Source organism: Pyrus communis, chromosome 10, assembly GCF_963583255.1.
Source record: "Pyrus communis chromosome 10, drPyrComm1.1, whole genome shotgun sequence".
Classification (NCBI taxonomy): Eukaryota; Viridiplantae; Streptophyta; class Magnoliopsida; order Rosales; family Rosaceae; genus Pyrus; species Pyrus communis.
In genome coordinates this window covers 6,179,862-6,299,128 of record NC_084812.1, presented here as the reverse complement: position 1 = coordinate 6,299,128, position 119,267 = coordinate 6,179,862, and the positions used below count along the sequence as shown (strand labels likewise).

At 37.2% G+C, this 119,267-nt stretch overlaps 16 protein-coding genes and 1 long non-coding RNA gene across 22 annotated transcripts; 7 read left to right on the top strand and 10 right to left on the bottom strand.

The window, feature by feature from the left end:
- Positions 1–4,468: 4,468 nt before the first annotated feature.
- On the bottom strand, positions 4,469–5,112 carry LOC137747746 (probable sodium/metabolite cotransporter BASS3, chloroplastic). Its single transcript, XM_068487901.1, has 3 exons — positions 5,002–5,112; positions 4,763–4,857; positions 4,469–4,640 (listed from the first exon to the last, which is right to left on the bottom strand). Exons 1-3 carry the CDS (start codon positions 5,110–5,112, stop codon positions 4,469–4,471), a joined length of 378 nt encoding a protein of 125 aa, XP_068344002.1.
- A 9,692-nt stretch (positions 5,113–14,804) lies between these two features.
- LOC137747745 (2-oxoglutarate-dependent dioxygenase DAO-like) lies at positions 14,805–17,048 on the bottom strand. Its single transcript, XM_068487899.1, has 3 exons — positions 16,856–17,048; positions 15,140–15,462; positions 14,805–15,056 (listed from the first exon to the last, which is right to left on the bottom strand). Exons 1-3 carry the CDS (start codon positions 17,046–17,048, stop codon positions 14,805–14,807), a joined length of 768 nt encoding a protein of 255 aa, XP_068344000.1.
- A 510-nt stretch (positions 17,049–17,558) lies between these two features.
- LOC137748902 (2-oxoglutarate-dependent dioxygenase DAO-like) lies at positions 17,559–19,479 on the bottom strand. The gene is made up of 3 exons (XM_068489095.1): positions 19,100–19,479; positions 18,082–18,400; positions 17,559–17,990 (listed from the first exon to the last, which is right to left on the bottom strand). Exons 1-3 carry the CDS (start codon positions 19,450–19,452, stop codon positions 17,739–17,741), a joined length of 924 nt encoding a protein of 307 aa, XP_068345196.1. The 5' UTR covers positions 19,453–19,479; the 3' UTR covers positions 17,559–17,738.
- Positions 19,480–23,148: 3,669 nt separating this feature from the next.
- Positions 23,149–24,885, bottom strand: LOC137746420 (2-oxoglutarate-dependent dioxygenase DAO-like). Its single transcript, XM_068486439.1, has 3 exons — positions 24,495–24,885; positions 23,492–23,810; positions 23,149–23,400 (listed from the first exon to the last, which is right to left on the bottom strand). The coding sequence occupies exons 1-3, from the start codon at positions 24,845–24,847 to the stop codon at positions 23,149–23,151; spliced, it is 924 nt and encodes a 307-aa protein (XP_068342540.1). The 5' UTR covers positions 24,848–24,885.
- A 7,984-nt stretch (positions 24,886–32,869) lies between these two features.
- Positions 32,870–34,811, bottom strand: LOC137748881 (2-oxoglutarate-dependent dioxygenase DAO-like). 2 transcript variants are annotated; one of them, XM_068489071.1, is made up of 3 exons: positions 34,390–34,811; positions 33,441–33,759; positions 32,870–33,345 (listed from the first exon to the last, which is right to left on the bottom strand). In XM_068489071.1, the coding sequence occupies exons 1-3, from the start codon at positions 34,740–34,742 to the stop codon at positions 33,094–33,096; spliced, it is 924 nt and encodes a 307-aa protein (XP_068345172.1). In that variant the 5' UTR covers positions 34,743–34,811; the 3' UTR covers positions 32,870–33,093. The 2 variants fall into 2 exon arrangements, with proteins under 2 accessions (XP_068345172.1, XP_068345174.1); XM_068489073.1 differs by having other exon boundaries at positions 33,108–33,349.
- A 1,532-nt stretch (positions 34,812–36,343) lies between these two features.
- LOC137749024 (uncharacterized) lies at positions 36,344–38,300 on the top strand. 2 transcript variants are annotated; one of them, XR_011070145.1, is made up of 5 exons: positions 36,344–36,531; positions 36,660–36,719; positions 37,012–37,750; positions 37,838–37,903; positions 38,086–38,300. It is a non-coding gene; the product is annotated as an uncharacterized lncRNA (long non-coding RNA). The 2 variants fall into 2 exon arrangements; XR_011070144.1 differs by having other exon boundaries at positions 37,838–38,300.
- Positions 38,301–39,057: 757 nt separating this feature from the next.
- Positions 39,058–46,766, bottom strand: LOC137748135 (2-oxoglutarate-dependent dioxygenase DAO-like). Of its 2 annotated transcripts, none has more exons than XM_068488221.1 (5): positions 45,776–46,766; positions 43,566–45,664; positions 40,569–40,815; positions 39,611–39,929; positions 39,058–39,521 (listed from the first exon to the last, which is right to left on the bottom strand). In XM_068488221.1, the coding sequence occupies exons 2-5, from the start codon at positions 43,669–43,671 to the stop codon at positions 39,270–39,272; spliced, it is 924 nt and encodes a 307-aa protein (XP_068344322.1). In that variant the 5' UTR covers positions 43,672–45,664; positions 45,776–46,766; the 3' UTR covers positions 39,058–39,269. The 2 variants fall into 2 exon arrangements, with proteins under 2 accessions (XP_068344322.1, XP_068344323.1); XM_068488222.1 differs by having other exon boundaries at positions 43,566–43,699; positions 46,589–46,766.
- A 6,717-nt stretch (positions 46,767–53,483) lies between these two features.
- On the bottom strand, positions 53,484–61,947 carry LOC137747477 (kinesin-like protein KIN-14E). 2 transcript variants are annotated; one of them, XM_068487591.1, is made up of 24 exons: positions 61,691–61,947; positions 61,198–61,455; positions 60,827–60,899; positions 60,482–60,613; positions 60,159–60,400; positions 59,698–60,025; positions 59,000–59,099; positions 58,735–58,916; positions 58,351–58,466; positions 58,125–58,227; positions 57,766–57,918; positions 57,526–57,672; positions 57,216–57,416; positions 56,971–57,135; positions 56,796–56,900; positions 56,564–56,704; positions 56,248–56,442; positions 55,848–55,974; positions 55,544–55,746; positions 55,245–55,427; positions 54,838–54,933; positions 54,452–54,649; positions 54,051–54,322; positions 53,484–53,935 (listed from the first exon to the last, which is right to left on the bottom strand). In XM_068487591.1, the coding sequence occupies exons 2-24, from the start codon at positions 61,362–61,364 to the stop codon at positions 53,746–53,748; spliced, it is 3,819 nt and encodes a 1,272-aa protein (XP_068343692.1). In that variant the 5' UTR covers positions 61,365–61,455; positions 61,691–61,947; the 3' UTR covers positions 53,484–53,745. The 2 variants fall into 2 exon arrangements, with proteins under 2 accessions (XP_068343692.1, XP_068343693.1); XM_068487592.1 differs by lacking the exons at positions 60,827–60,899; positions 61,691–61,947 and having other exon boundaries at positions 61,198–61,320.
- Positions 61,948–64,826: 2,879 nt separating this feature from the next.
- Positions 64,827–67,496, bottom strand: LOC137748590 (N-acylphosphatidylethanolamine synthase-like). The gene is made up of 4 exons (XM_068488758.1): positions 67,035–67,496; positions 66,845–66,930; positions 66,363–66,500; positions 64,827–65,430 (listed from the first exon to the last, which is right to left on the bottom strand). Exons 1-4 carry the CDS (start codon positions 67,372–67,374, stop codon positions 65,125–65,127), a joined length of 870 nt encoding a protein of 289 aa, XP_068344859.1. The 5' UTR covers positions 67,375–67,496; the 3' UTR covers positions 64,827–65,124.
- A 1,245-nt stretch (positions 67,497–68,741) lies between these two features.
- Positions 68,742–70,639, top strand: LOC137747126 (protein FATTY ACID EXPORT 2, chloroplastic-like). The gene is made up of 3 exons (XM_068487144.1): positions 68,742–69,272; positions 69,887–70,021; positions 70,282–70,639. The coding sequence occupies exons 1-3, from the start codon at positions 68,825–68,827 to the stop codon at positions 70,419–70,421; spliced, it is 723 nt and encodes a 240-aa protein (XP_068343245.1). The 5' UTR covers positions 68,742–68,824; the 3' UTR covers positions 70,422–70,639.
- Positions 70,640–70,948: 309 nt separating this feature from the next.
- On the bottom strand, positions 70,949–73,201 carry LOC137747127 (protein TIFY 3B-like). 2 transcript variants are annotated; one of them, XM_068487145.1, is made up of 5 exons: positions 72,926–73,201; positions 72,020–72,128; positions 71,710–71,911; positions 71,554–71,611; positions 70,949–71,432 (listed from the first exon to the last, which is right to left on the bottom strand). In XM_068487145.1, the coding sequence occupies exons 1-5, from the start codon at positions 73,039–73,041 to the stop codon at positions 71,282–71,284; spliced, it is 636 nt and encodes a 211-aa protein (XP_068343246.1). In that variant the 5' UTR covers positions 73,042–73,201; the 3' UTR covers positions 70,949–71,281. The 2 variants fall into 2 exon arrangements, with proteins under 2 accessions (XP_068343246.1, XP_068343248.1); XM_068487147.1 differs by having other exon boundaries at positions 72,020–72,122; positions 72,926–73,187.
- A 10,709-nt stretch (positions 73,202–83,910) lies between these two features.
- LOC137747365 (vacuolar protein sorting-associated protein 27-like) lies at positions 83,911–88,003 on the top strand. Its single transcript, XM_068487462.1, has 10 exons — positions 83,911–84,166; positions 84,686–84,742; positions 84,837–84,904; positions 85,815–86,025; positions 86,098–86,198; positions 86,506–86,581; positions 86,678–86,737; positions 86,804–86,854; positions 86,958–87,036; positions 87,611–88,003. Exons 1-10 carry the CDS (start codon positions 84,092–84,094, stop codon positions 87,688–87,690), a joined length of 858 nt encoding a protein of 285 aa, XP_068343563.1. The 5' UTR covers positions 83,911–84,091; the 3' UTR covers positions 87,691–88,003.
- A 1,099-nt stretch (positions 88,004–89,102) lies between these two features.
- On the top strand, positions 89,103–89,956 carry LOC137748681 (RING-H2 finger protein ATL65-like). The gene has a single exon (XM_068488852.1). It carries the CDS (start codon positions 89,190–89,192, stop codon positions 89,832–89,834), a length of 645 nt encoding a protein of 214 aa, XP_068344953.1. The 5' UTR covers positions 89,103–89,189; the 3' UTR covers positions 89,835–89,956.
- A 1,729-nt stretch (positions 89,957–91,685) lies between these two features.
- On the top strand, positions 91,686–103,904 carry LOC137746731 (brefeldin A-inhibited guanine nucleotide-exchange protein 5-like). The gene is made up of 34 exons (XM_068486733.1): positions 91,686–92,044; positions 92,156–92,294; positions 92,771–92,852; positions 93,022–93,259; positions 93,500–93,621; positions 93,702–93,760; positions 94,082–94,139; positions 94,219–94,303; positions 94,427–94,630; positions 94,778–94,836; positions 94,940–95,009; positions 95,084–95,152; positions 95,382–95,504; positions 95,589–95,642; positions 95,721–95,809; positions 95,961–96,057; positions 96,164–96,262; positions 96,376–96,552; positions 96,680–96,790; positions 96,870–97,054; positions 97,255–97,881; positions 98,422–98,839; positions 99,629–99,868; positions 99,986–100,109; positions 100,201–100,349; positions 100,919–101,275; positions 101,436–101,602; positions 101,681–101,928; positions 102,082–102,245; positions 102,393–102,509; positions 102,615–102,751; positions 102,867–103,131; positions 103,282–103,377; positions 103,473–103,904. Exons 2-34 carry the CDS (start codon positions 92,183–92,185, stop codon positions 103,533–103,535), a joined length of 5,265 nt encoding a protein of 1,754 aa, XP_068342834.1. The 5' UTR covers positions 91,686–92,044; positions 92,156–92,182; the 3' UTR covers positions 103,536–103,904.
- An 875-nt stretch (positions 103,905–104,779) lies between these two features.
- Positions 104,780–106,552, top strand: LOC137748996 (glucan endo-1,3-beta-glucosidase 5-like). The gene is made up of 2 exons (XM_068489176.1): positions 104,780–105,128; positions 105,301–106,552. The coding sequence occupies exons 1-2, from the start codon at positions 104,782–104,784 to the stop codon at positions 106,442–106,444; spliced, it is 1,491 nt and encodes a 496-aa protein (XP_068345277.1). The 5' UTR covers positions 104,780–104,781; the 3' UTR covers positions 106,445–106,552.
- Positions 106,553–107,417: 865 nt separating this feature from the next.
- On the top strand, positions 107,418–110,615 carry LOC137746971 (uncharacterized). Its single transcript, XM_068486973.1, has 6 exons — positions 107,418–108,213; positions 108,373–108,470; positions 109,000–109,024; positions 109,217–109,337; positions 109,424–109,558; positions 109,811–110,615. Exons 1-6 carry the CDS (start codon positions 107,688–107,690, stop codon positions 110,019–110,021), a joined length of 1,116 nt encoding a protein of 371 aa, XP_068343074.1. The 5' UTR covers positions 107,418–107,687; the 3' UTR covers positions 110,022–110,615.
- Positions 110,616–110,754: 139 nt separating this feature from the next.
- LOC137746970 (alpha-aminoadipic semialdehyde synthase) lies at positions 110,755–117,231 on the bottom strand. Its single transcript, XM_068486972.1, has 25 exons — positions 117,092–117,231; positions 116,645–116,936; positions 116,412–116,498; positions 116,186–116,315; positions 115,841–116,014; positions 115,676–115,758; positions 115,366–115,482; positions 115,185–115,260; positions 114,821–114,992; positions 114,604–114,700; positions 114,321–114,487; positions 114,184–114,235; positions 113,959–114,099; positions 113,502–113,846; positions 113,270–113,350; positions 113,028–113,093; positions 112,806–112,923; positions 112,528–112,657; positions 112,367–112,446; positions 112,115–112,273; positions 111,809–112,046; positions 111,590–111,698; positions 111,340–111,498; positions 111,194–111,263; positions 110,755–111,100 (listed from the first exon to the last, which is right to left on the bottom strand). The coding sequence occupies exons 2-25, from the start codon at positions 116,891–116,893 to the stop codon at positions 111,048–111,050; spliced, it is 3,153 nt and encodes a 1,050-aa protein (XP_068343073.1). The 5' UTR covers positions 116,894–116,936; positions 117,092–117,231; the 3' UTR covers positions 110,755–111,047.
- Between the last annotated feature and the right edge of the window lie 2,036 nt (positions 117,232–119,267).

Below are 119,267 nucleotides of genomic sequence, written 5' to 3'. Positions count from 1 at the left end.
CCTAGTTGCACAATTCAACCTTGAATTGGTACAACTAGACGTGAAGACTGCATTCCTTCATGGTAATTTGGATGAAGAGATTTATATGAGACAACCCGAGGGGTATCAAGTGAAGGGCAAAGAAAGATTGGTTTATAAGTTCAGAAAATCTCTTTATGGTTTAAAGCAATCGTGCAGGCAGTGGTATTTAAGATTTGACAAGTTTATGAAGGGTTAAGACTATACAAGAAGTCACTATGATCACTGTGTTTATCACAAGAAGTTGAAAGATGGTTTGTTCGTGTACTTGTTAATCTATGTGGACGACATACTCATAGCCTCAAGCAATATTTCAAAGATAGAAAAGTTGAAGGAGCAAATGAGAAGGGAGTTCGAAATGAAGGATCTCGGTGAAGCCAAGAAAATATTGGGAATAGAGATCACAAGGGATAGACAAAATGTTTTGTGTGTTTGTCTTAGAAGCAATATCTTGAGAAATTGTTACAAAAGTGTGGAGTAACAAAAGACAATAAGTCTGTAGGAACTCCATTAGGTGCTCACTTCAAGTTGAACAGTCAACAATGTCGCAAAACTGATGAAGAAAAGATGAAGATGAATGATATTCCATATGCTAATTTGGTTGGAGGATTAATGTATGCTATGGTGTGTACTCGTCCTGATATAGTATACGCATCTGGAATTGTTAGTAGATTCATGCATAATATTAGAAGAGAGCATTGGAATGTTGCTAAATGGATACTAAGGTATTTACATGGAACGAGGGACAAAGGTATTTGTTTTGAAAGATGTGATGAAGGAATTGATAAGTTCTCAGTTGGATTGTGGACTTAGACTTTGCTGGAGACTTAGACAAGAGAAGATCGACGATTGGGTAAGTGTTTACCATGACAAAGGGTCATATATGTTGGAGATCAATATTACATCCAACGGTGGCATTATTAACCACAAAAGCAGAATACATGGCGATCGTTGAAGCTATCAAATAAGCAATGTGGACTCTAGGGTTGTTAGGAGATTTAGGTGTAGAACAACACAAGTTGGATGTATATTGAGATAGCCAAATTGCCATTTATTTGGCCAGATATCAGGTACATCATGCTATGACTAAGCACATTGATGTATGATATCATTTTGTGAGAGAAGCGGTAGCTGAAGGTGAGATTTGTCTAAAGAAGGTTGTTATAGAAGATAATCTAGCTGATATGTTGACAAAGGTGGTTAATGCAGCTAAGTTCGAGAACTGCTTGGATTTGGTGCAGTTGAAGCAAGTTTGATCTTGCGATATGGTTGAGCAACGAAAGTTGTTTGATGCCTCATTATGGATTTCATGCCAAGGTGGAGATTGTTGGATTTGGCATTAAATCAACATGCCTAAACTAAAACAAGAATCAAACAAAGATTAGGATATCTTGGGCGCAAGATATTTGGATTTGTGTTTCCTAGTTGGTTTGGGATTTGGTTTTAGTATAGGATTTGGTTTACTATATTCTGGGGACTTTGTGTAAACCTATGACATCCATTAGTATAAATAGATGGATGTTGGTTAGAGTTTAGTGTGTGAGAATTTGAGAGGCAGAAATTTGTATACTTGAGAACACTTTGTGTTTGTGAGTTCTCTTGTATTTGTTAGTAATCAATAAAGCTTCTGTTGATAGAGAGGTACTCATATATTGGAAGAGCTTTGAAATCATTGTGTTTTGTTTATTTGCTTGATTGTTTCTTGGTTGGGTTTACAACATAATATATATGGGTTAGGATCTAGGACGCACGCTTTTAACACACATTTTGACACTTATTTTGTAGGATCCACTTCATAATATTTTTAATCCGAACCGTCTATGTTTTAGTATATAATTTATAAATCATCTTTGCAAAAATTAGACAAATCCAAAACCATTAAGATATTCATTTGTACTGAAAAAAATGGACGAATATAGTTCTATGAAACACTAAATTTAATACAACGATCATATATGTAATACCCTGAAAATTTAAATATGAATTAGATATTCATAATTATGAATATGTGGTGAAAATCGAAAATAAATCGATTTATGATTATGAAAAATTGAATTGAGAATGTTTAAAGTTTTATTTCCGAGAATTTTGATAATTTACGTCGGTTTTCCTTGTCGATAAGTGAAATGATGAAAATGCCCTAGTTGGTTAAATTGACATATACGAGGACGTATCCTCATATTTTATCGTTTTCTTAGCATATTTGGATAGAGTTCGAACTCACGAGGGTGTGGGCGAAAACCGTTCGTGAAACGGAGTTATAACGAATAAAATAGAAACGAACGAGCGTAGGGGCAGAATGGTCATTCCACTATGAATCTAGAAGGCTTCATAATTTTGGGGGCTTGTCGTGGAAAAGAGGGAAAAAAAACGAAAACCACGGGAGTGGCTGACAAGGGGGGAGTTTCAGGAGAGTTTCAGGAGGGGGAATGAGAGAAGATTGACTGAATGGGGAGATGAGAAAGAAAGAAAAGGGGCCAATGGGAAGATAATGCATTTCAAAAATGAAAAACTTCACATACCAAACGCTTGGAATGATCTAATTTAATATTATATCATGAACCAAATGATCAATATGAGTTAGTGAACATTAAGTAACGTACCAAACTCCTGGTACATTACAAACACATAATGTATAACGTTTTTCCAAACAAATCGTTTCAAAAAAAGAAAACTTTACGTACCAAACGCTTGGAATGATCTAATTTAATATTATTTCATGAACCAAACAATCAATATGAGTCAGTGTAACATTAAGTAACGTACCAAACTCCTGGTACATTACAAACACACATTGTATAAGGTTTTTCCAGACTTATACGTTTCAAAAATAAAAAAACCTTTACGTTCCAAACGCCTGGAATGATCTAATTTAATATTATTTCATGAACAAAACAATCAATATGAGTCAGTATAACATTTGCACGAAACTCCTCGTACATCACAAAGACACATTGTATAACGTTTTTGCAAATGGATACGTTTCAAAAATAAAAATTTTACGTACCAAACGATCAATATATGTTAGCACAAATTAAATGACATACCAAATTCTTGGTACATTACAAAGTTGCAGTCCAATAATGTACCAAACTAAAAATGTTAACTAGTACATTTGAGCCAACGCACAAACATAAATAATATGGCACAAAGTCAACTTATATTCTCAACAGAGAGCCAAAATTGCATTTTGGCATGGTAAAATAAAATTATTAATATCCTTAAATTCAAATCCTTCTTATATTCAATAATCAGTATTTTTCTTAGATTAAAACTCACTGGAAAATAAAATTCAATAGAAAAATAACATTATTAATATCCTTAAATTCAAATCCTTCTAATATTCAACAATCAGTATTCTTTTCGGATTAAAACTCTAAGACATTAGTTTGCAAGAATCTAGGAACCTTGCGTGCATTTTGGCGTTAAGAAACTGATACAAATATGTTAAGGGCCTTGGCAAAATATGTAATTTAATGGGTTAATTAAAATACACATGGCACCAAAATTGTAGGAGAATGTTTAATCAAATTGTTAAAATGAACAAATGTTTAATCTAAGAAGCGTAAAAATGAGGGGTCTATATCAGAACGCCCCTTCTTTTTAAGTAAAGGAAGAGAGAAATTGGAGATCTACTAATAGAAGTGTGTGATGGCAGTGGGCGGTGGGCGGTGGCTGGTGTGGAGAAGATGAGCCATAAGCCAATACCTTTAATTTTTCATGTACCAACTGCGTTTTAAATTGAATTTTTTGAATTTTTGACATTTTTAAATAGAAAATTTTACAACAAATTTATAAGTTGATATATGACATTGTAATTTACTAAAAAATAAACATTAAAGATAAATATGAAGATAGAAGAAAATAAACATAAATACGATAACCACTACAAAATATATGGTCACTGCACACAAAATAATATTGTGCCTATAAGGCCAAAGGACATCAGCACATGTGCCCATAGAGCAATAGCAACACTGCGGTAACCAAAATGTCATGTGCACTCTATTGACGTGCCCTTAGGTGAAAGGGCACAATATGTGGTTTTGTGCTCAAAGAGATGAGCACAACTAAAGGTCATTTTGTGCCTATATTCTAACAAAGTTGTCAGATGACCTTCTCCCATCCATATTAGCACAGCTTTTGTTATTGTGCCCAATAGGTCAAATATTTAAAAAAAATATATAAAAACTACAAAAAATTGAAAATTTGAAATAGCCTACAAACTGAGACTGAGGCTAAAACAAAAATATTCAAAATCATCCATCAAATATACCTTTCTTGCACGGATCTGGCGACCTCCTGGCCTCCGCCAAATTTTCCTTGAATTTGCAATTTGGGCTGCTCGACATGGCAACAGCATCAACCGGAACAACAGAGCCGATTAAAAAGTGTTACGATCACGGAAGCATGGTGTGGTGCTGGTGAGGAGAATGCTCAAGGCCACATCTCATTTGCTCAAGAAACTAGCGTAGCTAGACAGCTGAGCCCCTGCAACATAAGCGGTGAGAACAAAGCCAGCGTAGAACATCCTCGGCACGCCAAATATATTTGCAGTTAGTACCCCAAGTACTGGTTTCAGCACATACTGGGCGATAAACCCAACAGAGAGTGGTAAAGATCTGCAACAGATGAGAAGTAAAGAATATTGGGAGCACACTCAAACCCTCACTAACGGATTAGAATAAATAACTGACAGAAGAATATTACCTTTTGAATACATAATGTTGAAAAAAGATATTACCTTTTGAATGCAAGGACAAAATCATCAATCGAAAGTTTGATTCCAATTGAAAGCATGATCCCACCAAGAGCAGGGCATATAAATCCTTGGATACCCTGTATTAATTTTGAGTTAATACATTGCTAAACTAAATTAACAAAAATTAGTGTCTTATGTGCCTATAATCAAACACATGCTAGCAACATAATGCTAGACTCTAACTTCAACTCTCGCCTCGGGGACTTTGGCCTCGCACATGCCCTGGACAACGAGAAGACCTCGAACGCCAAGCTCAAGGGTGTCCCAGGCACGATGGGGTACATAGCCCCTGAGTGCTTCCACACGGGGAAAGCCACGTGCGAGTCCGACATCTACAGGTTTGGGGCCGTGATTCTAGAAGTCGTGTGCGGGCAGCGGCCATGGATCAAAATGGGAGGGTTCCAATCGTTGTGGATTGGGTTTGGTCATTGCATAGAGAAAGGCGCGTGTTGAATGCTGTCGATCAGAGTCTGCTGGGAAATGATTGATAACATTCATCAAAGTATACATAGATGAATGTTTTGCAATAAAATATAAGAACTATATTCGAAGAAATGTAGAGAGAGAGAGAGAGAGAGAGAGAGAGAATCAAGAGAATGCAAACTTTGTTATTTCTTAGAGAGATGAAAGATTATCTCACAATGATTCAATTGACACGCCCTGATCCTGATGTCCACCGAACATCGGGGTGGTCACGTACTGGCCGACATTCAAGAGGTAACGAAAGCCATTTAATTAATGCAAATGATGAGAACATGTGAAATATGCATAAAAATTGGGACTATTCAAGCACTAGAACGTAAAACACAATACTAAAGCTCAACTGCTAACAATTAATTATTAAGATAATGCATGACATGTTAAGAGCATACGTCTAATACAGAGTACAAGCAGAAATTAAGATAAAGAAGTGCTATTACAATAGGTGCCGAAGCAGAGAGAATATAGCACGATGTCACTGGTAAGGGAATGCCTCGTAGCTCAAATCGTAGTCCTCATTCCTACGTCTTGAAGGGGGCGCAAAATAAACATGAGTGGATCAAGTTGATATAGATATAACAAAATAGTTATCAACATACTAACCGCAAGGTTTTATGAAAACACATATATCATGATAAATAAAATAGGTTTTCCGAAACTAGCATGTCGTGCAATGTCTTAAAACATATCTCGTATATATCGTAATCACTAGTGAATGTCCAATATCCCTCCAAGCCTCGTGCCATGCCAAAGGAAAATAATCTTCAGGCCCTATGCCAACTCCGTGTTTCTCAGCCCGTAGCTAGAGATTATTTCTTTAGGCCCTATGCCAACACCATAACCTCGCCCGTGATGGAATCTATCCCTCGCCCCGTAGCGGAATAGGGACCACTAGGTAAGTACAAAACCATTGAACATATCTATATTTGAAAAGCATCTTTATAGTATAAAGTCATCCATCATCTATACTGCAAAGAAGTGTTTGAAACATGTTCTAAATATTATATCGTCATCCATCAGATATCCTATAAAGAACATAGGTTATAGGAAAAATAGTAATAATTTAAACTAGCCTCAATAAGCATGTTATCCCATAAAACGTAATCATTAAATCATGCTTTTCATGTATGCATTCTATTATTAAAACATGCATTTTTAGAAGGGGTCCACTCACCGTACACCGTTGGTGCAAAGCCATGCCCAAAGGAATAACGGAAACTCCGCTATTAATTACACCTATGCACATAAAGAGTACAATTAACAAAACTATACTCAAACGATTGAATTTCGGAAAACGAACGTCATAAACGAATTTAGGACGTCGAATAACATAAAAGAAGACCTCGGATACGGCCACACATCGCTCCACATGCCCTCACGTGCCGCAGTAAGGTGGCAGCTCTGAGGCCACGTGGCGCCATGGGTTGCCAGAATAGTCGACGATGCCGCCATCAACGCTGCCATGGACAGTGGCGCGTGCATTTCATGCGTCGGCACAGGCCATCGCCCACTCACTGGCCACGTGCAGGCTCATACGCAGTTGGGCTGGGGTTTCTGAATCTGATTTGGGCTTGGTTAGGGTATTGGGCTTGGGCTTTGGGGTCCAATTCACACGGCCCGAAGGCCTAGGCCCGCACGGCCTTGAGGCTTGAGACCTAAGGGTTTTGGGTTTTAAAGGAAACGGGCCTAAAGCCCTAACCAAAATGGCCCAAGGCTTTTTGGGTTTGAGAAATTAAAGTAAAAATAAAAAAATGCAACGGAAAAAGGGTTTTGGGTTAGGTCATTAACATGCCTAAGGCTCGAGGTTTTAGACTGGCTTGAAAGGCCTGGGTTTCGACGGGAAAGCGCCAGAGCTTTCCCAACTCCGGCCGATGACCATACTTATCCATTGACTCCGATCTAGGTATCAAATTGAAGAGGAAGGTGAGAGAAAGAAGTTGGTACCTGCTGTTTGCCGTGAAATGGCCGACAATGCTCAGAAATTGGGCTGGGTGCCCTCGGGTTTGCCTGGGCTTTCCTGGGCTCCATCGTGCCTCGCAACAACGAGAAAGGGAGAGAGAGAGAGAGACGACAAGGTGTTAATGGTGAAAGTGGTGTTGTCGACGCCGAGGTGGTAAGGGTGCAGGTGGATCGGAAAGTGAGAGGGTTTCGAGAAAGAGAATGAAGTGAGTGTAAAGAGAGATAGAGTTAAAAGTGAGAGTGAGAGTGAGTGAGGTCTTGGGTGGGGGAAAGAAAGAGAAGTGGGGAGTTGGGGTGCTGCCACGTGGCAGCTTAAGGGAGTTTAGAAATCTAGATAGAGGGTCCAGTTTAGTCAAGATAGGGGACCAAAATGAAATTTCATTACAACTTTAGGGAATTTATGAAATTACACTCTAATTTGGGGGTGGTACAAGCATATATAGCAGTCGAATGTAACTTGTCAGCTAAGCTATCAATGTAACTAACTTTTAACAAAGTAACAGAAACTAAAAGACTACAATGTAACTAACTGTCAATGTCAAATGATGTAGCAGTAGTCATATTTCTTCAACATCCCCTCAACTAGGATTTTCCAGTTTGAGATTGTAACAATGATTGACAAATGAGGGACTGTGAAGACCTTTAGTAAGGACATATGTAGTTTGATCTTCAGTTGGAATGTATGAAACCTCCAAATCTCCTTGTTGTATTCTCTCCCTTACAAAATGGTAACTGGTGTCAAGATATTTTATCCTTGAGTGAAAAATTGGATTTGTGCTTAATGCAATGGCAGACATATTGTTACAGTGAATAATTTGTGGAGCATCCAAGAATACTCCCAAGTTCTTCAATACATTTCATATCCAAGCTATATCTGTTGTAATATGTGCTAAGGCTTTATATTAAGCCTCAGTAGAGCACATTAACATTAAGGTTTGTTTCTTAGACTACCACAAGATTGGATTATTCCCTACATAAACCACATAACCAGTAATTGATCTTCTATTATTCAAATCTGTAGCCCAATCAAAATTAGAAAAAAAAAAAAAAAAACAATAAGCTTTGTAACTGTGTTTGTAGAAAAAGTAATACCGGTGTTTATGGTTCCTTGAAGATATCGAATAATTCTCTTGACAGCTCCCAAATGGATATCAGTTGGTGAAGTCATGAACTAACATACTGTACTCACTGCAAAAGCAATATCTAGCCTTGTAAAGGTCAGATATTGTAAGGAACCCACAATGCTTTTATAGGTGGTTGGGTCTGTCAAACCTTGTCCTTCTGAATAAAGCATTTAATGATGAGGTTTACAATGAGTGTTTGCAGGTTTACATGAATCCATTCCTGCTTTGTGAACCAAATCCTTAATGTATTTAGATTGATTAACAAAACATCTCTATTATCTTTATATTGAACCTGTAAGCCCAAAAAATAAGTAAGCTGCCCCATATCTTTTATCTCAAATACCTCAGAGAGCTCTTAAATCACCTTTTGTATCTTCACATGATTGGAACCAGTTAAGATTATATCATCAACATATAGTAACAATATGATGATATCGAATTCATCCCTCTTTACAAACAAACTTGTGTCAGAAGTTGATGTATGAAATTCCAGAACTGCCAAAAACTTTGAATTTCAAGCCCATGGGGCCTATTTCAATCCAAGTAATGACTTGACCAAGTTGCAGACATAAGAAGGGTAAGATGGATCAACAAACCCTTGTGGTTGCTTCATCTAAACCTTTTCTTGTAAATCTCTATGTAAAAAGGCATTTGTTATGTCTAATTGTTTAAGATTCTAATGATTAATGGCAACTAAAGCTAGAATAATTCTAACAGTGGTATGCCTCACAACTGGACTAAAGGTGTCCAAGTAGTTAATCATATGTTCTTGAGAGCAACTTTGGGCTACAAGCCTTGCTTTATACCTTGAAACAGTGCCATCTAGATTTTTCTTCACTTTGTATACCCATTTGCTTCCTACAATTGCTCTATCTTCAGGGGATGAGACCAATACCCAAGTCCCTTGTGCTCTAAGTGAATCATACTTCTCCTGCATTGCCTTTGCCATTGTGGTATAGTGGCAGCTTTTCTAAATATTGCAGGTTCTGATGCATCAGTAATCTCAGATATAAAAGAGTAACCTCTAGTGAAAGGTTCTTTTTCATTGATTTGAAGTGAATGAAGTTCAGGACAATGTGCTAACACAGCAACATAATTTCTTCTCTCAATTGTACCACTCTTCAATCTAGTAACTATTGAATGAGTAGATGATATTGTATGTCCAATCAAATCAGATTGAGATAAATTTGAAAAGAATTACCTCAAGTTGAGAATCTGATAGGACATGTAACAATGATTGTGTACCAAAATGATGATTTGTAGGAGAGGGGTGATGTGAAGAGCTTGGAAACTCATGTGAAGGGTGCTATCAATTGAATTTACATCTCTATCACTAATTGGAAGTCTTTGTGAACTACTGGTACTTAAAACATTCAAGTTATCAACCAAATTCACACATTCACCATTTCCATGAATACTGTGAATACTTCAACTTGGACCAGTATCATTCTCTAATATATTCATAAAGCTAACTACTTGAGAATCATTCTGTAACTGTGTAGTATACAGAACCTTTTCTTTTGGAACTTGTAATTGAACCAAAATAGGTGACTAAGGAGACCTGTGAACAATTGAATGATCCTTATGTTTTTTAACTTGTCAAAATGGATATACATCTTCATCATGTATTACATGCCTTGACAAAATGAACTTTTTGGTCTTGATATCATAACAAATGACTCCCTTGTAGCCATGAACAAAACCAAGAAATACACATTGAGTTAACCTTGGCTCTAGTTTATTCTTGTTAAATGGTCTCGATAATAGATATACTGCAGTACCAAAAACTTTAAGATGCTTAATCTCAGGTATACCGCCAAACACAACTTGATAAGGAGACTGCATATTTAAATTTCTACATGGCATTCTGTTGATTAAAAATGCATCATGAGAACATGCATGATACCATAACACTGGAGACATTTGTGCATCTGATAACAAACTAATAGTTGTCTTAACCAAATGTTTATGCTTCCTTTCATCAAGGCCATTTTGATGGGGTGTATAAAGACAAGAAACCTGATGTATAATCCTTTTTATCTCCAAGAATTGTCTAAACACACTGCTTATATACTCTTCTCCACCATCTGATTGAAAATATTTAATTGACACATTGAATTGATTCTCAATAAAGGCATGGAACTTGGTAAAGATTGCAAAAGCATCTGATTTATTAACCATTGGAAAAATCCATACAAATCAAGAGCAATCATCAACAAAGCTTATGTAGTACCTATAACCCTCTATAGACTTCTGTGGTGAAGGACCTCATACATCTGAGTGTATCATTTCAAGCACAACATTTGACCTATCTTGACTTAATGAAATGGTAAGTTACTCATTTTGCCTTGAATACAAGCAGTACATATAGATGGACACAAATCTATACTAGTTGACACTTCAGCATTATTCAACATGACACTAAGAACCTCTTCAGATTGATGATCCAACCTTTTATGCCAGACTGCAGTTTTTATTTTCTTTCCAACAAATGATGCACACCTTCCAAAACTTGTAGTTTTTGACCTTGAAAACATTGTTGTTGGTATCTTGAATAGCTCCCCCATCATCACTTTTTCCTTGGTATACAATCATTCAAGTTGCCTTGTCTTGTATAAAAAAGATCAAATCATCACATATAAACCAGCAACCATTATCTCTGCATAATTTCTTAACAGATAACAGGTTCATTGTAATTCTTGGCACATGTAACACATTACGTAGAATTAATGACTTTTGTTGAGTTTTAATGAGAGAATAACCAATATTCTAAACATGCAAACCTTATCCCTTACCAACAGTAATTTTGGCATCACCATTATAAAGAGTAACATCTACATTTGATGTCATATGGTGAGTTGCAATCGTATCAATTACCCATGTATCAGTAGCTGAAAAACCTTGGATATTTGAATTTTCACTTGTGTCAGTGAATCTTGGGCAGCCATACCAGCAAGAGATGTTGAGGGTGCACTTCCTTGATATGAAAAATTATTCATGTCAAAGATTCCAAAGCTCTATGTCCTATTTTTCCACAAATTTGACAGACCAAGAAACCATCAGATGATTGACTATTATCAGCTCTATGATAACAATTTGGTGTTGTATTCCCTCTTCTGTAGCAAATTTGACACTCATGAGATATATCATTCTTGTAGTTGGTATTACCAGTCCAAGTATTTCCTTGTTTACTTCCATTTCCAGAGAAAGAACTTTGAGAACCTCTATTTTGAACATCTTTCCCATTGTTTCCAAAAGTAGAGTATGACCTGTAGTTATTGTTTCCACCATTGTCTTCACTAGAAAATCTTTGATTATTGAAATTATACCTTCTATTGTTATATCCACCATTGTAATATTGCCCACTTGGGGCCTCTGTGCATTAGAACTTTCCCCTTGTTCATAACCTTGATCAGCTTCCTGAGACCTCTGTGTATTAGAACTATTCCCCTGAACATACATGGCTAACATTGAATTTGACAAAGTTGTAATTCTGGATTCAATACTTCCTTCAGCACCAAGAAGTTGAGCTCTAAACTCTTTCATTGAAATTAGAGTTTCCTTGGCTAAGATTATTGATCATCTCAATTATTTTCTCTCCTGCAACAACCAATTGATCTTTGATACCCTTTAGTCTAAGTAAGTACCTATCAATAAAATCAGCACCTTTCTATGCATTATGAAATTCAGCCTTGAGTTGATTAACCCTGACAACTGATACAGAAGCATATCTTTCTTGTAAACATTTCCAAGCTTCTTGAGAGGTTTTGCATCCAATGACATAATCCATAGCATCATCTAAAAGTGTAGCAATAAGAAAACTCAATAATGACACATATGTTTTAACCCAATCTTTATAGGCAGTAGTAATTTCTCTAGTTACACCAGTCTCAATATTAATGACATACTTTGGAGAACACTGAGATTCACCACTAAAGAAATCATAGCCCTTAAGAACTTACTGAAACTGATAATCCCATTTGACAAAATTATCTTCTCTCAATTTCACAGTGATCATGCCCAAATGACTCTCAATTTTCATAGTACTAAATGCCATATCTTTACAGTATTGTAATCACAAGCAATCTAAAGCGAATAACAAAGTCAACTTCTCAAACAATCTTCAAGAACACACATTACTGGCTTCGGCCTTGTTTGTGTGAAAAATTCAACAATCAATTAAAAAAGCAATGGCTATCGGCCTTTATGCTTTGACAGAAATACTTCATCAATTATACAATCAAGAACTGGCTATCGGCCTTCAAATTCATACTTCAAAATCAAGAAATGGCTATCGGCCTTCAAATTTCAATTCTTTTGACAGAAAATTCTTCGTTGCCACAATTACACAAACAATAGGAGTGCATAAAGAAAAGCAACACCTAATAAACTCGAATTCTGATCACCCGAACCCAGAAAGATCTTCTATTACCAGAAATCTTCACAGCAATCGAATTGTCACAACACAGCAGAAAGAATCACCAAAATATCGAACCAATGGCGAAGATACCATGATAACACTCATCAAAGTTACATAGATGAATGTTTTGCGGTAAAATATAAGAATTGTATTCAAAGAAATGTAGATATAGAGAATCAAGAGAATGAAAACTTTGTTATTTCTTAGAGAGATGAAAGGTTATCTCACAGTGATTCAATACAAGCTTATATAGCAGCCGAATGTAACTAACTTTAACAAACTAACAGAAACTAACAAAGTACAATAGCTGATGTGGCATTCCTATCTGACTATGATGATATGTCAAATGATGTGGCAGTAGTCATATATCTTCAACGAAAAGAGATCCTCTCCGGATCTCTTCCACCAAGGTCATCGGATCAAGTGATCCGGGCCTTTGAAATTTCATCCAATGGCCCACCTGTTTTGACCCTTTAAAAGTTATAATAATTTTTGGCTGTTGGATGAAATTTCAAAGGCCCGGATCACTTGATCCGGTGGCCTTGGTGGAAGAGATCCGGAGATGATCTCTTTCCATCTTCATGATTACGTGGCGGAGGAAGCCAATAGGCTTTTGCTTTTTGGGCTGGCCTGTATGCACCCGATTGCGGGCAAGAGGCCCAAGACCCAAAACATTATCCAAATCATTTCCGAGTCAGTTTCGGTGCCCCGAGTTCCACCTTTTAAACCCGCTTTCGTATGGCCCTCCAGCAATATGCCTGAGGGAGTGAGTAGCATAGCAAACACAGTGAAAACAACGTCGTCCTGTCCCTTTGAGATCTCGGTGTCGGATACTTCGGAGTGGACTCCATGCTATGATAGCCTGGATAGCAATGGAGAAACATGGAAAATGATCCTCTGCGGATCCCTTCCACAAAATCCTACCAATCAACAAATCTGGGCCCTTAAAATTTGATCCAACGGCTAAAAACAGGGGGTCCTTTTAAATGTTATAATAATTTTAGCTGTTAGATCAAATTTTAAAGGTCCAAATTTGTTGATTGGTAGGATTTGATGGCAGGGATCCGAAGAGGATCCATTTCCGAGAAACAAGAGGACATAGTGACAGCTTCTCCTTGCTTTAAGATTCTTGTTCTGTTGTCAGTCCCACGTTCTCCCATTTTATTTATTTTTCCATTTTTTTAATTTTAAAAAATAAAAGAAATTTCTTTGTTTTTTGCTTGAGAAATTTCCTAGTTTTAAATTTGTTTTATTTTCTATTTTGTTTTCACCGAAGGTGCCTTGTTCATGTGTAAGTTCGTATATTTTGTCTCAATATTTATAATTATATAGATCTTCATTCTATTTTCCGTACTTATGAATAATGTAATATAAGCGAACAATTAAGTTTGGTAAGCTGTGAAGTGCATACTAATCCCTACTTCTTTTGTGAATTACAAATTATTATCACCTTAATCTTCTTTTGTGGCGGGTTATAATCAACTATACTTTCAAAGTTAATCGAGAAATGATTATACAACTAGAGTTATATTTCCTTGTGTCTATCATATTTATTACGTCAAGTTTACATAATGAGTGTTGTGGATACAAAAGAGTGATTTTAAAGTTATTCGTGAAATAATTATACAACTCAAGATATATTTTCTTGTGTTTACCGTATTTTTCATGTCAATCTTACATAATACGTGTTGTAGACACAAAAAAAATATATTCCCATTGACACCATAGGTTTTCTCCTTCAGTACACGACTCGCCTTCAAAACCAAATTGTTGGGTTGATTGATTACTCTATGATCGAAACCATGACACCATTGTTCTTTCAATGAGCAATCCCAATTCTATTAACAAATTATAACACCGAAGAAATCTCCACTAGAAAGTAGAACCAGAAACAACAGTGAGATTATCTGAACAAATCGGGATTAACCAGTTCAATTAGACAACATTGTAATATAAAATTACTTATTTCAAGATATTATATTAATGTAAACATAGCAACGCATTAGGCTCACTTGTGTCTGGTGCCGCATCAGCAAACTTATTAGGAGGGGGTGCGCATGAGTGCAAGGACTTCACCAGCGTGCAGTTTTGTGGAGAGTATGAGCTTTCTGTAATCTTCGTAAGTAAAAGGAACGTAAATTCGAGGGTGCTCGGAATCCACAAATTCCAGCGGAGCTTTCACTAGCGCTTCCTCCTTAGGTCCCAAAAGGAATGTAGCAATCGAAATTCGAATGGTTGCCTCCGTGGATTGTACTCTGTGCTTCACATTGCACAACCTCCCATTACTCCATGCCTTGACATAAAAATATCAACAGCATAAGGAAATATGCAGAAATGAAACATGTTACAAACTCGAAGAATTGCTGGGAAGCTAACCTGAGCAACATCCCCGATATTAACAAGTTGAGCGCCTGGGGAAGGATCAACAGCTACAATGGCGCCCGATTTGTCCATCACTTTCAAACCACCGACATTTTCATCGTCTTGAAGAATGGTTAGAAATCCTGAGTCTGTATGTAATTGTACACCAGATGATCCAACTGATTCAGGAGTGAAGTTGTACTTGTTCATCCTGAAGTGGCAGGGCCAGCTCTTGAGATACTCGCTATCAGCCAACCCTACACTCTCTGCCAACTTCTGCGCTATATCCACAATCTGCTCATACAGTGCTTGAGCATACTTCTCTATCACGTCTCTGCTCATTTAGTAACAAAAACAACTTGAAGTCGAGTTCTTCTGCTGTGCATCAACGAAATAGATTGCTCAAATTTACGACTAGATTTAAAAGTGCTAGATGAAACCGTCGTATATAACATTCTGCTAAAGCACAATTTAACATGTGTTCGGAAACCTATGTTTATGTTTTCAACTAATGAAAAATCACAATCAATATGTTTGTGGATACTTTTTTCTTTTTCTTTTTTTAAGTCAGTTCAGTATACGTTGTTACGTGGAGGTAGGTAACGAGGAAATGTTCCTTAATTGTAAGGAGCCAAGTGGCTTTTTACAAATATGAGTACTGAAAAAACAATTAAGGCTGTAAATTTCTTCTTCATTCAACAATAGTCTTCAATTGAGAATTAGAGTTTAGGGTTGACATGTAGACCAAATAACATATATGACTATTGACTAATCTAGAGATTACGGTTCTAATATTCTTTTCATTCCAAATAATCACACGGAGATTAAGCATCGTTTGAGATTTTGACCTCACCGGAAATTAAGCATCACTAAACCAAATAATCAAGTTGTGTTTCCTTGTTTTCTCTAAAGCTGAAATGTAATAAAATTAGGGTTTTATTCGCAGTTGCACCCCCACATATTATTGATTACACTTCATTTACTTAATACACTCACATCTACTTTTCAAATTAGAATTTATTTTCAGTACAGACCTCACATATTTTTCAATACTACCCTCATACATCACACTTTTGTAACATCCCATATCGACCAATGGAGAGGGGGTGATATGCTTTATATGTACATGCCCACCTTCATATAGCACGAGGCTTTTTGGAAAGTCACTGGCTTCGGGTTCCATCGGAACTCCGAAGTTAAGCGAGTTTGGGCTAGAGCAATCCTAGGATGGGTGACCCATTGGGAAGTTGCTCGTGAGTTCCTAGAAACAAAACTGTGAGGGTGTGGCTCAAAACGGACAATATCGTACTATGACGGAGTTGGTCCGGGATGTGACAACTTTCCACCCCACATCAAACTCTATGTATGTTTGCTTCAATTGCGTGTTCACCCCACAAACTCGTTTTCTTTCTTCCCGGATCTCCATATTGAAATCAAGCAAATTGAAACCAAATGAGATTTTGCTCTCAAATGATTTGAACAATAAGATTCTCAGACGTTTTAAGTCTAACCATGGAAGCCTTATACAAGGTTTGGAATCGTATAACGGGCATAGAAGAGAATGTTATCACAGTAAATTTTGGGGTGCATTCATATTATTATTATTATTATTTTTTAAATTGTACGGACCCTAACTAATCATTCAATATTGTACGCTAATAAAGAAACCCTAAAGTTATACCAAGTAGAGAACAAGTAGTAAAATTATCAGACGATCAGAAGCAAAGCTGTGGTAGGAAGAAGCATCCAACTGAGAGCAAAAGCTGTCGACAGCCTGACGCGATCCCATGTCGTAGAGCCCCAAAGCTTCATAGAGAGGGTTGAAGCTGCCGGGAGCCATGTATCCACTTCCAGCTATCACATCCTTGTTCTGCTTCTTGATCTCCATGGGCAGGTCCAGCCCATGGAACCCAAAATTATACATTTTTGGACAACAATACCCCATATCTTTTTCATTAATTCCATTGTCTACCCTCTTTTCTCTTCCTCCTCCGCCATAAATCCAGCAACCCAACCATGGCTTCTCCACCGTCTTCCCCGTAGGACGACTTCATCCTCCCTCTCCGATTGGCCCTAATGCTAACCCAATCCGAGTACACCCACCCGAACCCAACCCTGCCTTCCTCCTCCCTGGTGGTCCGCAACGAGACCGTCGCCCTCCGCCGTGCCAAATTAAACTGGTCTTAACAGGTTCCTATTAAAAATCTAATGAATTGATTTGTCACATCTAACGTCAGGTTTACATAATGCATACCGTAGACACAAAAAAAAAAAAAAAAAAAATATTCCCACTGAAACCATAGGTTTTCTCTCCTTCAATAGACGACTCGCCTTCAAAACCAAGTTGTTGGGTTGAATGACTAATCAAAGATCCAAACCATGTCACCATTGTTCTTTCAATGAGTAATCCCAATGTTTTTAACAAATTGTAAGACCGAAGAAACCTCCACTAGAAAGTAAAACCAGAAGAGAGATTATTTGAACAAATCTGGATTAACCAGTTCAATTAGGCAACATTGTAATTTTAAATTACTCATTTCAAGATATTATATAATCTCTGTAAATACAGTTATTGGCATTAGGCTCACTTCTCTCTGCTGCCACATCAGCAAACTTAGGAGGGGGTGCGCATGAGTGCAAGGGCTTCACCAGTAGGTTGTTTTGTGGAGAACATGAGCTTTCTGTAATCTTCGTAAGTAAAAGGAACGTAAAGTCGAGGATGCTCGGAATCCACAAACTCCGCCGGAGCTTCCACTACCGCCTTCTCCTTCGGTCCCAAGAGGAATGTAGAGATCGAAAATCGAATTGTTGCCTCCCTGCATTGTACTCTATGCTTCACATTGCACACCCTCCCGTTGCTCCATGCCTTCACATAAAAATATCAACAACATAAGAAATATACCCAAATGCAACATGTTACAAAAAATTGGAGAGACACTAAACAGAAAATAAGGTACCTTAGCAACGTCCCCTAGATTAACAAGGAGAGTGCCTGGGCAAGGATCAACGGCTACAAAGGCGCCGGATTTGTCCATCACTTCCAAACCACCGACATCTTCATCGTCTTGAACTATGGTTAGAAATCCTGAGTCTGTGTGTAAAATTACACCAGAGGATCCAACTGATTCAGGAGTGAAGTTGTACTTGTTTATCCTGAATTGGCAGGGCCACCCCTTGAGATAATCACCATCAACCAACCCTAAACTCTCTGCCAACCTTTTTCCTATGTCCACAATCTGCTCATACACTGCTTGAGCATACTTCTCTATCACCTCTCTGCTCATTTAGTAACAAAAACAACTTTAAGACAAGTTTTTCTACCGTGCATCAACGCAATACATTGCTCAAGTTAACGACTAGATTTAAATGTGCTAGATGAAACCGTCGTATATAACATTATGCTAAAACACAATTTAACATGTGTGCAGAAACTTTTTTTTTTTTTGTGCTTTTAACTAGTGACAAGTCACAATCAACATGATCTATTAAGGTTGTATTTTTTTCTTCATTCAACATTAGTCGTCGAATGAGAATTAGAGTTTAGAGTTTAGGGTTGAAATGTAGACTAAATAAAATAGAGTAATGCTAAGGAGACTAAATTTATAGACTAAATTTGCAAACTAAATTATGTGTCATCAATAGGAAATAAACACGTTTATCAACATTTAAGTAATAATCAAATCATCAACTTCCATGTCATGTAGTTTACAAAATTGAGTCTATAAATTTAGTCCATTAGCATCACTCAATAAAATATATGATTATTGATTAGTCTAGAGATTAATGTTCTAACATTCTTTTCACTCAACAACCATTGTCCGAGATTTGACCTCAGCAGGAGACTGAGTGTCACTAAACTAAATAATCACGCGGATTATTGAGGTTGTGTTTCTTGCTTTCACTAAGTTAAAATGTAATCAAATTACTGATACCAAGTAGAAAACTAGTAAAATTATCAGAAAATCAAAAGCTAACCTCTGGTAGGAAGAAGCATTCAACTGAGAACAAAAGCTATCGACAGCCTGACCCGATCCCAAGTCGTAGAGCCCCAAAGATTCGAAGAGAGGGTTGAGTTTATTGGGAGCCATGTATCCACTGCCCGCTATCACATCCTTGTTCTGCTTCTTGATCTCCATGGGCAGGTCCATCAAAGATCTGACCACTGATTTCATCTCCGACATCAGAGCCGGTGGGATCATGTGGTTCACAAGCCTGAAGCATCCCCATGTCTCTGATGCTTCCCTCAGCTTCCTGTACTCTTCTGCATCTGGAAATTTTTTCAGATCAATGGCTGGGATTGTCCTGCAATCTTCCTCTCCTTCTCCCATTTCTGAATTTTGGGTTTGTTTTTTTATTTCTCTTTTTTGGTGAATACTAAGAGACTTCCGAACTCTACTTTTTATTTGGACATTTGAGTGTACCATACGCATTTGGGGTTGAATGAGTGTACCATAATTATTTGGGGTTGAATGCAAGAACAAAAATATTAGCACGTCATCCATGTGCGGAGAAATTTTTGCAGCAAACCGTTTATGCACGTACAAAACTAGGAAAAAATTTCTCCCCAGGGCAACGTGGAATCTTACAATCCACGGGTTGAATGCAAGAACAAAAATATTAGCACGTAATCAATGTGCAGAGAAATTTTTGCGTCCAACCGTTTATGCACGTACAAAACTAGGAACAAAATTTCTCCCCGGGCGGCGTGGAATCTGACAATCGGTGCCCTTAGGGGCCCGACGTAAAATATTAGCACGTAATCCATGTGCAGAGAAATTTTTGCGTCCAACCGTTTATGCACGTACAAAACTAGGAACAAAATTTCTCCCCGGGCGGCGTGGAATCTGACAATCGGTGCCCTTAGGGGCACGACGTCCTCGTCAGCACACTTTCGGCTGGGAAGTGGTTCTGATACCAAATTGTCACATCCCAATCCACATAGTAAGATATTGTTCGTTTTGGGCCACGTCCTCACGGATTTGTTATTGGGCTTCCACCCAAAACGCGTCTCACTGTAAGGAGGTGAGCATGTACATATAAGACACATCACTTCCTCTCCCTCAGACGATGTGGGATCTTACAACTTACATCCCCTAAACCAAGTTACAACCTTTTTTACCAACTACAAGTTTCGCCAAACTAGTTTCTGCGAAAAGTTAGATGGAATGGCGGCCATCTCCTCTATCTTTCACCGGTCGCTCATCCTGAATTTCTTCCAAATCTTCATCGTTTCCTTTCTTGCCTGCTTGTTCTTTCCAATATGCAGCCAACTTCTTCAGCCGCCTGATCTCTTTTGAAGAAACGTTTTAGCTTGGATCATTCACGATTGATCGTACTCTTGATGCATATATATTTGAATTTAGCATAAAGGTGTGAAGAAATAGTAGTCATTACCAATTTATGATAAGTTACACAAAATTACCTCAATTATGGATCGCATCACAATCTCATACTTAAAATATGATACATTGTAATATCATATCTCAACTTATGAATTTGTGGCAATGTCAGACCTCTGTTAATTAATCTGTTGAATTGATCGTTAAGTGATAATGTGACAAATGCAGAGTGATATTTTACAGATGTAAAAGATCCTTTAGATAAAAAAATAAAATTATAAAATAAATCAATTAATAAAAAGTAAATTTTATGCCAGAAAAAAAAAAGGTTAAATAAAGAGGAGCAGCCCACCTCAACTAAACCATCCATCCTCACCTTTCTTCCCCCTCCATCCGCCCCCCTTTCCTTCCTTTACCACTAAAACCACCAGCACCGTGCCTCCTCCGACACCTCCTCCTCCGCCATCGTCCACAAACTACAAGGCCTACACTTCACCAACCTTGTCCTCTTTGCAACCACGCCAAGCTCGACCTCACGCACCAAATTTACGACTAGATTTAAAAGTGCTAGATGAAACCGTCGTATATAACATTATGCTAAAGCACAATTTAACATGTGTTCAGAAACCTATGTTTGTGTTTTCAACTAATGAAAAATCACAATCAATATGTTTGTGGATACTTTTTTTTTTTTTCAAAGTCAGTTCAGTGTACGTTGTTATGTGGAGGTAGGTAACGAGGAAACGTTCCTTAATTGTAAGGAGCCAAGTGGCTTTTTACAAATATGAGTACTGAAAAAACTATTAAGGCTATAAATTTCTTCTTCATTCAACAATAGTCTTCAATTGAGAATTAGAGTTTAGGGTTGACATGTAGACCAAATAACATTTATGACTATTGACTAAACTAGAGATTACGGTTCTAATATTCTTTTCATTCCAAATAATCACGCGGAGATTGAGCATTGTCTGAGATTTGACCTCAACGGAAATTAAGCATCACTAAACCAAATAATCAAGCGGATTATTGAGCTTGTGTTTCCTTGTTTTCTCTAAGCTAAAATGTAATAAAATTAGGGTTTTATTCGTAGTTGCACCCCAAATATTATTGATTACACTTCACTTACTTAATACACTTACATCTGCTTTTCAAATTACAATTTATTTTCAGTACAGACCCCACATATTTTTCAATACTACCCTCGTACACCACACTTTCCACCCACATCAAACTCTATGTGTGTTTGCTTCAATTGCGTGTTCACCCCACCAACTCGTTTTCTTTCTTCCCGGATCTCCATATTGAAATCAAGCAAATTGAAACCAAACGAGATTTTGCTCTCAAATGATTTGAATAATAAGATTCTCAAACGTTTTAAGTCTAACCATGGAAGCCTTATACAAGGTTTGGAATCGTATAAGGGCATAGAAGAGAATGTCATCACAGTAAATTTTGGGGTGCATTCATAATTTTTTTTTTTAATTATACGGACCCTAACCAATCATTCTATATTGTACGGATTTATACCAAGTAGAGGAGAAATTTTTCCAAGTGACGGGAACACCATGACACGTGGTGTTCCCTCACACATTAGGATTTAGTTATATTTATTTATTGAAATATAAAATTGAAAAATATTCAAGATGTCAAATCCTAATGTGTGAGGGAACATCACGTGTCATGGTGTTCCCGTCACTTGGAAAAATTTCTCCAAGTAGAGAACAAGTAGTAAAGTTATCAGACAATCAAAAGCTAACCCATGTTGTTATGTGGTAGGAAGAAGCATCCAACTGAGAGCAAAAGCTTTCGACAGCCTGACGCGATCCCATGTCGTAGAGCCCCAAATCTTCATAGAGAGGGTTGAAGCTGCCGGGAGCCATGTATCCACTTCCAGCTATCACATCCTTGTTCAGCTTCTTGATCTCCATGGGCAGGTCCAGCCCATGGAACACAAAATTATAAATTTTTGGACAACAATAACCCTTAACTTTTTCATTGATTCCATTGTCTACCCTCTCTCGTAGCCTCTCTCTCCCTTTCTTCTCTTCCTCCTCCACCATAAATCCAGCAACCCAACCATGGCTTCTCCACTGTCTTCCCCATAGGACAACTTCATCCTCCCTTTCCAATCGGCCCCAACGCTAACCCAATCCAAGTAAATCCACCCGAACCCAACCCTGCCTTCCTCCTCCATGGTGGTCCGCGATGAGACCGTGGCCCTCCGCCGTGCCAAATTAAACTGATCTTAACGGGTTCCTATTAAAAATCCAATGAATTGATTTGTCATCTCTAACGTCAGGTTTACATAATGCTTACTGTAGACAAAAAAAAAAATATATATATATATATATTCCCACCGAAACCATAGGTTTTCTCTCCTTCAATACACGACTCGCCTTCAAAACCAAGTTGTTGGGTTGAAAGACTAATCTAAGATCCAAACCATGTCACCATTGTTCTTTCAATGAGCAATCCCAATGTTTTTAACAAATTGTAAGACCAAAGAAACCTCCACTAGAAAGTAAAACCAGAAAGAACAGAGAGATTATCTGAACAAATCTGGATTAACCAGTTCAATTAGGCAACATTGTAATTTTAAATTACTTATTTCAAGATATTATATAATCTCTGTAAATACAGTTATTGGCATTAGGCTCACTTCTCTCTGGTGCCACATCAGCAAACTTAGGAGGGGGCGTGCATGAGTGCAAGGGCTTCACCAGTAGGTTGTTTTGTGGAGAATATGAGCTTTCTGTAATCTTCATAAGTAAAAGGAATGTAAAGTCGAGGGTGCTCGGAATCCACAAACTCCGCCGGAGCTTCCACTAGCGCCTCCTCCTTCAGTCCCAAGAGGAATGTAGAGATCGAAAATCGAATTGTTGCCTCCCTGCATTGTACTCTATGCTTCACATTGCACACCCTCCCATTGCTCCATGCCTTCACATAAAAATATCAACAACATAAGAAATATGCCCAAATGCAACATGTTACAAAAAATTGGAGAGACACTAAACAGAAAATAAAGTACCTTAGCAACATCCCCTAGATTAACAAGGAGAGTGCCTGGGCAAGGATCAACAGTTACAAAGGCGCCGGATTTGTCCATCACTTCCAAACCACGGACTTCTTCATCGTCTTGAAGTATGGTTAGAAATCCTGAGTCTGTGTGTAAAATTACACCAGATGATCCAACTGATTCAGGAGTGAAGTTGTACTTGTTCATCCTAAGGTGGCAAGGCCACCCCTTGAGATAATCACTATCAGTCAACCCTAAACTCTCTGCAAACCTTTTTCCTATGTCCACAATTTGCTCATACACTGCTTGAGCATACTTCTCTATCACCTCTCTGCTCATTTAGTAACAAAAAAAACTTTAACACAAGTTTTTCTACCATGCATCAATGCAGTATGTTGCTCAAGTTAATGACTAGATTTAAATGTGCTAGATGAAACCGTCTATAACATTCTTCTAAAACACAATTTAACATGTGTGCGAAAACTTTTGTTTTTGTGCTTTTAACTAGTGACAAGTCACAATCGACATGATCTATTAAGGTTGTAATTTTTTCTTCATTCAACATTAGTCGTCGAATGAGAATTACAGTTTAGAGTTTAGAGTTTAGGGTTGACATGTAGACCAAATAAAATAGAGTAATGTTACGGAGACTAAATTTGCAAATTAAATGATGTGTCATCAATAGCAAATGAGCACGTTTATCAACATTTAAGTAATAATTCAATCATCAACTTCCATGTCATGTAGTTTGCAAAATTAAGTCTATAAATTTAGTCCTCTAGCATCACTCAATAAAATATATGATTATTGATTAATCTAGAGATTAATGTTCTAACATTCTTTTCACTCAACAACTATCGTCTGAGATTTGACCTCGAGACTGAACGTCATTAAACCAAATAATTACACGGATTATTGAGCTTGTTGTTTTCTTGTTTTCACTAAGCTAAAATGTAATCAAATTACTGATACGAAGTAGAAAACTAGTAAAATTATCAGAAAATCAAAAGCTAACCTCTGGTAGGAAGAAGCATTCAACTGAGAGCAAAAGCTGTCGACAGCCTGACCCGATCCCAAGTCGTAGAGCCCCAAAGATTCGAAGAGAGGGTTGAGTTTGTTGGGAGCCATGTATCCACTGCCCGCTATCACATCCTTGTTCTGCTTCTTGATCTCCATGGGCAGGTCCAGCAAAGATCTGACCACTGATTTCATCTCCGACATCAGAGCCGGTGGGATCATGTGGTTCACAAGCCTGAAGCATCCCCATGTCTCTGATGCTTCCCTCAGCTTCCTGTACTCTTCTGCATCTGGAAAATTTTTCAGGTCAATGGCTGGGATTGTCCTGCAGTCTTCCTCTCCACCTCCCATTTCTGAATTTTGGGTTTGTTTCTTATTTCTCCTCGTTTTTTTTTATACAAACAGCGAGAAGAAAAAGCTTAGCACGCCTCCCATGACTGTACCATATGCATTTGTTTTTGATCAATTATCAACCTCAAGGAACACGAGGCATGTACTATCTTATATACAAAGTCAACTATCCAAAAGGCCTGTGTCATGTTCAGTTTTGCAGATTTGCAATGGCAACGGACAACAATAATACATACCTCTAGAAATTAAATCGACCTAGAAAGAGATTTGGCAGGTAAGTGAAAAGATTGAGGAAGTTGAGGTGGCTCTGTCAAGTGTCATTGCCGAGAGTTGTAGATGCTACATTATGACACCAAGAGAGTTCTGGATACTGTAATTTTGTATACTTCCATGCATGCATATATACATAAAAGATCTTGTAATCATTTTGGAGTTGCAGTCAAGAAAGTTTGAAGTACTTGATGAAGTTAGAACTTTCATTTCTTCTTTGCCTTTTATTTACATTGCCTTCGCCACACGAATAAATTACTAAGATCCACACGAATAAATTATTAGGATCGATCTGTTCGTATGTTCTAGCTTCATCAGAGCACTCGATTATTACTGAAGATGCATAAAAGCTGATGCAATATTATACCTATATTAAAACCCAACACAAGTTACTGTTCATTACAGTAAACGGAGTAAAACGTCACTCAAGTTAGTTTTCGGCCATTACTTTTTGCCTTTTTATACAGTAAAATACCGAATTTGCCCTTCATGTTCACCTGTCTGTGGACTCTTTCTATTAGTCTTTTCTTAATTTTTTAAACACATGCATAGCTTGTGGGAGACAAAAAAATTATTAAAAAATGTGATTGAAATCGGGGCACATGGTTTTGTGGCACAACAAACAATAAAAATTTATACCATCTTTTAGCCTTTTCTTAATTTTTTAAACCCATGTAAAGCTAGTAAGACAAAACAAATATTTCTAAATGTGATTAAAAACAGGCCACATGATTTGTGGCACAACAAACAATAAAAATTTATACCATCTTTTAGTCTTTTCTTAATTTTTTTAAACACATGTAAAGCTAGTAAGACAAAAAAATAAAAAATAAAAAAAAATTTAATTTTTTGAAAAAAAAAAATTTTTAAACCAAGCCACATGGTTTGCGGCACAACAAACAATAAAAATTTATACCCGACCAAATGGTATGTGGCACAACAAACAATAAAAATTGGATAAATTACAGTTTACCTCCTTAAGTATAGAGCTAATTGTAATTTCATACAGCATTTTTAATACGTTTCAATTTCATATATTTACTAAACATTCACTAAATTTCATACATCCCGTTAAAAATTCTGTTAAATACACTGTTAATTGATGACATGTCAGTTAAATTTGTTTACACTAGCAACCAACACACACGCTATATGTGTGCAACTCAATTTTATTTTTATTGTGGTATGAGTTATAATCAATGTGCAATGTATACGTCATTCTGAAAAGAAAAAAATCTTTTCACTGTTTTATGAGTTACATGAACTTATGAAGACAATTACTAACATTAGTGAAATAAAACCAAACTTATGAGTTAGGCAATACTTTCAGAATTTTATAATAATTTGTAAAGATATTGTTACATGAAACACTAAAATCATCACTAACTTCAGTACATCTCCCAAAAGTTGTATAATGTGGAACTCTACTTTGATGAAACCAAGTCCTGTAAAAAAGTAAAAACAATCGAATGCAACAAAATAAGTAATTGAGGAGTGATAAATCATGATTAATATATGTATTTCAATGACACATCGAACGTATTGCAAGGGATTTTAAATGCTGAAAATTTTCTTCCTCCAACCTCGCATAAGATGTAGAAACTAAATAATGAGGCTCATATCTTCAGAACATTGGATGCCCATTCATGGTGGGAGGGCCTCCAGTCAAGGATTCGTGGGTCAAAGAGGCAGGGGGCGGCAAAATAGGTGTCATGGGGGAAAACGCAGAGTATGTGAGAGAAGTTGTTGGGTGGTGGGTCTGGCGGAGCGCGATTAGGGTTGGAGGAGAGGAATAGCCTACATAATTTGCAGGTGGGTTAGAGGCAGGTGGGGTGGGCGAAAGGGATGAAGGAGGTGGGGTGGTTAGGGCGATTGAAGAGGATTTTGGCGAGAAAGATGCAGAGAGTGATAGAGAATGTGAGAGTAGGAAGTGTTTTTCTTCTTTTTTTTTTTTTTTTTTTTTTTTGTAATTAGAGATATGTTAGAATTACATGTAAGTGAGGCTTTGAAAAAAAACAGCAAAACTTGGGAGTGTGAAATTACATTTTTGCCCATATTTCTTATTCATATTCTGTTTTAATTAAAGAGTTAAACCGGTAATTTCATAGAGTTTTGATTAACAATGAAAGTTTTATTAATTAGTAGAGATAAATAAAAATAATAATAAACAAATAAAGTTTTAATTATTTAAATAAACGCCAAAATGAGTGAGCCCCACCCCCTTCAATTCATCGTCATCCCTCACATCCGCCCTTGCCGACCTCCCCCTCTCCAACCTCCCCATGCTCACCACCACTACAATCAGAAAGGCCTGATCATCTTCCCCATCCTTCTGTTCCCGATGCTCTCCAGCAACCTCTCTCTATCTCACGCCTACTCGCTCAGCGAATTGAGATCCGACAATCTGGCCCATCTCCAAGCTTCTACAACTTCTGCATTTCTCTTCCATGGCGCAAGTCGAATACGCCCAAGCTTTCCTCACGAAGGCAGGCTTTTCCTTCTCTCACTAACCCATTGTCGGAAAGCTCGTCACTGTCTCCACTGGGCTGATTCGCAGACTCCCAGGCCCTGTTCGAAGAGACCACCATGGACTACCTTTTCATCTGCAACAGCGTCTTCCCCCATCAGTGCTATACATGTTTACAACCAGGAGATGAGTGTTGGCTTGGATTATTTCATCTTAAATTTCTAAAGCAGATGGAAGATGGAGAGAACTCGTACGAATTTGGTGATTTGTATGTGCAGATCACGACGATTTCAGTTCTTCGTCTCAATATACTAATATGGGAATGTCTCAACGCTGGGATCGCTTGCACGCCTCATTTCTAAGTCATGAAAGAGGCGCAAAACAAAACTTGAGTGGATCAAGTTAATATTAAAAATACTAAAATCAACTACCCTTCAAACGTACTAACCCCCAGTTTTAGAAAATTCATATAGCATAATAAGAAAAAAGATTTCCGAAAACCCTAGCATGCCATAAACCCTCCGTCGTTTGCATCGCCTCATCAACACCAATCTCTCTCTGAGCTAGTTATAATCACCAAATCAATTGAAAATTGAAACCCTAAAATCCCAATTAGCCCCAAATTCCTGTTGAGATTCTCAGACAAGTTTTGTTGCGGGATATCATCCGGATTCAAACATGGAGCACCCTTCGATTTCTCCTTTCTTTCCATGCAGTCTTTATTCGTAAGTGGTTTTTCCTCTACCTGCATTCAGACTTCAATTTGAGCTCTATCCTGTGTTGCATGAAAAATGGGGTAGGTTTTATGTATGAAATTTCTGTATTCCTAGTTTTCTCTTTGTTCCTATTTTTTAATTACATCATAAGGTTCAGCTACATTCAGATTATAATTTGAGGTGTATATCGTGTTGGATAAAAAATGGAGCGTGTTTTACGAATGAAACTTCTGTATAACAATGCCCAGGTATTTACATGTATATGTGTGTATGCTTAGGAAAATAGTCATTTAGGTAGCTGAGTGAAGTGCGTATGATGATTACTATTTGGGATTTATATTTAGTTATATTTTAAAAAAAATTGGTTAGAAGGAGGAGGACAAATAAAGAGGAAGATAAATTATGTGCCTGGATAGACATTTCTCAGTGTAAAGTGTGTGTGCTTTGTAAATTTTTTTTAATCTTTCTTAGAAATAGAGCTTAAGAAGAAAGAGGAAGATAAATTATGTGCCTAGATAGAGATTTCTCAGTTTAAAGTGAGTGCACTTTGTAATTTTTTTTTTAATGTTTCTTAGAAATAGAGCTTTCTTAGTTATTAGTGCTTTAATGAAAAAAAAAACATTATAGTATTGGTGTTTTGTGTATCTGATTTGTAACCGTATTTTCTATTGCAGATCATTGTCAGAGCAATTTATATAGCTACCGAGTGCTCTTGCTGAGATTGAAAAAAAACAGGTGAGTCCGGCTACTAAGTAGTGTCAAGTTTACAATTTACAAATTTCTATTAATCGTTTTGATAAATGTTTATATATATATATATATATATATGTGTGTGTGCGCGCGCGCGCGCACGTGTGCTCGTGTGTGTTACCATTGCTTTGAATGAAAAAAAAAATTGTTATAGTGTTATTGTTTTGCACGTCTTATTTATGACTACTTTTTCTAGTGCAGATTAGTGCTACAACAATTTATATAAACCACAAAGTGTCTTTTGCTGAAATTAGAAAGAAAAATAAAAGGTGAGCTGACAAGTAATGTCAAATTTAGAATTTACAATTTTTTTAATTATATTGATAATTGTTTATACATATATATAAATGTGTCTTGGTATTTGTATCATTCTTTAAAAAAATTTGGTATATTTCGTTTATGTCTTTTACAATGCGGTTCAGCTTTTATTTTTTCTTTTTGTGTTAGAAATTTAGAAATATAGATTAAAACATCTTTGGTGGTGGGTAACAATTTTGTTACTTCACAGTTTAATAAATTTATTGTTCAATAATATTTATGTTGGTTTTTCACAGGGTTTGAGAACGTGGCATTATTTAACATCAAGTTGGTTTTGTTCGCGTTCCAAGATTCTCTACACAAAAGGTAGGTGATTTAAACTTCTAAAATTATTGAGTTCAAATTTATACCATCTGGTTTAATTTTATTTTTTTACAATTAGAAGAAAGTTTCATGTTCTGTTTAGGTTTTATTATACTTAAATTGAAATTTTAATTTTAGTAGTTTGTTTGCATTTAATGTTATATCTGTTGTTTTAATATGTGTGTTGCATCTTTGTTAATTTTTTCCTTTTCCCCCAATTTGTTTACTGCTATTTGTTTTTCAATTGGCCATAAAAATTTGTTTGCAATGTCTAAAAGATCTATAAATGCATTAACAAACGATGTTGTCAAGCAGAAACAAAACAATGACAATGAATATAATATGTTTGTCAATTATGGTCACCAACCAAAAAGAGTGTGTAGAGCCAGTTATATTCAAAATTCTCAAACCGTTGTTTTGTCTCAAATTGATACATTTCATGGAACTTCATGGTTTGAACATGAGTGTAGTACTAGCTGGTCAACTGCTGTACAATGTGCTATCAAAGATGCAAATTATCATAACGCAGTCCATTAGACGTGTTAAAAAAATTGTTTGTGGCTCTAATAAAAGGGAAAAAAGGTTGTTAGTTTGTCAAACAATCTTGAAAACACACGTGAAAAATCCTTTGATCGTGAGAATCACAATCTCATGAACAAGAGTCCAGCATTTCTCCAGAAAAATAGAATTAGTATGTTTTTTTATTTTATATAAATTTTTTTTTTTGTTGATATATAACTTTGGCATTTAGTTAATAGTATGTTATTCTTAAGTCATGTTTTCTTTGTTTTCTTTTTAGTATGTTTTCTTTCTTTTTTTTATGTAGGAATTGCAGAAAATTACATGGATTTTGGAGATAAAACTTATAAGTGCGTTTATTGCGGTGCTTATTTTTTTGCTAAAAGAGTATTAAACCGAGGTCGAAAAAAATCAACCAATCTTTACACTTCGTTGTCAACAAGGAAAAATTTAGTTATGAGTGACTGCATTTTCTTTGCGTTAGCTGGGATAATATCTGAGTGACTGTATTTTCTTTGAAGCAAAAATATGAAGAAAACAAATATAAAAGACTAGGACGAAATTTCGAACTCCTATGTACAAATAAAATTAAGAGCATGTCATTTATACACACCATCCACACTGTACAACTTACATCCTCCTAAACTAGTTACAACCTTTTTTCCAACTACAAGTTTCGCCAAACCAGTTTCTGCGAAAAGTTACATGGAATGGCGGCCATCTCCTCAATCTTTCACCTGTCGCTCATCCTGAATTTCTTCCAAATCTTCATCGTCTCCTTTCTTAATTGCCTGCTTGTTCTTTTCCAATATGCAACCAACTTCTTCGGCCGCATGATCTCTTTTGAAGAAACGTTTTTGCTTGGATCATTCACGATTGATTCAACTCATGCATATATATTTGAATTTAGCATATAGGTGTGAAGAGATAGTAGTCATTACCAATTGGGAGGGTTAAATTATTGGAAATTTTAACGAAAAGCTTCTAGTATTGTTCATTTTAAAGAAAAACCATATTTTTTCATTAAAAAGTCAATCATGGTACTATTCAATTTACCCTTTATTTTGTCATTTTCGTTAAAACTCAAAGTTTTTAAACCATTTTCATTAACTTTCCCTAAATTATTTCAAGTTAGACTTGTGGATAAATTATACAAAACTACTTAAATTGTGAATTGCACCACAATCTCATACTTAATATTTAAAACATTGCAATGTTATATCTCAACTTATGAATTTATGACAATATCAAACTTCCATTAATTAATCCGTTAAATTAACTGTTAAGTGATGACGTGACAAATACAACACATATTTTTCTAATGGGAAGGACCATTTAGATAAAAATAAATAAAATTATATATATATATAAGACCATCTCCAATGGTTGGGCTAAAAGCCAAATTTTTTAGCCCGGAAAATTTAGCTTTTAGCCAAGAAACAACTTTTTTGCTCCAATCGTTCTAGCTTAAAATTTTAGCCCAGGATTATTAAAGAATGAACTTATGCTATTTTTTTGTTAAATTAATTTTTTTTTTAAATAAATATGTAGACTATCGTAAATTAATTTTATGAACATTTTAATCTAAAAAAAATTAAATTCCGATAAATATTGGGTGGAGTCCACTCCAATTTCTGGGCTAAATTTTGGAGGGAATTTGGCATTGGTTTAGCATTTAGCATTTAGCATTTAGCGCAAAATTTCCCCTCGGGTTGGAGTGGGTTTGGGGGGGAATTTTGGGGGGTAATTTGATTTTTAGCCCACCATTGGAGTTGGTCTAAAAGAAAAGAAAAAAGTGACTTTATGCCAAAAAAAGTTAAATAAAGAGGAGTGGGCCCACCCCAACCAAAACCACCCGTCCTCACCCTTCGTCCCCTCCATCGCCCCCTCCTTCCTTCACCACTGAAACCACAGCACCGCGCCTCCTCCGACACCCCTCCTCCGCCATCGTCCACAAACTACAAGGCCTAGGCTTCACCAACCTTGTCCACTGCAACCACGCCCTCACCGGCCAAGCCAACGTCGAGTCCTTCTCCGCCGCCGAGAAACCCCAATTCTTGATCCCGCCGCCGCAGCAGCATTCACGCCAACACCACGTACCCGAAATATTTCATCGCCGTCAATCTCTAGAACCAGACCAACGTTATGGTTGCTTCTTTGTTGAAGAAGGAGCCTGCTTCTTTGTTGAACACTGCCAGGTGGCTGCTTTGTGGTTTTGAGTGGCCAAACTCAAATTCCTAATTGTTTTAGTAAAGGAAAAGAGAAATTGGAGATCTACTAATAGAAGTGGGCGATCGCGGTGGGCGGTGGGCGGTGGGCGGTGGGCGGAACGGAGAAGATGAGCCATAAGCCAATACCTTCAATTTTTCATGTACCAACTGCGTTTTAAATTGAATTTTCTGAATTTTTAACATTTTTAAGTAGTTAAATTTTGTTAAATTATTAATATTTTAATCTAGTTGGCTGAGGAGTGGGTCTCGCACTTTGAGCATTTAACAAAAAAATTTGCAACAAATTTGTAAGTTAATGTATGACATTACAATGTTAAAACATGAGATTGTAGTGCAAATGCGACCCATAGTTAAGGTAATTTTGTATAACTTATCCAAAAATGCACATTAAAGATAAATATGAAGATAATTATAATTTACCCAAAAAAATATACATTAAAGATAAATATGAAGATAGAGGAAAATCAACATAAATACGATAATATCACATCATCACATACCCATTTTTGTCATTTTATACTTTCACAATAATTTTACATAAAAATTTACAAAACACTCAAGCACTTTTACAATTAAAGTTTACCAAATACTTTATTACTTTATTTTATAGTTGTTTCTCCTCATAGTACAGCAGAAGTAGTTTTTCTAAAAGCATGGGAATACCAAACTAGCTTAGAAGGAGGTGCGTACAAGTGCAAGGGCTTCACCACCATGCAGGTTTGCGGAGAATCTTAGCTTTCTGTAATCTTCATAAGTAAAGGGAACGTAAAGTCGAGGGTGCTCGGAATCCACCAATTCTGGAGGAGCTTCCACTCCTGCTTCCTCATTTGGTCCACGTTGGAATGAAGTGATCGAAACTCGAATTCTTGCCTCCCGGAATTGTACTCTGTGCTTGACATTGCACAACCTTCCATTGCTCCATGCCTTTCTTAAAATAATAACATACAAGGAAATATGCACAAATGAAACAAGTGACAAACTTGTAGAATTTGAGGGACGCTAAACAGACAATATATTACCTGAGCGACATCCCCGAGATTAACAAGGAGAGTGCCTGGGCAAGGATCAACAGCTACAAGGGTGCCGGATTTGTCCATCACTTCCAAGCCACTGACAATTTCATCGTCTTGAAGAATGGTTAGAAATCCCGAATCCGTGTGTAATCGTAGACCAGTGGATCCAACTGATTCAGGAGTGAAGGTGTACTTGTTTATCCTGAACTGGCAGGGCCACCTCTTGAGATAATCATTATCAGCCAACCCTAGACTCTCTGCCAATTCCTGCCCTATATCCACGATCTGCTCACACACTGCTTGAGCATACTTCTCTATCACCTCTCTGCTCGTTTAGTGATAAAAACAACTTTAAGATTACTATGCTTCAATGTAAGCAATACAGTGCTCAAATTAACGACTAGACTTAAATGTTCTAGATGAAACCATCGTATATAACATTATGCTTAAGTACAATTTAACATCTGTGAGGAAACTTTTGTTTTTGTGTTTTTAACTATTGACAAATCACAATCGACATGCTTGTAGATACTTTTGTTTTTATATTTTAAGTTAATTCAGTATATGTTGTTATTTGCATGTAGGTAATGATGAATTGTTCCTTAATTGTAGGGAGCCAAGTGGCTTTTTAACATATATAAGTATTGAAAAATCTATTAAGGTTGTAATTTATTTTTTTTCTTCATTCAATAATAGTCGTCAATTGAGAATTAGAGTTTAGAGCTTCGAGTTTAGGGTTGACATGTGGACCAAATAACATATATGACAATTGACTAATCTAGAGATTAAGGTTCTAACAATCTTGTCATTCAACAATCCTCGTTTGAGATTTGACCTGCGGAGACGGAGAGGCATTAGACCAAATAATTATGCGGAGTATTCGGGTTGTATTTTCTTGTTTTCTCTTAGCTAAAATTTAAGCAATAGTAAAACTATCAGACGATCAAAAGCTAACCTCTGGTAGGAAGAAGCATTTAACTGAGAGCAAAAGCTGTCCAAAGCCTGACACGATCCCAAGTCGTAGAACCCCAAACATTCATAGATAGGGTTGACTATGCTGGGAGCCAGGTATCCACTGCCAGTTATCCCATCCTTGTTCTGCTTCTTGATCTCCATGGGCAGGTCCAGCAAAGATCTGACCACTGATATCATCTCGGACATCAGAGCCGGTGGGATCATGTGGTTCACAAGCCTGAAGCATCCCCATGTCTCTGATGCTTCCCTCAGCTTCCAGTACTCTTCTACTTCTGGAAATTTTTTTAGGTCAATGGCTGGGATTGTCCTGCAGTCTTCCTCTCCACCTCCCATTTCCGAATTTTGGTTTTGTTTCTTATTTCTCCTCCTTTTTTTTTATACAAACAGCGAGAAAGAATCAAACTCGAGACTTCGGAAACTTTAACTAACTGAGCTACGTAGACTTTCAAATTCTACTTTTTATTGGACATTTGGATTAGATTTGTTCAATTGGGATTGAATGACTGTACCGTACGCATTTGTTTTTGACTAATTACGGTAAGATTAATTAAGGGGTCGGCAAGAAGAAAAAGATTAGCACGCCACCCATGTTAATGCAAATCGTCAGCATCATTTTTTTAGCCATAAAATCATCATCAGCATGCATTTTCAATTTTTAATGTTTCTTTTCAATCGTTAGCATCATTTACTTAATACATTCATGCAAACAAAATTGCAAAAACCAATAATGATGGACGTTAGCCCTCCCTCCAACTCTCACAAAGTGGAAAGCCTTGTTGGTTGCTAGAAGACATTCACCATCTAACATATATATGGACAGAGATGATATTCTATATTTTCGATTGCATATATATCTTATGATGAATATATTAATATACAGTAGCTAGTCCTTTAATTTGGAGGGCAAAGAAAATTAGAATATACATTTACTTTGAAAATCACTATCCTTTTTGAATATTTCTGTGTTAAGTGAGATGCTTTGAACATCAATAATACTAGGCATATCAAATTTTGTGATAAGCCTAATATTTGGATGTTCACAGAAACTCCTCTGAAAATATCTATTTAGCAAATTAGATAAAATGGTTTAGTAGAATGTATGATGAGAAAATAGCAGAAAAATTATAAAAAATTGATATATACTAAGTACTGGTTTGGTACTGAGGTGCTTTTATAAAAAGTGGGTATAAAAAAAAGCTGAGCTAAAAAAGGTATTTGTTAAACACTTAAAAACAGCTTATTTTCACAATTTTGGGTAAAAAAAAAAAAACTGAAAAAGTGAAGCAACAAAAATAAGCTTTGAAAAAAAGTTGAAAACGTGAAGCAGCATAAATGTTGGATTATATGTTGAATGTTGGATTATGATTTCTTGTTAAACGTTGGATTATATGTTTAAAATAAAGTTTATAAATATTTTTCTTTTAAAAATGAAGTATATTTAGTAATTCACCTTTATTTGTTAAGAAAATTAAATTAATGGAACATCTAATATTATACTTTTTTTTGTCATTTTACACAATCACAGCTGTTTTACATAAAAATTTACCAAACACTATAATACCTTTTTTTTTTTTTCCCAAAAGCACTTTTACAAAAAAGTTTACTAAACACTTTGCTACTTTATTTCACAACTGTTTATTCTCATAGCATAGCAGAAACTATTTTTTTTTTTTTTTTTTTCAAAGCACATCAATACTAAACTTGTCTTAAAACAGGCGGGGAAATCAGTGTAGTGGATTTCCCGTTTTACCCCTGATTATTTTACTGTTATTCCAAATTTGCCCATTTGTCTTGCTGTCAATTGAATTTTGTGACACGTGGGACTCCCAGCTTCCTCCACCTGTTTCAGTCGCTCACCGCCTCACCGTAAAAAAATTAAACCGGATTCCTTTCAAATTTCAAGTTTCCACCACCGCTACCACAGTTCCCCCGCACCTCAGCTCTCGCCTGATTCTATTTCTTCTTCTTCTTCTTCTTCTTCTTCCCTAAAACCCTCCAATTTCCCCAAAATCCCTCCCTTCCAAATCCCCACTACCTCCTTCTCCCCGTCACAGAGTCAGATTCCCCCAAATCCTTCCAAGCCAACGGTCCAAATTTTCAATCTTTCCTCCAAGAATTAGCCGTAAGCATCCATTTCCCATTTCTAATTTCGATCCTTTAGGTCAAATTTTGAACCTTTAGTTATTGTCATTGCTTAATGTAGTTGTAATTTAAAGTTTGATTTTTTCAGTTTTGTTATTTCCTGTGCAGGACATCTTTGATCTTCCAGATGACTACTTTGCGCAGCTTTCGAATGATCGCCGTCTCGATGTGAGTATCTCGATAAGGAACAAAGGATAGGTTCATGTAGAATATATTACATAGCAAAAGTTGGGGATTAAGCTATTTGCGTTATTTGATTATATTGTGGGATATTTGGTTAGAAAATTGCTGAATTTTGTGCTGTTTGTGTGATTGTGTTTATCCATTAGGTTTGTTCTGCGCAGATATCATAGTTTCAATATTTCATATGATTCTGTTGTTGGGTAGTTCTTTCAAGTAAGTTTTAACTCTGTTATTCTGTACTTATTTGGAATTTGATGGTGTTTGTGTACTGTTGCAGGTGATTACCAAAAAATCGATTTCGAGTGCACAGGTAGTGAATAGTCCTTCTCTGCTTTAAAAGCCTCACTAATTTATCATACGTACTGGTTCAATTGAGTTGTGTTTTCTGCAAAGTGAGGATTTGTGCTAACTGATGGACTTGGTATTGCTTACGGAGCAACATGCCAGGACTTTACTTATTAGCAAGTGTTATCCAATTTATAACATAGTGGGATAAATATTGGATGTCTGATGAGCAAAAGAACAGAGGTATCTATGTCTTCTTATTATCGCGGACCCAATGACACTTGCTTCTATGTTGATTGGTCTTTGTACTCTTATCTTTCCATTATTTTGTTGGTTGGTCATTGTGTGAATTTAGTTCTTCAAGACTCCAAACATTAATGGATCTCACATAACTCTTTATACATGATAAGCCTATTGTAGGAGTATGCAAGTGCAGAAAATTAATAGCGACGTGAAAGACTCGCTAATTCAAATGATCCTTCGATGGAAGGAACATAAACACACGCGCACACAAATGACGCAAGCGAGATGTGGAAACTGTAGATTTATCACTACATGAAGATAAAGAAGTTCCCTTAGAGCAAATTAAATGAAATTGAAAGAAAGAAGCACTATGTGAACATTTGAGATAAAAGTGATAATAGTGGCTGGGGTGTTAGAAATTGCATATACCTTTCTGTTGATTGAATTGGTTCTTCAACCATTTCAAGAAAAGTGCTATACATGCATAGGTACTCATTTCTCTACACTTTTCGAAGATCTTATAAATCTTTTCCTATATTTATGCTTATTGTTTCTCTCAATGTACAATTCAGCAGGTGGTGTATATTTCCGTCAACCTTTATTCATACTTGCATGCTGAGAACTGTGGTAGAAGATTACTGGTGAGATGAGCAATTCAATAATTCTACTCATACGTTGCTCTTAACATGTCAGTATTAATATCGATGAGCTTTCCCGTAGGGCACTCACATTATTCTGCTCTGCATTTGTATGTCAGAATATAAGTTCACTATTGATTATCCACCATTGTGTTAAGCATTAGTAGAACCTATCTTGCATATAGGAGAAAAAGAAGATGCCAACGAAGGGGTCAGACATGAAAAGTACAAGGAAGAACCGCGGAGAAATGGAGGATATTATGTTTAATCGCTTTGAACAAAAACCAAATCAGCCGTTACTGATGGTAGTTGTAAACAAGAATGTAAAATGCCATCATTGAACACCTAATATGGTTGTAAATATGTATCGAACTTTTTACATGTTTTATACGTTTTTAAAACTCGCAGCAATGTGCAGGCGCTTATACTAGGATCAACTAAGCTTGATAAAAGATATATTTTATAATTAAGTTCGATAAGAATTCAATTGAAGTCTTTTTTTTTTTTTTTTCTTGTACTAACTCGGAGAGGAGAATTCGAACTTAAAACCTAGATAAATACTACAAATGCTTTGATCTTGTTTTCTGGGTTTAACATAGGCTAAAGGCAGGATGATAATGTTGAACACTGCCAGGTGGCTGCTTTGTGGTTTTGAGTGGCCATAAATTCCTAATTTTTTTAGTGAAGGAAAAGAGAAATTGGAGATCTACTAATAGAAGTGGGCGATGGCGGTGGGCGGTGGCTGGAACGGAGAAGATGAGCCATATGCCAATACCCTTAATTTTTCATGTAACAACTGCGTTTTAAAGTGAATTTTCTGAATTTTTAACACTTTTAAATAGTTAAATTTTGGTAATTTATAAATATTTAATTAATGTTTTAATCTAGTTAGCTGAGGAGTGGGTCTCACACTTTGAGCATTTAACAAAAAAAATTGCAACAAATTTGTAGGTTAAAGTATGACATTACAATGTTAAAATATGAGATTGTAGTGCCCATAGTTGAGGTAATTTTGTAGAACTTACCCAAAAATATACATTAAAGATCAATATGAAGATGGTTATAACTTACCCAAAAATACACATTAAAGATCAATATGAAGATAGTTATAACTTACCCAAAAAAATATACATTAAAGATAAATATGAAGATAGAAGAAAATAAACATAAATACGATAATATCACATCATCACATACCCATTTTGGTCATTTTATACCTTCACATCGGTTTTATATAAAATTTACCAAACACTCAAGCACTTTTACAATTAAAGTTTACCAAATATTTTGCTGCTTTATTTTATAGTTGTTTATATTCGTAGTACAACAGAAGCAGTTTTTTTAAAACCAGGGAATACCAAACTAGCCCTTAGGAGGAGGTGCGTACGAGTGCGAGTGCTTCACCAGCATACAGGTTTGCGGATAATCTTAGCTTTCTGTAATCTCCATAAGTAAAGGGAACATAAAGTCGAGGGTGCTCGGAATCCACCAATTCTGGAGGAGCTTCCACTCCTGCTTCCTCATCTGGTCCACGTTGGAATGAAGCGATCGAAACTCGAATTCTTGCCTCCCGGTATTGTACTCTGTGCTTGACATTGCACAACCTTCCATTGCTCCATGCCTTACTTGAAATATTAACATAGGGAAATATGCACAAATGAAACAAGTTACCTCTAGAATTTGAGGGACGCTAAACAGACAACATATTACCTGAGCGACATCCCCGAGATTAACAAGGAGAGTGCCTGGGCAAGGATCAACAGCTACAAAGGTGCCGGATTTGTCCATCACTTCCAAGCCACCGACAATTTCATCGTCTTGAAGAATGGTAAGAAATCCCGGGTTCGTGTGTAATCGTAGACCAGTGGATCCAACTGATTCAGGAGTGAAGGTGTACTTGTTCATCCTGAACTGGCAGGGCCACCCCTTGAGATAATCATTATCTGCCAACCCTAGACTCTCTGCCAATTTCTGCCCTATATCCAGAGTCTGCTCACACACTGCTTGAGCATACTTCTCCATCACCTCTCTGCCCGTTTAGTGATAAAAACAACTTTGAGACGAGTTTTTCTACTATGCATCAACGTACGCAATACATTGCTCAAATTAAAGACTAGATATAAATATTCTAAATGCAACCATCGTATATAACATTATGCTAAAGCACAATTTAACATGTGTGAGGAAACTTTTGTTTTTGTGTTTTTAACTATTGACAAATCACAATCGACATGTTTGTAGATGCTTTTGTTTTTATATTTTAAATCAACCCAGTATATGTTCTTATTTGCAGGTAGGTAACGAGGAATTGTTCCTTAATTGTAGGAAGCCAAGTGGCTTTTTAACATATATAAGTATTGAAAAATCTATTAAGGTTGTAATTTAATTTCTTCTTCATTCAATAATAGTCGTCAATTGAGAATTAGAGTTTAGAGCTTCGAGTTTAGGGTTGACATGTAGACAAAATAACATAATGACTATTGACTAATCTAGAGATTAAGGTTCAAACAATCTTGTGATTCAACAATCCTCGTTTGAAATTTAACCTTAGCGGAGACTGAGCTACACTGGACCAAATAATTATGCGGAGTATTCGGGTTGTATTTTCTTGTTTTCTCTTAGCTAAAATTTAAGCAATAGTAAAACTATCAGACGATCAAAAGCTAACCTCTGGTAGGAAGAAGCATTTAACTGAGAGCAAAAGCTGTCCAAAGCCTGACGCGATCCCAAGTCGTAGAACCCCAAAGATTCATTGATAGGGTTGACTATGGTGGGAGCCCGGTATCCAATACCAGATATCGCATCCTTGTTCTGCTTCTTGATCTCCATGGGCAGGTCCAGCAAAGATCTGACCACTGATTTCATCTCCAACATCAGAGCCAGTGGGATCATGTGGTTCACAAGCCTGAAGCATCTAGGGGTGGGCACGGTGCGGTTCGGTGCGGTTCCACCCCTAAACTGAAACCGGAACCGAAATATATTAACGGTTCGATTCGGTGCGGTTCCACTTAAATTTATTACTAGAACATTACGGTTCGGTCTACACCGGTTCCGATCCGGTTCTTGCCGGTTTACGGTTCCTAATAATAAATTATTTGAAACACATCTAGTTTGATCCACATTAACATCCAAGCAGAAATTAGTCTATATCCCAAAAATCACAACCGTCATATTTTGTACAGCTACCATAGCTCAAACACTGACTGATACCAGCAAGCAAAGTTCCACAGCTCCAGTTTTGAACTAACCCTGCATGTTATCTGTGTGATAGCTATCGAGTTCCTTGTCGAGTTCATCAACCGACTTCTCCACAGGCTTCTTCCTCCCTTCTCCACCACGACCACTGCCGTTGCCACTCCCACGTGGTTTGCCACGACCATTTATGTTCCCTCCACGACTGCTCCTATTACAAAATCCAAAATCATTGTAACTGTAATCACTGCTTGAAATAGCAGTCAGAGGATAATTGAAAAAAGTCTGGTTAAAATGGGATTTCAAAGTAGACTTCAAACAACTCAGAAATGATCGGAATAGTTTGTACAATGAAATTTCTGTACTGTCTGATCAGGGAAAGATGCATTCTGATATGACAAATAAGTAGAAATGCAGTTTGACAAAACTATAATTAGGTCACTGATAAACAACTAAATCAGTTCATAGTACCTAAAATATGTCTACTGAGTTCATCCAAACAGAGAAACAAGAATTCGACCATCTAAACTCAATTGATCATACAGATTTGCTCTTACGTGGTTAAGTGACATACATTTCTAAGCTAAGGCAAGCTACTGTTAAACTTAAACTTAAGCAATGCAGATGCTACTGTTGGACTTGGAAATTGTTTAAATTTCCAATATGCAGCACCTAACCTCAACCTTGACAAAAGAAATGAAGACTGATACAACATGCTAGACATATGGAGTTGTTGAATTATGAATGGATATTAACCAAACAAAAAGAGTATTTGCTCAAATCTATTAGGCAAAAAATAAACATAACAATCGTAAGATGATATAATTGTCACAACAATCAAGCCTGAAGTTAAAAAAATGTTATGAAAAAAACAGTAATTGCATTTACATGGAACACAATCACGACTTTTGGAAGAAAAAAATGCCCTGCTCATAATATTACTTCTAGGCTATCTGCTACACCCAACTCTATCGATAAAAGAGGAATTTTGGAACCATCACCCTCACTAAGCTGCCAACTTCTAATCCCACCACCCCTGTTACGTTTGAATCGTGGCATTCTAATCTAAAATTTATGCGAAATATTTGAATCGTGGCATATTGTGCAACAACTAAAAAGAGAAAGTTGTTGAAAGATGATTTCAGCATATACTTTTGCAATGTAATTGGAGCCTTATCACCTGCAATAAGTATGTACTTCATCTCTTTTCTGAGCTGGATTTATGCGACTTGCGGAAACCACAGCTACATATCTACTCCAAAAATGAACAAACATGCAGATGATATGCTGCATCAAGTTTTAACATGTGAGATTACTGCATGTAGAAAGATTACCAAAAGAAAGGTTCTAAAGGATATTCAATGAGTACAGCACTACTACAATACCACAATAAACCCAAATTCATCCTCCTACGACAATCTCTCTCTCTCCCCTATCACAAACCTTTCTCGCTCCTCTCCTCTTCTAAAATTTCCTCTGCAACATAGCCACTCGTGTTCCTTTTATAACTCTGCAGTCCCCATTTATTCCTTCCATTGTCTAAAGGCAACAAACTCAACTAGGCAACCTAGTCCTGATCCAACCCCCATTCTCTTGGACCCCCTCTGTAACTGACCTTTCCCATTTTATCTACTCTGTTTACATTCTGGTTGATGGTTCACTTGGCTTAATGTCACTGCCGAAAGCCTCATAAATTATGAGTCATAATGATTATCTAACTCTGTAAGCATACAACAAGTTATCTCCTCATGATTCAATATGATTTACAGCAATCAAATCACAGAATTTGAGAACAATTCCCACATTACCTCACAATCCAAAATCCAAACTTCTCAACCAAAATTGAACTACGAATTAAACTTTAAGCAGCAGAATTTTCCAATTCCAAACAAATTAACAAGCAGCAGAATTTCCCTTTGAAAAGCTACAAACTTACCCAGGCTTCACTTCAGTGTATGCGGTTGCTGCGGCAACGACACCGGCACTGGCACGGACACCACGGGGGGCTTTGGCAGACTCGGTCTCAGTATGACAGTATCTGTGTGAAATCTGAAATGGGGGAATCAGGATTTAGGAATAGGAATGGGGGAAATCTGAAATGAGCTGAGCGGCGTGCGTGAAGGTGAAGCCGTGAAGGACCTGAAGGTGTCTCCGTGTGTGTGTAAGTGAAAATGAACCTAATTGGGATAGGATCCTCTGCTTTGCAATTTAGTGAAACCAATTTTTTCAACTTATTATACCACGACATGTATGTATATATAATTTATTTATTTATTATTAATAAAACGGTTCGGTTCGGTTCGAACGGTTCTTGGTCCTTCAAAACCGGAACCGGAACCGGTTTGAACGGTTCGGTTCGGTTTTTCACTCAAAGTTGACTTTTCCGGTCAACACGGTTTTTTTCGGTTTTTTTTCTTACGGTTCGATGCGGTTTTGCGGTTTGGCGGTTTTTATGCCCACCCCTAGAAGCATCCCCATGTCTCTGCTGCTTCCCTCAGCTTCCTGTACTCTTCTGCTTCTGGAAATTTTTTCAGGTCAATGGCTGGGATTGTCCTGCAGTCTTCCTCTCCACTTCCCATTTCTGAATTTTGGGCTTGTTTCTTATTTCTCCTCGTTTTTTTTTTTTTTTTTATACAAACAGTGAGAAAGAGTCAAACTCGAGACTTCGAATACTTTTAACTAACTGAGCTACTTTAGACTTTCAAATTCTACTTTTTATTTGGACATCCGGATTGGATTTGTTCATTTGGGATTGAATGACTGTACCATACGCATTTGTTTTTTACTAATTACGGTAAGATTAATTAAGATGTCGGCAAGAAGAAAAAGATTAGCACGCCACCCATGTTAATGCAAATCGTCAGCATCATTTTTTTTGCCATAAAATCATCATTAGCATGCATTTTCGATTTCTAATGTTTCGTTTCAATCGTCAGCATCATTTACTTAACACATTCACTATCTACTCCTTTTTTAGGTGTCATGCCCCGATCCCGACATACATTCAGGATCGACATGTGACATCACCAAATATCCGTATATCCAACAACCCCGCCTCCGGGATATGTACAAAGCATAATTCAACATTCGAATTGCGTAGTAATTTTTGTAAACTTTATGGCTGCATTTAACCTCCTCATTAGACTGCCTACGTACCCTAGAAAGGGATCAAGCCATTCGTAGTTCACCAGTTCAATAAACTCCTATCACTACTGCAAGACATTACTACATACATGTAATCAAAATAACTACTAAAAACTGTATTCTTTCTTTGTATAGCTTGTCTAGGCATATGAAACATATATACATATAGCTTCAGAACGTGAATCATCAACTTGATTTTGGTTTCAGTATAGGCATGCGTATAGATATTTATGTTTAGTGGGACATCATTCTACCATTTATGAAAACAACATGATACGTATTAAGGTGAAGTACTTAATCGAATAGTAATCACACCAAATTGGATCTGTCAACCATTGATATCTATACCAGCCATGACATTACTAACCAATATACTTTAGATATAATTGTAATCAATTACTGTAAGCATACCCCTTTCAAATTGTAAACCAAAATACAAAGCCAATAGTACATAAAAAAGCAACAATATAACTATAATCTAATAATAACTAGCTGGACTAGTTATAGCAAATAAAATGGTTCGTTGGAACTAATCCAATTGGAGTATATAATGAAATTGAGTGAGGAAGATACGTCTAATTTGATACATAGGCAGATAAAACTAGCTGCCTATATTTTCTCTGTATAAGTAGTTGTGTATTTAGCATATACTAGTTTGAAAACAACCACCTCACATAGAATCCAGTATATTTATAACTTCATTAAATCTGATAACATTTATTTGCACTAGTTAATCAAATAAGCATGCCAAACAAACCACAAGAACCTGACCCGCCATATTAAATTGGTCTTGAATTCAGAACATAGTTATATTCAACTAGAGAATAAGTAAAATGTTTGATATCAAGGAACTAGTTCTCAGGCCATAGAATAACATGCGATCCCTAAACTATAACATTCGAATAATTATTCGCAACTAGTACACCAGCCAAACCATATCAATGATTCTTAATAATTAACATAGAAAACCAAACTGTTTATTCAAGTGCCTCAAAATAAAATATAAATTCCTAGCAGTCTTAAGCTCTTCATCCTCTGAAAGAATGAAATAAAGACCTACCAATAAATCAGTGACCAAAACCAAGAGTCATATACTACTCTAATAATAGCATTGTCCAATCAAGTATTTAGCATCAGCATCTGACAATGCCATGGAAAAATATAGAACCACTCAGTAGTTTTAGAACTCTAATTATCTAGACAAACCTAGGCTACAACACATACAAATTCAGCAATGTTCTTCAAGGGTAGGACAAATATGGCACACAAAATATTCAAATGTATCTGGCCTCGATTATGGAATAACAGTAATACTTATAAAACCAACCCAACTCTTACATTTCTAAAGAGACCCAAATTGAGGTTAGGATTTCAAGGTTCTTCCCTAAATATGCAACCAATCCTTATTGCCCACTTCCGATTCAACTCCTAAACAATACAACGAGTATCATCTCAAATATTCATACAGAATACCAAATTAAAATTCGAAATCAATAATTGATCCCAAAACTGAAAGTTAAGACCTTGGGAAAAACTTACGCTAGAGGAGAGCCTACGGGGAAAGAATCATTATTTTCACTTGGGTCGAGGCCAGGTTCCAGCGGGGTTGGCCAAAACTGGAGGAAAGTCGCCGGAAAACGTCAATATGTTTGGCCATTTTTTTCATCAACATAGCTTCTGGTAATTTGCTACGTTTGGTTCTCAAAAGCAGTATGATTTATCCAGTATCTGCTAAACAAAATTATGTTGTGTAGAACTATTATTTATTCACTAGAGAAGTCAAAGAACAAAGCCACGCAACAGAGCACGGGTTTAACAGTCAGTTTAATACCCCACCCATATATATTTTAGGCACAAAACTACAGAATGCTCAAGAACATTTGGATTTAGCACCAAACTAAACATCAAAACTGAATAATCTGCGATTCGAGAATCAAAAATTACATACCAGCTAAACAGCCAGCTCCTCTCCAGTTTGTACATTTACACCAAACACTTACCACCACAAGAATTTCATTAGAACTTTTTTTTTTTTTTTTTTTTTTTTTTGGGGGAGCAAAACATTTTCCCATAAAGTAGTATACCACCATTCCTACTCTTGTTCAAAAATTCAGCTTCCAAACCCAACATAAATCACACACAATCATAAAATTCAGATATGGGTAATTGAGAGGAAACAAATCAACCTAATGCCAAGAAAAAAAATCATAAAATTATCAAATAAATTGGGGTTCTGACCGGGAATTTGATTTGATTTGATCCAGTAGGATTCCAACGCTGTTGACTCATCATCAAAATTCAAAAAATCGCAGAATTACAAAATTGAGAGATGGGTATTTTAGAAGAACTCACGTGGAAGACGATGTTCTCTTTGAGAGGCTGGAATCAGAGTCGACGAAATACAGGATTCTCCTCCTCGTTGCGTAAGGAGAAAGGGTGAGGTTGGGGGTTTTTTGAGATCGAAGGTGCGGAATTCAGTTCAGTCGTTCGCAATAACGAATACTACGAAAATATCTAATTAATATCTCACACATCTCCTGACTACTAAGTCAATAAAAGTCGACACATGCCTTTAAGGACATTTTGATCATTTCAAATTTTTCAAAAATATAGTAAAATTATAGACGTGTTGTTAGGGATAGACAAATACACGTTGGTTATGGATAACCGCGCTTATCCGCCTATTTAAATTTGACAGTTACAGTTATGGATAATCGTTTAGATAAATAAACGGTTATGGGTATAACTATTTACCCATGAAATTTAAATGGACAGTTATGGGTATTACCCGCGATTATAAACAGTACTCATTTAATCGTTTATTTTAATATATGTAAAACTAAAAATAAAAAAAATTAGTTTCTAACTAAGTTTAGTATCGCGAGATATAATTGGTTATAAAGGACCATATAATATATATATGTATATATATGTGTGTGTGTGTGTGTGTGTGTATATATATATATATTTATTTATTTATGTCTCATTTGAGAGAAAAATATAATTGATAGAATGGGCTAATGTTTAATATATGTGATTGAATGTGCTAAAGCATTAGAGTGTTCGACAATTTTGTTTTGGAATCTTTTAGAGCTTTAACCAATTCAAGATAATGATTACCTTGAGCATTTAGAAACATGTTATTATCCGATGATGCGTACATTTATATATTATCAGAGTTGTTAGAGATTGAAGTGAAACGGGAAGCATGTATTATTCTGTTTATTTTCTTCACTAGTATCTGATAAAAGAAATGAACGTAGAGAGGGACAAATGAGGAAAACATGATTATTACTTTCTGTTTTTCATCTTTTTGTACTACCCATACTATACAAGCATACGTCTCTTTTAATGCATGTAAAAGGCTTACACATCAAAACAATAAAACCAAACTTCTACTATTTAAGCAATATAATTTTGACTTCTATTCTTCCATTTTCCACCCTTAGCCATATGTGATTGTTTTCTTTGTATGGGCATTTACACCAATTTCACAACAAAAATCATTACTTGAGTATTTATAGTCTCAACAACTACTAATGTTAGTGAGAAATAATTCAAGAATTAATTACAAAAAAACAAAAAGACACAACTTTGTATTACTTGGGCAAGTAACCACATTATTTTTCTTAAAAAAGGCACAAGGTATGGAGAAATATCATCACAATAATTCTCAAGCCTATCTTTTCTCCTTATGCAGCTACACCCCTCTCTCTCCTTCAATTAAATTTAGTCCACAACGCATTGTTAAACACGCTTCTGACACTGAGCTAAGGAATTGAATGTTTGTTTACTACAAAGCCGTTCACAATATTCATCAAGCAATCCAAGTAATCTATAAAACATGGCTTCAATTTCGATATTTTTTCAACAATGATTGCATGAAACATTCACTCTAATTTTACGTTTTTTTTTTAAATTATAGATTCAGCTTAAATTTATTGTTCTTATAATTGTGGTGAATTGAATATGCGTAAATAAGATAACAAAAAAATGGGATTTTTCAAACCATACACTCATGGGAGCCGCAGCCTGAAGCTGCGCTGCCAGAGCCACCAAGTCGTTCCTGCTCCAAAACCCTAAGGTCCAAAATAAAGCTGTTTTGCATCATCTTTCTTACGGACCTGGGTTGCCTGCAGTCAACCCGCAATCCAATTGGGCATATGCACCAAACCGTCCCACTTGTTTTTTTTCTTTTGGACCTTGTTTTATTTTTGGCTCAAATGAAATAACAAGCCCATAGGTTAGGCCTTATTTTTCACTTTTCCTTCTTAGCCCAATAATTGGATATATAATCTATTAACTCATTTACTTCTCATTTGTTGCACAACAACCCAAGAACCACTCTTTTAGGCCTGCAAACCACGACAGTCTCATATTTTGGGTCATCACTCATTCTTTTCACACATAGGTCCCGAAGCTATTCCCATTCACTGCGTTTCTATATTGTGTTTGTTTGCAAGTATCATGAACATAGAGTTCATACTTAAACTCGAACTTGAAGTTTTGAAAATAAGTGTCATAGAAATTCGAAGTTTCATAAAACAATACACCCGTTAAAATCCGAAGTTCTTGTAGGTGATTTGTTAGGATTACATGTAGATGATGCTTTTAAAAACAACTGTAAAATTTAGTTTGTGCAAATTACTTTATTGTCCATAATTTTATTATGTGATAGAAGACAAAAATGTTTTTTCACCCTCTTCTAGTTGATAAAAAGAGCTTCATTAATATGTGGTTTAAATTAACTTCTTTCTTACAAATTTTTTATCTGTAAATAAACTAACTTGAAATAGGTCTAATTTTATGGAAAGAGATCTTCTCCGAATCCCTTCCACCAAATCCACCCAATCAATAAATCCAGACCCTTGAAATTTGATCAAACAACTACAAACAGGGGGCCCCTTTAAAAGTTAGAATAACTTTAGCCGTTGGACTAAATTTCAAGGATCCGAATTAGATGATTTGGTGGATTTGGTGGATTTGGTGGAAGAGATCCAGAAAGGATCCCTTTCCCAATTTTATGGCCTAACAATTAGATTAGTCCAATTTTTAGTTTTTTTTTATTTAGGTCCATGAATAGGACTCCATGTGTCAGCACTTTTTGTTGTTAGGTTGATACTTTGCATTGTGATTACTATTTTACTCTACTATAGCTATTCAATGAAAAAAAAAAGAAAAAAAAGAAAAAAAATAGAAAATAATACGATCGGTACGTTGATAGCTACTCTCTTTAGAGATAATCGCTAAAAAGATAGCGACTAATAGGAAAAAGAGTCGCTATCTTCATACTGATCCTTTCCTTTTCATTTTTTATTTTAGTTTGTTTTTTTATTTTTTTATTTTGTTAATGTTTCTTTTATTTCTCTTACTATAACAACAAACTATCATATTCGTATTTTTCAAAATATATTTTTTCTATGCAAAATATATTATAAGTCATTTTTAAACACTTATAATCAATGATTTAAAACCCAAATTTAAAAATATTTTTCTATTTTCTCACTTTAAGAATCAATAAAAAATAGTTTCAGAACCTAATAATCGATAGGATCACATCCAAAGGTTTTGCAATATTTTCCTTAACTCCAGTGCAAAATATTTCTTAAAGCTAAAAATTTTTTTAAAAAAATTTCACAAAAAACTATGTGCTATAAACCGAAGTTAAAGTCATTCTATTCGCACCACATATTTCCTAAAATTAATTTAGGACATTTCCAAAATTTCGGACACCTATAAATCTCTTGGGGGGCCTCGCTATTAGTTATATTATTTTTCTATTTTTTTTTTCAACTCAGGTACCCTATTAGTCGGAATAAACCCAAATTTCAACTGATCTTTTACAATCTAAACTACCTATCATATAAGTACTTTTACAGTCTAAACTACATGTCATATAAGTACTTGTACAAGCTAAACTACCTATCATATTATAATATTAGTCAGCATAAACTTAGATTTCAACTGATCTTTTATAATCTAAACTACCTATTATATAAGTACCTTTATAATCTGAACTACCTGCCATATAAGTACTTGTACAAACTAAACTACCTATCGTATTGTAATTACCTATCATGGTGGAATAAGGTATTTTACATGATTCTAACAGTAAGATGTAGTCCTCCATCTTGGTAATGTTAAAAGCCTCCAAAGCTAACACTATCAATGTCAAAAGCCTCTTGAGCAATTACTTACATAAGACAATCTATATATAATGCTCCGAATCATGTAGACTAGAATCATGTAACAAATACCAGCAAAAATGAAGCTTACTGTTGTAAACGACTCAACGAAAACATGTAAAATTACTTGTAGTTCTCATAGTTTCATGCGAATTCAAATTCAAATTTGGATACTAATCTGCAGGAATCACAAGGAAAATTCAAAACAGAAGTCGAATAGAGTTTTTGATGAAACGACGAGATTTGATAAGTAACTCTTTTTTTTTAATACAACGACATATTTTACACTAAAAAATATGAGAGTTTTTTTTATGAAATGATGAGATTTGATGTGTAACTTAAAGTTCCATGTTAATTCTGGAAGAGTCATGATAAAACATTCAACAACAGTCGGTGCAATTTTGTTTTCAAACTATGGACACTTTAATTGCTCTACTTATTAGACCCTGCCCATGACTGTGCAATACATTAAACCCATATCAAAACATGCGGATCAGGATCCTCTCTTGAGCAAAGGATGAGGATCCTCCTGACCAAACTCATCGAGCCATTGAAATTTTATCCCACGGCTACAAACAGGAGGCCCCTCTAAAAGTTATAATAATTGCAGTTGTTTGATAAAATTTCAACGCTCCGATGAGCTTGGTCAGGAGGATCCTCACTAGGAATAGGCAAATACCCATTGGTTATGGGTAACCGCGGTTATCTGCCCATTTAAATTTGACGGTTATGGTTATGGGTATAACTGTATGAAATTTAAATGAGCGGTTATGAGTATTACCTGCGGTTATAAAGGATCATATAATATATATATATATATATATATATTTATTTATTTATTTATTTATTTATGCCTCACTTGAGAGAAAAAAATATAGTTGATAGAACGGGCTAATGTTTAATATATGTGATTGAATATGCTAAAGCATTAGTGTTCCACAGTTTTGTTTTGGAGTCTTTTGGAGTTTTGACCAATTCAAGATAATGATTACTTTGAGCATTTAGAAACATGTTATTATTAGATGATGCGTACTTATATATATATATATATATATATATTTAATTGGCTTCGAGTTTTCAATAAATATTTGATCCCAAAATTAGAAATCAATTAAATGACTTGGACCGATGAACATATGTTTCTAAATAAAAATTCAAATATTTATCAAATTAGCCTTTTAGTAGACTGATGCGTTCTTACATATATATATATATATATATATGTATGTATGTATGTATACAAGAATATTAATTAATCTACAACCATGCATGATTCTTGTAATAGATTGACCGTCAAATAATTGGGAGTCATCGCATATATTCATAAATAATATTGTTGTTAATATAAAAATACATGTTAAATGTACTTATAACGGTATTTAATAGTTAGAAAAAAGAAAATTATGACAAATTTCTTTTTAATTTTCAAGTTGTTAAAAAAATAGATAGACGGGTAAAAAAAAAAAATTAAACGGGTACGCGGTTATGGGTAAATGGGTATGCGATTATGGGTATGGGTATACCCATTTATGTAAATATCCAATGGGTAAACAGTTATGTGGGTAAAAGTTTAAACGGTTATGGATAAATAACCGCGGTTACCCGCCCACCATAACCGTTACCCATCCCTACATGTTGTAACATTAGGAATGGCAAAAAAAATTGCAAAAACCAATAACGATAGACGTTAACCCCCTTCTCCCTTCCTCCAATCCTCGCAAAGCGAAGGGTCTTGTTGGCTTGGGGTTGCTAGAAGATATTCACCATCTAACATATATATCAGCAGAGATGATATTCTATATTTTCGATTGCATTTATGATTGTTAGATGGTGAATATATTAACATACAGTAGCTAGTCCCTTAATTTAGAGGGCAGAGAAAATTGGAATATACATTTACTTTGAAGTACATATATAGCTAAAGGGGATTAAAATCATTATCCTCTTCGAATATTTTCTGGGTTAAGTGAGATGCTTTGAACGTCAATAATGTTAGGCATACCAAATTTTGTGACAAGCCTAATATTTGGATGTTCACAGAAACTTCTCTGAGAATATCTATTTAGCAAATTAGATAAAAAGGTTTAGTAGAATGTATGATGAGAAAATAGCAGAAAATTATAAAAATATCAACTAAGCTTGATAAAAGATATAATTTATAATTAAGTTCGATAAGAATTCAATTGAAGTTTTTTTTTTTCTTGTACAAATTCAGAGAGGAAGATTCGAACTTAAAACCTACGAGATAAATACTACAAATGCTTTGATCTTGTTTTCTGGGTTTAACATAGGCTAAAGGCAGGATGATATATGCCACCTAAACTTGCCATATACATATCAGATTAGCAAGGGGTGCGTAGGTAGGAGTGCAAGGGCTCCATCAGCTTTCAATTTTCTGGAGAGTTTGAACTTGCTAACTCTATAGACTCGTTTTGTAATGTTTTTAAACACCTGAAAGCAGTTTTAAATAAAATATTTTTAGAACCAAATCTTAGTAAAAATGCAATTTAATTATGGAAAAGCACTTGAAGTGCTTTATGCTAAAAGCACACGTTGCTTTTAGAACACAAAAATATTTTATCTAAAAGAGCCTTCAGTCATTTAAAAGCACTTGTCAAACGAGCTCTAGAACATTTGTAAACAAAAGCGATGTAGAGACGAGGGTGATCCTAATCCACGAGTGCCGGCGGAGCTTCCATCGCCTCCTCCTTTGGCCCGGAGAAAAATGGACAGCCTCCCATTGCTCCACGCCTTGGTATAAAACTATCAGCAACACGGTGTTATTAAATAGCATTATTATTGTAGAAAATAGTCACGTAATACCTGAGCAAAGTCTCCAAGACTGACAAAGGGGAGTGCCAGGGCAAAAGATGAACAGGCACAAGGGCACCAGATTTGTTCGTCACTCCTGCAACTGTCTTTTTTTTTTTTTTTTTTTTTTTTTTTTTTTTTCATTTCACTTTGTGTTGGCTGGGATAAAATCTGAGGGACTGTACTTTCTTTGACGCAAAAACATGGAGAAAACAAGCATGAAAGACAAGGACGAAATTTCGATCTCCAGATACAAATAAAATCAAGAGTATGTCATATATACACACCTTCCACACTGTACAACTTATATCCTCCTAACCCGGTTACAACCTTTTTTCATCACAACACAATGAGAAAAAGAGAGTATCAACTAGAACACAGAACCAAATCGAATGCTCGCTCGATGTGGTCTACCCTGCCGAAACCCTAAAGCTTACATTCCAAAATTCAGCCTAAACTTGTAATGCTAGAATTTCCAACTACAAGTTTCGCCAATCTAGTTTCTGCGAAAAGTTACATGGAATGGCGGCCATCTCTATCTTTCACTGGTCGCTCATCCTGAATTTCTTCCAAATCTTCGTCGTCTCCTCTCTTGCCTGCTTGTTCTTTCCAATATGCAACCAACTTCTTCAGCCGCATGATTTCTTTTGAAGAAACGTTTTTGCTTGGATCATTCACGATTGATCGGACTCTTGATGCATACCTGAATTTAGCATAAAGGTGTGAAATTACAGTAGTCATTACCTTTTGGGAGAAACATTAAGAGTCAAATTATTTGAAATTAGAAAAAGTAAATAATAAAGAGAAGTGTGACATACATTAGAGAATTGTACGTCTCGTCCACATTTGATTCAGCAGGAGAAACGTTTACAAACATAAGCGTCTTTGCGTTACCACCAAGTGAATCACTCATTAGCATCGTTAACTTATGGTTCCTGTACGGTATGTGTTGACCACCGGAAGATAAAGAACTAATAACATCCCCAAGTGCTGAAAGCGATTTGTTGATGCTTTGCGCTTCTTTAAGTTGACTACCTGAAGAGCCCGACTTCTTTATTCTTTCCGAACCAGCAAGATCCACAAAACTTAGCTACACATGATTATGTAAAAGAAAGATATTAATGAATATAATTTCCAAACAAATATTCAACTAGACCTGAAGTGAATGCAAACCAATGTGCATCACCTTAATTATTTATTTTGAAATATATTAATATACCTTTCCTCGTGCAACAGATTGGGTTTGAAGGTTGGTACTTTCGATGACAACAGAAACTATGAGGTGTGATCTTGAACTTTCATCGTTCATCTGAGTTCCAGCAGTGTGCCTTCGTTCAGAACCTCTTTGAATGACACTTTTCAGTTCGTCATGTGATGAAATTGAGAGAACTGTTACATTCTCAACTGAGACCATACCCTAACATTACAAAATCAACCATTGAGCGACCTTAAAGATGTGATACTAATCAACAGATCAGAATAAAAAAAATTAAATAACATGAATTAAGGATCAAATGTGATTAACCAAAAATACTCTTCACAGTCTAATAAAAAAACACTGGCCTCGTAGAATTACAAAGTATTACAGACATGTGAAGAAATTACCTTTGAATCTTTCTTGATCTCCAATTTCAAACGCTTGGCATTTTTCGGTAAGAGAAGGTCTACAAGTGTATCTTGATACAACTCCAACATGTATGCCTGCGTAAAAAATATTTACTCATTACCATTACCAAGTAGTAATTGAAAAAAAACCATTACCAAAAGCCTAAACAACAATGAATGTAATTCGTATATTTCTTAGGGTGTTAAACTATATATGATAAGACTTCTTGCCCATCTTGTATTTTTTTCCCATTTTCTTCTATTTATATGGGACGTTGTACTTACTGTATAGAAGTTTCCCATGTTCATAGGAAACGAAAGCAATTAACAATCTTATCTTGCTCTTGCAAGGGTTTTAAGTGGCGACCACTATTATTGTTCAATGTACAGAACCAACAAGATAATACCTTTAATGAAAATGAGAATTTGTTGTTCTCTCGCCTCAATATTTTAAACAACTCTGCAGTAGCTCGTGAAGTAAGTCCAGGATTAGTTTCTGAACCGTATATGGTATATGTCTTTCCGGAACCGGTTTGCCCATATGCAAATATGCACACATTATACCCATCAACTGCAGATTGTACCAAATACTGCATTACGTGCACGTAAAAAAAACATGTTAGAAATGATTTACAAATGTATATTCATAGCAATTAAAAAAATTAGATCTCTTTCGATGAAACCATTTAATACAAAAAAACCTTACCCTTGTATCTTCAAAGACATCCTCTTGGGTGGCATTACCATCGAATACACGATCATACATATGTTGTTTCAATTTGTCATCTTTCCATGGATGTTCAATTGTGAACTCATCTACACTTTTAACTGTATCTCTTTCCTTTTCAGTAATTTCTTTTTCACTCAAGGGTCTCAATCGACAGAAGACTCTAATCTTGCCTTTCATATCTGAAAAGTACATAGAATGGAAAAAATATCACGTCAGGGATACTAAAGGGACAGAACAAAAGTCTTACTTAAATATTGCAAAGATTTCAAGGAATGACAACCTTCTATAGTATTAAAATATCGCTTCCTTAAAAGTTGTTCTTCCTTGTAAAGCACTTCCATCTCAGCTAGCTGAGCTCCTTGCATCCTCAAGATGGCAGCAGTTTGCTCGTTCTTTCTATCAATGTCCTGAAATCAAACATGAATTTGTTGGCAATGTTTACCATTTTTGGAACCTTGTACATAAAATAAGAGAGTTTTAACAAAAAGCCCATGGTACTGTTCACTTTAACGAAAAATCACATTTTTACACTAAAAAGTCAATCCTGGTACTATTCACTTTACCCTTTATTTTGTCCTTATCATTAAAACTCAAAGTTTTCAAGCCCTTTTCATTGGTTTTCATATAAAATAAATACAACAAATGAAAGAAAACGCTTTATTATAGAACAGGACCATTACCTCTTTCATTTCTCTCAGTTCCTCCAATTCCTTTAAGCTACTTTGTAATTCAGCAACCTCAGAGTTTTTGGTGGCAAGAGTTGACTTAAGACCTGCTAATTCTTGGTTAACTCCTTCAAGCTTCTTTTCAAGTTCAAACACTTGAAGTTTTAACGCTCTGCGCTCTTGCTCAAACTTTTTCCCGACAGAATCAATCTACATAATGAACACTCACTAAGATATTTGATTCTTCTATTGGGCACCAGAAACAAAGACATTACAATCATGAAAAAAGAAACAACGAACCAACACCAAATTAAGATGTCAAGGGAATTACCTCAACAGATTTAGTCTTTTCGAGGCCAGAAAGTCTTTGCTCCAATGATATTTTTTCATCAGATAGTCTCCTTATAGTTTTTTCTTTTGCTAACAATTCCTCACCACGAAGCTTTATCTCGTCTTCGAGCTTCTGCAATGCCTGTGTAAGATATTGTTTTCAAAATCCCTTGTGCCTTATCATAAACCACTTGATAGAACCAACTTAAAATGTATTTTCATAAAAAACTTACGTGGTTAATTCCACCAACTTGCTGTGTTTTGTTATTTTTCTCTGCCAATTGATTACCCAAGTTTTGCAGCCTTGCTTCCAAGCTTTTTTTCTCTAGCAGCGCAGCCTAATAGATTTGAGAATCCAGTTAGAATATTTAAAGCACATTGAGTGCAAATACAATTAGTCACACTGACCTGAAGTGCCATATCCTTTTCATCACACAATGATCTAAGCCTATCATGATCACATCTAACTTCTGTCAGGTTTTGCTTCTCAGATGCCAAGGATTGCGTCAAACTTTCTATTTCTTCTTGCATGTTTGCTTCTTGTTTTTGCTTTTCACGGAATTCTTCCAGCAACTGAATTAACATAGTTTCATTCAACCACCAGGTAATAGCAGTAATCAACAATTCAGCATGTTAAAGTCTTATTTTCTTACTTGATCAGCATTCCTCTGAGACTCTTCAACAGCTTTTGACAAATCCTGTATACGTTTTTCATAAACTTCATCATCAGAGGGCTTAACATTGTTAGAAAGATCTCCGTTTGTTGAACCACTAGCAGCAGGCCGAGCTTTAGAGTAGCGCCTCAACATGACATCATTTATGTGTGTTTGAAGAGCAACACAAATTTCTTCACCCTGCATGGAAAGGAGAAATGCACATAAGTCAAAGAAACTTTAGTGAAGAGGCCTAAAAACCTCAAAAACAATGTATCAACAAACAGAAAAGTTAGAGAGGTGCCAAAACCTGCTTAGTTTCAAATTGGAAAATGTGAAGAACACCTGCAACTCTCATCTTAAAGAAAACAGCAGTATTGCTACTACCAAATTGCATTATGTCTCTTAGCTCAGCTGAATGTAGATATTCCTTTGGAACTGGACGGAAAAAATGAACCTGTGGAATGTGATATCATAATGTCAATACAACGTTAAAACACGGTGCGCACACACACATATATTATATTTGTATATAAAGTTATAAACTCACCCCTCTTTTGTTGATGCCCAAAATAATTTTCCCTGGAAGAAGTCCAATGGGATCATCAATCTTGCGAACACTAAAGAAGACTGAATTCCCATAAGGAAGTTGTCTCAGTATTCTCAAAAATTGTTGTCTTGCATCATCTTTTGTCAAATTTTCCTACAATACAACAGCAATGTCTTATATCAAAAGTATTATCTCCTTCAAAATAAAGACATATGATTGAGGATGCATGCACAAGGAGTCACAGACAACCAAATCAGATAACAAATTTGTATTTCTTTTTAAAAGTAACTCTACATAAGAACTCGTGCAACAGATTTCCATGCATATCAACTTAAAGTTTTACCACTCTGGTAACTTACCATTGAATGGTAACGAGAAAGAATATCAAACTCCCACTCTCGTTTTGCTCGTGTGATTGCGATTTGTCTGGGTAGGAAGCGTTCCAAAAGCAAATTCCAGTCACTGAAAAATATTAACCTCAAGTTAAGATAGAAAGACCAACTATAAACGTGACATGCTCTAAAACAATAACAGATAACAAAAAGCCAAATAAACTATGGAACAAAAAGGTAGCAAGAAACTGACGTGCATGATTCAGGATTGCGCAGAAATCCGATGTCAACCAAGATTTGCAATGCAGACAGCTGGGCAGCATCATCTCTTCCAACAGGATAATTTCCCAGTATATAATCATGTTGCAACTATAACATAACAACATATAAACAAACTTTGGAGGTTAATCGCAATAGTCTAATACTACTGTAGAAGTTAATCATCAAGATAGAAATCATTATGTTCACAAATTCAACTTGAGCTCTTGAAAGCAACGTTTACCTTGGTGTCATTCAAAAAGCCATGTCAAAACAACAGGTCAACAAACAATGCTCAATTTCTTTTTTAATGAGCATCACAAAAGAAAAACAACAAAGGATTAGGAAGCTTAGTAATACTTTTATTGAGATTACGCACCTGAACGTAGGACAACTGCACAAACATTGGATCTGTGACAGCTTCATCCGACTCCCGAAACAGCTTTTTCTTAAATGTCAGCTTGCAATGCAATATTTCTCCTTTACTTCGATCCTTTGCGGCCTTGAGTTCTGCTAATAGATCCCCGATGTACTTGTTGTCATCTAACCCAATATACTCCTCTGTGTGACAAGAAAATGCATATCAGATAATGTTCAGTGAACCCTAACATAGGAAACCACAAGGAAGAAAAATAAAAGAATACCATTTCCAGGATCAGGTGATTTGGAGCCAGTTACAACTTTACGGCATTCAAACAGACTAAAGCTAGAAAGAGCTGAGAGTTTAATTACCCCTGCAAGTTCCTGAAAGCGACACGGAAAACTATCAAAAACATAATCAAGAAGACAGATGTATGACAGAACAAGAATAAAGAAACTTTTAACAGTAAAAAACTGGGGCATATTATTATTACAATCCTATGAGTACTTAAAGGTGATGGATCGTAATTGCAAATCACAAATATAAACTAAACAGATTCAGTGGCAAAAGACCTTGTGAGTTAGACAAGTCAGCAACACAACTGTGGTTACTCATCATACTGGATAATTCAGAGTCATTATGCCATAGTCAGAAGTAATGACTTAAAAAAAGGTCCAAGTTATTAAGCGATTGAAACAAAATTTCTTAAATATCAGTACTTCAAATGTGTGTCAAATACACCCAGTATATTGCTACTGTATCTGTATCACCCTAAATATTTACTTTACCAGAAAGTTGTTTGCTTAAAATTTGAATTTTGTGATGACCTACCAAAGCAAAGGCTTGCCAGTTGCCACTATGTTTGACCGTATGGCACATGTAATTCTGCTTTGCATATTCAACTCTTTATTTTTGTGATATTTTGTCCTTTTACTCTTTGGTACCCAAACAGATAGTGCACATTAAAGTTGATAAGCCTACCTCAACAGCATCAGCCACTGTTGTTGCCATTTCATATGTGATTTCTTCAAAGGTTTCATCCAAGAAAAACACAATTGTAGTTAGCTTTCGACCAGTTAAAAGCGCTTCAATCTCCTCGCGGCCTGGTATTGTATGCCTAGGACCAGCCTTTACAGAACGCTTCAAGGCATTTAATGTATTAATTGCTAGAACTCGAACCTCAGAGTCAATATTCACACCATGTGCTACATTGTGGACATACTCGGACAAATACCCCCCAATGTCCTTGCTCGGAGGCATAGAGGATGAACACAGATACATTAATTCCCATGCTTTGATCAAATATTGCCTGTTATAACAAAACCAATTAAGTCAAGTCATGGAGCATAGAATTGACAATAGTTTACCACTGCCTTTTACACACCCAAATCTTATCTATCATAGAAACAAAACACTATGACTGAAAAGAAAACGATGCATACTTATCGGGATTATTTCTTGTTTGTTTTGAAATCTGAACAAAAAGTTCATCCCGAAGCTCTGTCCGCTTCAAGGTTTGCTTAAACATCTTTCCAACAAGCTCTATCCGTTCATCTAAGCTTGCTGGAGTAACTCGATCATCAGATGAATCAACTCCCATGTACTTCAAAATGATTTGGAACAGTTTCATTGCCCGGCTTACCAGGTCACTATTGATTTTCAGTAATGATGTAGGTATTGGATCCTGTAAAAGCACATAATTTAGCTCTTCAAGAGTTTTATAGTTTAATAAATAGAAGTTTTATGAAACATAGCATGTAGTTACCTTTTGGTAGCACAGCATATCCTCAAAAGTGAACCTCTCTCGGGGTTGTGGACCAACGGATTTTTTTGTAAAGAATCCACGTTTTCCAGCGGACTGAATCTGTTTCTGCATCAACCTCAAAAATCCTTCTACCTATTTTCAAAAGAAAATAAATTATATAAAGAACATAACGACTGTTGATTGCCCTAAAACAATGAGCAATAAATATTATATGTATTCGAGTAATTTAATTTCTGGAACAAAAAAGACTACAAAGGAGAATGACCACCGAAATGTATGCTTGTACATGTTGTGTAGGTGTGTGTGAGCATATCCCGTTGATTATTAGAGAATATATGCTCCTACCTGAAATCTATCAATCAAGGGTATTGCACCAGCAAGTTCTGCTGGGATGTCCATGGACAAGGTCCTTGGTGTTCTGCAATTAACAAGTGGAGAAAATGCTGACAGTCAAAGGCAATACGACGTCATAACAAGTAAACTGCTATCCGCTTATCAGCTTTGCAAACCAGAATGTTGAAGAACCCACCTTTTTTATTGTACCATTATGAATTAGACATCATGACCGATTTCAAATCACAATTTTACAACCAGAGATAATATGTCATGCCTCACTCTAGATTATGCTTCCAAATAAAACAGGTAAGCGGAACAATGAAGGCATTCAAAGCGCAATTCAAAGACACGGGTTAAGAGGAACATGCGAGTGAACATACTGCGGTGCCAAGCTGGAGCTGTCACTGTCATAATCATCCCCATTGGCAAATGCAGCAGCAGCAGAGCTGTGTAAAGGAGTTGTATTCCCATTGCCATTGCTAGAGCTAAAAGAAGACCTACTTGTTCTAACACTTTGCGCCATTGACGGGTGCAGGTCCATTGTCATTTCAGTGCAACCCCCACAGACAGACACGCACACACATACTTTCCAGAACCAGCTTCAGTTCCTCAAATCATTCAGGTACGAGGTTATCTTCCTTAAATTCAGAACAACACAAAAACAAATGCAACAAAAAACCAAGTAAAAAACACATTCATACGAAACGTTACACAATCAGAACATAATCTGTTCATCCTAATAATTTCCAGAAACCTCCAAAAACCAAAAAATAAACACATAAAGCCGACAATTTCGATGGTAAGGAGCAGCATCAAGCCACAAACGACCAAACCCAGAGAATAAAAAGCCTCAAAAATAAAAAAAGCTCCAACCTTGATGAAATTATTGCCTGCCTGCAATTGGGTCTTTGGATTTTGCCTCTGAGGGGATAACAGATCGAGAGACAGAACGAACAGACAACAAAAAAGCCCAGAAAAAATCAAATGTAATATGACATTCATAAATCGATTAAACAGGGAAGAAGAAGGTCTCTTTCTCTCTGACACTGACCTCTGCAAACATGAACGATCGGAGAGAGGAGAGAGAGAGAGAGAGAGAGAGAGAGATCTGAGCTACAAAGATAACCCGGACACACCACTGCTTCCAGTGAAAAGCAGAGAGAATCACGGGACTATTATAAATGACAAAGGGCACTTACGTAAATTCAGCAAACATTTATTTTTTTAAAGCTTTTGCTTTTTTTATTGCGCGTTCGGTACGACTTTGTGTGCATTTCAATCCTTCGAGTTTTCCGAGCGCGAAATGACCATTATATCCTCGTACCTCTACTCATTTGTAATTCGAATTTTTCGTTTTTTTTCCCGAGGAGGAGGGTGTTTTTATTGGTACGATGTATATAAAATTTGAAAATGTATGGAAGGGTATTATTGTAATTTGGAGAGTGTCCTGGGACGGGAGGGAGATGCCCCCCAAACTTTGGGCCTTCCACCCGCTAAAGCTTGTACTTGTGGGAAGTTTTTTGGTGATGGGCCCATCCCATCTAACTTTATCCTTACAAGTTTCCTACTTTAGAAGCCAACAATTTCACTTTTGTTTATGGTTTTACTTAAAATTTACAAAAAAGGAGAGAAAAAATAACTATAATATCTTTTGTTGAAGCTCAATTAGTACCTACAAATTTGGATGTGATTCTAATTTGTAAATGATTTTGATTTTGTTTGCCCATTTTTAATGTCCAAGCATAATTCACAATCTAACAATATAACGTCACATGTTAATATCTTTGAGTCTTCCTTATCGCGAAATGGTTGATTATTGTGACTTATCCATCAGCTGGTCATCTTATATATATATATATAAATATTCATTGTAAACCAAAATCCTATGAAATTACCGGTTTAACCCTCTAATTAAAATAGAACATGAAAAAGAAATATGGGGCAAAAATGTTATTTCACACAATCAAATTTTGCTGTTTTTTTTTTTCAAAACCTCACATACATGTAATCCTAACAAATCTTTAATTTAAAAAAATAATAAAAAATAAAAAATAAAAACTTCCCACTCTCACATTCTCTATCACTCTCTTTCTCTCTTCCTCTCTCTCTCTTCCTCTCTCCTTTTATTTCAAAAACAAAAATAAAAATTATTCTCACACATTTTGTGTGTGCCCATATGCTAGTGTGTGTGTGTGTATGATAAGACATTGTTTAATCATAACATTCTCAATTAGGACTACATTAACTTAGTATTTTGTAGTTTTTAAAAGATTCTTCTACCAATTTAAAACTTAGTAATTTGAAACTTTAGTTGTGGTTTTAATAACAATTTCATCATGTTCAAGTTCAATTAGTACTACATGTTTGGACATGATTTCACTTTTAAATGATCATGATTATATTTTTGCCTTTGGAGATTGGTTCAAATAGATTTAGAGTCTAACATCATAACAAGTTAAGTATCTAATAACACAATATCGTTATAATCATAACATTTACAGTCATACGTATTTTTGTCAATTTTTACCGCCTTACAAATCTACCAATTAAAAAAATGTCATATTTACCCTTTGTCAATGTCAAAAGTATAGGAACACCCCATGTCTTAGAAGGTAAGAAAATTCTCAAGTCATGCCATGTCCCATCGGGAGCCTGCATTTCAAACAAGGAAATTGGGTCCCTGTTTATTATATTTTTACAAAAATGGATATTCAAAGTATCTTGCTTTGCTATATAGAAATGCCCCTAATGTCAAGAAGCCGGCATTGCCGGCAAGCATGCCAAATGTAGAAGAAGAGTTTAATACAACTCACGAGTATTGCCACTTGATTGACTTAGCAACACAAATTTGGATATATGAATTTATTGCTTAATTAATTAGATTTACGTTTTTTTCATATGACAACTACGTAGTAACCAAGTGATCAAGAAATGCATGGTCACTCAATTTTAATTTTAATCTCAGCTCTCAACGACAAATCTAAAGTTGGATGATCATAAATTTTTAGTTACCAAACGAAAAGTAAAAACGAAACTCTTCTGTATAAATGTCATAAATGACAGAAATAAACAATAATAACCCAGAAAGTAGAACAAGTCAAGGAGCTTAAATTGCTATAAATGAAATCATGAGAAAGTTGAGAAGTGGGTACGTCTCACAAACAAATGGGCCTAATGAGAACAACCAAGTAAAAGCAACCAACTGCACTCCATCTACATCAAATTATTTATAGCAGCAGGTGAAAAGAGGGTCCATTTTCTGCTTCTTTGGACAAATTGCCCTCCAACAATGATGGTACCTTTTAATTTAAGCAAACCCTAATCATCACATTTTGGAACCACCTAACTTATTATTAGTCCATCTCCGCCTTCTAAATATTGTCCTATAATTGTAAGAGACTTGTAGCTCAAGCAATTAAGAGTTACTAGTTTTGCGTTCAAATGTTTTAGGCAGAGCAATGTCTTATTATCTTAATATCCAACAAAGCATATTCAGCAACAACGAAAATTTGGTTGGTTCAAAAAAAACAAAAACAAAAATTTGGTCGAAATGTGGAGCAACATGTGGAATGAGCCCACATGTGTTTCTTTTTCGCTTTAAAAATGACATCTTCTTTAGATGGTTTAACGTTTAAGGTCAAAGTGTTCTTGTAGCTTGTAGTGGACACTAGTGAAATAGTGAAAAAAAAGGAAGTTATTCGTTAAAAAAATAAAAAAAATAACCAAATTCCAAATTCAAATGCGTAGACATGATTACAATTAGTGTCTAAAATATGTATGAATTTGTTGACATTTTCGTCAAAAAATCAAGAATGGATATGAAAATGAGGGGTTAAAATACAAACTTCACCCTATATCGGTGAGTTATAGGAAAATCAATGAATATCGATGATATTTAGTATGTAAGTTACCGATTCATTATAAAAATTTTGCAAAAATCCATTGCAGATTTCGAACCTTTGAAGAAAAAAAAATTGAGAAAATCTTATTTAATTTCGACTACATTTGAATAAGTTAATATACCCACCCATTACAAATTTCCAAAATTTTCGTCGAAGGCAATCAATACAATCGAACTGCATAAAAGAATACAAGTCTTGTAAATCAACTACAAATTAACTATTCAACTGCATCTCTATACTCCCATGCCATGAAAGAAGCTGGCCGGATCCTGTTCCTTAAGCGGAGCCAGAACTCAATGATTGAATGCTGGAGTACAGGGATATGCTTCTCGTTTAGCAATATGTCTTACGATGGTCGGATTGCATTTTTCCAACTGTTGGACATACTTCGAAAGACAACTTCTGCTAGCAAAGATTTTGATCCTTTGACTTTGAAAAACTTTTAGCAAAAATCCGTAAGCGCTCCATGACGTCTTGGATTTTCTCTGAAATTGCACTGTACAGATGTTTTTGCGCTGCCTCGTCCAAACCACCGGGGCAACTGCTTGGCCATCCTAACGTAGAATGTGAAGTCTTACGAGACAGAGAGGTTGCCATCAGCCTCATTTCAGGAAGGTCCAATTCCATTGGCTCGCCAACTATTATCTTAATGTCCTTATTCCATAACGGAAACGGAGGCCTTTTACCACGATGAAACTTATCAGGCATCACCTGGAAATGTAAATATTAGCAAATGGGAGATGAGCAATGTTGAACAAATGTGTCATAAAAGATTGGTAATGGTATAGTTAATATAACCAAAAATAAAAGATCACAAAAACGTAAGGTTAATATGTATTTTACTTTCTGCGTAAATGGATAAATTCCATCATATGTCTAGTCCAGTTAACTAAATCATTGTACAGGACTTCAAAGAGTAAGACGTGAACACCAAAAAGTGTATCAAATTGTTGAATAGCACAGCAGAAGTTCATGATATCAGCTTATTTCACTAGATTTTCTGGCACGGCTTAGGTAACTTCAACATATGTAATAAAACATACGTCAGTAGTGCAATATTTTCATAACATATTGAATGCAGAAACAGTTTTAACTGCCACGTTCACGAGTTTCAGTGGGTTTTGAGCCACACCAAAATTCTAATATCCCGAAAATGTAAAGCTGAATTTTCTACAATGATACTCTGTGTAGCAATCATTCCCAAACTACACAGCTAGCCATTTGGACGTCAGGTTACAATGTTATGGCTCAAGTTTTCAGTCAATTGATCAGAACCGCACTACAAATGACAAAGAGTATGTTGGATAGAGAAAGACAAAGAAATGGAAGTCTGAATCAATCAAGGACCGTCGTGTTAAATGGATGAAACTAATACTGAAGTTCACGTCATACTTTTCACAGGGAATAGAAAAAAGAATATTCAATCAGATAACTTGTGATACTGTTGTACATAATGTATGGTTTATAAAACATGTCAGTACTGCATTTTGTTGGGGTCAGTGGGGAGGGGATTGAGAAGTTTCCATCTTTAGCAGTTCACTAACATCTAATAACAATATAGTCAAAATCTTAAGAGAAACACACACAATTGGTCGAAACAAAAGTCCAAACAAAGAGGAAGAATCCTAAGAAAAGAAAATTACCTGTTCAAATCCAGTATGCACAATTGGCAAAACTATAGGGGTTACAGGAGCACGCGCAATGAGACTAGCGGTCCCCCACTTCAATCGTCTTATAGGTGCATCTTCCTGGTACACTTTTCCTTCTGGAAATGTATGCAACTGCCCATCAGAGATCCAAAAGTTTGAATTTTGAATAACCAAAGCTTTCACATAGATGTCGACGAATTATACATTACCGAACAAGTTAAAAACTTTACAAAACTACTGATTCTATAAGGCAACATTCCATTTCACAAACAACTAATGAAGAACCCATCAACCCGAAAAGTTACAACCTTTATATTTAAAAAACACAACATTGAGCTATGCAAACCGAAATATGCCATCGAATTCAGCACAGTCACATCCTAAGCAACATTGAATAGCTCCCAACTCAGTGGTGAAACTGGACTGACCCATTAAGCAGAAACTAAGAACAATTAATAAGATTAAGAAGTGATTACCCATGAACCTTCACTCAATCTCTCAAGAGCTTCATTCATGTGTTCTTGATAAATGCCGCCACCCCGCGTAATCGGAATGCACTTTCCTGACCAAATCACCACATAAAAAACAAATCCCACCTCCAAAATAACAGATACAATGTGCAAAAAACCCAAATCAAACAAAGAAAAGAAACCAAATTCAACTAACCAACTCTGAAGAAGTAAGAAAGCATTGAATTTTTAAAGCAGATGTCCTCGGCGGCCAAAACCCACCTCGACAAATTCGCATTAGTGATGGGGAACCCCTTGAAAGCCCACAAAAAGGGGTCGTCCATGGTGGACATGTGGTTGCTGACAGTGACGAGTGGGACCCCATTAGGCCGAGACCGGACCAGACGGAGAAGCGTGTCGGCATTGTGGACGGTGGTGGAGTTGAAGAGGGAGACGACGGCCTTCGCCATACCCCCAACCGTCGTTAACACCATCTTCCTCGGTATGCCGCCCATGTAATCGGACCGGGCAGCCCATTCCATGATTCTTCGACCCATGATTTGGTTCAGCGGAATCCCAGTTGGGTCGATTTGGATTTCATCGATCAGGGATCGAATTGGCGTGATTTCGAACGCTGCATGGTTGATTAATTTAGCGGAAAGGTAGGGTGTGTTAATTTCGTTTGTGGTTTGCCGCGCGTGGAGTGAGGTTTGTTCTAGTGAAATTGGTGAGGAAGCTTCATCTTGGGCCTAGTGGGCCTTTCCTAATCTTAGAGATTGGGCCTTTACATTTAAGGTCGACTTGTTTCTTGGAAAATGTAAAGTGACGATAATGACCTTTTTCCAATAAGAAAAAAAAAATTCCAGCATTGTAATTCTGAATTAATCATTGTTCTGAAGATAGAACTAATTTTGAATTAATGTTCTGAAATAACAATTTAACAGTCTAAAAAGTGTGTCATATTAGACTAAATTAAACTGTTAATTCATCATAATTCTAATTTATTGCCTCACTCTTCCTTATAATCTTTAAAAACTTAATTTATAAAGTCACTTCTCACTTGAGTCCTAATTTTTGTGGGTGTGTCCTAAAAATCCTAGCCTAGAACCGCCTAGGCACTAAGCAACTATTTACCATCCCAATTAATTTCTAAGCATTTGAAATTTAAGAAATAGCGCTTAGAACTCCTTAAGCGTCCGATTAGCCCGCCTAAGTCATGACTCTCTCTTAGATAGAAAATTGGTAATTGTCATTTTAGATTTTATTTTTGTTTAATAATGTAAAAGACTTGTTGAATACTTATATGAACACTCATGATATGTTTGTTCCATGTATTATTAATATGTTATAATACTTTAATTCATATATCATTTTATTTTACAATCTATGCATCTCAATACGATTATGTATTTTTGTAAATATAAATAGACACTTATTTATAATAAATTTATTAAAATTCACCTAGGCATTAACTCAATCCATCGTCTGAATAACGCTTAACATCTTTTAGAACCTTAGTATGGCCGCACTTGATAAGACACAAGAACTCCACATTAAACATACAAAAATAATCTATGAAAATGATTCCAACATGCTTTATTATCTGTTTAGTGTTCTCCGAGTAAATTTTTTATTTTTTATTTTGTGAAAAAAATTGCAAAATATTCCCCTTACATCCATCCCTTGCAAAAAAAGTTCAAATATTTGTTTCTTCTTCGTACTTGCCACGTGGAGAAGTAGGTAGTAAGTACCCCATGAGGCCGGATCCTTTTTATAAGGATCATGAGAATCTTTAAATCGTGTTCGTTCATCTTTTATCACGCGATCAATTTTCATCATATACTAATTTAAAATAATTTTTAATTATACAAAATAAACGGATATGATTTGAGAATTTCAGAATCCTCACAAAGAGGATCCCATTGTAAGTACCCAAATCGGTAGAAAAAAACCGAAAGACAAACGAAGAATCCAGAAACCAAAATGAGAAAGTGACATCACACACATATGGCAGATTTGTGCGTTTCCCAGTCTCCTCTTTTCCTCCTACGCCCCAAAATCGGAGCTTTCCCCAACACCGCCATTTCTCTTCCCCTCGCCGGCGGCGGAGCTCGGCGCCTGCAACACAACAACAATCTCACCTTTCACGGATTCAGAGCTTCTCGCGGTTTGAGCTACACCACCTCGATTCAAAAGCTTGGAGTGGTTTCCGACACCAAAAGTTCCACCGTATTCACTGTTGATTCAGGAACTAAGGACATCGGTATCGAACCGGTTGCCGGCGGCGGAGACGGTGGGGGTGATTTTGGCGGTAGGGGAGGCGGCGGTGGCGGAGGCGGTGGAGGTGATAATAGCGAGGGTAAAGGGGAGAGTGAGGAGGGACCTGAAGAGAGCAAGAAGAAAGGGATGTCGATGTCTCAGAAACTAACCCTAGGATATGCTGTTCTTGTTGGAGGTAATCAATCAAATTCCTTTGTTTTCGAATCGTTAACATCTTTGATTAGCTTGTAAAATGTAAAGTTAACATCTTTGATTAGCTTCTAAAATTGGTTAGGAAGGCAGATAATAGTTAGGTTTTGCCTGTTGGGTTGTTAACTTGTTACGATTGTGGCTAAAGTTTGAGTCTAGGCCTTGAGTAGTGCTTGTGATGCCAAAGGAAGTAGAGAGTTTCGTGTTTGACGTCGATTAGTGTAACGGGTTGGTTTCCGATTTTATTCGTGATCTCTGATTCCGCTACGGAGTCATGCTCATGGATTGTGGTTGTAATGTGTACTTGCAAGTTTATAGGTGATTTTTAGTAGCATTGCCATATAGGTGGGTTTATGGATGTGGATGGTTCTCATAGGAAAGCTTTTGTGTTTGCAAATTCGAAGTTTCGAGAAGCTTTTCAGTCTAGTATCTTCCAAATGTCACTAAATCTTTCGTGCTCGAGGTACCTGCTTAGGTTCAAACTTCTAATTAGCTTTGTGTTCCAAGACAACAATTCTTGGGATCAAATAATTATCTCGTGGATAGCAATCATCCCTAGGAACATATCAGTTTATTGATGTCTGGTTGCTTTTTTGACAGTGGGTGGCCTTATGGGCTTTTTGAAGAGTGGCAGCCAGAAGTCACTGTTGGCAGGGGGAATATCATCCGCCTTACTGTTTTATGTTTCTACTGAGCTTCCCGTAAGACCAGTTTTTGCATCATCTATCGGGCTTGGTTAGTTGTCATCACACTCATCTCATGTACTTATGTTGATAGTTGCTGCAGTAGTTGATTGGAAGATTATGTTTGCTTTATATCCATTTTAATGGTTCTCCCATATATCTGCTTTAATGACATTATTTCAATTGTATAATGCCGCTAAATACAGGCGATTCTAGGATTATCCCGTTTTCACTTTTTCTGAGTGCAGTTCAATATCTTAATTTTGTTCGACCTTAACAAATTACTAATTGTCATTTTTCTCCAACCTCCAGGGTTGTCTGCTGCCCTCCTGGCTGTGATGGGATCTCGTTTCAAGAAGTCAGGTAAGATCTTTCCAGCCGGCGTCGTCTCTCTTGTGTCGCTTGTAATGACTGGTGGCTACTTACATGGAATTCTACGCAGTTGGCACTGAAAATGCAGAATGTAAGTTAGACTGTAATAAATGTGAGTATACCGTCTGGAATTATGGATCTTTCTTTTTTTGTTGTTAATATCCGGTATGGATTATCAGCATTAGCTTTTGAGGAAGGCATGTAAACTTTGTGTTGGAGGATGTCGTGCTTGAAACTTAGAATGTTTGTTCGACAATTTCTCACTGTGAAAATTATATGCGGTTTTGGTGTGCTCCTAGCTTCCACCTATGATGAAAGTTCGATTCCCATCCTGTTCACTGGATTTATTCCAACTATTAGGTAATGTCAGCGGTATGCCCTGCCGCAAAGCACATGAAATCTTGCAGAAAGAAAGAACTGCAAGAAATCGAATGCAATGCAGTGTGGAGTGCTGAACCCGTGGACTATGGCCTCGCACAGTACAATGTTCCTGCCGGAACTTTCATTTGGGGTTCAGCCACCGTACCTAACTGCCGAAACCCGATTGACCAATGCACTTCGGGTGCCATAGAAATGCAAAACCAAAAAATTGTTGTTCAAACTTGGATGAAACATAACAAGCAGCTTAAAATTCACCACACGACTAAAGTCGCACAAATAGTTTTGTTATCTGTTTGGCAATTCCACAATGTAAAACGACGAGTGTGGTCTAACCGCCTTCGGCATAAACAGGGCTAACACATCTACGAATTCTTCACCAATCGAACACAGAATTCATCGTCAACCACCAATCTGTTTCAATCGACAGAGAACTTGTACACGCATGGCCCCGATTACACAAACGGGCGAGTCGGACACAACAATCACTGGTTAAATGTAGGTCTTTGCAAAATTACAACACATATGCTGAGACATAAACAGGGATAGAAGTTCAAGCTGGCTAGGCAACAGAAGGTTGAGTTTCTTCCTGAACCATGGCGGATTGTTTGAAGCAACCCACACCCGGTGAAGCGTTATCACTCAGGTTAGTTTTTGCATCGTCGTCCTTCAGTGTTGCTGGCAAAGTAGGATATGGACTGTTGCTAACCATCCTGAAAGAATGAACAAAAAACAATTAAAACGAGAATTAAACACAGTAATTGATGTGTAAACTGAGACGGCCTAGGTACGGTGACAGAATGAAAACCGATACAGGATTTAGCGAGGGGGCACCTGTCCCGTCGCTTCTCCAGGAAACGCTGAAGAGAGTGTCTCCTTGCAATGGGAAATTCTGAACCAAAAGAAACAATGAAGCCGGAATCACGAAGCCATCATTAATACTCTCAGAAGGAATTTACAATCACCGTGTCGATAGTACTGAATTCTTACCAGCTTGCAATTTGCAAATGGAACTATTCTGCTCAGGGTAGGGCTGGACCACTGGTGAACCAGGAGCAGCATAAGAGTTTTGCAGCGTGGACGATCCTGTACGAATCAGTGGACTTGGAGGACAGCTTGTCGCGCTATTCTTCACATCACTAGTCTTCTTATCAGCAGCAGCAGCGGCCGCAATAAGCATAAGTTCGCGAACCTATTACACATTTAAGTGCGCAAGTACAAAATTTGTCAAGCTCATAAATGACCGAGTTACATGTAAAACGCTTATGCTTGTGCTGTTTAAGGGTAGAAAATAACGTACCTTTTCCGCAGTAATGGCGTCAAACACGCTCACGCTCCCTGCGTAGAAGATGGTGAGCTGAGCCGGGGCAGGACAGGTAATGTTTAGTGCAGATGGTACTTTCCTGGCACTCAAACATAAAGAACAACAACAAACAAAGTCTCATGTGAGCCTAGCATGAAACAGACGTGAAAACTGAGATTGAACAGACTGGTAGTAAGCGCTTTTAACTCTTCCAGAAGCAACCAGGCTCATAAAAGCGCTTCTAGCAGAAGCGCTTTTGACAGAAACAAACAGGCCCCAAATCTAGAGTTGCTTTTAAAAGAAAAAGAGTTGCATGATATTTTGCCCTAATTTCTTGTTTCCAAAACAGAAAGCACCACAAAAACATTAAGCACAAACACAATCTACCGACATCATGAAACTACCAGATCAGATCTCAAACAAAATCACATTAATGTTTCCAAATTGCTAACCAACAAATCAAACAACGTTGGAAAATCTGAAGGAAAACAAACACGAACAGTATCACTCTGCAAATTGCACCTGTGGGGGGCTCATAAATCCAAATTGACCTTATCTAAATCAGATAATTACAACTAGTGCAGGTGAATTTTCTTGTTTTTGCAATAAAACCCCCAATAATATACAAAATAATATCTTTTTCCATCCCCAAGAAACTAAATCTTCCTAAATCCAAAACTCGGTCAAAGATTGACCCTTTCTTTCCAAACCCTTTTAATTCAACCGAAGAAGGACCTAAAATTCGTAGCTAAGTTGACTAGAACACTGTGCTCCGAGACACCCAAATTTCAATCACCCTCCCCGTAGTTTAAATCAATTAGAATATTGCTCGAATCAAAAACAAAAAAATACCCAACAAAAAAAGTTTCTAAATTTTCAATTTATTTAAAAATTTGAGCTCACCTGGTCTTTTGCAGATCATCCTCCGTCTGGTTTGGCTTGTTTTGGGCAACCATTTCTTCTTCCATCTCTGAAAGCTTCACCTTCACATCGCAACCAACTTCTGCTTTTTCCTCCATTGCTTTTTTTTTTCCTCACAGTTTGTTGCTTGCTTCACAACGTTCCCGGAAAGTGTTGAGCAAACACAAAACAACTCATTAAAAAAGCAGCTTCTTCCGGTGACCAACCCACCCAACCTCTCTCTCAATTATTAATTAATTTTCACCATTTTCTTAATTTCCCCACGTGTTTAAAATCCAGATACTTTCTGGCAATTTAATAACGTTAACGACAACCCAGCCGCGTTTGGAGGTGCTATCTGTCGCCTTTGGAGTTGTCGTGAGCACATTCGATCGTGTGGTCAAAAATATGTTTCTAATTATTTGCGTTGATGTGAGATGTTCCCATTAAGGTGAACTGCTTGAACAGATTGGGTTATTGGTTTCTTGGGGAAATTTCTTACCCATACGTTTTTGAGTGGAACCAGTTGCACCACGATCTTGTGGTAAAAAATCATGATCGTGTGGTAAAAAATTTTGAGTGAAACCAGTTGCACCACGATCAAAGTTTAGGGCTTGGATCGCGGTAGAGAGGATAGTATGATTCCAGGTAAGAGCATTTAAACTACTAAACTTTACACTAGTGATAGCATCGGTAACAAAATTAGATTTTCTAAAATTATGCTTCCAAGAGATATTTATAAAAGACGAAGTCAGACTTATGATATCCAAAATGTTTTTTTGATTCTTCGAGGAATGCCAAATCTCCCAATCACTGCATCAATGACCAATTTGGAGTCATTTACGACACAAATATTTTGAAATATTTAATAGGGTAAAGTACAAAAAACTACCTCAACTACTGGTGTCCCGACACTTTCATACCTCATCTTTTAAAATTGACAATGTCATACCTCATCTTACGAATTTGTGCCAATATTATACCTTCCGTTAGCTTGGCGTGAATTTCTTAGTTAAATGCTGACGTGGCATGATTTAGGGCCCACTTTCTATTAAAAAAATTAATAGAATACTATTAAAAAAATTATTTAATATTATTTAAATATTAAAATAATAAAAAAAGTTATTAAGAAAAAGAAAAAAAAAAAAAAAAAAAACCACCTTCATCCCTTCCCACCCTCCTCCGCCCCCACGCCCTGCTGCAAGCTTGCAACCCAGAAAACAAAAGAAGGAAAAAACCCCCCCCCCCCCCACGCCCTGCTGCAAGCTTGCAACCCAGAAAACAAAAGAAGGAAAAAAAAAAAAAAACTTTATCCCTTCCCACCCTCCCCCCCCCTCACGTCCTTCTTTCTTCTCCCCCATCCCCCATGTTGCAAGCCTGCAACCCAGAAAACAAAAGAAGATGAAAAAAAAAAAAGAAAAAACTTTATCCCTTCCCACCCCCCCCCCCCACCCCCTCTTCTCCCCACCCGAGCCCTTACCTGCAACCCAGAAAAAAAAAAAAAAAAAAAAAAAAATCCCACATTCACTCTCCGCACCCATCCTTACACCCACCCAACCTCGCACCCACCCCTCGCGGAATCGACGAACGGGATCTGGGTTTTTTTTTTTTTTTCTTCTTCTTCTTCTTCCTCCTCCTCCTTCTTTTGCTTTCTGGTTTGGCAGGGGGTTGGATTTGTTTTTTTTTTTTGGGGGGGGGGGGGGGGGGGGGGGGGGGACGAACTGGGTTTGTTTTTTTTGGGGGGAGGGACGAACTGACACACCCCGACCGAGATCGGAGCGTGCTGGCCGTCACACCAAGGTGACGTAGCCATGTGCACGTGCGGAAGCTAAAATAGTAGTAATGTAAAAGTACGAATAATAAAAAAAACTAGCATACAAGGTACTAAAATAAGTGCTAGCAAGTGAGATACAATTTCAGAGCGGGTCTATAGCAGCCCAAACGAAAACGACAACAGTAGTACGCCCGAAGGCGACCCTACAATGGTGAGTGTCTGTCAGAAACGCCGGAAAGCCCTCTGGGGAAACCACCGCAACGGCTAAGCAACTAGAACCTGGAGGGGCGCAAAACAAAAGCGTGAGTGGGCAAAAACAAAGCTTTCGAAAACCATTTATAAAATACTTTCTAACCCCTCGTCGTAAAACTTGTATACATCCCAGAAAATAAACATGTGCACGTAAGTGTAGATATGCCAAACATGCTCAAGAATATGCCATGCCAAAATCTCATAACGATATGCAAGTGCCCAGGTATAAACATATCCATATTATGTAATCTGGCAGCCGGAGTCACCTAACGTGACCTGTACGGCTGCATCTAGAGCTCAAATCTCAATCTCAATATCTAAACCAGCCCACGAGTCGGAACCACCTAAAGTGGTGTGTACGACAGGCCTGGGTGTAAACAAGTGCTACGATCACGTGAAGACTGGGCGAATAATCGCGGGTCACCTACGAGTCGGAACCACCTAAAGTGGTCTGTACGACAGGACTGTGCACCTACCTTGAATCCAAGGTGAGTATAAGGTGCGGGAGGTGAACATCACGTGAAGGACTGTGCCCTGGCCACGGGCGGGAGCACTAACACCGGGGGTACAGGTTATGAGCTCTCTAACTATCTCAAACCATTACTGAAACATAAACGTGAACAACGCTTACCTGGCACTTACCTGTGCGTCCACAGCACCCAATTATGCATATGTATATGTACGCCACTACTAATGCATGTGATTATGCATAAACGAAAATAAATGGTGCATGGCATAACATAATTAACCCTTTTTAAATTAATTTCTGGGAATATAATTGTATATAGGTATATACGGAAAACAAAAGCCCACTCACTGGTATGTAGAAGGGTCGTAGCCCCCCTGCCTCGCGTGTGCACGCTCGTCCTCGGGGTACGTGTCACCTATATGCGAAATAGCTATAAAAACGTTAACTTTAAAGCACATAACCAACTTCTCGTAATAACTTCTCATACATTGCTCAAAATGGACAAATGAATATACCAACGTGCTCTACACAACCTCAGGATCACAACCATATTTTTAAAATAATTTTTGGACCCCTCACGCGCCCCCACGTGCCAAAATAGGCACGGACCTACGCGCCCCCCACGCGCGGCCACGTGCCATGCACACTGACGGCATCAAGAATATTCCGTTAAAATTTGGAATATTCCGTTAGAATTAACCGGATACCGTTAACGGCGTCAGGAATATTCCGTCAGAATTGACGGAATATTCCGTCACCTTCTTCATTCGATCGCCGGCGACGTCGCCGGCGCCGGAAACTGGGAAAACCTGCAACTTGGGTTTTCTCGTTAATTTTTCCACCATTCTTCACGTTTCTTGCACCAAATTAAAGCCCTAAACTAGTAGAACACAACCATACATGTTTTAAGGTCTAAAACACACTAGATTATACCTGTGCAAACTCTCCAAAACCGGCCAACTTAGAACAGGACGATCCCGACGTCCAAATTTGTCCAACGAAGCACTCCGAGGCTCCTTGGGACCTCACCAAGACACCTACGAGCCTAAAAAGTCCAAAAACAAGCTGGATTAAATTTGCATGAATAGTAACCAAAACTGGGCTCGTGAAATCGACGTGAAAACGTCGGAGTTCCTACCTGAAAATGGTACCAATGGACTCCTCTAAGCCTCACGAGTTCGATGGTGTAGTTGGTTCCCTCGATCTGTGATGGTTTGAGGGGTTTGGTGTGTGTCCGTACGTTTTTTTGAGGAAGAAGAAGAAGGATAGAGGACTCGGGGGAGAGAGAGACAGAGAAAATGACAGGGGAGAGGGAGAGTGAGTCAGTGTGTGTGTGTGTAGCCCTAAGCTTGCCAACACCACACAAAACAACCAAAAACATAACGAAAACAACCCAGGGGTAAAATTGTAATTTCACACGTACGTTTCAGTATTTCCGCGACGGGATGTCACACGAACTGGGTTGGGTTTTTTTTTTCCTCTCTTCTTCTTCTTCTTCTCCTCCTTCCTTACTTCTTCTTCTTCTGGGGGTTGGGGCAAATTTTTTTTTTTTTTTGGTTGAATCACGCAGGGAAGAAGAAGATGGGGAGAGAGAGAAGGGGGGAGGGAGGTGGATGGGAAGGTTTTGATTTTTTTGATTTTTTTTTTTGTTTCAACTTTTTTTTTATTTTTTTAATATTTAAAATTATTAAATGATTTTTTTTTAATTTTTTAATTTTTTTAATAGAAAGTGGGGTATGTATCAAACCACGTCAGCATTTAACTGATAAATTAACGGCAGGCTAACGGAAAGTATAACATTGGCACAAATTCGTAAGATGAGGTATGACATTGTCAATTTTAAAAGATGAGGTATGAAAGTGTCATGACACCAATAGTTGAGGTAGTTTTTTGTACTTTACCATATTTAATAAAGTAACCACGATCATCGCAAATTATGAACCCCGCTGCAGCTCTCCGATTAAAAATGTTATTTACTTTCTTGTTTCTTACTTCTTTTAAGATTAGACTTGAACATTCACTTCCATTAAAATTTTTGAGTGATATTTGGAAAGTGACACTCCAGAAAAAGTTATCATACAGAAGATTTTATTTGCCTTGTCCTTTTATAAGAAAAGGGCTGCTAGAGTACGAAATAGTGAATGAAAATTATAGGTAGAATAGGAAGAGTCATTTAAGCCAGCTTCTTATCCGACTTCACGTAAAATAATCAATTATGGGACCGTTCCTTAGAAAAAAAATACATGAAAGAAAATGCATACTTTAAAATGATAATGACTTTTTGGCGTGTTTTAAAAATCTTGCTTAAACATTGGGCGTTGGTTACTGCTCTAATTAATGTTTAGGCGCTTAAAAATGAAAGGAATATGATTCTCTCCCCTCCTAATCTCTCTCCCTTTCCATCACATCCTATTTAAACGGTTGTGATCACATCATGTCTACATCTTGTTTTGAATTTTTTATATAGATAATAAAAGAAAAAAAAGAGTGTGAGAGGAGGAGATAGAAGTGGATGGTAATGAGAGCAGTTCCACGGGGGAACTAATAGGCCATCACCCAGCCAAAAAACCAGCCCGGCACCCAGGCTATCCACTACAGCCTAGCATTTTGACCGGCACCCAACCCAAGCTAGGCAAGAGACCGGCCTAAAATCGACAAACCCACATGTCGGGCCATCAACCTCATGCACGATCAACGCGTCGCAGAGAGATCTTGGTGCATAGCTCCTTGAGGCTGAGGTTGAAGAAGGCCAATTTGCAGGCGGAGCAAAGGGCGGTGGGGATGGGGGTTTGGGGGCCTTCGACACCCTCCTCGAGGCTGAGGTTCTAAGAGAGAGAGAGAGAGAGAGAGGGAGATCCCTTCCACTGTGTTCTTCCCATATCCATTCATCTTGTTAATGGGTTTCTTTCTTCTGCACAGTGGAGGGGAGCGGTGGGGGAGCTTCTGAGGCAGAGGCAGGGGAGGGGAGGGGAGATGCATTTGTTAAAAATTAAATTATTATTTTATAATAAAAATTAAATTATTATTTTATAATAATGATTAATAATATTTTATAATAAAAATTAATAATATTTTAATAAAATTGACTAGGCTATTTGATTTTTGGGATGGAGATGCTTTGGCCTATTACTGTACATTGAAGTCTATTACTGTTCACTTGAGTAGATAAATGAGTTGGGTGCTGGCGCAAAGTCTTTAAGGGTGGAATTGCTCTGAGAGATAAGAGAATTGTACTCCACAATAAAAAAGAGTGCATAGGTAGGTCTAGCCTCCCCCTAGTTCTAGCCTAGTTGGTTGTAGGCGGGTTTGCAATTTTGTAACTTTTATGCTTTATTATTATTTTTTTTTTTTTAAGAAAATCGTTTAGGGTCACAACTCTCTCTCTCTCAAATAGAAATTAGATAAATTTTATTATGCATTTTATGTTTTAAATAAATTGTAAGAGACTTACTAAATATTTAAATGAACATATTATATGCTTGTTCCTATGTTTTATATCGTTTATTCACCGCTCGACTAACGCATACCGCATTTTAGTCGATCTTATTTGAATAGTTCTCTAAAAAAAATTATATCAATACCCACTTGGACTCCTATGTCTTCTAAGCAATGGGAATCATTAAAAGCGTAAAGCTTAACCTAACCTCAATAGCAAGCAACACTTTTATCATCATGGGATATGCGTAGAAGGAGAATATATCTCCATAGTGCTACTTCAAGTTCTCCTAATTAGAAAATCTAGCGAGGCTACAAGGCTTGGCAAGTGAAGATAAAGGACTTATTGTTCACATGTTCTTACTTTGTACGCTACGAAAGTGATTATTGACAACACTAGAAGCAACCATTATGATTTAGTTGTGGGGGGCTAACGTCTACTTTGAAAGGTTTATCATATGGAACTGTGTAAGTTCTAAGGATAAGGCCATAACAAGTGAAGATAAGAAGTCTATCTTCATTAGTTTTTAGTGTGGCTTAGCTATCATTTGAGATTATATATCAACTCAAGAACAATTGGAAATGTAATTTGCATATTTATAGAGATAGTAAATACGTAGTGGATTAGTTCACTAAATGGTTTTAGATTATCTCTTTAGGGGAGTTATTTAAGGTATTAAATGGCTAGTGATCTTTCGAAAAATATCTTAAATGTGGGGGAGTTTACCCAAGCATATGCAAATTACTTTGTAAGTCATAACATATGTTTTTAAGGACTTAACATTGGAAACAACTACTCTCAAATGAATTTATTTCCATGCATGGATACGAAGCTTGTGATGGCCATAGATTGTAGATAGTCAACCTATTGGTACCAATTATAAAGGTTGAAATGGGTTAAAAGAAGCAATTATAAAGGTTTTACTGGAGATTTTATTTGCTTTGTCCTTTTATAAGAGAAGGGTTGCTAGAGTACAAAACGGTGAATGAAAATTACAGGTAGAATAGGAAAAAGTCATTTAAGCTAGTCTCAGTTGATAGCTTCTTATTCGACTATACGTAAAATAATCAATTATGGGACCGTTCCTTAGAAAAAAAAAATACATAAGAGAAAATGCACACTTTAAAATGATAATGACTTTCTGGCGTGTTTTAAAAATCCCTGCTTAAACACTAGGCAGTTGGTCACTGCTCTACTTAATGTTTAGACATTAAAAAATAAAAGGAGTATGATTCTCTCACTTCCTAATCTCTCTCTTTCTATCCCCTCCTATTTAAATGGTTGTGATTACGTCATGTATGCATCTTTTTTTGGAATTTTTTATATAGATAATAAAACAAAAAGAAGAGTGTGAGAGAAGGAGATAGAAGATGATGGTAATGAGAGGGGAGAGAATCCTACTCCAAAATAAAAAAGAGCGCATAGGCAAGTCTAGGCTCCCCCTAGCTCTCTCTCTCTCTCTCCCTCTCTCTCTCTCTCTCTCTCTCTCTCTCAAATAGAAATTAGATAAATTTCATTATGCATTTTATGTTTTAAATAAATTGTAAGAGACTTACTAAATATTTAGATGAACATATTATCAGTGTTCTAAAAATCGCCATAGGCGGCGCCTAGGCGTTCGGCGGTGGTCTCCCGATCCGATTTGGGGGAAATCGTTACAAAAGTCGGTGGGTATCTAGGCGCTCAAGGCGGTGCTCAAGGCAGTTTGAAATTCTTGCCAGCTTTGAAGGCTCTGCAACTATTGTTGTCTCGAACTCTCATCGGATCTGCAATTCTAACTTCCACATTTGCATCAAAACTCCCATCTGCGTCTGCATTTGAATATAGCTATGGTTGCTTTCCTAGAGGTTTCTGGAAAAATATCGAGAGAGAGAGAGAGATAGATAGATAGATAGATAGATAGATAGATAGATAGCCATGGTTGCTTTGCTAGAGGTTTCTGAAAAGAGAGAGAGAGGGGGAGGGAGGGAAAGAGAGATTTTTGGGATTTTGTGTTTCACGGGTTGATAGGAAAAGGGAGGGAGAGAGAGAGAGAGAGAGAGAGATAGAGAGAGATTTATGGGATTTTGTGTTTCACGGGCAGATAGGAAATTAAAGTGGGAAGATAGTTGTGGAAAGAAAGATGTGGCTGTCTATTTGCCACGTTTATGTCACTAAGGATTAAGAAATTTATTTTTATATAAAGAAATAAGGTTGTTTATTAAATGAAAAACAAAACCCAATCTTGATCACGAAAAGAAGCAAAGCCCAATAATAATTAAAATATGTGGGTTGAGTAGATGTTATAAAACTAACATAAAAAGCCCTAAAATTTTTACAAATATATTTATATTTTATAATATATATATATATATAAAATAAATATACATAAATCCGCCTAGGCGCCCACTTAGATCCCTGCTAGCCGCCTAGGCGCTAGGTCCCTGCTAGCCGTTCAACTAGTGCCTAATGTTTTTTAGAACCTTGCATATTATATGCTTGTTCCTATGTTCTATATCGTTTATTCACCATCGACTAACGCCTACCGCATTTTAGTCGATCTTATTTGAATAGTTCTCTAGAAAAAATTATATCAATACCCACTTAGACTCCTAAGTCTTCTAAGCTATAGGAATCATTAAAAGCGTAAAGCTTAACCTAATCTCAATGGCAAGCAACACTGTTATCATCATGGGACATAAGTAGAAGGAGAATATATCTCCACAGTGCTACTTCGAGTTCTCTTAATTAGAAAATCTAGTGAGGCTACAAGGCTTGGCAAGTGAAGATAGAGGACTTATCGTTCACATGTTCTTGCTCTGTACGCTAGGAAAGTGATTATTGACAACGTTAGAAGCAACCATTATGATTTAGTTGTGGGGGGCTAACGTCCACTTTGAAAGGTTTATCATATGGAACCGTGTAAGTTCTAAGGACAAAGCCTTAACAAGTGAAGATAAGAAGTCTATCCTCATTAGTTTTTAGTGTGGCTTAGCTATCATTTGAGATTATATATCAACTCAAGAACAATTGGAAATGTAATTTGTATATTTATAGAGATAGTAAATACGTAGTGGATTAGTTCACTAAATGGTTTTAGATTATCTCTTTAAGGGAGTTATTTAAGGTATTAAATGGCTAGTGATCTTTCAAAAAATATCTTAAATGTGGAGAGTTTGTCCAAACATATGCAAATTACTTTGTAAGTCCTAACATATGTTTTGAAGGACTTAACATTGGAAACAACTACTCTCGAATGAATTTATTTCCATGCATGGATATGAAGCTTGTGATGACCATAGATTGTAGACAGTCAACCTATTGGTACCAATTATAAAGGTTTGACTAGAGAGCTAATTGTATCATCAAGGGGAATGGGTTAAAAGCCCGTGATTAGAAAAGTCATAGTGGAAACCCAACTTAGTTGACTGGAAATCCAAAGATTTAGGTTCAAAAGGGACAACTAAATTATGACAACTTGGAGTAGCACTGCAGAGATATATTATACTTCTACCCATGTTCTATGATGATAACAGTGTCGACTGCCATTGAGATTAAGTTAAACTCTATGCTTTTAATGATTCCTATAGCTTGGAAGACTTAGAAGTCCAAGTGGGGTATTGCAAGATACTCTTAATGGGAAGTCACGTATCTTGAGTGAGAAATGGGGCCGTTCTTATGAAAATTTTATGAAGGGCTTAATTCTCTAGAGCACTATTGAGAAATCAAGAATTGTTCAGGGCCAAAATGAACACAAGCGAGTAACTCGATAACCACGGGGAGTCTGGAAAGGTATTGTGTGATTACTATTGTCTTGATTTACACAAACGGCTGAGCAGTTCAAGACATCGTGTTCACTGATTAGGCAAGTAAATCCGATAATAGTTCACTACGGGAGGTTCAAAGCCAAAAACCACCTATCCCGATGCAATATTTTTCCTACTGAATTCTCTCTCTAGTGTCAGCACTGTCATTTGCAGCTCAATTTCCATTCATGTGAGAGATTGTTGGAAAATTTAATATTATTATTATATTAAATTAAATAATTGAATGGAAATTAAAAGTGATGTTTTTTGGTGGAAATATGAGTCTATCTTAATGAAGAGTTGCAACTTTTGATTCTTCATGAGTGATCACATGTTTTCCAAAGAGGTATCTCAAATTCTATAAATAGGGAAGTCCTTTATAATCGTCAAATAACTTTTCATTTACATAATCATACATAGAGTGCACTAAATATTAGAGAGTCTCATTGAGTCCATATGAGAGAGTTTTCAACACAATCATAGTTCATGGAGCCTTGTGATTTGGAGTGCTACCATTACAAGAACGTGATCGTTGTATCCTGGGAGACAAGCGCAGATCAACCATGAGCACCGTAGTGGGGCGTAAATTTGTCTTAAGGATAAAGTGTTTAACACTTGCCTCGACCGAATTTTTAGGTTTTTCTAATCCATTATTTAATGTTCATTTAACATTGATGTCTCATGTACATGCATTAATTTTAATATATAATTACATTAATTATTTCTTAATTTTTTATGTGAATTAATATAGCAATTAGACCTTTTTTTTTCCAACAAATCGATCTTATCAATTTATATCACCTAACTAAAAAACAATCAACATTTAAATCACATGTTATAATTTGCAAAATTAAATTACCATTTGCAACGTCGTATTCGGTATTCTCTTCTAAAAACGAATATGAGTCTGCAGATGATCTGCACCATCCAACACGTTGACTGTTCCAGACAGTTGTGATTATTTAACATTTGTATCTCAAATTTAATCCTTTTGAAACTAAAATAAAATAGGAAAATTGAGCTAACTAGCCGCTTTACAAATACACCAACCAAAATTAGCCCTCCTTTCAAAATGCAATATCCAGTAGCCTTTTTTTTGACGAAAATATTCTCTATATTGTGCCAATATTATATTAATACTGTATCGAATAACTAGAGTATTTTAGTCAAAGAAGGTCTGTAAAGATTTCAATTCGAGGACTATTTTTGGTTAGAGAGTTTGTAAAAGGGCCTACTGAGCCCAATGGCCCAATAAAAAAGATAGAAATGAAAGGTAAAAACCCGGAATCCAAACTCGGCGGGTAACCCGAAATCTTTGCAGCAAAGTTTCCGATTGATGAAAATTGGTCTCAACCAATCTGAGCTCGATGGGGGAGACAGCCATGGAAATTGAAGATTGACTCGGTCTTATCAAAAATCGATCATCCACAATTCACAATTTGCCTGCGAGCGAATGGAGCCTCCTTCTTTCCAAGAAGCTCCGCGCTGCGACGTCTGCAAATGCAGCTTCAACGCTTTCAGGCGACGGGTACTCATCTCTCTCTCTCTACATTTTTTTTTCTTTATTTCAGTAGGTAATGGAATTTGATTGATTTAGGAGTACCCTTTTACCTAATTTGTCTTTCCCATCGAATCCAGAAGGACCCCGTTACTTAATTTCCACTGCCATGGCTTCCCATGCTTTATTGGGATCTCAAAGTTTTGTGTGTTTGTTGAAATTTTCTCAATTGGGTACGATCAGAGCTCAAAATTTGATATTTATGGCCATGATGCTTCTTTTATGATGATCTAAAACTGGTTTTTTTTTCCTTCCAATTGGGATTATTGATTGATCATCTTGCTGCAAGCTACAAGCTTTGAATCCGACTTAAGCATTAAGCGTTTATTGCTTGTGATTGTCGTAAGCAACTTATATGTCGGAAATCGATATCAAGGAGACCGAGTTTTTTTTTAGAGTTAATGAACCTGAATGCTTATAACTGAAGTTACTATTTTTGGAGTAGTTTCTTCAGTGCAATTAATGTGCCTTAGTTTATCATTTATGCAGCATCATTGCCGGTCATGTGGGCGGACATTGTGCCATGAACACTCGGCAAACCAAATGGTATGTTTGTTTTCCTTAAAGCTTTGTTTATCTTTGCAGCAAAGTTTCCAGTTGATGAACTTTTAATGAGTGATCATGTTTTTTGCAATCTCAGGCTTTACCACAGTTTGGGGTTTATTCACCCGTTAGAGTTTGCAGTGAATGTTTCAATGACTCCTCTCGGTAAATTACTCCTCATTGAACATTCTAGAATGCGCATACTTCTATACATGCTTGTTCAGTTGTATATCATATCTGTTTTGGCATTTTTCCTTCTTCCATTCCGTTCTAATTCTAAATATATTTTGTCTGTGATGTTTGTGCTGTCACTACTAGAGTTGATCACTGCCTGCAGCTTAAGGCTCTTGAAATCCTATTTTTAATGAAAACTTAATTGATCTTGGTGAGCTAAGCTTGCGAATTAGTCAACCAATTTAAGTAGTCAACTAGAAATAGAAACTCGAGGGAAGTTGCCACAGATGACAACTCCCGGTAGAAAGCTACAGTTCAGGTTACATCTTGCCTTGGTTCTAAAGGTGGCATTTCTTTCTTTCATTAAACATTCAAGGGCTACTCGTCTGTTAAGTGGTTGGTAATAAAGTATTACTAGGCCTTCAGGGTTAGCTGTAATGGAATCATGGAAAGGAAATCCCCTTTCAATGTTTGGGTTTGTCCAGGAGTGATGGTGCTTTAGTGGCAATAATTGGCTAACGGACCTGAGAAGGATCATTCAGGTGTACTAGTTTGTTAATTATATTTACATATGGAGACTCATGGCATGCCTTCCCCTAGTGTGTGTAGTTGTTCATATACACTTGTACTTCTTACTCTTTCCTTTTGCCGTACTGCTCAAAAAGTATGCTTAGTGAATAATACTGAGCACTTTCCAAGCCTCCACCTTATTTCTGTGTTCCATTCTGATATTGTTATCTTTCTTATTTATGCCTACATATGCCACCCCACGCCAAATTGCTATGGTTGGGACATCTTGTCCTTTGCTCTTCTTCTCTCAATTATTTTTTCTTTTATTTTCTCTGAAGGAAATGAAAAATCTTTTCTACTATTGGTCATTTTGGAATTTCTTTTTGCACAGAACTACCAAAGGTGACGGACAAGCTTCTTCAGATGGAGTTGATGGTGTAACAGCTTCAGTTTCTAGATTGGACATTGATGCAGATGTAGATTCAAAGGCTGAACCAACTGTACAGTATCAGCCTGTGTCAGCCAATTCAGACTGCAAGTGTGGAATGCCTTTATGTATTTGTGAAGCGCCAGCGCCATCCGTGGATGCGGCTCCCTTGCAGGTATAATTTTTCCAATTTTCGTTTCTTCTGCACCTTGTATTTGCCTCAAGGTCATATTTTTGCTTGTTGCAGAGCAAAACCATGTCCACCTCTGCCCCTCGGCCGACTCCAAAACCGAAGAAGACAGAAACCGCTTTAAAACCCAAAGCTTCCACGTCTAATAGCAAGCAGAGGTTGGTTGCCTCTAGGTTTTTGCCTGCCATATCTTCAACTCCTGGCCTGACATAATGGATAATTGTTGAATCTTGATTTACTCTGCGATTTGTGTGATAAGGTCACAATGTAGACATGCAGTTCTGTTCGGAAATTGTAGCCGTTCTATAGTGGCCATTGCATCCATTTGTTTCTGTAAACTTTAATTTATTGATGTTGGTAAACAATAATGTTTTTGCTTTATGCTTAACTGTAAACTGGCAATGTGGGATGTTGGTCCCAAAGTACACTGTGTATGGTCTGTAATTATTTGTATAAACTTTGCAGTTCTGTCTTCAATCTTGGCCAAGCGAACAATGGAATTTCTGATAAAACCCAGACAGATTATGAAGCCAGTGGGGAGGTATAACTTCAAGTTTTCTATTTAATCACCAAAGGTACAATCATGCAGAAGAAATTTATTTGTTCTAGATTATGACTTCTTTATGTGCATTTTTAGGGTATGAGAGAAGCTATAAAGAATAGTGACGTTGCTGCCGTCAAGAAGCTTCTGAGTGAGGTATTAACATTAGAGTAAAATTAATATCTAGAAAGTGGATTTTATGAAGCACTCTCATTTTGGCAGGGTGTTGATGCGAATTACCATGACAAGCAAGGACTTTCTTTGCTACATTTAGTATGATCTCTCTCTCTCTCTCTCTCTGTTTGATGGCCGTAGTTGTCTGTGCATGTATCAATAGTTTCAGGGCTTAAACTTCTTTTTGCGACACTAATGTCAGGCAGCAGTCTTTAATCAGACTGAGATAGTTTTTGCCCTCATGGACGGTGGAGCACGCCTGGACTACAAGAATGCACAGGGTAATTTTTCCTCAGTTTTCTTAGAATTTAAATTGTTGTTGAACTTTATTTGGTAAGGTAGCTAATAAAGATAGCCAAGGCATGAGTGGGGAATGTCCTGTCGACATAAATTTTTGTGTTTGAATGGTCGAATTGTGCTTCAGTTAGTTTTGTATCCATCTGGTTGTTTCTTTTGGTGAACCTCTCCTATCATCTGCCCAAAAGCTAGGAAATGAATTGTGGTGATAATAAGAGCAATTTTGCTTCTGGAATACAAGACACCGCCATGAGTTGTCTTACCTCTTCCATAAAGGTGCATGTCTTACCAGCGTGGAGCTTACCCCCATGGAAGTGGGGTGCGTGCAGTGGGTACCTGTTTAGATGAAGTAACATAAGTATCAATGTTGTTTTCTAGAGTCATAGATGAAAGAAAAGTAATATAAATATCAATGTTGTTCTGTTGAGCCATAGACGAACTTTTTTTTTCTGCTCACATTTGGATAATAGCCGAGAACACTTTCGTCGCTAGTAGGCAACTTTTGTTCACATATTGCATCACTTGTTCACTTCTTGACTGGCTCCTTCTTACGTACAGGGGAAACACCATTGGACTGTGCTCCCGCCACGCTCCAATACAAAATGCGACAGAAGATGGAAGAAGATAAAAGAGCGTGAGAACTGCAAGTCTGCGGCTAAGCTATTGTGCATCCAAAGACTGATGTATAACCATTTTTAAGATACGTGTGCAACTCATTTGTTTCCGCTCGAGAAGATTTTTTGACAAACTACCTTATGGGTTTCTGTTATATATGACACACGTGGCAAAGGACACGCAATGCTATATTTTTGGAATGTCAATAAGAGTTTCCTCCGATGGCATCGGAAATATCATCTTCTGTTTGTGATAGGGAAGAAGGGGGATGACGCTATTACCTTATCCTGGATTTTGATGCGAATTGTGCAATAAAGTTTTTGCTTTTGTGGTTTATGGTGTTTGCTGAAAGGTAATATGGCATCATCCACTTAAACTTTTTCTTTGGTAAGTGGCTTTAGTCAACTTTTGTATTGAGGACGTAAGCAATAAAGCAACGGTCATATGTGGGGTGCGTTCTTATCGCTAATCACGGTGAAAAGTAATGGGAAATTTGGAAGAATTGTTGTACCTTGGTGGAATGTGACTAGGATTTGGTGCATCAAGGGTGGCAACTACACATGCAAATTGCAATGGGTCATGCCCACGTATCATGAAAAAGCTATTTATCAAAAGAAAAAAAAGGTATCCACTTGTGTATTCTTGAAGTTCAATAGTAGAGTGTAAATGACACAAGAAAATGAGATGCCAGAGTGGTTGTCAGCTATTGATATAAGTAAAATCTTATAACGCATTAATGATTGATAGTTCATGTCGTTGCTTTAAGCGGATATTAAAATGCATCGGCAGATGACTGTCATCTATGTCATCAGTGACAATTGTGCACACAATCGCTTGTATGATTGTCCGTGGTCAATCTAACTAGGTTTCATAAGCTATCAACTGCTAGCTACCAACTATGTACATGTGAGCGATTATGGTGGTTATTAACTATTGATGTAAATATGCATCAACGGCTAACTGACAATTAATATAAGTTAATTCCACAACACATGAGTGAGTTGACACGCGGAGGACAATTGGCAACCCATCTCATAACACAATTGGCCATCATAATAGGTACATAAACAAGGGACGAAATTAAAAGAAAAAAGTTAGTTGTAATCTTATGATCAGATCCACGTGCTTAACCTTTAATGATGATGCATTACAGAACTTATACACTAATAGTCTAATTCCACATGCTAATCTTTCTAATTAATCAACAAAACAAAACATAATTAAGCGTATTTAAAACCATTGATCCACCGACCTCTGCAACTGACTCAGAAACGCACAAATAAATCAACCAATAACAAATTAAACGACAACGGTGACGAGTCAGTCGTTCACAAAGCAAAAAAGCAAACAGACCCCACAGGGGGCTCCACACGCATGACCCTTCCACTTCACAAACGCAAACCCACGTCTTTAAAAGCAGCCGGATGCCATTGAGAAATTCCCCTTTTCCTCTTCCTTCCTCCTCCTCCTCCTCCGTTTTTCTTCTCTTCTTCCTCTGCTTGCTCTGCATTTCTCTTTTGATATGGTTTCTTCGCTGCTCGCATTTGCTCCGATGGGTTTCTTCGTCGTCGACAACGCGTCCTCATCGGGCTTGATACTGAGCCACGTACTGTACAAAGCGGCCTTTGTAATTGCTTTGATGAGATGCGTTGTGTTCTGGGCGCTCAGACTCAGGCAAACACTCTCCTCCTCCTCCGCCTCCAGTTCCTCCGCCGCGGAGCAGGGTTTTGATTTCCTACAGGCGGAGTACGATAAAGAATCTTGCTCCCGTTCCTCCTCTGCTTCTACCCAATTGATCAGGGACTGTCTGATTCAGACCACCTTCGCGGAAGTCACAAAGCGGAGACGGAATTACGGAAGCAACGGCGGCGGCGATTGCGACACGTGCGCGGTGTGCTTGTGCCAGCTGGAGATGGGGGACGAGGTGAGGGAGATGCGGAACTGCTGCCACGTGTTCCACACCGAGTGCATCGACAGGTGGCTGGAGTACAATGATCGTCATCATCACCATCACGACGAGGATAATCACAAGACTTGCCCGCTCTGCAGGACTCCATTGCTGACGTCATCGCAGATTCAGAGCCTGAGCTGGGATCACAGCAGATCGCAGCCCAGTTGGGCTGTTGAGAGACTGCTATACCTTTTCGGGGATGATCTGGTGTTGTGATCTGAAGAACTGTAATTTTACATTATAGAGCCATTTTGGTTAAGCGAGGAGTTACTGTGTAAATTCTAAAATGTGATTCTTGATTAGTCCAAATTGATAAATAAATAGATATTTGTGAATTACATCGTGACTTAACTCAGTTGATTAAATCGGTGCGCTTTCGGTCTTAACTCGGTTTTAATTCAGCTGGATAGATAGTAATATATTATTTTACACTCAAGTTCAAATCGAAATAAATTGTTAAAATATTGTTTTGTCAAAATTTGACTTAATTTGAGTTAGAGTATCATTTCATAAAAAAATGAGTTAATTTTGGGCTAGGCTATGGGATGATTTTGCAATTTAATGGATCCTTTGTATACCAGAGCCCAAGAATGATCAAGTGACTATTCTCATACTGTTACGGATTGATTTGGTTTGATTCGGTTATGGTGTAATATATAATTTAGTAACAGTCGGTTTAGTTTGATTCGGTTGCAGTGTAATATATGATTTTACCAAATTAAAGTCGTTAGTCATGTTTTCTTAGTTACTTAATGATCAACAATCAATAATCACATGTTGTTGGTTTTGATATCAAAATGTGAAGATAAAAACACTAATATGGAATTCAATAGTGTGTTATCATGTATTTTTTGATCTCTTGGTGATGAGGAAAACTTATTTGTAACCTGTGTAGAACATGTAACAAATTTTTTAGTAAAAATAACATTAATATGTGCAATTTGCTTTGATTAACCGATGATTTTTAAAAATTAGAATCACAAAACACACTGATCTTTGGGTTGGTTTGGTATTGTGAACCAAATTTACAAAAAAAAAAAAAAAAAAAAAAAAAAAAAAAAAAACAACCAAACTGTTTGGTTTAGCCCAATCTCCTAGGTAATTACATTGATGTATTTAAGAAGTTAGAGAACAAGATTTGACATAACGGGAAAGTTGCTCAATTGTGACCGAAAGTTTACGAGTTCGAGTTGTGGAAACAAACTCTTTACAAAGTAGGAGTAATGTTGCGTAAGATAAATATTATTCCAAAACAGGAAAGCCTTGTTGGCTTGTGGTCGTCTTTAAAAAATTACATTTTACTATAAAAAAATAACTAAAGTCCAACACATAGGCAAAATTTTTAGAAGTGTGCTATTCACACACTCATTTTTACTTTTCACACTCTTCTTATTCATTTTTGTCATTTGATCTTCTTCAATTCATTTGATCCAACGTCCGAAAATTAGAAGGGTGTATGAGAAGTAAAAGGGGTGTGTGATATTACACCCCAATTTTTATAAAGAGTACATTGTAGCAATGGTCTCTCAACTTTAATCAAATTTGAGCAATGATCCCTTAACTCATCAAAATGTGGAGATATAGTCATTTTCGTCAATTTCGTCAAAAATTTGTCAAAATAAGTTATGTTGGAATAACCATCGCTACAATAGGGATCCCTCAACTCATCAAAATGTGTAGCTATGGTCTTTTTTGTTAACTTCGTCATAATTTTGTCAAAATGAGTTATGTTGGAAGGACCATTGCTACAATTGGGTTAAAATTGAGAGACCATTGCTCCAATTGAGTTAAAGTTGAGGGACCATTTCTCCAGTTGAATTAAAGTTGAAGGAACAATGATAATTGATATTTAGTTGAGGGACTATAGCCGCACGTTTTGATAAGTTGAGGGACCAATGGTAATAAATTTTTAGTTGAAGGACAGTTATTCGAATTGAGTTAAAATTAATGGACTATTACTACAATTTATTCTTTTTTAAACTAGTATTTTAATTTGGCAAGGAAAAACATTACTTTTTTCATAAATAACCCGGTCTCTCCTAAACCGATGACTAGATGGAACGACCCGAAGAATAATTTTCCAAATTCCAAGGGGTCAAAATCGAAATATGACCTGAACCGAAATCTGAATCAACAGCTTCCATTTCTAGTTGCGAGAATTCTCAAAAGACCCAAACCCGCCGTGGCAAAGCTCCGGGTCCCCGCAGCTCCGCTCCAGTGGAACAAGACCAGTAAACCAAACCAATACCAGCAGCGGATAGTCCAAAACGACGACGCATTAGATCTCGAGTATACATTCGCTGTTTGCTCGACTAGCTTCGCCTTCATCCCAATTACCAGATCTCTGTTTCTCCGCTCTCACCTCGCCCGTCTAAACGACGACGTCTTCGCATATGTGATCGTCTTCAACAGTCAATTCGAACAAGGTAATGTACAATTCTCTCTCTCTCTCTCTCTCTCTATATTTCTCTGTCATTCGATCTTCGATTACCGTTGCAATTGATGTGTAATGGATCTTGGTATGATCCGAATTTCAGGCGTATTTTTCTGGATAATTTTCGGAGATGGCGGGCGGCGCAGCTGGTGGTTTTGTGACGAGAGCTTTCGAGTCTATGCTGAAGGAGTGCTCTCCTAAGAAGCATGCAGATCTTCAGAAGGCTATTCAGGCTTATTTAGGTTTCATTCTGATTCCCTTGTGAATACACTTATGCATACACATTGCGTATTCGCATGTATTTTTCGGACTTTGGATGATCCGGTGTTCAGTTTGGTTTCGAGATTGTTGAATTGTTTGTTTTTTGTATTTTTAGTGTGAAATGCAGTATTTAGATTTAGATGAAATCAAATTTTGTTGATGATTGCTTTGCGGGTTGGCGTATGTCAGTATAATGCACGATTTTGTAGCGTCAGTGTGTTTGCAGCGTCTGGGAATGGTTGAATACTCAAATATCTATTTTGGTGTTTGTAGCTTCAGTGTGTTTGCTCCCTAATTTTTCTAAAGCTTGGCAGATTGGAAAACCAAAGCCTTTAGTTAGTTTGTCTTGTTGACAAATGTTACTTCTGTTTATGAATGATCTTTCTTCCATTCAGTATCGGTGATTAATTTCAGTTATCTCTCTCTCTCTCTCACTTGTGTTTTTGTGTCTCTTTAGATAGTACGAAAGAGGTCAACCAGACTCAACAAACCGAACCAAGTGAGAAGAATCAAGCTACAACTTCAGCTGACGATGGAAGGTCTGTATTTGTAGTTCAATTATTAATTCATTTTTCTGCCCCATACTCTATTCCTCCTTTTAATAAGCGGATTTGTAGAATTTTTTAATTATGTTTTTATGGGATTAATGACATGATCGGATGTATAGGTCCACTATTTTTGACTTTTGGAATTACTGCTGTTTTGTAGTTCTCCTGAAACAGAAGGTGAAGCTGCAAAAACTGATACAGAACCAGGTCAGTCTCAAACTGAGGAGGCAGAGTCCGTTGCCAAGCCGGCGATCACCACCACAACTATTTCAACTGTCCTAGCAAAGGCCGGGAACACCTTAGAAGGAGCTCAGGCAGAGCTTGTTTTGAATCCCCTACGACTTGCGTTGGAGACAAAGAACTTGAAAGTCCTAGAACCTGCTCTGGATTGCCTTCATGTATGAATTTTCATTTCTTGATTTGCAGATTTAACATTACGTGCTTTCAAGATATTGATATATTACGGAATCCTTACACAAGGCATCAAGAAATTCATTGTTCTATCACAGTGTCTGCATTCTTAAATGATTAGCCATTTGTTTGTGCTATCATTACATATAGCTGTAGATTTCTATAATTCGTAATACGTGCACCTACCTTGTAGTAGCTAACTAGTACTTCAAATTTCATAAGCACAGAAACTCATTGCATATGATCATTTAGAGGGAGATCCTGGTCTAGATGATGGTAAAAGTGCACTGCTGTTCACAGACCTTCTGAACATGGTTTGCAGTTGCATTGACAACTCATCACCTGATAGGTATGTGCCATGTGCATTGGTTGTTTCCCCTCAATATATGTGGCTTGTTATTCTTACTTATTTTGAGAAATGATGTGCAGTACCGTTCTGCAAGTGTTGAAAGTTCTTCTTACTGCCGTGGCATCCACGAAGTTCAGAGGTAAGTTGTCAGGGATTCTTGGGTATCAAGTATCAAGTATAATTTTTCTGGTTTAGTATATGACTTTTATAGTCTGCTCTTAGTTGGGCCTTTTATCCAAGTAAATGTACTCATGTGTACTACGGTACTGGGTCCTTTCTCCGTAATATTCGTCATTAGTATGTGCATATGGTTGCTTGCTTTGTAGTCAAGCATATACATTTAGCTTAAATGTTGTCAATCTGTGCATATGCATTTTGGTTCTGGTTCATTGTGCCTTTTCTTTGCTGCAATTTTAGTGTGAAAAATTATTCTTTTTATTTGAAACTGGTTCAAATGCAGTACATGGGGAACCTTTGCTGGGAGTTATCAGAGTGTGCTACAATATTGCTCTGCACAGGTAATTTTACATTTGTAATTTTGTATAAAGGATCTCATTATCAAGTTCAAGCAGTGCTAATGAAAGTTTGGGCTTGTAGCAAGAGTCCCATAAACCAAGCAACGTCAAAGGCAATGCTTACGCAGATGGTCAGCATCATATTCAGGAGAATGGAGACTGATCCGGTATGGATTTGAATCCTTCAGTTCTGTATGCCTTTATCTGTAGTCTCTCGTACAACTGTCCAGGAGAGGCATACATTTGAGTTGTTTTACCCTTTATTCTAGAAAGTTTGTGATTTCTTGCAGGGACTTGAGGTTGCATCATCTGGTTCCGGTGGACATATAGAAGCCATTTCAGGACAAACTTCAAATACTGAAGGCGAAGAAACTTCCTCAGAAGGACAAAGTGAGAAAGAAATGACTTTAGGAGATCAACTTAACCAGGTCAAAGATACACCCATTGCATCTGTTGAGGAACTTCATAATCTTGCTGGCGGTGCTGACATCAAGGTACATGTTTTTCTTTATTTATCTATGTTCTCAAGAATTTAGCAGTCTAATCTGTGTTTTCCACAATTTACTATGTATCCCCATTCTGGCTATTTTATTTAACCCAAGTTTTCTTTCTACTAAGATTGTCCTTGCTATTTTGTTTAGGGCTTAGAGGCTGTTCTGGACAAAGCTGTGCATCATGAAGATGGTAAAAAGATAACCAGGTTTGGATATGATTTTATTGTTTAAGATATCTCTTTCTTTGATTCAATATACACCAAATGATTTTACATCAGACTGCTCATAACTGCATTGGAATTTTTTTAGAGGGATTGACCTCGAGAGCATGACCATAGTTCAACGTGATGCCTTACTGGTTTTCCGCACCCTTTGCAAGGTATTTTGATCAATGTTTTCTAACTGTTGACTGAAATTCCTAGCCTCCATGAATCTTAAATCTGTTGTTTGTAGATGGGGATGAAGGAAGACAACAATGAAGTTACGTTGAAGACGAGGATTTTATCTCTTGAGCTGTTGCAGGTTATATTCGTGATTTAATTTGTTCTTGTATGCGCTTGCTTTATCGATGGAGGCTTAACTGAAAAAACAGGCAATATTGTTAAGTAATCGAGAGTAGTATTTAAAAGACATGGAAGGAAAGCGAGTGATTTGGGAATGCCGAATTTGATTTTTTTATACGCTTAAGGAGCATTCTTATATTTATGTGCAGTGTTTTATGAATAATGTAATTAATTCTACGGTATTTCAGGGTTTATTGGAAGGGGTTGGCCATCCATTTACTAGGAACTTCCATTTTATTGACTCGGTGAAAGCATACCTTTCATATGCTTTGTTGCGGGCTTCAGTTTCCCAGTCTCCTGTCATATTTCAGGTTTACATTTATCTTTCTTTCCTCCAATTTTAATGGAATATGCTATGAGATTAGTGCTTCTGATTATACGTTTCCTTCCTGCAGTATGCAACTGGAATTTTTTTAGTGCTATTGTTGCGATTCAGAGAAAGCCTTAAGGTAGGTGTATGATTTAACAAATAGATACAAAGGTTACCTTGATATATTCAGTTCCTTACGCCAACAAATTTTATTCAGGGTGAAATAGGCATCTTCTTTCCCTTGATAGTTCTACGATCACTGGATGGCTTGGAATTTCCAATTAGCCAGAAATTAAGCGTTCTTAGGTAAGTTGGCTTTTCTGGTTGTTACATGTGTAGTATTGTGCGCATGTTATTCTCATTAACAGTTGGTGGCATTCACTTTCAACACGTCTTAGGAGAACCTTATGATTTCCTTTTTTTTTATCTGGTCTTCTAATGAGGTTTTGATTTGCAGGATGGTTGAAAAAGTTTGCAAGGATCCTCAGATGCTTGTTGACATATTTGTGAACTATGATTGTGATCTTGAGGCACCAAACTTGTTTGAGCGTATGGTACGATTTTGCATACTGTTTCACATTCTGTTTCTATCCCTTTTTTTTTCTTTCTTGTTCATCTAATACATCTGCAATGTTTTCTGTTTTCTGACTGTTACTATAGGTTACAAGTCTATCCAGAATTTCTCAAGGGACTCAAAACACAGATCCAAATATGGTTGCTGTATCACAGGCAACCTCAATTAAAGGTTCATCTCTTCAGGTAGGTTTACCAACTTACTCCTTTCCTAGATTCATCATATGTTTATTCCTGCTAGATATTCATTGGTGTTACCAGAGGTTGCTGGATGACTGCTTTTTCCTTGACCTTGCCAGTGTCTCGTGAATGTGCTTAAATCACTAGTTGATTGGGAAAAGTCACGTGGAGAATCAGAAAACCAGAGTAATAAGACTCGGTCTCTAGATGGAGAAGCTAAAGAGTCTGTTGATTTAACCAGTAACTTTGAGAAGGCAAAAGCTCATAAATCTACATTGGAAGCTGCCATCTCTGAGGTAATTAGTGTGCATCAAATTTCTTAACTCGATTAACCTGGATAATATATTATTCATATAACTATTATGTTTTTCTGATAATCTGTTGCTACTCTGGAACTGATTTGGAAGATTAATAATAATGCAGTTCAATAGGCAACCAGTAAAGGGTGTAGAATATCTGAAATCCAATAAATTGGTGGAAAATACACCCAGTTCAGTTGCCCAATTTTTGAGAAGTACTCCCAGTCTGGACAAGGTGGAAGCTCTGTTCTATATATGTTGCTTTTCTACAATGATACAGACTTCTTAGTACTTAAATGATTTTTTTTTGTCAGGCTATGATTGGGGAATATTTGGGTCACCATGAAGAATTTCCCCTTGCTGTGATGCATGCTTATGTAGATTCCATGAAGTTTTCAGGAATGAAGTTTGACACTGCAATTCGTGAACTTCTTAAAGGATTCAGACTTCCAGGGGAAGCTCAAAAGATAGATCGCATCATGGAAAAATTTGCAGAAAGGTATTGGGGGTGTCTGTGAATGTTTTGTTGCTGTCTGTTTCCTTAATTTTCTGTGTATAAATGTATATTGAGTATGCTTGCATGGTCAAGCATATGATTCTAACATGTAATCCACGAAAATGTGTAAAATCCAATCTAGTGAGATTATATGCCATTTTTATTGCTGGACAGTGACGTTGTTGAATGTATTGCATGTGCAGATATTGTGCAGATAATCCAGGTCTTTTCAAAAATGCAGACACCGCATACATTTTAGCATATGCAGTTATAATGTTGAATACTGATGCGCATAATCCAATGGTGTGGCCTAAAATGTCCAAGTCGGATTTTATACGCATGAATGCTGTGGATGACGCAGAAGAGTGTGCTCCAACTGAACTTCTGGAAGAAATCTATGATTCAATTGTTAAAGAAGAGATAAAGATGAAAGATGAGACTGCTGGTCTTGAGAAAAGTGGAAAATATAAGCCAGAAGGTGAAGAGAGAGGCCGCCTTGTGAGTATCCTTAATCTGGCTCTTCCCAGAAGTGCTTTGTCCGTTGACACTAAGTCTGAAAGTGAAGCTATCATTAAGAAAACACAAGCTATATTTCGGAATCAAGGAGCAAAAAGAGGGGTCTTCTATACTACACAACAATTAGAGCTAGTAAGGCCTATGGTTGAAGCTGTGGGATGGCCTTTGCTTGCTACTTTTTCTGTTACAATGGAGGAGGGTGAGAATAAGTCGAGGGTTGTTCTCTGTATGGAGGGCTTTAAAGCTGGAATACACATTACACATGTTCTTGGAATGAATACTATGCGCTATGCCTTTTTAACATCTTTGGTCAGGTAAGTAGTCTTGTCTTTTCTTCTGCCAAATGTTTCTGTATTTCTACATCTATTTAATTTGTTGTTACTCTTTTGACACACATTTTGACACCCATTTTATAGGCCCAATTTGTAATGTATTTCAACGATCCAACTTGTCTATATTTCAATTCATCATTCATAGATTATCCTTGCAAAAAGTTAGACAAATCCAAAACCATTAACGCATTCATTGTAGTGAAGAAAATGGACAAATACAGTTCTACAAACAAACATGTAAAATGACTACCATTGAATCCAAGGTCATATGGTTTCGGCTTTGATTTTTGGCACATATGATCTTTGAGGGAAGACCTAAAATAAAGACGGTTGGATCATTGAAATATATTATGGAGCGGGCTCAACAAAAGTGTGTCCCCTGATCCGTACCTTGTATATATATTTAGTGTGAAAATATGTATTTTGACCTGGAAAGAATTGTGTTGTGTATCACAGTTTTGAAATTGATGCAAAAACAAAATTCATGATAATGCTAATTGAGCTTTGGATTTTGGTTCTCAGATTTACTTTCTTGCATGCTCCGAAGGAAATGCGTAGTAAAAATGTGGAAGCACTGCGAACTCTACTCTCTTTTTGTGACTTAGAGACTGGCACCCTTAGAGATACATGGAATGCAGTTTTAGAATGTGTTTCTCGGCTTGAGTTCATTACTTCAACTCCTTCTATATCAGCAACAGTCATGCAAGGATCAAACCAAATCTCCAAAGATGCTCTTCTTCAATCTTTAAGAGAGTTGGCTGGAAAACCTTCTGAACAAGTATTTGTGAATAGTGTTCAGCTTCCTAGTGATTCTGTAGTGGAGTTCTTCACTGCACTCTGTGGTGTATCAGCTGAAGAACTAAAACAAACTCCAGCTCGTGTGTTTAGCTTGCAAAAACTTGTTGAGATCAGCTACTACAACATGGCCCGTATACGCATGGTATGTTTTTAACAAGCGAAACCTCTATTTTTTTTCTTGTAAGTTAGATGGTGAATCTTGTTAAGTCTGTTGCTGGTAGTCATGTGATGCTCTATAGTAATAGTAAATTGGTTAATGCCCTTTATTGAGATTGGATCCGTGGGATGCCCTTTGCACCTTTGGATTAAGCAATAGAAGGTACCCCTGTCTCATCCCATAAAATTCCCCATTTCTTGTTGGGGTTGCATTCTATCCTTTGTTTTTTGTACAATTATCAGTTTCTTTATGCAACAGAACAAGTTGGCACAATGGGTCAATGTTCTTAAATGTTAACTGTGGGCCACATGCTTATTAAAATCTAAAACTTATCAGCTACCATGGCAAGCTTAAGGAAAATCAGGATGTTCTTTGTCCTTTATTCCATTTATTTTAGTTTCACATTATAAGATGAACCCCAGCCTACTATCTTGGAGCCAGTGGGGTCAATATTTGATTGGTTCTTTTTGTTGGATAACCCTTATTTACCCTGTGATTGGTTCTGGTATTGTTTGATTGGTCCATAGATTAAGCTCACTCCTTGATTTGGTCACTTCAGGCATTTCTATGCATGCATGATTACATTCTGTAGTTCAGTTCGTATTTGAAGTTGTTCACTAAGGAAATTGAATCATGACATGTGAGTATGACTTAGCATAAGGTGTCTGCATGAAGATAACCATCATTAACTGCATGTCATGAAGTATTATTTTGTTTTGTGCTTTGGTTGTTTTTAATTAATCCATATTTTGACTGTCTAATAATGTCTTACAGGTCTGGGCTAGAATATGGTCTGTTTTGGCAAACCACTTTATTTCAGCTGGGAGTCATCGTGATGAAAAAATTGCTATGTATGCAATAGATTCTCTGAGGCAGCTTGGTATGAAGTATCTGGAGCGAGCGGAACTTGCCAATTTCACATTCCAAAATGACATTCTGAAACCTTTTGTTGTTCTTATGCGCAATAGTCGAAGTGAAACCATAAGGAGCTTAATAGTTGATTGCATTGTTCAGGTATGTGGACATAATATACTTTCCCGATTGCACTTCTTTCTTCTTATTTATTTTTTCAATATACAACTATCCTGCTAGACTGCTACAAATAAAATTGATTCTTTTGCCTTTTTACAGATGATAAAATCCAAAGTAGGGAGCATCAAGTCTGGATGGCGTAGTGTTTTCATGATTTTTACAGCTGCTGCAGATGATGAATTGGAATCAATCGTTGAGAGTGCATTTGAAAATGTTGAACAGGGTAACGATTTCCTTTACATTTCTTCATTGCATATTGATGTTTTTACTCATCTTCACAATTTTTGCATTATCTAATACGTTGAAATTTGCAGTTATCTTGGAACACTTCGATCAAGTAGTTGGAGATTGTTTCATGGACTGTGTCAACTGTCTTATCAGGTTTGCTAATAATAGAACTTCACACCGTATAAGTTTGAAGGCTATTGCACTTTTGCGCATATGTGAGGATCGTCTGGCAGAGGTTTGTTAGTCTATTTTTGCTTGCTGCATGTTGAACCTATCATTTGTGTACTAATACATAACATTTCCTCTTTGTAAATGCCTTTTCATTCATTGCATGTTGCTTTCACATATTTCCTTCAGTATTTGTCTTTGGCAGATACCATAAATATCCTGAACTATGTTAGTAGCAAATTGAATCCATAGAAGTTTAGGCGAAGTTTATAAATTGGAATAATTGGGTTTGATAATTTATATTACATAATACTCCAATTAGCTTTGTGAGATTGTCAGTATGACATGACAACAGATGGAAGTCCTAGACAGAACTTGTTCAAATGGTTAAGAAAAAAGAAGAAAGAAAAAGGGTTTAGTAGCTTTTTAATTTATTTTATTGATAGTCTGGTGACTGGCTATTTAGCCAAAAAAAAAAAAAAAAACTCTGCACTGTTCTTGGGCTTCTTTGCTGTGGGTGGTGTGGTTGTTGTGGGTTCATGTCTTTATATATGGTGTCTTCCAACTTGCTTGTATTGATAGCTTGTCACGTTGCTGTTGAGATCTCTGCGTTTAACGCTGGTCAATTTATTTCAGGGTCTTATACCTGGTGGTGCTTTGAGGCCTCTTGATGTAAATATGGATACAAGTTTTGATGTGACCGAACATTATTGGTTCCCAATGCTGGCTGGTCTGTCTGATCTGACATCGGATCCAAGACCGGAGGTCAGAAGCTGTGCACTTGAAGTTTTGTTTGATCTACTGAATGAGAGAGGTACCAAGTTCTCATCAACATTTTGGGAGAGCATTTTTCATCGGGTCTTGTTTCCCATATTTGATCACGTGAGACATGCTGGAAAGGAAAGCTTGGTTTCTTCTGATGATGAATGGTTCCGTGAAACAAGCATTCACTCGCTGCAGTTGCTTTGCAACCTTTTCAACACGTTTTATAAGGTAGTTTTAGCTAAATACGAGATGTATAAGTTGTATTGGTAAAAAAAAATAATGCAGAGTGGTATTATCATATCTTTGCTTCTGGTGGTAAAAATTTAGTGCATTTTGAAGTTGGTGTTCCAAAGATTAGGGTAAATGTGGAAGTATTTCGTTTGTGCAGGAGGTATGTTTCATGTTGCCACCCCTACTCGGTCTACTTTTGGATTGTGCCAAAAAGACTGATCAAACAGTAGTTTCATTATCTCTGGGTGCGCTAGTACATCTCATTGAAGTTGGAGGACATCAATTTAGTGAGAGTGACTGGGATACATTGTTGAAAAGCATAAGGTCTGAATCTCTTATTATTTGGTAATATTTTATGGTTGTTCTAACCTCTAATACTAATCATTTTATTATTGTCATCAGAGATGCTTTGTACACAACGCAACCACTTGAACTGCTAAACGCTTTGGGATTTGAGAATCTGAAGAACAATAATAGGGTGCTAACTGGAGACCTAGAGGTCAATTCAGGTGATAGCCCTTCCATAAAGTCTGATTATGACGGAGTGGATAGCCGTCAATTTGATGTCGGTGATAATGGAAGAAATCCAAATGCATCAGTGTTGGCCAAACAAAACTCGGGGGTGCAAATGAACATGGATGGATCTGAAGGTCAGGTTTTTAAGATGTGTTTATGGTAGTTTGCATTTATTGAAAAATACTTTCTAATTACCGATTACTACAATTTATTTCCTCTATTAATAGAACCTAGAGAGTCAATATTTGTCCTAAAACTATGATTGATGGAGCTAAGCTTTACTGTAGGCCTTCCATCACCATCGGGAAGTGCTTCAAAATCTGCTGAAGCTGGAAGCCTCCAACGGAGTCAAACAATAGGTCAAAGAATCATGGACAATCTGTTTCTCAGAAATCTTTCTAAGCCTAAGGCTATTCCATCCGATGCTTCAGTACCATCTTCTCCAATTAGGGTATGCTGTAGCAGGATATTAATTCCTACAGGATTTATTGTTCATTCTGTTAGGTCACAGGGCATCCAGATTTAGTGGGTATTTGACATGTATATATGCTTCCATATTTTCATGCGTATGATGTGTGTGATTCTTATGCTGCATTAGGCACCTGAGGCTGTTGAACCTGATATCAGAGATGTGGAGGAGAGTTCACTGTTGGGAACTTGTAGGAGCAAATGCATCACTCAACTTTTACTGCTTGGCGCCATTGACAGCATTCAGGTTTGGATTTTGAATTTGTTTGGGGGGTGCCATATTGTTACCATTGGTTTCTGTAAAAAAGTCTCCAGGAACTGTCTTCCTAATAAAATCGCTTGCAATTTGTAGAAGAAATACTGGAGCAAGTTGAATGCACCACAAAAGATTGCTATTATGGACATATTGCTGTCTGCATTGGAGTTCGCTGCTTCCTATAATTCATATACCAATCTCAGAACACGCATGCACCAAATTCCTGATGAGAGGTAGGATGAAACCTTGTGCACACATTATTTTCTGTTGCTGTAGAATTTTCTCCTTGAGGACGATAGTTTGTTGGACAAAAGAACATAGTTTGTGACTATTTCATCTTTTGGACAGGCCACCTCTGAATCTTCTTCGCCAAGAATTAGCAGGAACTGTCATATATCTGGAGATCTTACAGAAAGCAACCTCTGGGGTTAGTGCCGACAAAGAGGGAGAAACTGATGGTGAAGAGAAAGTCGAAGGATTAGCAGAAGAGAAACTGGTGTCTTTCTGTGAACAGGTACTCAGGGAGGCATCTGATCTGCAGTCCGGTTCTGGCGAGACTACTAATATGGATATTCATCGGGTTCTGGAGTTACGATCTCCGATAATTATCAAGGTATAATTTGAAACCCCAATTTGATTGGTTTGGTGGATTCACCTCATTGTGCTTGTTGATGGACAATATTTTACGGGATCAGTTTCCCATGAGTTTCGAATATTTGCAGTATTAACCGATGATAATTTCCTCATTGTTTTGGTCTTTCAGGTGCTTAAAGGCATGTGCTTTATGAACCAACAAATTTTCAGAAGGCATCTGAGAGACTTCTATCCGTTGCTTACAAAACTCGTATGCTGTGACCAGGTAAACTGAGTTTGACACTCTCTTGCAAAATTTATTTACTAATTAGAGATTCAGGATATGTTCCGGGAAAACTTATATTTGCTCGATTCGTTCAGATGGATGTTCGCGGAGCTCTTGGTGATTTATTCAGGGCACAATTGAAAGCACTTCTGCCATAAGCTATTTTTCCGGTGTTGCCACTTTGATGAGTCCCGGCAGAAATGATTTTCGACATCACCGCTTTAAACGCCGACGGTCTAATTTTGTTCAGCTGATATTCTTTCTCCCGTGCCTATAAAATTTTCATTTTACGCAGTAAATTTTGTTGTAATGGTCCTATTGTAGAGTTAAAGTGAGAGGAATGAGTGAACATAATTTGTTTTGAATCGGCCTCTTATTGTTTCAAATCATCTCCTTTTCTGTTGTGTAATTTTAAGTAACAATGATTAGTAGATATTATTCGAAATCAAAATGATTAATAGATGTTATTAATTACAAATTCATTGTTTATTTATTTATTTTGAATGGCTAATAATTGTTAAAAGTGCTTCTAGGTATAAAAGCATTTTAACAGCTTGTTGGGAAGTGTGTTGAAAATGGTTGAAAATCCTTCTGGCAAAAATGTTTTGGAACTAATACTCAGTAAAAGTGCAAGTGAATTTTGAAAAAACACTTAAATTTCTTTCTGCAAGAAGCACATAATCCAATGCTTTTGGAATCCACTTGAATTTTTAATAAATTTAGAGGTATTTGTTGATTTGCCCTTTGAACTTGTATACAGTTGTCAAATTTTCTCTTGAACTTTAATTTTAGCAGATTATCTCTTTGAACTTTTTTAATTAGTCAATTTCCCTATTGAACTTTAACTCTAGCTGATTAACCCTTGTGAACCCACTTGAATTAAATGCTTTTAGTCATTTAGAATTTGACTTTAGCTAATTACTCCTCCTGAATTAAATGCTTATGGAACCCACTTGAATTTTCAATAAATTTATTTTACAGGCTTTTAACAAAAGCACATGCAACAAAAGTGCTTATGAACAGAAGCATTTTTAAACAGTCTGGAAGCTCGTTTAAAAAGTACCTTTAAATGACTAAAAACGCTTTCAGTTATTTAAAAGTAGTTTCTTAAACGAAAAGTGAGAATAATACGAAAGGGGCTTTTCCCCAAGGCTCTGTAGTCTGGGACAAAAAAAAGGCAATTCCTTCCATGTGGGTTTTTTGATTCCCATCCAGGAACTACTTGGCGCATAAAAAAACTAGGTTTACAACAAGTTCACTCTATCCCTTTCCCTCCTAGAATCCAGTTTTCCAGTTAAACATTCATCTGATTCCTTGCCTTTCCTCTCATCAACGCACATTTCCACCCAGTAGAAATACGCTCGAAAAACCGAGAAGACTGAAGTGAGGAAGGCGTAAGAAAACATGGGTTTCCGGTTCTTGTTGTTCTTGTTGCTCTGCGTTACCAGCGAAGGCGTGGTGAGAGGGGTGCTTGGTGCTGGCGGCTTGGCGTGCAACTGGGGAACCCGTTCCACGCACCCGTTGCCTCCTAAGATTGTCGTCAAGCTTTTGAAGGACAATGGCTTCAGCAAGGTGAAGCTGTTCGAAGCTGATGCCGGGGCGTTGCAAGCTCTGGGAAGGTCAGGCATCCAGGTTATGGTGGGGATACCTAATGATTTATTGGCACCACTTGCTAGTAGTGTTACTGTCGCTGAGAAATGGGTGTCTCAAAATGTATCTTCCTACATATCTAAAAACGGCGTCGATATAAGGTAAATGACTCAAAATTTTCGTTCGTATTACTCAAAATTGTAAAGGTTTCAGAGAGTACAATGTTGGCCCACCCAATATAAGGGAGTCGCACTTTTTGCGTGTGTGGTTTACCTACCGGGCTCAAGAATTTCTCCTATATTAGATATCAAATTAACATCTGAATCTACGCAGGTATGTGGCCGTGGGCAATGAACCTTTCCTCACAGCCTACAAGGACACTTTCTTGCAAACTACGTTTCCAGCACTCCAAAATATTCAAGCAGCCCTCATAAAAGCAGGGCTAGGGAGGCAAGTGAAGGTGACGATTCCCATAAACGCCGACGTTTACCAGACTGACTCCGGCCTTCCCTCCGGAGGCGACTTCCGGTCTGACATCCGCACCCTCATGATGTCCATCATGAAGTTTCTAAGCGACAACAACGGCGTTCTCACCATCAACATCTACCCTTTCCTCAGCCTCCAAGCTGACCCCGATTTTCCGAAAGAATACGCCTTCTTCAACAACACTGCGAAGCCCGTTGTCGATGGCTCGATCTCCTACACCAACGTGCTTGATGCCAACTTCGACACCTGTATTGCCGCCCTCGAAAAGAACGGCTTCTCCAAATTGCCTGTCATTGTTGGAGAAGTCGGATGGCCAACGGATGGTGACCCTAATGCCAACATACAAGACGCCCGGCGGTTCAACCAAGGCCTTCTAAACCGAATCCTTGCGGGAGAAGGCACCCCAAAGAGGTCAGCTGCGCCCGACATTTACATATTTGCACTCATAGATGAAGATGCCAAGAGCGTTCAGCCCGGGAATTTCGAGAGGCATTGGGGGATGTTCAATTACGACGGATCACTCAAATACCCGTTGGACATGGGTAGCGGAAAATCTTTGGTTCCGGCGAAAGGGGTGAAGTATTTGCCTAGACAATGGTGCGTAATGTCGCCGGACGCGAGCACTTCCGATCCAAATTTGGCTCAAAGTATCAACTATGCTTGCTCCCATGCAGATTGCACAAGTCTTGGAAATGGATCTTCTTGTGGAATGCTTGATGCTAAAAGCAATGCCTCTTATGCTTTCAACATGTACTTTCAAACAATGGACCAGCGCAACGATGCCTGCAACTTCTCCGGTCTTTCAGTCATTACAAAGATGGATCCAACTCCGACTCAGAATGGTTCGTGCCGGTTCGAGATCATGATTGACCTCGCAAAGTCTCGACCGCGGTCTCCTGCTTCGCCTTCTGCTGGATTGAGAGAGCACAGCTCCTACAAAGTTGTGATGGGGTTACTTGCGCTTGTTCTAGTGTCCACATTGATCATCTAAATTTTCATCACCACTTGTATTGTATATATTTTAAGGGTTTACCACCACTTGTATATATTTTAAGGTTTACTTTGCATTGAATCGATGCTGATTGTTTTTTACCTACATTTGTGTTCTTGTCCATTTTAATCCCCTTCATATTGAAACGATGTATTTTTAAATCAGATTAACTGATTACATTATATGATAGTTGAATTAACGATTGATTCGCTAATCGAACAAGTACGAGAGAATTTTAACAATATTAAAATGGAGGAGAAATTCTTGTATTTTGTCCATATGTTTGGGTAACGTGACTATTTGACCACACACACAAAGACCCCTTAACTCTTTTGTGTTTAGTGCACTGTACGGATATCCAAACACAAGATTTTCTCTCGATTGTAAACGTAAGGATAATACATTCGATTACAAAGCAGATTTTCTAAAAGAACAATACTAATTATTGCATGTCGTAACATGTGAACTATTGAGATAAAAGAAATTGTTATTGATGTACAAAGAGAGGTAATGACAATTACAAAGTTACTAAGCATGTAGTTGATCAGGGTTACTCTAAATAAACGTAAAATAACATCAGTTTTCATATCCGAAGCAAAGCCAAGGTTAGACTCCTTTTCTTTTCAATGGCCAAGAAAACACAAAAAATAAGCAACAAAAGCAGACGAAAGGAAAAGAAAGAGATGGCCCACCGCAAGCATAAAACGTGGACACAATCAAGACCGTCGGATTACATTGGTGTGGGTCCCATAAATGATACACGCGGGAATGAAAGAAGAAGAAAGGTACTGAAGGAGGGAAGGCATCCATTTTTACAAATTAAATTTTTGTAATTTAATCCGAAATCAAGGCCGAGTTTCCGCTTTAACCAATAATTAATCCTCATAAACTGAAAATTACTAAAAAGTAATTCAGAATTAAACAAAAATAATAATTTTTAGATTTTTTTTTTTGCAAATTTATTCGATTGGATCACAGCTCCAGAGAAACGAACGAGAGAGAGAGAGAGAGAGAGAGAGGAGAGAGCTTCCAATTTATTTTCTTTTATGAATATACGTGACTTGCATTCTTTGGATTCACCTTCCCAACTTCGTGCATCCCGTGGCCGACTCAGAATTTTGCAGAGGAATCTTCCCGCTACGTTTTGGGAGTTGGGCATTCCCAAATCGGCAGTTTCTAGGGTTTATGCTGCAATCTCTGTGAATGTTGGGGTTTTGGGTGTGAGGGGCATTTAGGGATCGTTATGTTGTTGTTGAAAAGGCAAGGCGTCGATCGCTTCCTCTTCGCAAGCTCAAAGCACCGACCTTTGCTCCTCCATCGCCGCCAGCAGTATACAGAGGCCATGGCGGCTGCTTTTTTGTTTAGCCATAGTGGATGCAGAGGGTTTCAAACCCAAGCTCAATGGACGCCTTCCCATTTTTCTGCGGGCCATTCTTGCAAGTCTGCTAATTTTCCCGGGAAAGCTGGAAATTTTCCTGGGAAAGTTGGGATTTTTCCTGGGAATCTGAGGAATACAAGCATTGGGTGCAATTTTGTTGTAAAGGGGTGCTTACAATCTCAGCATCATCCCCACAATCAGTCTCATAGCAATAGCATTAAGCGTCATCCCAATGCTCAGTTGGTTCGTGATCTTGAGCTGGACCTCCGCAGCTCGGATACCGTTGGATTGACCTCCACAAATGGTTGCCAGGAGTGCGGAGGCCGGGCTGGAATCCCACACCATCCTTTGCCCGGTGATAAAATCGTTGTCGCGGTCGATGTGGACGAGGGTAATGTATATACATTGATTCTCTTTTTCTGTTACGATTATTATGTTGTCTTTTATATTTGCCAACTTGGGTTTGTCTTGATTTAACCAAAACGAGAGCTTGGAACTGTTTTTAGCTGATATATGGTTATTTTGTCCGAATGCTGTTTTTTATGAGCAGTATTGGGAAACTTTGTCTCGGCTCTCAACCGCTTTATTGCTGATCGTTACTCGTCCAACCATTCAGTTTCGGAGTACCATGTGTATGAGTTCTTCAAGGTATTACCTGCCAGCTAGTTGAGCCAATGAGTCTAGACTGCTACATAGATAGAGTCATGCAATTATGGTTGTTGGTTTGCTTGCTTGTTTGCCATATTTTGGCATTGCAAGTTGGTATGACTCAACATTTCAAATGTTTTTAGCATTTTTCATACAATAGCGAACCTGTGAGTTGTTTACAAGTATGCTCGTAGTAGTTGGCGGTTTACTTTGTATTCTCGACTTGCAATCAATATTACATTGTGAACTGTGATTTATATTTCAGACGTTTCTTGTGTTGGAATATAGTAATATTTGCTTGCCTCATCCATTCCTCGCTCTGTTTGATTGAGTTGAGTTGAGTTGAGTTGTTACTCCAGAAATCCGAGTTCTTTAGTCTGTGGTTTAAGGTGCCAGTTCTCTTTGGTAGCAGGCTTCACGGATATATTTTTACATTTTCTGTTACCCTTTCCCTTGATACGCTTTCTTGGGAGAATATTTACATTTCCTTGAACATATCCTGATGCATCAAATTTCTTTTCTGTTACAGATATGGAACTGTTCACGTGATGAAGGTACTATAAATGTGTCCATCTTTGCATTAAATCACCAGATTCTTTTGGTTTCATGGTCAAATTTTTAATTCAGACATCTGATAAATGTTTTGAGATTGCTGCTTAAAATTTTACTTGCACTTTTTTCCTGCCATATCTTTTTTCCTTTCTTTAAAGCATAGTCACGATTGGTTACCTAATTCGTTTTGACAGCCGATTATCGTGTTCACGAATTCTTTAAAACATCATATTTCAAGACCGGGATCCATCCACTCCCAGGTGCTCAGGAGACGATTCATAAGTTGTCAGATTTCTGTGACCTATCGGTTGTGACGTATGTACAATTAGCTGAGACCATTTTATTATTATGGTTATCAGAGCATTTAGTAACTTGATCTTTTGGCATCTCTGTGCTAATAGGTCTCGGCAGAATATAATTAAGGACCACACTCTTCAATGGATCGAACAACATTTTTCAGGGCTGTTTCAGGAGATTCACTTTGGCAACCACTGGGCTTTGCATGGAGAGTCCAGGCCTAAGTCAGAAATATGCAGGTATGCCCATGAACAACTTCAGATAGTTGCGAAGATGTTATGTATTTGAAACTTCTCAGTATGCATCTTTTGAAGCATTTTTCCTTCAGTTTTTAGAACCTATAAATCTGATTTTCAAGTTTCCTGTTCCAATCATGATGCATGTTTACCTGCTTGTTGGTTTTGTCGACTACTATCTCCTCATAGGACTCAAGCATTGTCCTACTATACATGGTATAGCGACTCTCTGTTCTGATGACATGTACTTGCCAGGTCCCTGGGAGCAAAGGTTCTAATCGATGACAATCCAAGATATGCACTTGAGTGTGCCGAGGTGGGGATCAGGGTTCTACTTTTTGATTATGAGAACTCATATCCCTGGTGCAAGACCGAGTCTATTGATCAACACCCCCTGGTCACCAAGGTTCATAACTGGGAAGCAGTCGAGAAGCAGCTGATGACCATAAACAGCATAATTTCGTAGTTTTTCTTACAACCCATTACAAGATTGACCGCCAATTTGTCAAGATATGTTGAGAACACGGAGTCCTTCAGAAGGATGCTACAGAAATATCGTTGATGACGAAACTCTAGTCTTTAGAGACCGGACCAAATAGGGTTGTCCGGTGACAGTTTTAGTAGGACAATGGTGAGAAGTGATAATATCATATCATTACCCCAACTTCTGGCAACTAGGTGTCAGATTTCTGAAAGCCAACCCTGGATTGGGTTTGGTTTCTATTCCTTTTTCTCCTTATTATTCATTTAGAAGAGAATGAGGTAAAAGGAAAATTCCCAAGTTGTAAATATGGAGGATGACGAAAATTCGCGAATAATCCAAAATTTTCCATTGTTTAACTGTGTGACCTTGTTTTATTCTTTAGGTTTTGCTAGTTTTGTATTTGCCATTACTCCTGCTAGGGGTGGGTTTGAAAAACCGAAAATAAAAAAAAACTGAACCGATTGAAATGAACCCACCCCTAACTGTTGCTGTAGTTTATTAGTAGAACGACGGAGATGTTGGATTTTGCTCTAACCCTAAAATTTTGTTTTTGACAACCAGGAAAATGGCTACACACTGCATTGAACTTATGAATTGGTTGTTTCTCAATTTTGTTGCACAAACTTGTACAGCATTACCGTTTGATCAAGTTCGTTTGAACCCAACACGATAACCAGCTCAATTCGATACAAAGCATTCCTGGAGAACTCAAGTATTAGAATTTTGATCTGATCAACTGTGTCAAATTCATTGTTCGCATCGTTATTTTTCTTACACCAAGTAGGAACAGTAAGCCCCTCCCATTTGCAAACGCCATTTTCCGCGACTTAAGGAAAAAAAAAGGCACTGCAAACTTCTCACTGGAGCCCTGTCACATAATTTACATCAAACACTTCCTTTCAAATATCTGTGCTCCCTTGCGCCCGAGCGATACCAGGCAGTAGCGCATCGAGTTTCAAGTTGGGTCAGTCGATATTTGTCAGGAAGGACGAAGGGAGATAGTTCGGATCACTCGATCTTCTCCATTAACTTGATTCCATATGCTTGTAGCATATCCATTGCTACAACACCACAAAAATTCACCAGTTATGTTGCGGACAAGGAAATTTCATGTCGAAAAGGCTAAATCATGAAGAATAAGAGCAAGTGGTTACCTGGGACGTATACTTCTGGTTCGATAGGTCTCAAGACTCCTCTGGTTTTGATCTTGTTTCCAAGTAAGAGCTGCAAGGAAGTAAATTTGGTTAGGGATTTATCTCACTGCATACTATAGAAGATCATAGAAACGTGTAGCAAGTACCAGAGCTCCAATAGCTGCCGGTACTCCAACAGTGGACGCCATGGCGGTGATCATTTTACCACTCTTCATTTTCCCGAATTCCAGCAGGGTGCCTGTATGCTTCTCTCGAAGTCCATCCGGGAACTCAACCTCCACTTCATGATGCAAAAGCACCATATCCTGACCACAAATCACACAGGTTATGCATAATTTTGGTGTAAAATGACTTGGCTATCATAACGCTGTTTCACTTGTCTCGCAAGTAACCTACCTGTTCCATGCTGGAGTATGCTAATCTCTCTTCCATCCGAAGACAAACAACGTCAAATGCGCTTTTGCAAGAGGCGGGGATCTCTTTCTGCTCGTGAAGTCCCAGAAATCTGTTCCACAACGGAGAACAAACCGATACATTTCAGTATTACTCTGTCTAGAAAATACGAGCACACAAGAAGAATGGAAGGAAAAGGGGTAAGAGGTGCAATGTGCATACACGATAGTCTTAGCTGCCCTCACAGCAGCTCCTTGCTCTTTGCAGTATCCGAGCGTGACAATCCTTTCGGGGATGATTTTCTCTCCGATCAGAGGTCTGTCCAGATCTTCAGTTTTCATTTTGAGGAGTTCAGACAAAAATTTCCTGAATGTGGGTCTCTTTGCATCCTTAAGAAGCGGATGAGGTTCCGATTCGAATAAACCAATTCTTGAAAGCGTTCCCATTATTTCTCCAAACCCTACGGAAAATAGAATTCAAGTCAAAATCTAAGCATTAACTTAACCTGGAAACCAAGCAATGTCATACCTTCATATCGAAGAGTTCCACGAAAGACTGTTGATGCTTCATGTCCTATTCCATACAAGTCCCCATAAACTAGGGAGTTACGATTTGGAAGGCATTCTAACGAGAAAGCTGGAAGGTCTGGAACCCGATATTTCGCAGCTGAATCATAAAGATCCTTCCCTGCAATTTTGTACCATAAAGATAAAAGTGAAAAAGTGCAGAATGATTCGTGTTCATTATGATAATCAAAATAGCTCATCACTGACAACATACCATCAACTTCTACAATTTTGCCGTTAGATTTGTACGTGGCAGGATTACGTCCAGATTGAATAGCTCCTGCAGGACTCCAACTGAAATGATAGGTTAATAGAAGTTAGAAGTAAAACTATACACAGTAGATATAATTGAGGAGGGTATCCACTCCGAGTTACCTGAATTTATATGCTAACGGATTGTTTGCTGCAGCTGGGGATGGCAGTCCACCACAGTAAGAAGTGAAAGACCTTATTTTCCCCTTCCGAAAGTGTGCTTGGTTGATCATCTTCATCGCCATCATATGATCTGAAGTCGGACGAAATCAAAATAGTAATTGCATTACTAATAGGCCAAAGTTTTTTCAATCACAAGGACTAGTTTCAATAGTTCTCTTTTTCGTCATTTGAAAGCGTTTCTGGTTATTCTAAAAGCACTTCCGGACATAAGACATTACCTATCCCAGGGTCCAAGCCCATCTCACCAAGAATCGTAATACCAGCACTCTTTGCCTTCTCATCCAGTTTTGACATGGATTCATCAACATAGCTAGCAGTGACAAGATGCTTTTTAAGCTGAATGAAGACACAAAACCTTTTTCCTTAGCTAAAGGAAGGAAGGCAGGAAAAATAAAGAACGGAAAACAAAGAAAATATAACAGTGAGGCAACGTGAAGTACCTCAATACATGCATTTGCTACAGTAACGTGGCAAAAAGCCGGCAGTAAACTTATAACAAGTTCAGCCTGCATGAGGGAAACGAAGAACACCAAAAAGATAAGACTGCGATTGAAGCTTTGCAAGTTTTGAACACCGAAAATGGTAGACATCTAAGTTAAACAAATCATTTTGATCATCTGTGATATAGCTGCTAGGCATTCGAGTTCTCTGAAATTCAAAAACTGCTCAGAAAAGTCATTACCTCCGATATATACCTATGCAGACTGCCAGTGTCAGAAATATCAAGTTGAACTGCTGTTGTATTTGGAATACCTTCAGTGATCTGCTCCAAAATTTCAGCATCAAAATGTTCAAATGCAAAAAAATGAGACGAATACATAAAAGTTTGCACATCATTCTTGGAATGAAAAAAATATACATCATGATAGAATTGAAAGCAGGTTTTTGAAATATATGGTTTTCTGCAGCCATACCTCTTCAGCATCCTTTAGGTAGAGAGATGCAACAGTAACTTGCACATCATTAATCTCTTCGAATTCATCTTCAAAGCATGTTTTGTACCATTCTTGGGATGACATTCCGCTAATTGATGCTAACATCTCAGCAGCTGGCTGGCAGACCCGGCCTGCTCCAATAATCAGAACCCCAGCCCTTCTTTTCGTGTCATTTCCCTTTTTAGTGGGACTGTGCTGGACTTCACCAAAACTCAGAGAAATCTTATTTTTCTCTTGCTTTAACTCATGATTTTCGTTTGAATTTGCTAGAGAAGTTAAAGAGTCGATAATTTGATCAAGAACTGCTCTGTCATCTGCACCCACCTGTCCATAACAACGAGTTCATGCTATGAAATTTGACGTAAAGATAACTTGTACTCGAAGATACCAAAGTGAAAACCTCTTCGATGACCAAACTGGCTAGAGGTCTACTTACTTCAAGTTCGGAGAATGATAGAGAATCCGAACATTGACCCACGTCACACTTAACCAAATGAAAGGAGCCGCCTGCAGCTTCAATGATATCTAAGGCCTCATTTATCAGAAACTGATCAAATAGGTGACCACTGAGAGATACCTGTGATTTAAAATGAAACTCAGCATATATGGCATGATAAGCGGAGAAATATCCGAAATTGTTAATAGAAATAGAGAAACTTACTGATATGTTGTAGTTCTTGTAGTTGTGATTAGCAAGATTCTTTGATATTTCTCTGCAAATCAAAAAGAGATTATATGCTTATCGTAACACCAAAGAACAAGAGGCAAGTATATATGTGAAATGAAAGCGCAACTTACTCTGAGTCTGACTTTCTCATACGCGGAATATATTCATACAATGAGGTAAGTGCTCCTCCATGGGTTATGCAAGCTCTCCTTAAATGTGCAGGCAACTTTGTAATGTCTTTTGTAGAAGCCAAATTACCAACAAAATTGGACAAAATGTCTCCAAAATGTTTTGAAGCCTTCCCAAAATTAAAGAAATGTTTTATCAAACCATGAGAAGTATAATCTCTGGCATTAGACGATCCTAGAATTACTGCATTTATTGAAAAAGAAGGCAGGGATGAAAGTAGTGCACCTCTTTTGCAAATTCTGTTGGAAGAATGTCCACAGCTTGACATATCACACCAGCGCCGTCCATGTCACGGTGGTAAGAATTAGTCACAGGATCGTATCTGCAAACCATGATACCGAAAGAACTGTTATTTTAAAAGCTGCAAATACTATGTTGCGAGCAAGAAAATGCATTTTGAGGTTGTGTTTATGCATGAATCTACGGAGTTTATGACTTATACCTGAAGAAAGGTGAGTCAATTGATGTGGTTTGGTTGACAAATTCTATTGACCCCACTATGTCACAAGTTATGTCGGCGATTCCAACAAGCACACTTCCTTTCTTTGTTAGATCTTGAACCTGCTTAGTACTCAATAAGCGCGGAAATCGTTTCTCCCAATACATGCAATTCACTGCAAGGTGAAAAGAACATAAAGAGTAAATTTTGTCTTTTTAAAATCTAATGGGATGAGAGGATGAAATGGATAACGATAATTGAGAACCAAAGGTTTCGAAAATCCTTAAGTTAAAATCCAAGGCATTCATTTAATGACATTAACTCTACTGATTTGTCTAAAAAATTGATAGAAGAGTGTGAAGCATACCGATTACAGATGCATATGGGGCTATTTTTTCATGGAAGACAGGGTTGTAGTGTTCTGGATGCGCATAGTAGTCAGCCTGAAAAATGCAGACGTTTTGAGTTAGTATATTCTGTTATACGATGGCGAAAAACAAGACGTGAGGAATAAAGAATTAAAAGATGACTATGAGATCAGGGCTTACTTTGTCAAATTCTCTTGTTGGATCTTCGTGGTCAACCATGTTTTTACTAGTCACAACACAACCGTATACTTGGAAGATCCTTTTCGATTTTCGAGTAGTTTGAGCAGCATCCTTTGCCTAATCGGTAAAAAAAAGAATGAAAACCTAACAGAAAGAAGGGTGACATCTATTTGTACAGAGCTGTTTCCACCTAAACTTTATGTCTCTCGAGTCGATAAGAACCAAATTAGAAGTGCATTTTCCCTTCTATTATTGTTATCTTACAAGACCAAGTTGGAACCACATTTACTATACTAGTTTTACTACTTACCACCCCAAATAGCGCCGGAAGTTCGCTTGGTTCCACAAAAGTATGAGGAAGAAGCTTAAGTATCTCTTGTGCACCAGAAGAAACTACAGGAAATAAAATTACATAAGATATATTTTGCCATTAATTGTTAAAGAAATTTAAGCTTCGTAAGAACAAGCAATGTACCATTTCCTGAACCGGTGAAAACGAAGACAAGAGGACAGATCCCTGATGGCAGTCCGAGAGTTGCTATCTCTTCGCCCACAGAAATTACAGCTGCCTTGGCAGCAGCCAAGGATGGATACATATAAGATGCACCCAACGAAAGGAACGGTGTCGAATATCCAAGACTTAGGTACCCTTGACAAATTAAAACAAAGTGAGAAAAAACCTGACATCCAAAGTACCCAAAAGTACACAAGAGAAACGTAAACGAATACAAAACTTCCAGCTCATGCCCCATTTCACACTTAAAATTACCGTAGCAGATGAATTTAAAACATCTCAGATATTGTGTGAATTGGAACATACTCTGTCCTAAACCGAGCAAGAAGTCGATAAATCCTGCTCTACCAGCGTACTTTCCGAATGCAAGTAGTCTTTTCGCATGATCCCCGACGATAAGCTCGTAATCATAGAGCGACACTCTTTCTGCTAGGATCTGCACACCACACAGAGATTGATAAATTGATAACGAAGAAAACCAAGTATTAAAAATCGATGCACTGCTCGAAAACATACGAAAATAAAACAAGACCTTATCCAAGAGTGGCATGTTTTCCTTCTGAGCCTTATGAGTATGCGAAAAAAACGCATAAGCTCTATCCGGCAGAATCATCTCCAGCTGCACCAAATCCAAACAATTGTATCAAAATTTGTGATCAATCGACAAACTTTCTCTTTACAAGGCGATATTCTAAACTATTCTGTCTACGTCTGCAAATCAATTGACAAACTTGATGGTACATAAAACGAACGAAAAATTAGTACCTTTGGCTGTTTGATGCCGAGGATCAAACCACATTGTGACAAATCCTCAGAGATTTCACATCCAACATCTTCATACATTGCATCATGATGAATTCTCTTCGTCGAGGGCTGCAGTATGATCCGAGAAACTCCGGTTTTATCTCTCCCGCTGTGGAGCAGCCGAGCGCAGTGAGACGGCGTCAGAGGCGCTCTTCTCTCCCACTTGTTCACAGACTCGGCCAAAATCCCCACCACCCCATTTCCAATCATTGTAATCTTAATAAAAAACCGAAACCGAAACCAAAACCAGAATCTACACGAACACCAAATTATTTCAATAATTCAACTCTGGAAACTGGAAAATTTTCAAACAAACCAAACGCAATGACCAAATCGACGAAAACAAAAAAACACAGTGATCAAAATCGAAATCGAGACGAAACACAGCGATCAGAAACGCATTTTTACCAGACGAAAAATGTGTTTAAGTTGTTGAATTTTTGTATGATCGTTTTGTTGGTGTAGGTAATTAGGTAGGAAAGTTTGAGAGATAAAATGAAGAGAGAGAAAGTGATAAGCGAGCACAGGCAGCTAGGCTGATGATATTGATATGGGAAGCTGGTGCTTTTATCTCTATCGCATGCATGTGATAATTCACGTGAGTGAGTCAGCAACCGAGTCGTGACTCAGCCATGCCCATGATCAACTGTGACACGCACCTTATAGTATATTAGAGAAAAAGGACAAACTACTGTTTTGATCCGAGTAATGGCATGGGTTTCAGGGCTTCAAGTAGGTCCATGATCCCACCAGATCACGCCACGTGGCGTAACGGTCAAACTACGGTGACGTAACGGACTTCCACTTCTTTGCCGGTTGGGACAAGTTACCATGTATTTAGTGCTTTTCGCACTCGTACCACTCTCTCTCTCTCTGTCTCTCTCATCAAAATTATCAAACTTATCACGTATTTGAGTGCTTTTCGCACTCGGACGACTCTGTCTCTCTCTCACTCATCAAAATTATCAAGTTACCATGTATGCATTATTGGACGGACCATGATTTCTAATTTATTTGTCATAATATGATATGAGCGATATAATTGATATTTCGTTTTAAAATAATATAATAATTAATTCTCATAAGAGTTTGTTAGAAACGGTGTGACAATTACGTTAAGAATTTCTCCAAAATGTTACTTACTCTTTAATTGGTACTAATAACTAATTGTTGGTCCTTTTAGGTATTCAATCAGATGAGCAATATTGGTTTTCATTCAATTGACAAATCAGGATAGGATTTTTTTTTTTTTAAATGTAAACTTTTATATAAATAATTTTTTTTTTTTTGCATATGATCTAATATTTTAGTGAATCAAGTATTGAGTTTCCAACTATGCGTCTTGGATTTGAAACTCTCATATCTTTTAATTTATTGTAATAATTTTGAAATCTTTTCTCTCTCCTTAATAATGATAATTTAATAATAATAATAATAATAAACAAGAAGGATGACATAAGAAAACTTACCAACACTCATATCTTCTAATTTATTATAATAATTTTGAAATCTTTCCTCTCTCTTTAATAATGATAATATAAAAATAATAATAGTAAACAAGAAGGATGACATAAGAAAACTTACCATGGTAAGGATAGTGTGATTGTAAATGCACAACAAAAGTTTATCCGCACACTCAAAGTTTAATATTTAATTAATCACGCACTTATCTTCAAGAATAAAAATTCTTTAAACAATTGGATACTAGCAACTGTTTGTAAACACTAACAAGTACTTATCATATCATGAATTACTAGATGACACGTGTTAGTAACTTTATACATTGATTTATAATATAAATAATTTAAATTATAAGCACGAAATTCTATAATAAGTCACAAAGTGTTTTGAAGACGAATTTCTTCACCATTTTGGAGATAATAATTAATTAATGAAGTCCACACACATGGCTAGTAAGAAATTATTCAGAGATGGATATTTCTACAGTAGTGAATCGGGTTGTGAATGGAAGTGAGTGGTTGCTTGTTCGCCTATCATAAAGCAATCACCCTCGTTTTGTTTTTTTCCATTGGTTTATTCAATCCGAAGAGAATCGTGTTGCGAATGGATGTGAATGGTTGCTTGCGCGCCTCTCATAAAGCAACCACCCTCGTTTTGTTTTTCTCCATTGGAAGTGAGTGGTTGCTCGTGCGCTTCTCATAAAGCAACCACCTTCGTTTTGTTTTTCTCCATTGGTTTATTCAATCAGAAGAGAATCGCGTTGCGAATGGAAGTGAGTGGTTGCTCGTGCGCCTCTCATAAAGCAACCACCCTCGTTTTGTTGTTCTCCATTGGTTTATTCAATCCGAAGATTAGAAAAACGAGGGACGGGAGTTTAGGCAGAAAATGTGAGTATAGAAGTCACTTCTTTATCAATATGCCTCCAGTTTGGATGATCCGCTGGCTCCGAGTACAAGGGAAGACATCGCTCTTGACGATCACGATGGACGATATCCGAGGTTTAAGGCAAACGAGGTCACTTTCCAACATTACTGGCTGATCCCAAAGGCAAGGAAACCAACTCGTCTCGGTTACGGATTAGGTGGATCGTGCAACTCTTGAAGCCTTAGCAGAACCATTCTTA

Bases quoted from the DNA above. Each gene is read 5' to 3' on its own strand.
- LOC137747477 (XM_068487591.1), bottom strand. From the start codon at position 61,364: ATGACAATGGACCTGCACCCGTCAATGGCGCAAAGTGTTAGAACAAGT. The intron at 55,975-56,247 runs GTAATGGTCCTG...GTTTGATTTCAG, and splicing joins AACTGAGAGAAATGAAAGAG to GACATTGATAGAAAGAACGA. The intron at 53,936-54,050 runs GTATGTCACACT...TGCTAAATTCAG, and splicing joins GAGACGTACAATTCTCTAAT to GTATGCATCAAGAGTCCGAT.
- LOC137748135 (XM_068488221.1), bottom strand. From the start codon at position 43,671: ATGGGAAGTGGAGAGGAAGACTGCAGGACAATCCCAGCCATTGACCTG. The intron at 40,816-43,565 runs GATGCTTCTAGG...TGCCCACCCCTA, and splicing joins GGAAGCAGCAGAGACATGGG to GATGCTTCAGGCTTGTGAAC. The intron at 39,522-39,610 runs GTAATATGTTGT...ATTTCAAGTAAG, and splicing joins ATCTCGGGGATGTCGCTCAG to GCATGGAGCAATGGAAGGTT.
- LOC137748996 (XM_068489176.1), top strand. From the start codon at position 104,782: ATGGGTTTCCGGTTCTTGTTGTTCTTGTTGCTCTGCGTTACCAGCGAA. The intron at 105,129-105,300 runs GTAAATGACTCA...GAATCTACGCAG, and splicing joins AAAAACGGCGTCGATATAAG to GTATGTGGCCGTGGGCAATG.
- LOC137746731 (XM_068486733.1), top strand. From the start codon at position 92,183: ATGGCGGGCGGCGCAGCTGGTGGTTTTGTGACGAGAGCTTTCGAGTCT. The intron at 96,058-96,163 runs GTACGATTTTGC...CTGTTACTATAG, and splicing joins CAAACTTGTTTGAGCGTATG to GTTACAAGTCTATCCAGAAT. The intron at 102,510-102,614 runs GTTTGGATTTTG...TGCAATTTGTAG, and splicing joins GCGCCATTGACAGCATTCAG to AAGAAATACTGGAGCAAGTT.
- LOC137746971 (XM_068486973.1), top strand. From the start codon at position 107,688: ATGTTGTTGTTGAAAAGGCAAGGCGTCGATCGCTTCCTCTTCGCAAGC. The intron at 108,214-108,372 runs GTAATGTATATA...TTTTATGAGCAG, and splicing joins CGCGGTCGATGTGGACGAGG to TATTGGGAAACTTTGTCTCG. The intron at 109,338-109,423 runs GTATGTACAATT...CTGTGCTAATAG, and splicing joins TGTGACCTATCGGTTGTGAC to GTCTCGGCAGAATATAATTA.
- LOC137747746 (XM_068487901.1), bottom strand. From the start codon at position 5,112: ATGTCGGACTCGCACGTGGCTTTCCCCGTGTGGAAGCACTCAGGGGCT. The intron at 4,858-5,001 runs GCATGTGCGAGG...AAATTAATACAG, and splicing joins AGGTCTTCTCGTTGTCCAGG to GGTATCCAAGGATTTATATG. The intron at 4,641-4,762 runs GTAATATCTTTT...CATCTGTTGCAG, and splicing joins TTTGTCCTTGCATTCAAAAG to ATCTTTACCACTCTCTGTTG.
- LOC137748902 (XM_068489095.1), bottom strand. From the start codon at position 19,452: ATGGGAGAAGGAGAGGAAGATTGCAGGACAATCCCAGCCATTGATCTG. The intron at 18,401-19,099 runs GTTAGCTTTTGA...CTAAATGAGCAG, and splicing joins AATGCTTCTTCCTACCAGAG to AGAGGTGATAGAGAAGTATG. The intron at 17,991-18,081 runs GTACCTTATTTT...TTTTATGTGAAG, and splicing joins ATCTAGGGGACGTTGCTAAG to GCATGGAGCAACGGGAGGGT.
- LOC137747365 (XM_068487462.1), top strand. From the start codon at position 84,092: ATGGAGCCTCCTTCTTTCCAAGAAGCTCCGCGCTGCGACGTCTGCAAA. The intron at 84,167-84,685 runs GTACTCATCTCT...TCATTTATGCAG, and splicing joins TCAACGCTTTCAGGCGACGG to CATCATTGCCGGTCATGTGG. The intron at 84,743-84,836 runs GTATGTTTGTTT...TTGCAATCTCAG, and splicing joins AACACTCGGCAAACCAAATG to GCTTTACCACAGTTTGGGGT.
- LOC137747127 (XM_068487145.1), bottom strand. From the start codon at position 73,041: ATGGAGGAAAAAGCAGAAGTTGGTTGCGATGTGAAGGTGAAGCTTTCA. The intron at 71,912-72,019 runs GTACGTTATTTT...AATGTGTAATAG, and splicing joins ACGCCATTACTGCGGAAAAG to GTTCGCGAACTTATGCTTAT. The intron at 71,433-71,553 runs GTGCCCCCTCGC...TCATTCTTTCAG, and splicing joins CTGGAGAAGCGACGGGACAG to GATGGTTAGCAACAGTCCAT.
- LOC137746970 (XM_068486972.1), bottom strand. From the start codon at position 116,893: ATGATTGGAAATGGGGTGGTGGGGATTTTGGCCGAGTCTGTGAACAAG. The intron at 116,499-116,644 runs GTACTAATTTTT...GATTTGGTGCAG, and splicing joins TCGGCATCAAACAGCCAAAG to CTGGAGATGATTCTGCCGGA. The intron at 111,699-111,808 runs GTATGCACATTG...GTTGTGGAACAG, and splicing joins AGGGCAGCTAAGACTATCGT to ATTTCTGGGACTTCACGAGC.
- LOC137747126 (XM_068487144.1), top strand. From the start codon at position 68,825: ATGGCAGATTTGTGCGTTTCCCAGTCTCCTCTTTTCCTCCTACGCCCC. The intron at 69,273-69,886 runs GTAATCAATCAA...CTTTTTTGACAG, and splicing joins ATATGCTGTTCTTGTTGGAG to TGGGTGGCCTTATGGGCTTT. The intron at 70,022-70,281 runs GTTAGTTGTCAT...TCCAACCTCCAG, and splicing joins TGCATCATCTATCGGGCTTG to GGTTGTCTGCTGCCCTCCTG.
- LOC137748590 (XM_068488758.1), bottom strand. From the start codon at position 67,374: ATGGGTCGAAGAATCATGGAATGGGCTGCCCGGTCCGATTACATGGGC. The intron at 66,501-66,844 runs GTAATCACTTCT...TCTGATGGGCAG, and splicing joins GATTGAGTGAAGGTTCATGG to TTGCATACATTTCCAGAAGG. The intron at 65,431-66,362 runs GTAATTTTCTTT...TTACATTTCCAG, and splicing joins TGCATACTGGATTTGAACAG to GTGATGCCTGATAAGTTTCA.
- LOC137747745 (XM_068487899.1), bottom strand. From the start codon at position 17,048: ATGTATAATTTTGGGTTCCATGGGCTGGACCTGCCCATGGAGATCAAG. The intron at 15,463-16,855 runs ACAGCTTTGCTT...GTTACTAAATGA, and splicing joins GTTGGATGCTTCTTCCTACC to GCAGAGACGTGATAGAGAAG. The intron at 15,057-15,139 runs GTTAGCTTCCCA...TTTTATGTCAAG, and splicing joins ATATCGGGGATGTTGCTCAG to GCATGGAGTAATGGGAGGTT.
- LOC137748881 (XM_068489071.1), bottom strand. From the start codon at position 34,742: ATGGGAGGTGGAGAGGAAGACTGCAGGACAATCCCAGCCATTGACCTA. The intron at 33,760-34,389 runs GTTAGCTTTTGA...CTAAACGAGCAG, and splicing joins AATGCTTCTTCCTACCAGAG to AGAGGTGATAGAGAAGTATG. The intron at 33,346-33,440 runs GTAATATATTGT...ATTTTAAGAAAG, and splicing joins ATCTCGGGGATGTCGCTCAG to GCATGGAGCAATGGAAGGTT.
- LOC137748681 (XM_068488852.1), top strand. From the start codon at position 89,190: ATGGTTTCTTCGCTGCTCGCATTTGCTCCGATGGGTTTCTTCGTCGTC.
- LOC137746420 (XM_068486439.1), bottom strand. From the start codon at position 24,847: ATGGGAGGTGGAGAGGAAGACTGCAGGACAATCCCAGCCATTGACCTG. The intron at 23,811-24,494 runs GTTAGCTTTTGA...CTAAATGAGCAG, and splicing joins AATGCTTCTTCCTACCAGAG to AGAGGTGATAGAGAAGTATG. The intron at 23,401-23,491 runs GTACTTTATTTT...TTTTATGTGAAG, and splicing joins ATCTAGGGGATGTTGCTAAG to GCATGGAGCAATGGGAGGGT.